The 144,179-nt window shown below is 45.9% G+C and overlaps 3 protein-coding genes across 4 annotated transcripts in view; 1 reads left to right on the top strand and 2 right to left on the bottom strand.

Moving 5' to 3' along the window:
• Positions 1-43,880: 43,880 nt before the first annotated feature.
• POP1 (POP1 homolog, ribonuclease P/MRP subunit) lies at positions 43,881-83,055 on the bottom strand. Its single transcript, XM_063451214.1, has 16 exons — positions 82,967-83,055; positions 80,712-80,855; positions 79,395-79,517; positions 76,810-76,985; positions 75,753-76,001; positions 74,683-74,770; positions 74,151-74,338; positions 68,130-68,371; positions 51,103-51,196; positions 50,512-50,623; positions 49,919-50,038; positions 49,254-49,369; positions 48,895-49,086; positions 48,449-48,603; positions 46,139-46,423; positions 43,881-45,200 (listed from the first exon to the last, which is right to left on the bottom strand). The coding sequence occupies exons 2-16, from the start codon at positions 80,851-80,853 to the stop codon at positions 44,537-44,539; spliced, it is 2,946 nt and encodes a 981-aa protein (XP_063307284.1). The 5' UTR covers positions 80,854-80,855; positions 82,967-83,055; the 3' UTR covers positions 43,881-44,536.
• A 130-nt stretch (positions 83,056-83,185) lies between these two features.
• On the top strand, positions 83,186-94,100 carry RIDA (reactive intermediate imine deaminase A homolog). 2 transcript variants are annotated; one of them, XM_063450302.1, is made up of 6 exons: positions 83,186-83,331; positions 89,831-89,936; positions 91,263-91,317; positions 91,574-91,642; positions 92,480-92,535; positions 93,582-94,100. In XM_063450302.1, the coding sequence occupies exons 1-6, from the start codon at positions 83,267-83,269 to the stop codon at positions 93,648-93,650; spliced, it is 420 nt and encodes a 139-aa protein (XP_063306372.1). In that variant the 5' UTR covers positions 83,186-83,266; the 3' UTR covers positions 93,651-94,100. The 2 variants fall into 2 exon arrangements, with proteins under 2 accessions (XP_063306372.1, XP_063306373.1); XM_063450303.1 differs by lacking the exon at positions 83,186-83,331 and adding an exon at positions 84,248-84,379.
• Positions 94,101-135,421: 41,321 nt separating this feature from the next.
• Positions 135,422-144,179, bottom strand: part of LOC134609317 (uncharacterized) — an 18,727-nt gene continuing 9,969 nt past the window's right edge. The window contains exons 4-5 of the mRNA XM_063452996.1: positions 135,800-135,904; positions 135,422-135,703 (exon numbers count right to left, since the gene is read on the bottom strand). Coding sequence (XP_063309066.1) covers positions 135,422-135,703; positions 135,800-135,904 — 387 coding nt within the window. The remainder of the gene's footprint in view (positions 135,704-135,799; positions 135,905-144,179) is intronic.

Raw genomic sequence — 144,179 nt, forward strand, 5'->3', positions numbered from 1 at the left:
ATTGTTAGTAACACTGAACTATTATTACTGGTTCACCTTCCCTTCTCTTGACAATAAAACAGTACAAACCATGTTTGGACCATATTTCCCACAAGAACACATTAATATTTTTTCCATCGTATACTGAATGTCGTCTAGTTCACTGAATCCCCGATTGCATTTCAAAATATACAATCTACAGTGCTCTTGAGAATTTTTTTTCTATTACCATAGTAAACTTTTGCCTCATTACATACAAAACCAGCAATCATGTCTATAACGATCATGCTTTTAGTACATAGCTTTTGATGCATTTTGACAGATCAAATACGTAGTGAACCGCGTCTTATGGGAATATAATTGAGGGTTTATGTAGGTGTTATAATCAACAAGATCAAAAGTTGAGGAGATGGTTAAAATAATTCCATCACCTCCTGTTGGCAGACTGGATTTTAAGCCCTGTGACATCATCCCATAAACTATGGTGACTCTTACTAGTGATATAGCTGTTCAAATTGTTTTACTGAATGTTATTTATTAATAATGCTTCAAATAATTGACCCAGTTTCGCTGTTAAAATCACAGGTCTTTCATTTCCAGACTGAGATATTGGTCCTTTTTAAATATTGGCACCATGCCTGCTTTACACTCATTCTTTGGTACAATTTTAGAAAAATTATGTGGAATTTTAAAAAACAAAAAACATTGGTTTGGCAATTACTATATTAAGTTCCCTAGGTATCAATCCGTTTATTCATATTCACTTTATCTACCTTACCATTAACACTATTAACTATTAGCACAGTATATTTCCTCTATGAAGGTTTATGCAACATTTATATGCAAATCTACAGTTATTGCTTCTTCCTTGCTATATAATGAAAAGAAAAATACTTATGGTATCAAAATATGTCATTAATAAAAAAGATTGCAATGGAAATAAAATCTGATTTTTTTTAAATTGGTACCAACAGGACTAGCTCACAAATAGGTCCTGGTGAGTCTATGAGACCCAGGAGTCTATCATCATGTAGGCATTTTTTTTTTATTTAAAACACATGTCTTTAAACTGACTGAGTGGTTGATACTCACATTGCCTCCTCCTGTGGTATGAGCAGCTCAAAAAGCACCCTATCCTGTATGTCCCTGCTCCTGGCTATTGGGGGCTTTGCAGAGTAACATCCTATAATATCCTATAAAATATTAGTAATCTAAATAATCGTTGTTATTACTGCCCCTCCTGTACATACAGTGCTATCCTCCAAAACAGTATTGGTGGGACTAGGTTGGAGGGAGCTGAGAAGACCACCAATCACAACCCCTGGCAATCAGAATGAGGCAGCGGAGAGCGCCAAGGGGAGGAAGTTAAGACAAGAATGAAAGTCAAAGAGCTAGTTACACTATTACAAAAGTTTAGCAGTGCTGCCACCAAAAATACACTTAATCTAACCTAATTTTATATACTTCACTGTGTCTGAATCTCTTTTTATTTTTTTCCTGAAATCTCTAGTTTTCACAAAACACATAAGGAAATACAAGGACTACTTATCCTTATGTATAGCAGTCAAGTTGAAAAAAACGTGACAATGGACGGCGCTTAAAGCTAGGGTCTGTTTCAGTTACCACTCACATTTTCACATAATCCACCAAAATGGCAGGTGTTGTAATCCGACACAAGGAAATAAAGATAATAAATATAAATAAAGGGATGAGAGGCTTAATTCAGTAAGATACTGGAAATTTAAGGAAAGGAAAATGAAAAACATTGACAGATCCACTTTAAATTTACTGGAGAGATTTATGAGATTTAAGAGAGGCTTCCATAAACACACTTACCACAAACATTATTCTTTCTTCACTGGAATTAACACTACGGCAAAACAATGAACCCTGTGTCTTTCTTAAACCCTGTTAAAGGAACACTTCACACTCCATGAGAGTTTACTGTAGTGATTTTGGTTCAAAACGTGTTGTATTGCATTTGCTCCGGTTTTTGCCAACAATTTACTACAGATTCATTTTTTTTAAAGTCCCTCCCCAAGGCCCGGACCCTCTGCTACCAAGATTATGCGAAAGTCATAAAAGTGAAATAAAAAGTATGTACAAAATAATTCAGCAACCCGCAGGAGACGCCTGCATCACCTAAACTAACTGAACTCTAAGCCAGGACAGTGACTGAATTTAAACTGCAAATCCTGTCACACTCATAAAAAAGGATTGTAAAAAATATATTGAAACTAAATTTTCCTGTAATCAAGGTATTGATGGATAAAGCAAATAAATTAACAAAGGAGGGCACACATAAATGAAAAAAACTATCTACCTCAGAGATCAATGTTAGGGTGCTCACTAAGAATACCCTGTTCCCTCATGGTCAAAAATCACGTATCACAACACAACAAAGGAACACACTCCATGTATAATTAATACATGGAGTGATCCTATATTGATGGATGAAGCAACTGCTTACACACAGAATTAGATCTTGTGCCAGGCAGTCATAAATAGATTCTAAGAATTATTAGAACTGAACAAAACACTTTTATGTTTGATTAAAGAGGATAAATGTGCCATTATACAAGATATCAAAGGCTTATTTTATCTCCAAGGACATTATCGAAGTACAATGCAATCCCTTATTATGGTGGCATTGCCATCTACGCAATTTTGCATAATTTTCCATTTTATTTGACATCACATTTTCATATTTCATTATGCTAGCGCTATAATTAGTTAATTTATTACAATTTGAGTGTTGAGGACACTAATGGCAGCCGCACATCACAGATAAAGAGGTAATTTAATTCAAACATTATGGCAGAAGTCCATCATTCACTGCTAATACCAGATAATCTTGCCATGATTAATCTGTTCAGTTCAATCGAAAAGTATCGCACAAGAATCCATCCACAGTTAATTATATCTCTGACATGCACTTAATGCTTCCAGGGAGCCATGTCAGATCCTGGCATTATCACTGGCAGTACATTAAAGGAACACTATAGTCACCTAAATTACTTTAGCTAAATAAAGCAGTTTTAGTGTATAGATCATTCCCCTGCAATTTCACTGCTCAATTCACTGTCATTTAGGAGTTAAATCACTTTGTTTCTGTTTATGCAGCCCTAGCCACACCTCCCCTGGCTATGATTGACAGAGCCTGCATGAAAAAAGAACTGGTTTCACTTTCAAACAGATGTAATTTACCTTAAATAATTGTATCTCAATCTCTAAATTGAACTTTGATCACATACAGGAGGCTCTTGCAAGGTCTAGCAAGATATTAACATAGCAGGGGATGAGAAAATCTTAATTAAACAGAACTTGCAATAAAGAAAGCCTAAATAGGGCTCTCTTTACAGGAAGTGTTTATGGAAGGCTGTGCAAGTCACATGCAGGGAGGTGTGACTAGGGTTCATAAACAAAGGGATTTAACTCCTAAATGGCAGAGGATTGAGCATTGAGGCTGCAGGGGCATGTTCTATACACCAAAACTGCTTCATTAAGCTAAAGTTGTTCATTTGACTATAGTGTCCCTTTAATTAATGAAAACAACAAAACAGATTTCAGAAAAATTATCATGAAACTATAGTAAGGCACATTGGGGAAAAATATTTTTTTACATTTATTTATTTTCAGTTTAGTTTGTTCATATTATAGTGAATCTCACTGACACAGTTAGATAATATTTTTCCTCTTATTATTTTCAGTTTGTGTTAAAAAGTTTTACATAAATTCAAATTTCATATGCAGGATTTTTATTTCTTTATCAAAAAGGTGTTTTTTATTTTAAATAAAAAAAATCCAAGGAAATATAAAGGTATGTGGTAAGTATAAATACATATCATCCTCTTTTATGCTACTGTTTCTTTGACCAAAGAGGTGTACGAAAGGAGCCACAAGCTATTCATTGCAAAACGCGTCATGCAATCTATTACTCATGTGACCTATTACATTGCGTAGGTAAGTCATGCCTTTCTTAGTAATATGTTATGAATGTGTGGAGAAATCTTTGAGCCACAGGCAGCACTCTGCAGTTTGAGTTTTCCTTCCTAAAACATCTGCAAATTTTTGGACACACATTTCTGTCACTTGAAATTATTAATGCGGCATGTTTAACTGAACCACCTGTTTCCTATGCAGCATCCAACTCAAAGATGTTTTCATTCAAGGAGGAAAAATCATCCAAACCACTAATAGAGAAAAACAAACTTTGCATTCTTTTTGGATAAGTTTATATGAACTTAATGAGCTTACCAGATGCGTATGGTCAGTGATCATAGGAGAATGCAAGTCATTGCTCGAGGTGAATGTGCTCCTTTGCGTAATACCTGGCAATCTACAGGAATATAGAAATGAGGCCTTGTGTACAGTAAATAATCAGTAGGCAATGAAAACACAACTAATATTTATGTTTACGATCCAAATCAATGGAGTAGAATGCTGGATAATGTCACTAGGAACAGATTCTAGGTTTTTTGCCATCATTGCACTAGGTAAATTGTATCAATAAAATATGAATGGCAAAACGCCAAATTTCATTTGTCAAGGTCTAGATTAAAGTTAAACCAAGTGCTGACGTACTGATAAGGGATTCATTGTAGGATAGACAAGAGTGATCTTTTCAGATCTTTTTAGGAGTTTCCCTAACTTCAAATTACCTTAGAAAAGTTCCAGTTTCAATGAAAAGTATTGGCTTCTGTGGGATGAACTGTTTGGTGACCTCACTATTCACAGAGAATCTCAAATTGTTCATGACCTACTCAGCGTTAGTCCACATTGACTTGGAAAGTTGACCCAAGTATCCAGAGATGTTTTCCTGCATCCACATCTACAAGAAGCAGTTCAACTATTGCAAATGTAATGGTCACCAGTATGTTCCACATTTCCAATCATAAAATAGATATCTCTTGACTCAACAAGCTCCTGCCACTTCTATTTCCTTCTCCTCCCATTAACCAAACTCTTCTTTACCTATTTCCTGTTTTTACAAGATTTGAAAGGTGACCCTAGGTGAAAATTGCCTATTGCAATATGAATCATCTTGCGACCACCAGTGGTATCTGCATTTGTATGATTCAGTAAACTCAATGTCAAAGCACAAGGTCTGGCCCCCCCACCCCCTCCCTCACGGGCCCGCCCACGCCCTACCTAGTCCGCTGACAATGATGCAGGACTGAATGTGGTGTGTATAGTGGAAGTGAATTAGAATGTGTGTAATGGATGTAGTGTTTGTGTGTATTAGATACTGTTTGTGCAGTGAATGCAGAGTGTGTGTTTGTGTAGCAGATGCAGTGTGTATAGTGAACGCAGAGTGTGTTTGAGTAGTGGATGTAGTGTGTGCACAGTGATGTAGTGTGTGTTTGTGTAGTGGATGTAGTGTTTGTATGTACTAGATGAAATGTGTTTAGTGGATGCAGTGTCTGTAGTGGATGTAGTGTGTGTATTAGACGCAGTGTCTGTGTATAGTGAATGCAGAGTGTTTCAAGTTATGGTGGATGTAGTGTGTGTACTGTGAATACAGGATGTTTGTGTAGTGGATGCTGTGTGTACAGTTAATGCAGAGTGTGTGTCAGTATAGTGAATCCAGAGTGTGTCAGTGTAATTAATGTAGTGTGTGTAAATGTGTAGTGAATGCAGAGTGTGTGTAAATGTGTAGTGAATGCAGAGTGTGTGTAAATGTGTAGCGAATGCAGAGTGTGTGTTAGTGTAGTGAATGCAGAGTGTGTTAATGTGTAGCGAATGCAGAGTGTGTGTCAGTATAGTGGATGCAGTGAGTGTGTTAGTGTATGCAGAGTGCATGTTGTATTAGTGAATGCAGTGTGTGTATACAACATGCACTCTGCATACACTAACACACTCACTGCATCCACTATACTGACACACACTCTGCATTCGCTACACATTAACACACTCTGCATCCACTACACTAACACACACTCTGCATTCACTCTGTATTAGTGTATGCAGTGTGTGTGTTGTGTTAGTGTATGCAGTGTGTGTGTGTTGTATTAGTGTATGCAGTGTGTGTGTTAGTGTATGCAGTGTGTGTGTTAGTGTATGCAGTGTGTGTGTGTTGTATTAGTGTATGCAGTGTGTGTGTTAGTGTATGCAGTGTGTGTGTTAGTGTATGCAGTGTGTGTCAGTATATGCAGAGTGTGTTGTGTCAGTGTATGCAGTGTGTTGTGTTAGTGTATGCAGTGTGTGTTGTGTGTTGTGTCAGTGTATGCAGAGTGTGTGTTGTGTTAGTGTATGCAGAGTGTGTGTGTTGAGTCAGTGTATGCAGTGTGTTGTGTTGGTGTATGCAGAGTGTGTTGTGTTAGTGTATGCAGCGTGTGTTGTGTCAGTGTATGCAGAGTGTGTGTTGTGTTAGTGTATGCAGTGTATGTTGTGTCAGTGCATGCAGTGTGTGTTGTGTCAGTGCATGCAGTGTGTGTGTTGTATTAGTGTATGCAGTGTGTGTGTTAGTGTATGCAGTGTGTGTGTTGTATTAGTGCATGCAGTGTGTGTGTTGTATTAGTGTATGCAGTGTGTGTGTTAGTGTATGCAGAGTGTGTGTTGTGTTAGTGTATGCAGTGTGTTTTAGTGTATGCAGTGTGTTGTTTTAGTGTATGCAGTGTGTGTGAGTGTTGTGTCAGTGTATGCAGAGTGTGTGTTGTGTTAGTGTATGTAGTGTGTGTGTTGTGTCAGTGTATGCAGAGTGTGTGTTGTGTTAGTGTATGCAGTGTGTGTTGTGTCCGTGTATGCAGAGTGTGTGTTGTGTTAGTGTATGCAGAGTGTGTTGTGTTAGTGTATACAGTGTGTGTTGTGTCAGTGTATCTAGTGTGTGTGAGTGTTGTGTCAGTGTATGTAGTGTGTGTGTGTTGTGTTGTGTTAGTGTATGTAGTGTGTGTGTGTGTTGTGTCAGTGTATGTAGGGGGTGTGTGTTGTGTTAGTGTATGTAGTGGGTGTATTGTGTGTTGTGTCAGTGTATGCAGTGTGTGTGTGTTGTGTCAGTGTATGTAGTGTGTGTGTGTGTTGTGTCAGTGTATGCAGTGTGTGTGTGTTGTGTCAGTGTATGTAGTGTGTGTGTGTTGTGTTAGTGTGTGTGTGTTTTGTTAGTGTATGTAGTGTGTGTTGTGTCAGTGTATGTAGTGTGTGTGTGTTGTGTTAGTGTATGTAGTGTGTGTGTTGTGTCAGTGTGTCAGTCTGACTGGGTGCGAGACTTCCTCTAGGAGCGTTCAGCACAACGGGAGCATCTTTGCAGGTAGAGTTTGATTTAGTATGCCACGGTTGGGGGCGTGCCCTCCTCGAGGTGCATGTTTGGAGCGGGGCTGCAGCGTTCAAGGCAGAGGTGAGGGTAGTGTTATATGTGGGGATGGCCAGTGAGGAACAGGAGAGGGAAGGGATGGACAGCAGTTGTAAATCAATATCAGCTGAAAGCTGCTATAGATCAATAGAATTAAGGTTCCTCCTGAGTTGAGCGGGGTTAGGCTGAGGTTGTTGTGTGAGGGGGTACTCGAGAGCAAATGATAAGAGGTGGTTATCAGATAGAGGAAATGGAGTGTTGCAGATATTAGATACTGTACATACATAAGAGAAGATGAGGTTGAGGGTATTGCCAGCTACATGGGTATGAGAATTAACCGACTGCGATAGCCAGAGGGAGGAAGTAATTAAAAGAAGTTTAGAGGCTGCTGAGGTCAAAGGTGGATTAGTGGGAATAATGAAGTTCCCGAGAATTAGGGATGGAATATTAGAAGAGAGGAAATAGGGTAACCAGGCAGCAAGGAGGTCATGGGAGGGGAGAGGGGAATCAGGGGGCGATAAATAACGGCAATGTTAGTAGAGAAGGGTTTGAAAAGGCGAATTGAATGAATTTCAAATGATGGGAAAGAGAGGGAAGGGGGTGGGTAGAGGTTTGAAGGAGCAGTGAGGTGAGAGGAGAAACCATACACCACCACCTTTACATTCAGAGTGCCTTGGGTTGTGGGTAAGTTGAAGACCACAGGGGATAAAGATGCAGGGGTAGCAGTATCAGAGGGGGAGAGACATGTTTCTGTTAAGGCTAGTAAATCTAGGGAACGAGAGATGAAGAGGTCGTGGACAGCAGTGGATTTTGTAATATTGCAAACAGAGAATGCATTCCACAGGGCAGATCTAGTTTAAGGGTGACTAAGGATGATCTGTGTGTCCGTCTGTGCTATGAGAGAGGACGTTTGACCGTTTTTAATCTTGTGGAGTTCACAGGGTGGACTATCACCCCTAACCAAGAGGGTTGCGAGGGGTTGGGGGTTTGGGGAGGGGAGGACCTTGTTTGCAGGATCCTAGGGAAAAAGCTTTGGTACCTCCCCTCTGCTTATTTGCCTATGTGGCACTATTTTCCCGGTCTTGGGAGCGGCTCTTATGCCTTAAAGCCATAAGAAAAATGTGGACAGTTACAAAGTAAAGAAACCACCATAAAACATAATTAAACTATTACATAACTTTTCCCAACTATAGGAGTATAGGTTTAACGGGTTGCTATAGCATAGTTAAGTCACTGAGTCCCGTTCCCTGGAGGGAACAAAGGGCCTGACGTTCGGGACATCCCAGCCGTGTCCTTACGAAGGCCTCTGGATCTCGCTCGGTGGTTCCACAATACAGAGAGCTGTCAGGAATTTGGGAGCCTCGTCAAGCGATGTGATCCTGTGGGTTGTCTCTGCTGCCTGCATAGTCAAGGCCCGTGGAGTGGACCACTGGTATGGTATACTCGCTTCTTGTAATCTCCGGGTTATAGGCCGCATGGTTTGACATCAATGCAGGGTGGAACAGGTAAGATCCTGGTAGAAAGTCAATGGATGTGACTCAAAGGCTAGAGGTGTTTTGCCCCTCATAGCTTGCATGAATTTTTGCTTGTCAGCAAAGGATTGGAATCGCACGATAATGTCCCTAGGGGAGGCCATGGGTACTCTTGGTGACCTGGCGGTCCAGTACTCACCATCCAGGATTATCGACTTCATCTGTTTGGCGGGTAGTACCATAGTCAGCAATCGTCAAAGCATGTTGGGAAGCTCTTCTGATATCACCGCATTAGATACCCCTCTGATCTCAAGGTTCTTTCTGCGGCCTCGGTCACCCATGGCATCCACCTTGTGTTTAGTAGTAGCTTGCGAAGACTGCAGTGTGTCAGGGTGGCGGTCCGGTGCCCGGAACCCAGACACAGTGTCCAGGCGGCGGTGCGTGGACCGGGACCCAATATGCCTGATGTTAAGTGGGAGTCTTCAGCATGGAGGTGGATTAGCAGGGTCTGGTGCAGGGTAACCGTACGCCCCCTGGTGTTGAGCACCAGCGTTTGTGCAGCATAAACAAAAACAAACATTTAAAGGAAACCTGGAAACTGAGAAATCCAGGGACGGACTATAGGAATGAACCCAGAAATCCCAGCATAAAGAAAACCAGACATAGAATAGAAAACCAAAAATCAAGAAAAACTAAGCAAGGATAGTAAAAAGAGTACTGGATCCCAGAAGCCAAGTCCAGACATCAGAACAGAGCAGAGCAGATCATGACATAACCCCCCTCTTAAGGAGCGGACTCCGAACGCTCCAAACAGCTTCCAGGCAGAGACCAAGAACAAAAGCGGATCCTGCAACGAAGTCCTCATGACTTCCATGAAGGCAAGGATCCCCAACCGAAAGGCCTCCTGCAAGGAACCACCAGGAACGAATGGAGATCACCGCTAGAAAAGGAGCATGTCACCAACCAGGAACTGGCATCAAAAGAGAACACCCGAAGCGACCACCGTAGAGCTTCGCAGATCGACCCCCTCCAAAACAGAAAATCAGAAAGACTGAACAGGAATGAGGAAGCCATCTCCAGCAGACTGGTCCAGATACAGAATCTCTTGCATGCCGGGAAAACAGGAACAAAAGCAGAACAAGATGAAACCTGCAGATACAGGTACCCTTGAAAGCTGCATAGTCCAGAAAAGCAGGGTACAGACAGAACAGATCAGGAAAGCTGCAAAGTCCACTCCACGAACTCCATTGTGCCTATGGCCATATGTCAGGGTGGCGGTCCGGTGCCCGGAACCCAGACACAGTGTCCAGGCGGCGGTGCATGGACCGGGACCCAATATGCCTGATGTTAAGTGGGATTCTTCAGCGTGGAGGTGGATTAGCAGGGTCTGGTGCAGGGTAACCGTACGCCCCCTGGTGTTGAGCACCAACGTTTGTGCAGCCACATACCAAGACCCTGAATCAGCTTCAGCGGATACCAAGAACTAGGAGCTTGGAAATTAAGCAGTCCTCCCAGGAGCTGAATAGGGAGGCTCTGCAGCAAGATTGTATCCAGTACTAGAAACAAGGCTAGACTAGAGATAGGCACCAAACATGAAAACAAGACAGAACTAGTAGAACCCAGAACCAGAGAAGCATAGTAAGCTAAACCCAGAACATATACACAAGACATGAGTAAAACATGAACATAACTGGACAGGACTGTTCATGGGCTGGGTATACAAACTAAAACAAGACAAGATAACAAAGGCAAAACAAGAGGAGAAATAACTAAGTACTACATATGAAAATCATGGGGATTTAGTCACACTATATGATCATACATTGCATAAGCCTGCCAACAACGCCAATGTACCCCATATCTGGCAGGTCCTACACTGCCTAATGTATGCTAAAACATCCTAAGTAGACATATATAGCACTTACCTGCAGGAAAGGGCAGAAGCTTTGAGCAGCTGCCTGCAGGACTCTGAAACAGAAAGGAATAATGGAAAACAAACGGGTGTGGCAACATAAAACAAACATTTAAAGGAAACCTGGAGACTGGGAAATCCAGGGACGGACTATAGGAATGAACCCAGAAATCCCAGCATAAAGAAAACCAGACATAGAATAGAAAACCAAAAACCAAGAAAAACTAAGCAAGGATAGTAAAAAGAGTACTGGATACCAGAAGCCAAGTCCAGACATCAGAACAGAGCAGAGCAGATCATGACACAGTGCTTGTACAGTCTCCTCCAATGCATTGAAGCCCGTCACTTCCTCCTCTGTGACCCGCAGCCTCTCTGTGACTACATGCATATCTTCCTTCACCAGCGCTATGTCCGCATCAAACAGTGTGCGTATTCGATCGTAGAGGTCCGCTATGTCTTGTTTTGTGGAGGGTGTTGAGGCCGGCGTTGCTGCGGGTGCACTGGAGCCTGATGGAGTGAGTTTGTTAGGCCTTGCTTGGGGAGGTCTGACTTCTTCTTCGGACAGATCAGTCGAGGCCTCTTTGTCCGCCTGTTCCGGAACTTTCGGGATCAGAGTGCCCATTAATAATTTACTGATGTCTCTCGTCCTGGGATTTGTTGTGGCCGGAGTCTTTGGCCTTGTGTGCCCCATCTCTGGTGACTTATGCACCGTGTCAGGAGGAGGTGAGTATTGAGCCCAGTCGGCCAGAGTCTCCGCGTGCCCAGCAGGAAACCACAGTTTGCTGGGCCTGTACGCCCGCCGTGTCTTGCGGGTTGATTTGGCATGCAATCTGTAAAAGATTCACACAGACTCAACTGTCACTTCTGGAAGTCGATGAAGCGTAATTTGGCCAATTTTTGTTAGATTTAGATTGTAGGGCCCGGAGCTGTGTGAAATGGTGTCTGCTCCATTTGGCTGCTTGGCCTCGCCTTCCAAGAGTTGTTTTTAAACACCTGGTTTAGGTAAAAATCATGGGGATTTAGTTACAGTATATGATTATACATTGCATACACCTGGCACTATGTACAGAGCTCCCGATGAATAACCGCACTTATATGGGACACCTATTCTCTTTCGGCTCTCAGCAGTGCAAAGTTTAATTCGGGCCAATCAAGAGGCACCTGTGACATAGAGGGGCGCATAACCAAAGGGAGTCAGGTTCCTCATTACAGGCCTTATTTAAATATTGCACAGCGGAACGCCCCAAAAAGGTGGATCTTAAAAGACATTTTGTGGGCTTTAAAGTTTATAGTGCACTATATATATATACATAGCAGTTATATATATATACATATAAGTAGAGATTGTAGCCGTATTAGTGCAGTGATGTAGATGTAAAAAACAGATACAATTTGTATCTTGTAATACCTTTTTTATTGGACTAACAGAAATTTTTTATGACAAGCTTTTGGGAGAACCTCCCTTCCTCAAGTCTAAAGCATTTCTGAGCAAGACGACACACAGAATTCAAATTTGAGTTGTGATACAGGGGTTAAAGCAACATGAGTGCAGATAAGACACATTTTTTTTTTTTTTAAAAGTTCTTTTAAATTCTGTTAGTCCAATAAAAAAGTTATTACAAGATACGAAATGTATCTGTTTTTTACACAGACGGCAATCAACTCAAATAACTAATAGACCACAAATTATAGAGCCAGCCGTCAATCAATATTGTAATACTGCCAATAAAAAACATTGGGACTTTGCCGTCCATGCTCCATGATATCAATTTCTCATAAATCATCGAAACACGTTTCCTCTCCATCGTGAGTATTCCACAACATCATAAGCAATAAAAAGTTTTGCCTCGATGATCAGAAGACGGAGATGTGAGTGAAATTTGTAACTAGCCCTAATCAGCACCAGGGGGTTTAAATAATAGAGGCTGATATTTCCTAAAATAACACAAAAGAAAGATGAAGTTGGCAGCTTAGTTTTCATGGTATAATTGGAAACACCATTTCAGTTTTAGAACCTTTTCAAACACTTGGCTCTTTTTGTAATTGGATTCTTCCATTCTGCTACTGTGATAAAAATCTCCCGGAAACCTGACCCGCTGCGTTTACTGACTTAAATCAATAGTGAAAAATCACTGCAATGGGAGATGTTGATTAAATGAAAAGGAATAGTCGGTATAAAGAAATAATAGCAAAATAAATAAATGCTATACAACCTTTTATAAATATGCTTCATTCTTTTATACTCATTTATAATTAATATAATATTCACATAAGACATCTAGATCTGCGTCTCATTTTGTGTATCTAAATAGACAGATACATAGATAGATACTCTTGTTTTTTCTAGAGCTAATGAATGCAATGCTGATGATGTTTCATCCTATCGAGGTCTGGTTTGGACTTTTTGTAAATGGAGTTTGTATTTGTTGTTGTCAGAGGCGGGTCCAGACTTTTGGAGGCCTTAGGCAAAAATCAAATACGAGCCCCCCCCCACGCGCGATAAAAAAGAATTTTTAAAAAAATAAGCAGGAAATATTAAAATTAACTGTATACATTGCATATTTTAAGGCAAACATTAATAAACCCCATAATCTCAGTATTCACAAACTTATTTTTGTTATTAAATTATTCTACAAAATATCTATACACAAACATTGGGTATAGATAAACAGTTTGTGTCTGACTACTTAGTTATTCTTGTTGGTGTCTCCTAAAACTGAAATAAAGTTGTCAACAGACTATTAAAAGAACACTATAGTATCAGGAACACAAATGTGTATTCATGACCCTATAGTGTTAAACTATTTAGCACCCTCCCCCCTCAATGTAGTAAAAACTTACCTTATTTCTAGAGCTGCACGAGTCTGCCAGCGCCGGATCCGCCCAATTGGCTAACATAATCTAAACTGATGATCTCAGTCTCCGTCCCCCTTTATTTCCATCTCCTCTCCGTCCCCTTTATTTCCATCTCCTCTCCGTCCCCTTTATTTCCATCTCCTTTCCTTCCCCCTTTATTTGCATCTCCTCCATCTCCTCTCCTTCCCCCTTTATTTCCACCTCCTCTCCTTTCCCCTTTATTTCCATCACCTCTCCTTCCCCCTTTATTTCCATCTCCTCTCCTTCCAGCCCTTTTTTTCCATCTCCTCTCCTTCCCCCTTTTTTTCCATCACCTCTCCTTCCCCTTTTTTCCCATCATCTCTCCTTCCACCTTTTTTCCATCACCTCTCCCCCTTTATTTCCATCTCCTCTCCTCCCCCCCTTTTTCTCCATCACCTCTCTTTCCCCCTTTATTTCCATCTCCTCTCCTTCCCCCCTTTTTTTCCATCTCCTCTCCTTCCCCCTTTTTTCCCCATCACCTCTCCTTCCCCCTTGTTTTTCATCACCTCTCCTTCCCCCCCCTTTTTTTCCATCACCTCTCCTTCCCCCTTTTTTTCCATCACCTCTCCTTCCCCCTTTTTTCCATCACCTCTCCTTCCCCCTTTTTTCCCATCACCTCTCCTTCCCCCTTTTTTTTCATCACCTCTCTTCCCCCTTTTTTCCCCATCACCTCTCCTTCCCCCCTTTTTTCCATCACCTCTCCTTCCCCTTTTATTTCCATCTCCTTTCCCCTTTTTTCCATCACCTCTCCTTCCCCCTTTTTTCCCATCACCTCTCCTTCCTCCTTTATTTCCATCTTCTCTCCTTCCCCCTTTTTTCCATCTCCTCTCCTTCCCCCTTTATTTCCACCTCCTCTCCTCCCCCCCTTTTTTTCTGTCACCTCTCCTTCCCCCTTTTTTCCATCACCTCTCCTTCCCACTTTTTTTCCATCACCTCTCCTTCCCCCTTTTTTTCTCCATCACCTCTCTTTCCCCCTTTATTTCCATCTCCTCTCCTTCCCCCCTTTTTTCCATCTCCTCTCCTTCCCCCTTTTTTCCCATCACCTCTCCTTCCCCCTTTTTTTTCATCACCTCTCCTTCCCCCCCTTTTTTTCCATCACCTCTCCTTCCCCCTTTTTTCCATCACCTCTCCTTCCCCCTTTTTTCCATCACCTCTCCTTCCCCCTTTTTTCCCATCACCTCTCCTTCCCCCTTTTTTTTCATCACCTCTCTTCCCCCTTTTTCCCCATCACCTCTCCTTCCCCCCTTTTTTCCATCACCTCTCCTTCCCCCTTTATTTCTATCTCCTCTCCTTTCCCCTTTTTTTCCATCACCTCTCCTTCCCCCTTTGTTCCCATCACCTCTCCTTCCCCCTTTGTTCCCATCACCTCTCCTTCCCCCTTTATTTCCATCTCCTCTCCTTCCCCCCTTTTTTCCATCTCCTCTCCTTCCCCCTTTTTTTCCATCACCTCTCCTTCCCCCCCTTTTTTTTCTATCACCTCTCCTTCCCCCTTTTTTCATCACCTCTCCTTCCCACTTTTTTTTCCATCACCTCTCCTTCCCCCCTTTTTTTCCCATCACCTCTCCTTCCCCCTTTTTTCCGTTACTTCTCCTTCCCCCTTTTTTTTCCATCGCCTCTGCTTCCCCCCTTTTTTTCCATCACCTCTCCTTCCCCCTTTATTTCCATCTCCTCTCCTTCCCCTTTTTTCCCATCACCTCTCCTTCCCCCTTTATTTCCATCTCCTCTCCGTCCCCCTTTTTTCCATCTCCTCTCCTTCCCCTTTTTCCCATCACCTCTCCTTCCCCCCAGTGGCGTACTAAGGGGGAGGGCGGGGGGGGCGGTCCGCCCCGGGTGCCATCCAGTAGGGGGGTGCCACACTCTGTCCCTCCTGCTGGTCGTCCTCTCCCTCGCGGCTCAGGCGCTCAGTGAGTGAGTTCTGAGTCATCACTGAGCCCCAGGGATGCTGTTATGGAGTGTGCCAGCAGGGGGCTCAGAGCGTGCATTCTGCCAGGTTTCTCCCCTGCGGCCACTCTGCCTGCACCTCCTGCACTGCCTGGGCTGGGATGGAGAGAGACAGCCCCTGAATCATGGTAAGTTAATATAATTGTAAATTCACCCTCACCCCCTCCCTCATTCACCCTGTCATCCCCCCTCAGTCACCCTGTTACCCCCCCACAGTCACCCTGTCACCCCCCCTCAGTCACTCTGTCACCCCCCTCAGTCACTCTGTCACCCCCCCACCCTGTCACCCCCCTCAGTCACCCTGTCACCAGTCACCCCCCCTCAGTCACCCTGTCACCCCCCTCAATCACCCTGTCACCCCCTCCCTCAGTCACCCTCTCACCCCCCCCAGTCACCCTGTCACCCCCCTCAATCACCCTGTCACCCCCTCAGTCACCCTGTCACCACCCCCAGTCACCCTGTCACCCCCCTCAGTCACCCTGTCACCAGTCACCCCCCCTCAGTCACCCTGTCAGCCCCCTCAATCACCCTGTCACCCCCTCCCTCAGTCAGTGGCTTTGAGGAGGAGGAGGAAGACCAACCACAACAGGCATCCCAGGGTGCTCGTTGTCACCTATCTGGTACCCGTGGTGTTGTACGTGGCTGGGGGGAAGAACATACCTTCATTGAGATCACTGAGGAGGAGGAACGGGAAATGAGTAGCTCGGCATCCAACCTTGTGCAAATGGGGTCTTTCATGCTGTCGTGCCTGTTGAGGGACCCTCATGTAAAAAGGCTGAAGGAGAACGACCTGTACTGGGTGTCCACGCTACTAGACCCCCGGTATAAGCAGAAAGTGGCTTAAATGTTACCAAATTACAACAAGTCGGAAAGGATGCAGCATTTGCAAAATAAATTAATAAGTATGCTTTACACAGCGTATAAGGGTGATGTCACAGCACAACGGGAATCTAACAGGGGAAGAGATGAAAGTCATCCTCCTCCTCCCACGACCACGCCGGCAAGGACAGGACGCTTTAAAGACGTGTTGTTGATGGAGGACATGCAGAGCTTTTTAAGTCCTACGCATCGCCACAGCCCTTCGGATCCACCCTCAGAGAACGACTCGACCGACAGGTAGCAGACTACCTCGCCTTAACTGCAGATATCGACACTCTGAGGAGCGATGAACCCCTTGACTACTGGGTGTGCAGGCTTGACCTGTGGCCTGAGCTATCCCAATTTGCAATAGAACTTCTGGCCTGCCCCGCTTCAAGTGTCCTGTCAGAAAGGACCTTCAGTGCAGCAGGAGGTATTGTCACTGAGAAGAGAAGTCGCCTAGGTCAAAAAAGTCTAGATTACCTCACCTTTATTAAGATGAATGAGGGAAGGATCCCGAAGGGACTGACAGTGGGCGATACATTCGACTAAAAAAGGCCTGATGAGATGAGCTGCCTTGGGCTAAAAATGGTCCACACGCTGCTGTATTTTAGCTCTGAATGCCGGTTGACTTGCGTGACTTATCCGCCACCAACTAGGGTTCAAGCCGCAATGTTTTAGGGCACTTTCTGCCTGGGAAACAAACGTAAATTTTTCTGGCCGCTGCTACAGCAGCGGCTGCAACAATACCTAATTTTTCAGGCATGTGTACATGCCTAATTTTTCGGGCCTCTGGTGCTGCACTGTGGCTTCAAAAACCAAACCAAAAAAAAGGCACATAACAGGGATTAAACTGATAGGAATAGTACTACTTAACACACCACTCCTATCTGGTGGCACATTAGATTGCACGCGCAGTGCCCCAAATTTGAAGTAGGAGGACAGACCAAGCATCTTTTTCCATCTCCCGGTTCCTAAAATCGATGCCATATACACGTCCCCTGATAGGGCGCCAGCTCGTTATTCTCTTGGGCGCCAGCTCGTTATTCTCTTTTTCACTTCACTAGGGACACTTTACTGCACTATGGGCACTTAGACCCACTCTTTGTCTTGCACAGTGTTATTCCTAGCCAGCATCTGTGATGGGAAATCAGGCAGTCATCTAAACGTTTAGATTGAGCTTTAGCTTAGAACACCCTTGAAGGTGTTTAAGGAGATTAGGGCTAGTTTAGAGGATTCTTCTTAGACCTCTCTGAGTCTTTATAGACCTTCTACCTATCCAGCATTTCTGGAAACTAGCTAAGAGAAAGGGTGGCTGTGTGTCTGTGATACATTTAACTTTATATCACCTTATTGACACTTTATCACTCCGGTCTCCATACTCTCTGCCTATACCCATCTATTTAGAGGGAATTTCCTTGCCCCTGCCAATATTATATAATAGGTAATAGTATTACCATTATTACACAATTAGCCACTATAGGGGAATGAGTGTAGTATCCCTTTGTTATTTATAAATAGTGTTGTCGCGAACCCGAAATTTTCGGTTCGCGAACGGCGAACGCGAACTTCCTCAAATGTTCGCGAACCGACGAACCGCGCGAAACGCGCGAACCGCGCGAACCGCCATTGACTTCAATGGGCAGGCGAATTTTAAAACCAACAGGGACTCTTTCTGGCCACAAAAGTGATGGAAAAGTTGTTTCAAGGGGACTAACACCTGGACTGTGGCATGCCGGAGGGGGATCCATGGCAAAACTCCCATGGAAAATTACACAGTTGATGCAGAGTCTGCTTTTAATCCATAAAGGGCAGAAATCACCTAACATTGACACCTGTCCTCAAAGCCCCTGATACACACTGACACAGAGCAGAATAGAGACTGTTCCCCGTCCTCAGAGACCATGATACACACTGACACAGAGCAGAATAGAGACTGTTACCCCTACATAGGGTCACTTGGCAGATATGGCGGGGTCGTGGGAGGGGGAGGATGACTTTCACGTCTTCCCCTGTTAGATTCCCGTTGTGCTGTGACATCACCCTTATACGCTGTGTAAAGCATACTATTTAATTTGATCAGCATGGCCACTTGAGTTTTTATCGTTTTCACGCTGCTTGTAGTTTATATATGGTTCACAAAAATCAAACAAACGATAAAGTAAACATGTAAGGATTCAGAATATTCTTTCAAACCCTTACACATTGTGTGTACGTACTTTTTGTCTTAAGTTTGTGGCTTTAACCCCTTAAGGACACATGACATGTGTGACATGTCATGATTCCCTTTTATTCCAGAAGTTTGGTCCTTAAGGGGTTAAAGAGGTTCACGTTGTTTCTATGATGTGCATAACATGTTCTTGTAAATGTTTGTTAAATTTTTCCTGGAATTGTAATTTTTGAATCTGAATAAAGATAGTCAAATCCCTGATACACACTGACACAGAGCGGAATAGAGACTGTTCCCCCTACATAGGGTCACTTGGCAGATATGGATTGACACCTGTCCTCAAAACCCCTGACACACACTGACACAGAGCAGAATAGAGACTGTTCCCCCTACATAGGGTCACTTGGCAGATATGGATTGACACCTGTCCTCAGAGACCATGATACACACTGACACAGAGCAGAATAGAGACTGTTCCCCGTCCACAGAGACCATGATACACACTGACACAGAGCAGAATAGAGACTGTTCCCTGTCCACAGAGACCATGATACACACTGACACAGAGCAGAATAGAGACTGTTCACCGTCCACAGAGACCATGATACACACTGACACAGAGCAGAATAGAGACTGTTCCCCGTCCACAGAGACCATGATACACACTGACACAGAACAGAATAGGGACTGTTCTCCCTACATAGGGTCACTTGGCAGGTATGGATTGACACCTGTCCTCAAAGCCCCTGATACACACTGACACAGAGCAGAATAGAGACTGTTCCCTGTCCACAGAGTCCATGATACACACTGACACAGAGCAGAATAGAGACTGTTCCCCGTCCACAGAGACCATGAAACACACTGACACAGAGCAGAATAGAGACTGTTCCCCGTCCACAGAGACCATGATACACACTGACACAGAGCAGAATAGAGACTGTCCCCCCTACATAGGGTCACTTGGCAGGTATGGATTGACACCTGTCCTCAAAGCCCCTGATACACACTGACACAGAGCAGAATAGAGACTGTTCCCTGTCCACAGAGACCATGATACACACTGACACAGAGCAGAATAGAGACTGTTCACCGTCCACAGAGACCATGATACACACTGACACAGAGCAGAATAGAGACTGTTCCCCGTCCACAGAGACCATGATACACACTGACACAGAACAGAATAGGGACTGTTCTCCCTACATAGGGTCACTTGGCAGGTATGGATTGACACCTGTCCTCAAAGCCCCTGATACACACTGACACAGAGCAGAATAGAGACTGTTCCCTGTCCACAGAGTCCATGATACACACTGACACAGAGCAGAATAGAGACTGTTCCCCGTCCACAGAGACCATGAAACACACTGACACAGAGCAGAATAGAGACTGTTCCCCGTCCACAGAGACCATGATACACACGGACACAGAGCAGAATAGGGACTGTTCTCCCTACATAGGGTCACTTGGCAGGTATGGATTGACACCTGTCCTCAAAGCCCCTGATACACACTGACACAGAGCAGAATAGAGACTGTTCCCTGTCCACAGAGACCATGAAACACACTGACACAGAGCAGAATAGAGACTGTTCCCTGTCCACAGAGACCATGATACACACTGACACAGAGCAGAATAGGGACTGTTACCCCTACATAGGGTCACTTGGCAGGTATGGATTGACACCTGTCCTCAAAGCCCCTGATACACACTGACACAGAGCAGAATAGAGACTGTTCCCTGTCCACAGAGACCATGATACACACTGACACAGAGCAGAATAGAGACTGTTCACCGTCCACAGAGACCATGATACACACTGACACAGAGCAGAATAGAGACTGTTCCCCGTCCACAGAGACCATGATACACACTGACACAGAGCAGAATAGGGACTGTTCCCCCTACATAGGGTCACTTGGCAGGTATGGATTGGCACCTGTCCTCAAAGCCCATGATACACACTGGGGGGAGCTACTGTCCTCCCCAACCACTGTGCAGTGGGTGGGGGCCATAAATCACAATGGGGGGACCTACTGTCCTCCCCCCCTCGGCCCCCACCCCTGCGCGGTGGGTGGGGGCCATAAATCACAATGGGGGGCCTACTTTCCTCCCCCCTGGCCCCCATCCCTGCGCGGTGGGTGGGGGGCATAAATCACAATGGGACGGACCTACAGATAGGAGTGGAGTATTGTTCATATCAGTTTAATACCTTCCGCGTCTCCTATCAGTGGACGTGTATATGGCAGCCATTTTAGGAACCGCACACCTGGGACCCGAGCAAGGTCACCTCGTTCAAGCTGCTCTGGTTCCTTGATGAGCCAGCTGCCCGTGAGTTAACATGTCCCGTGGAGAAGAACTCTGTCCTGTAAAGCCTCACCACAAAAAAATTAAATAAATAACAGCACTCGGAGTGGTGAGTTTAGTAAATGTTCATATCAGTTTAATACCTTCCGCGTCTCCTATCAGTGGACGTGTATATGGCAGCCATTTTAGGAACCGCACACCTGGGACCTGAGCAAGTTCACCTCGTTCAAGCTGCTCTGGTTCCTTGATGAGCCAGCTGCCCGTGAGTTAACATGTCCCGTGGAGAAGCACTCTGTCCTGTAAAGCCTCACCACAAAAAAATTAAATAAATAACAGCACTCGGAGTGGTGAGTTTAGTAAATGTTCATATCAGTTTAATACCTTCCGCGTCTCCTATCAGTGGACGTGTATATGGCAGCCATTTTAGGAACCGCACACCTGGGACCCGAGCAAGGCCACCTCTTTCAACAGGCGACATGATTTGGCCCTGTAAAACTATCCTGGATATTCTCTACAAGTTCTATGGATATGGCATTGATTTATGTAACAGGGAGATGGAAGAAGATGCTTGGTCGGTCCTCTTACTTGAAATTTGTGGCACTGCGCGGGCAAGCTAATGTGCCACCAGATAGGAGTGGTGAGTTTAGTATTGTTCATATCAGTTTAATACCTTCCGCGTCTCCTATCAGTGGACGTGTAAATGGCAGAGATTTTTAATTGTTGAATCACCTCCCCTTTTTAGGCCAAGGTGGGAAGATGCTTAGACCACTGGTATATTGGTGCCATCTTGGAGGATTTTTTTTTGGTTTGGTTTTTGAAGCCACAGTGCTGCACCAGTGGGCCTAAAAATTAGGCATGTACACATGCCTGAAAAATTTGGTATTGTTGCAGCCGCTGCTGTAGTAGCGGCCAGAAAAATTGATGTTTGTTTCACAGGCAGAAAGTGCCCTAAAACATGGCGGCTTGAACCCTAGTTGGTGGCGGATAAGTCACGCAAGTCAAACGTCATTCAGAGCTAAAATACAGCAGCGTGTGGACCATTTTTAGCCCAAGGCAGCTCATCTCATCAGGCCTTTTTTAATCGAATGTATCGCCCAGTGTCAGTCCCTTCGGGATCCATCCCTCATTCATCTTAATAAAGGTGAGGTAATCTAGACTTTTTTGACCTAGGCGACTTCTCTTCTCAGTGACAATACCTCCTGCTGCACTGAAGGTCCTTTCTGACAGGACACTTGAAGCGGGGCAGGCCAGAAGTTCTATCGCAAATTGGGATAGCTCAGGCCACAGGTCAAGCCTGCACACCCAGTAGTCAAGGGGTTCATCGCTCCTCAGAGTGTCGATATCTGCAGTTAAGGCGAGGTAGTCTGCTACCTGTCGGCCGAGTCGCTCTCTGAGGGTGGATCCCGAAGGGCTGTGGCGATGCATAGGACTTAAAAAGGTCCGCATGTCCTCCATCAACAACACGTCTTTAAAGCGTCCTGTCCTTGCCGGCGTGGTCGTGGGAGGAGGAGGAGGATGACTTCCACCTCTCCCCCTGTTAGATTCCCGTTGTGCTGTGACATCACCCTTATACGCTGTGTAAAGCATACTTTTTAATTTATTTAGCAAATGCTGCATCCTTTCCGACTTGTAATTCGGTAACATTTCCGCCACTTTCTGCTTATACCGGGGGTCTAGTAGCGTGGACACCCAGTACAGGTCGTTCTCCTTCAGCCTTTTTATACGAGGGTCCCTCAACAGGCAGGACAGCATGAAAGACCCCATTTGCACAAGGTTGGATGCCGAGCTACTCATTTCCCGTTCCTCCTCCTCACTGATGTCATTGAAGGTATGTTCTTCCCCCCAGCCACGTACAACACCACGGGTACCAGATAGGTGACAACGAGCACCCTGGGATGCCTGTTGTGTTTGGTCTTGCTCCTCCTCCTCCTCCTCCTCAAAGCTACATTCCTCCTCTGACTCCTCTTCCTCACAATCCTCTTCCAGCGTTGCCGCAGGTCCAGCAAGCGATGCTGATAAGGCTGTTTCTGGTGGTGATGGTGACCACAACTCTTCCTCTTCCTCTTCACGCTCATCTACAGCCTGATCCAGCACTCTTCGCAGGGCACGCTCCAGGAAGAAAACAAACGGTATGATGTCGCTGATGGTGCCTTCGTTGCGACTGACTAGGTTTGTCACCTCCTCAAAAGGACGCATGAGCCTACAGGCATTGCGCATGAGCGTCCAGTAACGTGGCAAAAAAATTCCCAGCTCCCCAGAGGCTGTCCTAGCACCCCGGTCATACAAATATTCATTAACAGCTTTTTCTTGTTGGAGCAGGCGGTCGAACATTAGGAGTGTGGAATTCCAACGTGTAGGGCTGTCGCAAATCAAGCGCCTCACTGGCATATTGTTTCGCCGCTGGATATCGGCAAAGTGAGCCATGGCCGTGTAGGAATGCCTGAAATGGCCACACACCTTCCTGGCCTGCTTCAGGACGTCCTGTAAGCCTGTGTACTTATGCACAAAGCGTTGTACGATCAGATTACACACATGTGCCATGCACGGCACATGTGTCAACTTGCCCAACTTCAATGCCGCTATCAAATTCTTTCCGTTGTCACACACCACTTTGCCGATATCCAGTTGCTGTGGAGTCAGCCACTTTTCCACCTGTGCGTTCAGGGCGGACAGGAGTGCTTGTCCGGTGTGACTCTCTGCTTTCAAGCAAGTCAAACCCAAGACGGCGTGACACTGCCGTATCCGGGATGTGGAATAGTACCTGGGAACTGGGAGGGTGCCGTTGATGTGGAGCAAGACGCAGCAGCACAAGAGGACTCAGCCGAGGAGGTTATGGAAGAGGATGGAGTAGGAGGAGTAGAGGAGGTGGCAGCAGGACTGCCTGCAATTCGTGGCGGTGTCACCAACTCCTCTGCAATGCCACGCATTCCTTGCTTGTCAGCCGTCAGCAGGTTTACCCAATGCGCAGTGTAGGTGATATACCTGCCCTGACCATGCTTTGCAGACCAGGTATCAGTGGTCAGATGGACCCTTGCCCAAACACTGTGTGCCAGACATGCCATGACTTCCTTTTGCACAATCAAGTACAAGTTGGGGATTGCCTTTTGTGAAAAGAAATTCCGGCCGGGTACCTTCCACTGCGGTGTCCCAATAGCTACAAATTTTTGGAACGCCTCAGACTCAACCAGATTGTATGGTAAAAGCTGGCGGGCTAATAGTTCGGACAAGCCAGCTGTCAGACGCTGGGCAAGGGGGTGACTTGGTGACATTGGCTTCTTATGCTCAAACATGTCCTTGACAGACACATGACTGTGGGCAGATGAGCGGGAACTGCTCAAGGCGGGAGACGGAGTGGCGGATGGTTGAGAGGGGGCAAGAAGGACAGCAGTGGTTGACGTGGCTGAAGATGCTAGACCAGGAGGAGGATGGCGGCTTAGAGTAGGCGTGCTGCTTGTACTCATGTGTTGATCCCATAGGCGTTTGTGATGTGAGATCATGTGCCTACGCAAAGCAGTTGTACCTAGGTGGGTGTTGGACCTCCCACGACTCAGTTTCCTTTGGCACAGGTTGCAAATGGCATCGCTGTTGTCCGAGGCAGACACACAAAAAAAATGCCACACTGCTGAGCTCTGCAATGACGGCATTCTGGTGGTGGACACAGCATGCGTTGAATGGCGTGCTGTCGGGCTGACCCCGGGTGCCAATGCATGCTGTCTGACTGTGCCACTAGCTCCTTGCGACGACCCCCCCCTGCTTCCAACTCGTCTCCTCTCTGTCTCCCCATCTGAACTTTCGCCCTGTTCTTCTTCTTGCCGAGCGGGCACCCACGTGACATCCATGGACGCATCGTCATCATCAACCGCTTCGCTTGTATCTGACAACTCAGAAAAGGAAGCAGCAGCGGGTACAACATCATCATCATCACACCGTACCTCCATGTGTTTAATGCTGCCTGCCTGATACATATCCCTGTTATCTACATCCTCTAGCAATAATGGTTGCGCATCACTCATTTCTTCAAACGGGTGTGTGAATAACTCCTCTGACATACCAAGTAAAGCGGCTGTGGTGCTAGTTTTGGTGGTGGCGGCAGGCGGGTGAGTGGTATCTTGAGAGGTGCCTGAAGCTAAGCTGGAGGAGGATGGTGCGTCAAGGTTCCAAGCGGAGGCTGTACAAGATTGGGTGTCCTGTGTTAGCCAGTCAACTATGTCCTCAGAACTTTTCAAGTTCAGGGTACGTGGCTTCTGAAAACTGGGCATTATTCTAGGGCAAAAGGGAATCACAGCACCACGACCACGACGGCCCCTGCGGGGTGGCCTGCCTCTGCCTGTCATTTTTTTGGGGATTAGTGGTACTATAAGTGCAAGCTACTGTGAGACCAGATATGATTGGCAATGTGAACTGTAAGAGTTCTGCAGAGCACACACTGTAGGCCTGAGACACCCGCTTGAAGACAAGTAACTGCTATTCAATCTATAACAGTGAAAAACAAATTTTGGTTTTAAAAGCACGCTATAGAGACACCAGATATGATTGGCAATGTGCACTGGAACAGTTCTGCAGAGCACACACTGTAGGCCTGAGACACCCGCTTGAAGACAAGTAACTGCTATTCAATCTATAACAGTGAAAAACAAATTTTGGTTTTAAAAGCACGCTATAGAGACACCTGATATGATTGGCAATGTGCACTGGAACAGTTCTGCAGAGCACACACTGTAGGCCTGAGACACCCGCTTGAAGACAAGTAACTGCTATTCAATCTATAACAGTGAAAAACAAATTTTGGTTTTAAAAGCACGCTATAGAGACACCAGATATGATTGGAAATGTGCACTGGAACAGTTCTGCAGAGCACACACTGTAGGCCTGAGACACCCGCTTGAAGACAAGTAACTGCTATTCAATCTATAACAGTGAAAAACAAATTTTGGTTTTAAAAGCACGCTATAGAGACACCAGATATGATTGGCAATGTGCACTGGAACAGTTCTGCAGAGCACACACTGTAGGCCTGAGACACCCGCTTGAAGACAAGTAACTGCTATTCAATCTATAACAGTGAAAAACAAATTTTGGTTTTAAAAGCACGCTATAGAGACACCAGATATGATTGGCAATGTGCACTTGAACAGTTCTGCAGAGCACACACTGTAGGCCTGAGACACCCGCTTGAAGACAAGTAACTGCTATTCAATCTATAACAGTGAAAAACAAATTTTGGTTTTAAAAGCACGCTATAGAGACACCAGATATGATTGGCAATGTGCACTGGAACAGTTCTGGAGAGCACACGCTGAAGGAAGGACTGACAGAGCCGCTTGAAGGACACTGACTGGCTGCTATTAGCTTACACTAGAAACCTTTTTTCTTTGTAAAAGCACGCTAAAGAGACACCAAATATGATTGGCAACTGTCAAAGCACGCTGGAACAGGTCTACAGAGCACACGCTGAAGTAGGCCTGACACCCAGACGCTTGCAGACAACTAACTGCTCTTCTATTACAGTGAAAAAAAATTATTTATTTTAAATCTAAAGCTTAAGCTATTGTAAAAACAGATATGAGTGGTGGCACTGGGCAAGAGGGCACAGTATCCACTGTGAACCTCACACAGAAGCTGGCAGGCAGGCAACTGCTCTTCTATTACAGTGGAAACAAAATTTTGGTTGTAAAAGCACGCTATAGAGACACCAGATATGAGTGGCAACTGTCAAAGTACGCTGGCAGGGTTGTGCAGGGCACACGCTGAAGGAAGGCCTGACAGAGCCGCTTGAAGGACACTGACTGGCTGCTATTAGCTTACACTGGAAACCTTTTTTCTTTGTAAAAGCACGCTAAAGAGACACCAGATATGATTGGCAACTGTCAAAGCACGCTGGCACAGATCTGCAGAGCACACGCTGAAGTAGGCCTGACACCCAGACGCTTGCAGACAACTAACTGGTCTTCTATTACAGTGAAAAAAAATGATTTCTTTAAAATCTAAAGCTTAAGCTATTGTTAAAACAGATATGAGTGGTGGCACTGACTGTGCAAATGGGCAAGGCATCCAACCTGACACAGAAGCTGGCAGGCAGGCAACTGCTCTTCTATTACAGTGAAAAATAATTATTTCTTTAAAATCTAAAGCTTAACCTATTGTTAAAACAGATATGAGTGGTGGCACTGACTGTGCAAATGGGCAAGGCATCCAACCTGACACAGAAGCTGGCAGGCAGGCAACTGCTCTTCTATTACAGTGAAAAAAAATGATTTCTTTAAAATCTAAAGCTTAAGCTATTGTTAAAACAGATATGAGTGGTGGCACTGACTGTGCAAATGGGCAAGGCATCCAACCTGACACAGAAGCTGGCAGGCAGGCAACTGCTCTTCTATTACAGTGAAAAAAAATTATTTCTTTTAAATCTAAAGCTTAAGCTATTGTTAAAACAGATATGAGTGGTGGCACTGACTGTGCAAATGGGCAAGGCATCCAACCTGACACAGAAGATGGCAGGCAGGCAACTGCTCTTCTATTACAGTGAAAAAAAATGATTTCTTTAAAATCTAAAGCTTAAGCTATTGTTAAAACAGATATGAGTGGTGGCACTGACTGTGCAAATGGGCAAGGCATCCAACCTGACACAGAAGCTGGCAGGCAGGCAACTGCTCTTCTATTACAGTGAAAACAAATTATTTATTTTAAATCTAAAGCTTAACCAATTGTTAAAACAGATATGAGTGGTGGCACTGACTGTGCAAATGGGCAAGGCATCCAACCTGACACAGAAGCTGGCAGGCAGGCAACTGCTCTTCTATTACAGTGAAAAAAATGATTTCTTTAAAATCTAAAGCTTAAGCTATTGTTAAAACAGATATGAGTGGTGGCACTGACTGTGCAAATGGGCAAGGCATCCAACCTGACACAGAAGCTGGCAGGCAGGCAACTGCTCTTCTATTACAGTGAAAAAAATGATTTCTTTAAAATCTAAAGCTTAAGCTATTGTTAAAACAGATATGAGTGGTGGCACTGACTGTGCAAATGGGCAAGGCATCCAACCTGACACAGAAGCTGGCAGGCAGGCAACTGCTCTTCTATTACAGTGAAAACAAATTATTTATTTTAAATCTAAAGCTTAACCTATTGTAAAAACAGATATGAGTGGTGGCACTGGGCAAGTAGGCACAGTATCCAATGTGAACCTCACACAGAAGCTGGCAGGCAGGCACCTGCAATTACATTACACAGGAAAAAAAAAGCAGCCTGATGTTATAGCCCTAAAAAGGGCTTTTTGGGGTGCTGTCCTTACAGCAGAGATCAGATGAGTCCTTCAGGATTGTAGTGGACACTGAATACCCTAGCCTAGCTATCAATTTCCCTATCTAATCAGCAGCAGCTAAACTTTCCCTCCTCTCACTAAGCATGCAGCTTCAGAATGAATCGAAAATGGATGCTGGGAGGGAGGTTGGAGGGTGTGGAAGGGAGGGAGTGCTGCTGATTGGCTGGAATGTGTCTGCTGACCGAGAGGCACAGGGTCAAAGTTTGCCCAATGATGACGAATAGGGGGCGGATCGAACCGCCCAGTGTTCGCCCGCGGCGGCGAACGCGAACACGCTAAGTTCGCCGGGAACTGTTTGCCGGCGGACAGTTCGGTACATCACTATTTATAAATGATACAATAAAGACTTTTGTCCATTACTCAATTTACTTTAACAAAGGGTATTAGGAAGCATTACTCTGCTTTCCCTTTCTCCCTCTATTATACACCTATGCTCACTAGGATTTGTAGGTATTACTTTATTATAGTTGTCTAACCTTTTCCTATGCCAGTTTTAGATCTCCTTCTTGGGAGATTTTTTCTTTTTTCAGTTTATTGGCATACTTTCAGGGACCCTTGGTGTTGTACGTGGCTGGGTGGAGGAAGAGACCTTCAATGACATCAGTGAGGACAAGGAACGGACATGGCTAGCTTGGTATCCAACCTTGTGCAAATGGGGAGTTTGCGGTTGTGCAAATGGACTGTTTGCGGTTGTTTGCGGTGCGTTAAACTGAGAGTTTGGTCTGTCACTGTGAAGCGGGCGTAACCCTTACACTACCTGATCGATACATCATACATTAGGTCCCCCCCTCATTATTTTTATGGCCCCCACCCACCGCTCACGGGTGGGGGCGGGCTGGAGGACAGTAGGTCCCCCCCATTGTGATTTATGGCACCCACCCACCGCACAGGGGTGGGGGCCGGGGAGGGGGGAGGATAGTAGGTCCACACCCCCCCCCCCTTATCCTTATTTACTGAATATTCCCCTGTATAACAATGTTTGGCATTTAGTGAATATTCCCTATTCTGCTCTGTGTCAGTGTGTATCAGGGTCTCTGAGGACAGGTGTCAATCCATATCTGCCAAGTGACCCTATGTAGGGGGAACAGTCCCTATTCTGCTCTGTGTCAGTGTGTATCAGGGTCCCTGAGGGCAGGTGTCAATCCATATCTGCCAAGTGACCCTATGTAGGGGGAACAGTCCCTATTCTGCTCTGTGTCAGTGTGTATCAGGGTCCCTGAGGACAGGTGTCAATCCATATCTGCCAAGTGACCCTATGTAGGGGGAACAGTCCCTATTCTGCTCTGTGTCAGTGTGTATCAGGGTCCCTGAGGGCAGGTGTCAATCCATATCTGCCAAGTGACCCTATGTAGGGGGAACAGTCCCTATTCTGCTCTGTGTCAGTGTGTATCAGGGTCTCTGAGGACAGGTGTCAATCCATATCTGCCAAGTGACCCTATGTAGGGGGAACAGTCCCTATTCTGCTCTGTGTCAGTGTGTATCAGGGATCCTTAGGATAGGTGTCAATCCATATCTGCCAAGTGACCCTATATAGTGGGAACAGTCCCTATTCTGCTCTGTGTCAGTGTGTATCAGGGTCTCTGAGGACAGGTGTCAATCCATATGTCAAGGGGTCAATATGTCATATGTCAGGTGTCAATCCATATCTATTGTGATTTACGAATGTTAGGTGATTTATGCCCTTTATGGATTGAAACCAGACTCTGCATCAACTGTGTAATTTTCCATGGGAGTTTTGCCATGGATCCCCCTCCGGCATGCCACAGTCCAGGTGTTAGTCCCCTTGAAACAACTTTTCCATCACTATTGTGGCCAGAAAGAGTCCCTGTGGGTTTTAAAATTCGCCTGCCCATTGAAGTCAATAGCGGTTCGCCCGGTTCGCGAACTTTGTGTTTTTGTGTTCGCGACATCACTACTAATGGGCATGCGCGGCAATGGCAGCGGTCACATTCAGATTTCCCCATAGGAAAGCATTATTTAATGCTTTCCTATAGGGATTCAGGTGACGCTGCAAGTCCTCATGTGTAGCGTGAGGACAACCAAAACCAGTTAGGTGACCAAAAGGTGCCAGAATTCCCTGGTAGACAGCCACTACAGATGGAGTTAACCCTAGCTGGTGATTATTGCAGTTTCTTAAAAACTGCAATAATTACCTGCTCAGGGTTAAGGGACCTGGGACAGTGCATCCAGACCACTTTAATGAGCTGAAGTGGTCTCGGTGCCTATAGTGTCCCTTTAATTTTACTTATTTAATTTAAAAGAAATAGTTTCATTTGCAGAATTGTATTTCATTTATTGGCATTTTCAACCATAGCTACTTCTGCCAATACTTTGTTTTCCCTTAATTAAAAGTTTGTTTGTAGTAAATGTTAACTTTACGGTTAATCTTACTAAGTTTAGACAAAGACAACTTTTTCCAGTTCCAGTAGTTGATCTATCTGATTGAAGAAGCACACAATAGAAATCTATATTTTTAAACACAATTAATTCAGAATAATCATCGCTTTGGGGGTGATAGAAATCAACAATTCAGCTCACTTCAGACATGAAGCAGTGAGAACAAACTTGTGTTTGAAAATGTCCTATTCACACACTTTGGGAACAGTTTGATAGCTGTCAATATTTTGCAACCCCACATGATTTCTAGTTTGCATTATCATTGAATTGAATTTCCTTGCTTGAAGAGATCAATTAATTGTAATTGTAAGGTAAATTTATGTTTGTAAAAGTATGAAAAATAATCACCTAAACTAGAAGCATGTTTTTCTGGATTAACCCCAGAGGGCTAAGGACTTAAACCTGAATGACAAGTAAAGTGGCAGAATGTTCTCGTAGGCTTTTCCAATAACTCATCTTGTCCCTCCAGTTAACTCACTAACATGGACCTTATCTATATAGTGTAGATGAAATTAGTCATAGTATTTGAGTAGGCAAGATGCTTAGTTATTTAATTATTTATTTATTGTTATCTGCACTAGCATCAAAGTTGGGTGCCATACTCAAAGCATATGGCATGGGAGGCATAAAAATCTTTCTTGGCCTGACTTAGCATCATTGAAAACAACATCCATAAAACGTAACTGGATACCACAAACCCCCGGAGCATTTTAGCTGGCTGGAAAGATGTATGTGCGAAGAGTGTGTCCTCTTTTTTTTTTCATTTTACAAAAAGTGCAGATTAGAATAGAAATTTGCCCTTTTATAAATTAACCTGGTACTCTCCCCCCAGCTATCAATCAGACAACAGATTCTGTTACGTCCTGGTTGTTTATCTCAGTGGAGATAAACTCGAACGCAAGCAATTTCCCAGAGCACCTGATTGCGAACAAGAGATCTGCACCTTTTGTGAGCTGTTTTTATGTATATCCACAATAAAAAAAATGCATAATTAAATGAATGTATGATTCCATTGGTGGTATATCTACGAAATAGTGATATATATTTTTTTATTTGGGCACTGGTGTGTCCTTTTAATAGTCAGGTGTTTCCTTTAAATTCCAATAGTCAACTTGGGTCAGCCTTCTAATGCTACCTAATGCTATTAATATGTTATACAGTCTGTGTTCTGATTAACTGTGAGCTTCCTGGGTTCAGGACCACCATCAGTGGGGTACAGGCAGTAATGCGGTGAAGATAACTTTTAGCTGAACGCAGCAAGGTGAATTGTTAGTGTAGGACTCAACTAAGTGGTTTGCCATGTCATTGTCATGTGACCTTACACTTTAATGATACGAAAATATCTGTTATTTAAATGAGCTTAGGAAATGGCGTTGGTGCACAGGTAACTTTTTGTTTGTTGTTTTCTTTATGTATTTCATACTATAGCCATTGCTGCCACCCAAAAGCGGTGGGAATTTGAGAATTGGGCTTATTTCTGGGTTCTTTTCTTTTTTTTTATACACAGCCACGTTACAGTGCTGCCGCCAACCCCTTGTGTTCTCTATCAAAAGTTAATTAGCATGCAGGTGTCGATAAAAACACTCCATTCTGTCTTATTCGAGATTTTGTATTTTAGCTGAAAACATCATGGTGGATTGTTAGAGTAGGATTTTACTTTAACCCCTTAAGGACCAAACTTCTGGAATAAAAGGGAATCATGACGTGTCACACATGTCATGTGTCCTTAAGGGGTTAATGGCCTTTGCAGTGGTACTAAAAACATATTTAAATGAGTTATTATTATTTTTACCCAGTGTTAAACCATTTTTAATGTTTCAATTGTAAACAGTCCTAGCCTTACACCCTCTTTGTGCTTCTTGGGGTAATGAGGAAGTACTAGCCTGAGCTGCAATGGGTGGCAGTGGTTGGTTGAGAGTCAGCTGGTCACATTGCTACTATGAATTGGTATGGCTAAGGATGAAGGTAGGGCTGTCGGGGGCCCTCATTCAGTGATAAACTGCTCAAAATGGTTTATGGGTGAATGGAGTGACAGCTCAATTAGATTATATGGTTACAGTGCCTATAGTGTCCCTTTAAATTATATTAATTCCCAGAGTATGACTGAAGTGTCCTTAAAAAATGGGATTCTTATATATTAATTTTTTTTTTAATATTCATTGAACTTGATAGGCAGCACGGTAACAATAAACTATACATTGTGGGAAGTAATCTACAACCTGATGAATACTAAGCACCTGGTCCAACTAATTGCGGCCCACTAAAATAGCATACGGACACAATTTCAGGTTCTGACCACATGTTAGTAACCACTGCATGAAATCATCTCACTTGGCAAAAACATCCATACTTTGTTAAATGAAATTTAAAACGCCATCCTTGCTCAATTAGCTCCGAATGACACACACAAACAACGAGAATTCTTCTTTATTTCCTTCTTCTGTCAAACACTAATTGAAGGAGACATAACTGGTTTCATCAATAAGGGTTAAACGTTTCACCTGGATTCACCTCGTCAGAAAGAACATGCTGCGTACTCTCGTTAATTGATTAATGATCAATGTTTCCTCGTGTACTTTAGAATATTGTATCTTCCATTATTAGGATAGGAAATGTTGTTATATATAAAGTATGAAGTTACGTTTGTGTTCTATGCATTTACGGTATGATATGTGCTCGGTCTGTTAAATGAATAGTTTTTTTTAAACATTTTCAATCAGAATTGATCACTAAATCTAGAATTATCCGGAACTGTCAAGGTAATTTAATATTTTTTTCAAAAACTCCAACTCCCCTCTTTGGTCTAAAATGTTTAATTCCCTGGACAATTTCTGACAACTCTTGGTTTAGTAAATAGCCCTTTTCCCGTGTTTACTGATATTTTCGCTATGAAGATTATTATTTCTTTGGAACTCTGAGGATGTATATTAGCCATGTTCAGGACTTGCAGTTTGATATTCATAGCAATATCACAATATCATCGTCTTTCATTTTATGTATGCCAGCCAAGGCTACCAGGGACTCCAGCTAATGTGTTATGGCATCCGCTGTGTGATTTAATTCAGCTTGAAATGATTTCCAATTCTTTGAAATGATGCTTCAAACTGCAGATGGGATGAGCTATACTCATTAGCCTGGATATTCCATACTATGGGCTGTCCGTCTCAGCCTTGGCTGTCGAATGAGATTGAAATAAATGTTTTAACCCTAACCTTATAACGGGTAACATGCCACAACAATATCCGCCATTTAAATGCCTCTCCCAGCATGCAATCACTCTCACAGAGACAGGGTGGGATGGTGGGTAACAGCATGGAGTGCCGCATTAACAATCTTTTATTTTGGAGAACAAATATTCGCATATTATCGCATATTATCCTAGTGATTATATATAAAGAGTGACAATATTTTCAGATTGCAGAGAGCAGTCAGGAAATCTTGCTCCATTGTGGCTGCAGACTGATATGAATGTGATTTCCCTTCATTTAACGGTAATATTTTATTATTGTTAATGATGTTTAAGATGATTTCAATATTTGGTGTGGGAGCTTTGGTGTGTAATTCTGGTTGCCAGATTGTCATGTCTTTCCTCGACATGTATACAGCCTGCATTCAGTCAGGCACTATGTGGAATTCATGTGCTCATGAACAAATTAAATGTTCATTTTGATTAAATTATTTGAAACCAGGAGTCCATGAATTTTAACAGAATACAAACAAAAGCAGGGTGATATGGCTGCTCTCTTTGTGGGCTATAAGACAAACACCATTTATATCTCAAGGGTCCCGACTATATGTCACCACTTGTGCCCTCACGTGTGGTCTACCAGTTGGAGCATGGAGATCAGTACATCAGTACACCCGTGCCTCAGGGTGGATGACCAGCTCCAGATCAGAAGAATAGAAAGGCCTCCCTGTGCATCCCTTCTACTGTGCCCCAATGTGGTGTGGCATTGCCGAGGGGGGACTGACCCATGTTGGACCCTAGAGTTACATAGTTACATAGTTACATAGCTGAAAAGAGACTTGCGTCCATCAAGTTCAGCCTTCCTCGCATTTGTTTTTTGCTGTTGATCCAAAAGAAGGCAAAAAAAAAAAACAGTTTGAAGCACTTCCAATTTTGCAACAAGCTAGGAAAAAAATTCCTTCTTGACCCCAGAATGGCAGTCAGATTTATCCTTGGATCAAGCAGTTATTACCCTACATTGAAAGATTATGAGTTAATTCCTGAAAAGTCTGAGATCTGATTCTAGCACTGTTTCATTGTTAGTAGTAGAATCTTTAAATAGAGATGTTATTTCTCTCTCGATATTGCAATGCATTATACTGAAATACCTCAGTATTCCAATTTGTAATACTGAAATTAAAATAACACCTCTAACTGCAGATTTGCTAATGGTCCCTTCTACTGAGCCTCAAAGGTATAAATTGTGTAATTATGTAACAGAGTTGTGAATAGCAAGCACACAGATATAGGGCTGTAAGTATCATAACATAACCTTAAACTATATTCCTCTGATCTTTGTCGCCCAGCAAGGGCAATGACATGTAGGTATGTACTCAAGGTAATGGGTAATGGGTAGTGGTTGTGTTACAGCAAAGTACACTGGTACATAGATATACGGGCAGATACACACTACACAAGAGACCAGATTAACTTTTTACTGCATAAACATAATTCCAACTATGATAATTAAACTCAGGAATTGGATATCTTCCATCAAAGAGCAACGAGTGAGGCAGTGCATTTACTGTGAATTTTGGCACTAACGAAAAGGAAAGTCAGCAATACTAGTAGTGAGTGAGGCAAGCAGAGAGTTAGTGTCATGTCCCTGAGAATACACATTATTATTATCATCGCCATTTATATAGCGCCAACAGATTCCGTAGCGCTTTACACATCCACAAGATAGGTTAACTGCCACACATTATTCTTACTGGACCTTCCATTCTCTACTTGGACTTTAATTTGCCCTCACTGTTTCCTAATACAAAGGTCAAGGTAAAAGTAATCCTGGAATGATTCACACTGGCACTCATATCTCTATTTGATATATTAATCTTGTTAATGTGTTGCTGATGTCACTAATTTGAGGTTGTCTGAAGCCTATCCCATACTAATTAAAAGATACAAGAAACGTGAATTTAAATTGTAGATTTTTTATTTATTTTTTATTTTTTTAACATACGCTGCTCTTTTCAAATCCCCAATGCCTCATATGTTATTTCCACAAGGGAAGCTTGCGCTTCAATTCATCACTAATTCAGCTCATCACATTGTATGATATCATTCAGAGTGTCTCGATTTATCTGTCAGTTAATTGAACACAATTACACGATTATCAGTTTTCAGCTGACGTTCAGGGCTGATGTAAAGATGATGCCGTTAGACAGCTTGTTCACATGATAAAAGTCAACCATTAAATATGTTGCAGACAATAGATGGATCAGAACTTACATATACATATACAGGTGTAACATTACAATTGTTAAACAAATGTCTACATAAATCATTTATATACAGCGGTTTTGTAATTTTCCCTTAACAATTTTAATATAGTTTTTCTTTATACAAATCATAGGCTGGGGATCTATTCACTGAATAGCTGAGTGGAAATTCATTCCAACTTGAAAGAGTTAAAAGTTTATTTTTCGCTCAACTGGACATAAGGGATACTTTGGGTTTATTCATAGAACTATATAATTTAGGTCAAAATAGTAAAAAGTTAAATTGCCTGTTTTTTGTTTCCTAACTCTGCTGTTGTGACCTAAATTTTGCAAGTTCCTTGTCAACCCTGTTGATATAGTTATGTAATATATACAGTAAATAAAACAACACAAAACACAATAGAATATGCTCAATTACGAGAAGTAAAACACAATAGCCTGAATATGTTCTATTGGTGCCATCTTGTGGTTGATCTCAAGCACTGCATGTATAAATAATGTATAGAAAGGATCTGGTTTGAAAATATATCGTTGTGCATCACCTACATATCACAAGACAGACCCTGGGAAAATTCTCTCCTTTTTTATGTTATTATTTATATAGCGCCAAAAAATTCCGCAGCGCTTTACAGTGGGTGGACGAACAAACATGTAGTTGTAACCAGAGAAGTTGGACGCACAGGAACAGAGGGGTTGAGGGCCCTGCTAAATGAGCTTACATGCTAGAGGGAGTGGGGTAAAGTGACACAAAAGATAAGGATAGTATGTACTGGGTGAGCATCTAAGGAGGAGGGAAGTGAGTTCCACAGGAACAGTGCAGCCCTCGAGAAGTCTTGAAGGCGAGCATCAGAGGTGGGAGTACGGACAGAAGATGGACATAAGTCTTCAGCAGAGCGTAAGGGGCTTGACGGCACATACTTGTGTATTAGGGAGGATAGGTAGGTGGAAGTCAATGTAGGGACTCACAGAAGGGTAAGGTGTGGGCGTTGTGGGCGTACAGGAAGATGATCCTTGCCACCGCATTCATTATGGACTGTAACGGTGCAAGTTGGGAGCATGTAAGACCACCGAGAAGCGGATTACAGTAGTCAAGTCAACAAAGGACAATGGAGTGGACCAGCACGTTAGTCACATCTGGGGTTAAGTAGGGTCAGATGCACACAATGTTTTTGAGATGGAAGCAGCAGGATTTGGCGATAGACTGAACATGAGGCATGAAGGAGAGGTCGGAGTCAAAGAGAACACCTAGGCAGCGAGCTTACGTGGTGGAGCTGATGGTAGCACCGTTGACTTGGAGGGAGATAGACACAGGAGTAACAACACTTGAGGGGGGAAAGACCAGACACGTTTTCACAATACTGCTAGAATGTCCTGCTGAATTCATATATGAGCACAGGAAGGCGTCATGTTTCAGACTTCATCCTGAATTTGTACAGACACCTTAAAGGGTTACTCAAAAATATTGGTTTGATTAGAGTAACCTCTTCTGTGGTGGTCTGATGCCCCATGCAAAATAAAGAAAGAAATAAAGCCTAACCATAAGCTTCAGAAGTATAAGGCCAGCATGAAGGAAAATTTATAATGTGTTATGTGTCCTTAAGCGGGTCTTACTTGTCTAACATCACTCCCCCTCTCTGGAGAAGGAAGGAGGTTAAGAAGGGAAGACTGAGGGGAGGACAGTGATAGTACAGGGACGTGGTCAAAGGTTGAGTTACACCTCTGGCGACAGAGGGATAAAGCTACATATGTACAGCATTTCTTACAGAAATTACTAACGTGGTAATGGATATGGAAAAATTCTCCAACTCTGCTGTAGTTACAGTTTAACTATTTTAGCATCCATATTGCAACTCATATTTCAGTTTGGTGCCAAGTGATATTTATTATTATCATTTATATAGTGCCAAAATATTGTGCAACCCTTTACAATTCTAAAATGGGGAGTTTTAAAGGAACACTTAAAGCACCATAACCACTGCAGCCCGCTATTCAGGAGCTTCTTCCTATAGAGGAGGTGGTGACGGGTGCCTGTTAGATCCTAGATAAGTTGTCAAACCATTCTTAAACGCTTTGACTACTTACTCTGGGACGGCGCCAGGGCACTCATGGCTCCATTACGACTACAGCAAGCTATATTGGATATGGTGTTTGGAATATTCCGTTAATGAAAAAGAACCTTGGCCTCTGTCACTCATTCTTTAATGCTAAGGTACGGGATAGATTAGAGAACACACTCATGGTCACTCACCAATTTCTAAATAACGCTTCCTTTAAATACACAAAAAAAAGGATATTTGTTCTCTAAACCCAGAACTATGAAATATTGACAGATGACACTGCACATTTTAGACCGTAAAAGCTTCATTGGAAAAACCTCAACTATTTTCCACCTTCACTATTTCGGCCTAATTAGAATTTCCTTTGCCAATGCTGCAGTGTTCCCAGTTTTAATGAATAGACCGCATTTTCTGTTCTTACTGATGAGCTGTGATTACAGCAGTTGATTTGGACCTTGATACCCACTTGGGTATTGACACTGTGAGTTGGCACTTTGCGAGTGGTTACCTCTTGCTGCGATGATGGTGACAGGTTTATATATCAGTGGAGAGGTTAGGAAAATTGCACAATCTACCAGATTTTTACATGATAATTACCAGCCCCACCGGACATAACTACATTACGCATGCATTTCAAAATGTTTACTCACACAAGAAACATGTAAACCTCTCCAAAATGCAACAAGAATGAAATGTGATACACTCCAAGGCTTCTGCCCAAAAACAGTTCCACATACTTTTGTGTTTACCTTAGACAGTAAGGTTTAAATTAGCAGCTTTTGGCATCCGTTTAAAGTGGATTTCTCATTTATACAGAAAGAGAGTTTGTCAAATCTCTTTAGCATGTTTCAACAGCGGCTTCCTGAGAACGAAACTTGTAACTGACGCTTTTGGCTTTAATTGACTCCTCTGTATTCATTTAAAGGTGAAGTGTCATTTTTCAGGATTCCTTTTCCTGATATTTAACACCTCTCTATTTAGCTGCATCTCAGTAACTCAGCGATACATCTTGACTCCTCAGCTTTGCTCTCACCGATCGGCATAAAGAAAAGTAAAGGAAAACATGGGGGGCGGGGGGCTTTATCAAAATGTTCTGTTCTAAAAAGTTGTGCAAAATCTAAAAGAGGATATATTACCCATAGAATAAGGCTTCTGATTCTAGTGGTTTCCATGGTGATTGCGCCACTTTTAGTACTTTTGACAACATTTATATTTCCTCTCCCCCATTGTGTGTGCATAAAGGAAGACTATAGGGTCAGGAACACAAACATATTCCTGACCCTATAGTGCTGAAAACACCATTTAGCCCCCCACTGCCTCCCTAAATATATTAAAATATTACTTTTATTCAAGTCTACAGCTGCTTGTAACTTGAAACTTGTAACTGACGCTTTTGGCTTTAATTGACTCCTCTGTATTCATTTAAAGGTGAAGTGTAATTTTTCAGGATTCCTTTTCCTGATATTTAACACCTCTCTATTTAGCTGCATCTCAGTAACTCAGCGATACATCTTGACTCCTCAGCTTTGCTCTCACCGATCGGCATAAAGAAAAGTAAAGGAAAACATGGGGGGGGGGGGGGGGCTTTATCAAAATGTTCTGTTCTAAAAAGTTGTGCAAAATCTAAAAGAGGATATATTACCAATAGAATAAGGCTTCTGATTCTAGTGGTTTCCATGGTGATTGCGCCACTTTTAGTACTTTTGACAACATTTATTTTTCCTCTCCCCCATTGTGTGTGCATAAAGGAAGACTATAGGGTCAGGAACACAAACATATTCCTGACCCTATAGTGCTGAAAACACCATTTAGCCCCCCACTGCCTCCCTAAATATATTAAAATATTACTTGTATTCAAGTCTACAGCTGCTACCTCTGCCCCTGATCTGTCTGCTTGGCTGACATCATCAGAAGTGATTCACAATGCTTCCCCATAGGATTGGCTAAGACTGACAAGGAGGCAGATCTGGGGCAGAGCCAGCACAAGTCAAGCACAGCCCTGGCCAATCAGCATCTCCTCATAGAGATGAATTGAATCAATGCATCTCTATGAGGAAAGCTCAGTGTCTGCATGCAGAGGGTAGAGACACTGAATGTCAGTGCTGCACACTAGGCAGCACCTCTAGCAGCCATCCATGGAGTTATCCCTAGGATGTAATGTAAACATTGCATTTTCTCCTAAAAAAAACTGTGTTTACTGCAAAATGCCTGAAGGGAATGATTATACTCTCCAGAACAAATTCAATAAGCTGTAGTTGTTTTGGTGAATATAGTGTCCCTTTAATATACATTTGAAGGAAAACAAAGCATCAAATGAAAATAAGAATGCAAGGTTATGGAGACGTTTCACTAAAATAAATTACAACCAGAATGTACGATGTACACATTTAGCTTCTATAAACAGATCTTGATGAGTTGTACCACTGGCTGTGAAATCTGGAAGTGCTATATTGGGTCGATAAACGGCTATAACACTCCTATACAAAGCAAAGGAGGATTATGGTACCTTATTAAACCATCCTTTGTGAACGGAAAAGTAACACTTATGTAGATGGAGAATGTTATTCACTACGTAAACAACTGCATGGCAAAATTGTCAAAACTTGGTTTATTAAAAAACTCTCCGGGGGCGGAGCCAAGCCACTGAACTGCATGAACGCTACCCTGCAATGCTCCTGATCACGAAAGCACAATCTGCCGACATCCACGGTCCCAGTAGGCACCAGGCTAACACAACTGTGTGCCCTATCACCCTGGCACCAAGGGCTACAAGCCAATGCCCCTTTTTTATACACCCCAAAGGGCAGGAAAACCTGCTGCAGGACCCGGGACTACTTTACACCGCTGCTGGTAAAGGCCGTCCCGCAACGTTCAGAAAGGAGCCTGTAACTTGTGTGTGGTCTCCAATCGATGCCCGAGTGGCCCCTACATGCTGAATCCGCCATGGTGAGAAAAAAAGCCTGGACTTCCAAAGATACTCGGGATATAGGGTCCCTGTTACAATGGCCCCAGAGCCATAAAATGGTGGCTGACCGTGACCCGGAACCCAGCCTCCACAGACCAGTGCTGAGCACAGCGGGACAGATCCCATCACACCCAGCCACCTCCAGAGATGGTTGACCTAGCACCAGCCACAAAGTGAGACATAAGGCAGCAAAATAAATTAAGCTGATGTTTGAAGCTGACATGAATCTGGCGCACACAGAAATTCAAGCGATGTCACAAAGAGTCCAGGCTACAGAGGAGGATGTCATGGACATTTGCCAAGAAATGAAAACTGTGAGTGATACGCTGCACCAACTGCAAGCCACTAACTCAGCGCTCCAGCTCAAATTAGACATGCTAGAGGACCGCAACCAGCGGACGAACATAAAAATCCAGGGAATACCGGACTCTGTGGGTCCGACCGAATTACCTCACTATCTACGGAGGCTATTGGCAACGCTGCTGCCTTACACCCAGGCCAAGAAAGTCGAATTTGAAGGGCATTTTCATTTCAATTTAGCAAAACAGGCGCCAGCTTTGGCCCCACGAGATGTAATTGTCCACTGTCACTCTAACTCTAGACAAACGTTGCGTTCTCACAGCAGTCAGAGACAAGACCCCACTGGACTTTGAGTCGTCCAGGCTCACTTTTTTTCCAAGTAATACACTGCAATGGAGAAGGTCACTGAGCACCGTAACTACACAACTTCAACAAGCAAAAGTGGACTATTGCGGCTGGTGCCAAAAACCCTAGCAGTGACCCACCAGGACACTACCCCAAAGCTCACCTCCAACTTGGAAGCTCCAGCTTTTTTGCAGGCTCTGGGAGTCTTTTGTCAGACTAGAGTTCAAGAGGCACCTACCACCTCCACAGCCCACATATGGGATCCAAGGAGATCTGACCCGTTTACTCCCAAAGGCGCCTCCAGGAAAACAGCGGTGACCTGAGCAGCACTGATGCAGAGCCTCCGGGCTCAATTGCCATTCCTAATAATATCTTATCGATTACATTTCAGCCATAGTTATGTTCATGATGTTTATTATGTTTTGTTCATATCCTTTGCGGTTTTCGTTGACCACCTTGACGTCCTTAAGTAGCCAGGGGCCCACTTATTATGCCTCACTATATTTACGAGAGCAGTTCGGCACTTCACAATACTCATTCCTACGTACTCCGGACAGGACTCGACAACCCCCACTCTCCCGTGACCCCCTCAGGTAAGGGGTTGACACTCGCCTTTTCTTGATATGACAGAGCTAAACTACATACCCTCTACTAGCCCCATAGAAAGCAGCATGGATTTACCCTCACCCCTTAAGCCAGCTAGACATAACACACATTGGAGACCACAGCCAGAGGAACGACAGTATCCTCCTAACCCTCAAATATAACCGTGCCCAAGTAAACTCAGATGCAAGTAGAGGGCGTAGTACACTTAAATTATTATGGTGTGATTAAACCCCGCAATAGAGTGAATACAGATAACCACACCATATGGCCGACCAATAGAAAAGACTGACGTGACCTTTGAAAATAAAAATGGTGCAGAATGTTTTCTTATATGAAAATGGGATGTATGATATGGTAATGTCTCACCTCCTGATCGAATTTCCTTGTTATGCCATGCATAACCTGTAACCTACCACCTGCACTACCAAAATAAAAAATGATAAAAAATCCAACTATGCGACAGTCATAACTTGGAAATTCTAGCCTTAAGTATTGCAATTATGGTTTAAATTTACAATTCAGAGTTTAGGGAATAAACCCCACAATGATAATGGACTTTGGTCACTAGCTATATCACAGAACTGTGAGGTTCTTAACAACTAAATCCAGACTAAAATCGGATCCTCATGCTGACTCAGATGAAATCCAATTATTAGAACAGGGGTATCATATTTATCAGGGTTAAATGCAACTGTCCTTAATTACAGTCTGCAGTGACACTTCCTTCCCGAGTACAATCTACACTATTTTCACATTGAGCAGTTTTTTTATTTTAAACGTTATATTTTCATTTGAAGAAAGGGTTACCAGGCTAACGCAGTGTGACAAAATAGGAACCACTACTGTACATGGAGGTTCACATAAGTAAAACAATTAAATAGACTGCTCATTTGTATTAGATACGCAAACTCCCCAGCACTCAGGGCGTCACGCTGTGCTTGATTCGCAATGCAGGCAGCTCTCCAATCTGTTACATTTCCTCATTTCTTGGTGCAGAACAGAAGCGGTCGGTGCTCCCCTTGCTGCAGGCACCGGTCTCCTTTACAGCTCATCACTTGCTGTGTAATACAGTACAGACAATGTGTAATAACACTGCATTTTGAATATAGTGTTGAGATGTAAGAAAAAGCAGGAAGGCAAGTCTGTGCTGCACTCCCAGAAATGTGCCTTGCTGTGTTTTTCAAAAGATACAGTAAAGAAAGGTGGCACTAAACAAAAGCTTGTTTTCCCCCATCCAAGGGGTTCAAATTCCATTCGTCAATAGCGAGTGGACAAAAGGGAATTTTAAATCCTGATCAGGGATGAATTGCAAGATAATGTCACTTATGGTATCACAATTCTAGTTTACTGATAGATAGATAGATATATATATATATATATTGGTACACACAGACAAAAACACACTAGGGTGCTTGAGTAATTACCAAAAAAAGGTTAATATAAAAAGCAAAAGCTGATCACACAGGATATAAGATGTTATCACCCTCCTCCCATTAACAAAGGTAAATAAAAAGCATATGTGTAACAAAAATATTGCTGTGCATGTAAATGGCTTTATTGAAAATAAAACAGAAAAGTTAACCCAAACATTATAATATTTAGTAATATTTGAATTATTTGCATTCATATATATATCTCCATTAATAAACATAAAAAAATCAGCATCTTTCAAAACATGTGAAAAGAAAATAGTTTAAGTTATATTTTATACAATATTTAAGCATTTTCTATACAAAACAAACTGCGTTCGTTTGTTCTCGGTCACGGCTGTGAAAACGGAGTTATGGCTTAAGGGATAATGGGAGTTGTAATCTCAATAGTTGCGTCTTGGAATGTGCGCTGGCATACACATGTACCCTGTGCCAGTAAAGTACGTTGCTACATGAGAAGCTTCAGATAAAATGGCGATTGTTACCACTGGTGTAAAATATGGGTCTGCACTTCTGATCACTCACAAGTCCCGCATGCTACTATCCCAGCTCCATCTAATTATCTGACACGAGGCAAGCAGGAGATCTGTATCATTCAAAACTCATATAAAATGAACACTTCTTTTTATTACAGACAAAAATTAAATCCTTTATATGTGATGGCACAGGAAGGGAGTTAGGAAAAAAATTGATTTATACCCCTGGTGGCACAGATCGCATCCAGAACCGCAAGATCACTAGGCAAAGAACCGTGCACCTCTCACCTGTAAAAAAAGCTATCTATACCAGGCTGCATGGATGTCATCAGTGGGAGGACCCATTAAATAAATCATGCTCATTACCCCCTTTCTTTGGAGATTTTACATATCAATTAAGAGCTTGGCAAATCGGTGATGTAGGGAGGATGGATTTCTTATTAATACAAGCCCTCTCCTATCTGCTGGCTGGCAGGAAAGCAAATGCGCAAGGCCTGTTAAGCTGACAAACCCTAATGCTTCACCACAACCAACAGTCAAGGAAAAGTTCCCTTGTGTTACAAACCCAATGAGAACTCTGTTACAGTGTGTGGTGAGCTCAGGTAGTGGATCAGGCCACAAGCCAAGCGTTAGGTCATCGTTTTGTAAAGCCTGTTCGCTTGTTATGATTTTCTCAGGATCCTCTTTGTCGTTTGAAGAACAAGCTTTTTTTTGAGCCTTCTCTTTCATCCTCTCCTTTTTAAGTTTCACTACCTTGTTCTTGAAAGAATCACTGTGTTTGGGCTCCTGGGGGCCAGGGAAAGACTTATCTTTGCTCATCTGCAGTAAGTCCTGGTCTGATGGAATGCTGATGAGAGCATGTAGTTCTGGACTGCCTTTAGTCAACATGGACAGTCTGACCCAAACTAGTGACCTTGGGAAGTTTTTCAGAATTGGGTTAATCATACTTGACAATTCAGGTGTTGTGGCTTTTGTAGACTGGCAACCTCTTCTACCTCGGAGAAATGGAGAACAGAATGCAGATAGCTTGTACAGTAGCTTCTTGTCCCTAAAATATACCATACATTTTAAATAAAGTTCATTTCACATGTATGCAAATATTGTATCTACATTTATTTGGAGAGACAGCAATATCTATTTGAAGAGAGAGAGAAAGCAAGAAAAATATCTAACGTGTCAGATCTAAAGATTTAGAAAGAGATAGAACATTAATGTCTTGAGAGAGACATTTACTGGTATTAAACGCTTTGGGTTATTCACTAAAAAATGTCAACTGTTGAAAATTCCAAGTGATTTTCAAATTTTAGGCAAAAACAAATCTACAATAAAAATATAGCAGATTTAGAGATTTTTTTTTTTTTTTAATTCAGCTAATTTTCTTTAAAAGCAGCACATTCTCACACATTTCAATTTAGCGAATAGCGATTTATACCCCTGGTGGCACAGATTGCATCCAGAACCGCAAGATCACTAGGCAAACTCGTAATCTAGTTCAGACAAGGCACTTTAAAAGGAGAGATGGAAACAATGTGTCTTTTAGCAGTGCTGACTGACAGGTGCAAAGGACAAAGCTTATAACAATAAGACAGGGAACTAAGACGGATGTGCCCAGTTGCATGACAAAAAGGTGTCGATTTTTACACGTAATTACAGTATATGACATACTGCTAACTATCCAAAAGCAGGAAGCTAAAAATAAGCAATATATGGTGTAAATTCTAGTAATATTTGAACATGTTTTTATTATATTTTATAAAACAAATATCTAGTGACAGTATATCTTAATTTTAAGTCTTGTACAAATATTAACATTAATATATAAACCCCCATTTTATTTTAACTCCGTGTACGCCATATCAAAGAGTTCAGAGTTCTCAGTACACTACTCAGGGGGTAAATAACTAAACAGCGAAGCCATCAACAAACTTGTTAAACATAGCGAGTCGGAGAATAAGATTTTTTTAAAAAAAAAAAACAATAACAAACCTTAGTACAAGGAATCCATCTCCACATTTTTCTTCTGTCTTTAAAATTGGCTCATTTTCAGCACTGGAAGGACAAGTCTGGACTCCATGTTCTTCTATTGGTTCTGCAGCCTCGGACGCCATCGCTTTAGTTTCCTCTCTGTCAGTGTTTTCCTCTGTACGTCCAATGGATTCTTTGTCAGTTCTGGCTCGGATCTCCCATTCTCTTGTTAGCTGTTCCCAAGGACATCGAAAAGGAGCAAGAATTCCATGCTTAATGAAGTTTGTTCTTTTTGCAGGTGGACGCCTAACATGGGAAAACATACACAATTCTATAGAATTTGATTTTTAATAATGAGGAAGAAATTTCAGGCAGTCTGAATTTTATCAAACGTAGGGCTACTGTAGCATGCAGATCTTTGCCACTAGATGGCTCTGAAGATTCAACAGCACAATCTACCTAGGCAATTGGGTTCAGCATTTTTACAGGTTTTAAAGATCAGATTTCACATCGACATTAAACTAAATAACAAGTAAAAAAAAATAAACACTTTACTGTAGATTGTTAGGGTAGTGTCGAGGTTAAGGTTTGGTGTGTTAGGGCAGTGTAGGGGTTAGTGTTTAGTATAGTGTTTTCAGGTAGTGTCAAGATTCAGGGGTTTACTGTACGTTCAAGTTCTGCCCAAGATTAGCAGAGGCTCTGGGCATCATCTATGTCAACTGAAATTATTAAAATGGCAGCAGATGCCTCTTGAGAGTGTAACCCCTATTAATTATGTAGACGGGGACATGCCTGTCCCAGTTCTGCCCAAGATTAGGGCCTGCAGACTGCACAGAACTGATATATTCGTATATGACAACATCTGTGCATTACGTAGCTTGAAACTACGAGCTGCTGGTTGAAAAAAAATTGTGATTGAAAACCCCTTCCACCTGAAGTCTGTGGATAGTTAATACAATGTTAAACAAAAATCTGCACACCAGTCAAGGTGAAAGGGGTTTTCAATCACATTTTTTTTCCCCACCATAACCTTTTTGGATTTTGCTTCCCAAGCATCAATAGCAAACCAATAACCAACCTCATGCTAATGATTTGCATTAACAATGAAACAGCTGTCCATGAGTGGTTCACTGGCTTTGCATCTTTTCTTAAGTTGTGTTTTAAAACTGTTGTATACAGCATACACAGACTCAAAGGAATCCATGTTTAAAATGGAATAAGGCAAAAATGTGATTCGTTGTTAAACACATTTGCATATGCCCACCCAGAATCCTTTGTGGTTTAACATCACTGCAAATTTGTGATTTCTGTGGGAAAAGCAAGTCTTATGGCTTGACTGGTGTGCAGATTTTTGTTTAACATTGCATTAACTATCCACAGGCTTCAGGTGGAAGGGGTTTTCAATCACATATTTTTACCCACCAGAACCGTGTCCTGAAGAAAGTTCAAAACTGTGAACTGAAACGTTGACCTATTGAATTAAAAACCATTAAATTATTTGCACATGTCCTTGAGTGCTGGCTCTTCTATTGAAGTTGTATTTTTGTGCAGCTGAGCACCGGGCAAAAATATGGAGGTAAGCTGGAGTACAAAACATATATATATATATATATATATATATATATATATATATATATATATATATATATATATATATATATATATATATATATATATATATATTCCCCACCATAACCATTTTGGTTTTTGCTTCAATATATATTTGGGGGGAGTGACTTCAGCAGATTCCAGGTGGGATATCTGAGATCGCTGACCAGAAAAGTGCAGTTCTAAGAACAGCTAAGATACTGTGCAGAACCCTCAGACTCCCAGGCCTCTGGTAGAGGACCCGAGAATGAGGATTTCCAATATGTCATTTTATTGTTAAGTCATGTCACCAAGCATTCACCAATGCCTACTGGCTACCTGGCTGTAAACTCTAATCACCATAACCACTACACTACAATGAGTTACTTGTTCTGGTGGACAGCGTGCCCAGTTAAATCAGCAACCTCTTGTTGATATATTGTGTTCGCCATCCTCATGAGTTTAAATCCCTTTTAAGAATGAAAGCAATGCCATAAAATAGCAGGCATGAGCTACTTAGAAAGAAAAAAACATTCAAATATTACAATTACATTAACTCTGTTGGCTGTATTTTGTTTATAAGTGATTTAAAGAAATGTAGACCTTACTAAAATAAACATTTTACTAGTGTATCATTTTAAACTGTTTCCCAACTAAGGAGTATTATTATTGAACCGCTTAAAAACTTTCCCAAATAAAATCCCTAATGCCAAACACAGAGTTGAATCAGAGAGAGAATGTTACCCTTTATATTTGTCCAGCAAGCAGGTTTCTGTTTCCTTTGCAGACTGAATTCCAGCCAGGCAGTCAGGGACGTCACCAGGAACATATGGAGATCCCATGAACTGTGAACGCTGCAAATCTTGCTGCAAGCCACCTACTCTGAAACCTCTGTAAACCTGAAGATCAGAGAAATGCGGGACGAAGTAGGTTATAGACATGTCAAACAACTGAGCAATTCAGACCATGTGTAGACATTTAACAAGATATAAAATGTCACCAACAGAGTTTATAACTAAACAGGTAATTGTGAAGAAACGACAAAGGAATTATACATTTCAAGTCAAATTAGCTGAATGGAAAATATAGTGTCAACTCCCTTATAAGTCCAGCTTTGTGGCCTAAAATTAGATTTTTTGTTTTCCCTCTAAAGGCAACAAATCCCAGTTTAGTGAATATCCCCAACTTACAAGAGGGATCCAGAAAGCCATACCCCATCCTTTGGGTAGGCAGATGTCCCAGCCACTCGCCCAGCCCGGTCGCTCAGTGCCAGTGACCTTGCCAGGTTGCTGAATTAAAAGAACAGGAATCTTTGATTCATTATCCCCCAGGCTAAGCTGTGAGCCAGGTACCAGCAACTCACTTCTTAAACGGTTAATTTCCTGTAAGAAGAAACAAAAATGTATCGTATACCACAGCATATGTCATTGGAACATATTATTATTACAGCCTACATGTGAATTATTACTAAATGAAAGGTCAGTATTTACTTCTGCTGAAATCATTATACAGGTTTGGTGCAAAATATTCAGAAAAGTAAAATGATAACCTGGTCAGAGATCTTCCCGTCTGTCACTTTAGAACGTACACTAGAAGACCAAATAAGACTTTGGGTGCATTCCACCGGGAAGCCATCCATTCTTAAGGATTTGACTTGTTCTACATCTAAAGAAGGATTAAGCAGAACATCAACAATGCAAAATAAAAAAGGCTATAGGGGTTCTAAGCTGCTCTTGATCAGTATTAACAAACAGGTCACATTGTAGAAACATCTCCTCCTTGAGCACAGGACAGTCAATTGCTTCCTCTGGAAAATATGTCCCAACATTCTGGGCTGTGACTGTTCGAGTAGGTCCCAGGCTAGACAGAGAATGTGTTACATCAGTGTAATTTATGGAAGATTAGAACCTCACACCAACAGAAAGGCTCCATTCAAGTTTTGCATTCTAGAAAAATGTACACATAACTAAGTAAGCCACATACATTAAACAAGGACCAACTCCAAGATAAAGAAAGATAAGCTTATATCACTAAAATGTCACAGTGCAACGCTAAAACCACAAACCGCTTAGTTGGCCTCCCCAGGATTTGAACCTGGATCATCTGTATTGCAAGACAGAGGCTCCCATTGAGCACAAGACCAGCAGCAGCAAACCTGCCCTTTCCTACACTCTGGAATAAAAATTTAACTTCAAAGAAACATCAGGTGTTCACCTTTGTATTTTTCTAGATTTGGCACTGCCTTTGTCTTCTGTTTAGGTAAGTTGAGCCGTGGATCTCCCACTGTAAGGCCAAGAATGGTACCAGGTGGAACTTGTGCTGGAGAATCTAATGCTTTAGAAAAAGAGAACATGGGTAGGTGGTCTAAAAAGCAAGTCAATGTCATACAAAGGAATGTGTGTCAACGGGAAAGATTTCCCTTAACAAATACATGTCCTGGTTACAACCGAACGTATTCTAAATAGACATACTTCAATGTAACCCCAAATAGATGATCACATTAACAGATCATTCGTACAAACTTTCTAAAATGATCTACTATTTTGAGATAGATATTAAATCTCTTATTAAAATAATTTGTCTCTAAGAATTCACAGAAAAAAAAATGAATTTGTCCTACTGATTCTATTAATGTCTGCTTGCCAGTTACCCTCTGTGAGTGACTATGCATGTAATAATGAAAACGGTCAATCGAAGTGAAACCCAGCTCTAAACCCAACACGAAGTGGCAGCCAATTTACCTGACAAAATGATACATATATTTTATAGAGCTGCTCTAAATTCCAGGAAATTTTATATAAAAGTACCTTGCAACAATTGGAACACGGACTCTTGGTGACTGTGCAGATTGACATTATTTTCATCCCTGCAAAAATCCAGCCACCAGTTATGAGGTCCACCTTCAGGAACTTCCACTCCCTAGTTAATAAACAAAAATACAGCTTGAAGATATATGGACTTAGATAAAGGGTACAAAGAATGTTGAGTAATGAATGCCGAGCAATTAATGTTATGTACTAATTATATGGTTTTTAAATACACGTCCATTACGGTTAACTGTGTTGCATTAAACGCAGTCTACCCATTATACTGAATAACACGGACACACTTTTTGTTTTGAAGCCGATATGAGGTGTAGATGCAATTCTCAACATTCCACTAACAAAACCTTTGATTTAATATTTTTATAATATTATAATATAATATTTCAAAATATCAAACAAACAGTATATTTTTTTTATGTATATATATATATATATATATATATATTAAAATATGAAATATGTTTAGAAGTTTATCCAAAACTATTAAGTCATTTGAAAAGCTTATCCGAAAACGTTAGATCGAGGCCTAAACAATTATGAGAGAGGGGTAAACAAAAGGGTTCTTGACCTTACCGTATGGAGAGGGGCAGCTCGAAGAACTTCTGTGAGGACAGAATGCGAGAGAGGGCCAACCAGCCGATAACGGACAATTTCCATAGTCAGATCACTGAAAGAAAGAAAAAAACTCGTCACTACAGCTTTATTTGCTTAAAATATATATTTCTTAAATTGAGAATATAAAAGAATATAGGCATAGTTTGCACGTCCAGTTACAACAAATCAGTAGTTTTGTGCATAGAATGCTGTACAGGGATACCTAAACATTTAAATTATGCATATTGCTTTGACAACAATACCTGACAATTCCTGAAGGGCAAATATAACGTTTGTAACATATAGCAGTTATGGTGCAGAATTGATCAAACACTCATCTGACCAAAAATTATTAAAAAAAAAATTCTCAAAATGCCATCAGAATGTGAATATTAAGTCTATATATGATCATAATGCAGGAACACAGTAACTGACGCATTTTGTTTAGCTTTGCTACATGTAAACACAGACAGTGAGGGGGATGTCAGGGATAGATGAGGCACTCATTCTCATCACTCTATGCTTCCAGATCGAACAGGATGAGAAGGGGATCCAAACAGGGATCTGAACAGGAAACAATTTGTCACAGACTTTAAGACCCATCATATGAAGGCGATTGTCTGCTCTAGGGGTTTTAAAAAAATAAATAAATAAAAGTATGCTGTACTGAGGAGGTTTTTTTAGGGCAAATGGCATAAGTTTACAGTTGCCTAGAGACCTCCAGAGACTACTTGATTAAAGGTAGACAAGTCCCCCTTTATAATAAATGTTGATTTGGCTGATTACTTTGGTAACAGGGCTCACCCATATGGAAAATAAGACCAAAAAAAGTGCATTTTAAATTTTAAATTGCAGAAGGCACCATTTAGCTCCTTCAATAAACTCTTTGGCTATTCAGTCTCATCGTGAAATGTTGTCCTCAGACTCGCTTGAGCTATAAACCAAGGTAATGAACCGCCCCACCACTAGACTATACAGGGAGTGCAGAATTATTAGGCAAGTTGTATTTTTGAGGATTAATTTTATTATTGAACAACAACCATGTGCTCAATGAACCCACAAAACTCATTAATATCAAAGCTGAATATTTTTGGAAGTAGTTTTTAGTTTGTTTTTAGTTATAGCTATTTTAGGGGGATATCTGTGTGTGCAGGTGACTATTACTGTGCATAATTATTAGGCAACTTAACAAAAAACAAATATATACCCATTTCAATTATTTATTTTTACCAGTGAAACCAATATAACATCTCAACATTCACAAATATACATTTCTGACATTCAAAAACATAACAAAAACAAATCAGTGACCAATATAGCCACCTTTCTTTGCAAGGACACTCAAAAGCCTGCCATCCATGGATTCTGTCAGTGTTTTGATCTGTTCACCATCAACATTGCATGCAGCAGCAACTACAGCCTCCCAGACACTGTTCAGAGAGGTGTACTGTTTTCCCTCCTTGTAAATCTCACATTTGATGATGGACCACAGGTTCTCAATGGGGTTCAGATCAGGTGAACAAGGAGGCCATGTCATTAGATTTTCTTCTTTTATACCCTTTCTTGCCAGCCACGCTGTGGAGTACTTGGACGCGTGTGATGGAGCATTGTCCTGCATGAAAATCATGTTTCTCTTGAAGGATGCAGACTTCTTCCTGTATCACTGCTTGAAGGTGTCTTCCAGAAACTGGCAGTAGGACTGGGAGTTGAGCTTGACTCCATCCTCAACCCGAAAAGGCCCCACAAGCTCATCTTTGATGTTACCAGCCCAAACCAGTACTCCACCTCCACCTTGCTGGCGTCTGAGTCGGACTGGAGCTCTCTGCCCTTTACCAATCCATCCATCTGGCCCATCAAGACTCACTCTCATTACATCAGTCCATAAAACCTTAGAAAAATCAGTCTTGAGATATTTCTTGGCCCAGTCTTGACGTTTCAGCTTGTATGTCTTGTTCAGTGGTGGTCGTCTTTCAGCCTTTCTTACCTTGGCCATGTCTCGGAGTATTGCACACCTTGTGCTTTTGGGCACTCCAGTGATGTTGCAGCTCTGAAATATGGCCAAACTGGTGGCAAGTGGCATCTTGGCAGCTGCACGCTTGACTTTTCTCAGTTCATGGGCAGTTATTTTGCGCCTTGGTTTCTCCACACGCTTCTTGCGACCCTGTTGACTCTTTTGAATGAAACGCTTGATTGTTCGATGATCACGCTTCAGAAGCTTTGCAATTTTAAGAGTGCTGCATCCCTCTGCAAGATATCTCACTATTTTTGACTTTTCTGAGCCTGTCAAGTCCTTCTTTTGACCCATTTTGCCAAAGGAAAGGAAGTTGCCTAATAATTATGCACACCTGATATAGGGTGTTGATGTCATTAGACCACAGCCCTTCTCATTACAGAGATGCACATCACCTAATATGCTTAATTGGTAGTAGGCTTTCGAGCCTATACAGCTTGGAGTAAGACAACATGCATAAAGAGGATGATGTGGTCAAAATACTCATTTGCCTAATAATTCTGCACTCCCTGTACAAGTAAGGGTTAACCCTTTATTTTACAGCTGGGGAGGAGACTCTCCAACACTTCAGTATCATAAACACATGCATTCGTTAGAAATGGTAAGAGCAAGAAAATAAATAGGAAACCATTTACAAGTGGGCTGTAACATTTAAGAGAGGAGGTAGATATGTGTACAGACATCGCAGCTTTGGCTGAACTTAATGGCAGCATATTACATGCGATATATGTTTTTATATTGGTTAGTATTGATGTCGCGAACATAAAATTTTCCGTTTGCGAACGGCGAACGTGAACTTCCGCAAATGTTCGCAAACGGGCGAACCGCCATAGACTTCAATAGGCAGGCAAATGTTAAACCCACAGGGACTCTTTCTGGCCACAATAGTGATGTAAAAGTTGTTTCAAGGAAACTAACACCTGGACTGTGGCATGCCGGAGGGGGATCCATGGCAAAACTCCCATGGAAAATTACATAGTTGATGGAGAGGATGGTGGTGAGAATGGTGATGCTGAGGCTGAGGGTATTGGGGAGGGTGGTGAGGCTGAGGGTATTGGGGAGGGTGGTGAGGCTGAGGGTATTGGGGAGGGTGGTGAGGCTGAGGGTATTGGGGAGGGTGGTGAGGCTGAGGGTATTGGGGAGGGTGGTGAGGCTGAGGGTATTGGGGAGGGTGGTGAGGCTGAGGGTATTGGGGAGGGTGGTGAGGCTGAGGGGGGTGGGGGTGGTGAGGCTGAGGGGGGTGAGGCTGAGGGGGGTGAGGCTGAGGGGGGTGAGGCTGAGGGGGGTGAGGCTGAGGGGGGTGAGGCTGAGGGGGGTGAGGCTGAGGGGGGTGAGGCTGAGGGGGGTGAGGCTGAGGGGGGTGAGGCTGAGGGGGGTGAGGCTGAGGGGGGTGAGGCTGAGGGGGGCGAGGGGATGAGGCTGAGGGGGGCGAGGGGATGAGGCTGAGGGGGGCGAGGGGATGAGGCTGAGGGGGGCGAGGGGATGAGGCTGAGGGGGGCGAGGGGATGAGGCTGAGGGGGGCAAGGGGATGAGGCTGAGGGGGGCGAGGGGATGAGGCTGAGGGGGGCGAGGGGATGAGGCTGAGGGGGGCGAGGGGATGAGGCTGAGGGGATGAGGCTGAGGGGGGCGAGGGGATGAGGCTGAGGGGGGCGAGGGGGGCGAGGGGGTGAGGCTGAGGGGGGCGAGGGGATGAGGCTGAGGGGATGAGGCTGAGGGGGGCGAGGGGATGAGGCTGAGGGGGGCGAGGGGGGCGAGGGGGTGAGGCTGAGGGGGGCGAGGGGATGAGGCTGAGGGGATGAGGCTGAGGGGGGCGAGGGGATGAGGCTGAGGGGGGCGAGGGGATGAGGCTGAGGGGGGCGAGGGGATGAGGCTGAGGGGATGAGGCTGAGGGGGGCGAGGGGATGAGGCTGAGGGGGGCGAGGGGATGAGGCTGAGGGGATGAGGCTGAGGGGATGAGGCTGAGGGGATGAGGCTGAGGGGGGCGAGGGGATGAGGCTGAGGGGGGCGAGGGGATGAGGCTGAGGGGATGAGGCTGAGGGGGGCGAGGGGATGAGGCTGAGGGGGGCGAGGGGATGAGGCTGAGGGGGGCGAGGGGATGAGGCTGAGGGGGGCGAGGGGATGAGGCTGAGGGGGGCGAGGGGATGAGGCTGAGGGGGGCGAGGGGATGAGGCTGAGGGGATGAGGCTGAGGGGATGAGGCTGAGGGGATGAGGCTGAGGGGATGAGGCTGAGGGGATGAGGCTGAGGGGATGAGGCTGAGGGGATGAGGCTGAGGGGATGAGGCTGAGGGGATGAGGCTGAGGGGATGAGGCTGAGGGGATGAGGCTGAGGGGATGAGGCTGAGGGGGGCGAGGGGATGAGGCTGAGGGGGGCGAGGGGATGAGGCTGAGGGGGGCGAGGGGATGAGGCTGAGGGGGGCGAGGGGATGAGGCTGAGGGGGGCGAGGGGATGAGGCTGAGGGGGGCGAGGGGATGAGGCTGAGGGGGGCGAGGGGATGAGGCTGAGGGGGGCGAGGGGATGAGGCTGAGGGGGGCGAGGGGATGAGGCTGAGGGGGGCGAGGGGATGAGGCTGAGGGGGGCGAGGGGATGAGGCTGAGGGGATGAGGCTGAGGGGGGCGAGGGGATGAGGCTGAGGGGGGCGAGGGGATGAGGCTGAGGGGGGCGAGGGGATGAGGCTGAGGGGGGCGAGGGGATGAGGCTGAGGGGGGCGAGGGGATGAGGCTGAGGGGGGCGAGGGGATGAGGCTGAGGGGGGCGAGGGGATGAGGCTGAGGGGGGCGAGGGGATGAGGCTGAGGGGGGCGAGGGGATGAGGCTGAGGGGGGCGAGGGGATGAGGCTGAGGGGGGCGAGGGGATGAGGCTGAGGGGGGCGAGGGGATGAGGCTGAGGGGGGCGAGGGGATGAGGCTGAGGGGGGCGAGGGGATGAGGCTGAGGGGGGCGAGGGGATGAGGCTGAGGGGGGCGAGGGGATGAGGCTGAGGGGGGCGAGGGGATGAGGCTGAGGGGGGCGAGGGGATGAGGCTGAGGGGGGCGAGGGGATGAGGCTGAGGGGGGCGAGGGGATGAGGCTGAGGGGGGCGAGGGGATGAGGCTGAGGGGGGCGAGGGGATGAGGCTGAGGGGGGCGAGGGGATGAGGCTGAGGGGATGAGGCTGAGGGGGGCGAGGGGATGAGGCTGAGGGGGGCGAGGGGATGAGGCTGAGGGGGGCGAGGGGATGAGGCTGAGGGGGGCGAGGGGATGAGGCTGAGGGGGGCGAGGGGATGAGGCTGAGGGGATGAGGCTGAGGGGATGAGGCTGAGGGGGGCGAGGGGATGAGGCTGAGGGGGGCGAGGGGATGAGGCTGAGGGGGGCGAGGGGATGAGGCTGAGGGGGGTGAGGGGATGAGGCTGAGGGGGGCGAGGGGATGAGGCTGAGGGGGGCGAGGGGATGAGGCTGAGGGGGGCGAGGGGATGAGGCTGAGGGGGGCGAGGGGATGAGGCTGAGGGGATGAGGCTGAGGGGGGCGAGGGGATGAGGCTGAGTGGGGCGAGGGGATGAGGCTGAGGGGGGCGAGGGGATGAGGCTGAGGGGATGAGGCTGAGGGGGGCGAGGGGATGAGGCTGAGGGGGGCGAGGGGATGAGGCTGAGGGGGGCGAGGGGATGAGGCTGAGGGGGGCGAGGGGATGAGGCTGAGGGGGGCGAGGGGATGAGGCTGAGGGGGGCGAGGGGATGAGGCTGAGGGGGGCGAGGGGATGAGGCTGAGGGGGGCGAGGGGATGAGGCTGAGGGGGGCGAGGGGATGAGGCTGAGGGGGGCGAGGGGATGAGGCTGAGGGGGGCGAGGGGACGAGGCTGAGGGGGGCGAGGGGACGAGGCTGAGGGGGGCGAGGGGACGAGGCTGAGGGGGGCGAGGGGACGAGGCTGAGGGGGGCGAGGGGACGAGGCTGAGGGGGGCGAGGGGATGAGGCTGAGGGGGGCGAGGGGACGAGGCTGAGGGGGGCGAGGGGACGAGGCTGAGGGGGGCGAGGGGACGAGGCTGAGGGGGGCGAGGGGACGAGGCTGAGGGGGGCGAGGGGACGAGGCTGAGGGGGGCGAGGGGACGAGGCTGAGGGGGGCGAGGGGGGTGATGCTGCGGGTGGTTGGGTGATGCTGAGGGTGGCGAGGATGGTGAGGGTGGTTATGCTGAGGGTGGTGAGGGAGGGTGATGCTGAGGGTGGTGAGGCTGAGGGTATTGGGGAGGGTGGTGAGGCTGAGGGGGGTGAGGGGGTGAGGCTGAGGGGGGTGAGGCGGTGAGGCTGAGGGGGTGAGGCTGAGGGGGGGGTGGGGGGTGAGGCTGAGGGGGGGGTGGGGGGTGAGGCTGAGGGGGGGGTGAGGCTGAGGGGGGGGTGGGGGGTGAGGCTGAGGGGGGGTGGGGGATGAGGTTGAGGGGGGCGAGGGGATGAGGCTGAGGGGGGCGAGGGGATGAGGCTGAGGGGGGCGAGGGGATGAGGCTGAGGGGGGCGAGGGGATGAGGCTGAGGGGGGCGAGGGGAGGAGGCTGAGGGGGGCGAGGGGAGGAGGCTGAGGGGGGCGAGGGGACGAGGCTGAGGGGGGCGAGGGGACGAGGCTGAGGGGGGCGAGGGGACGAGGCTGAGGGGGGCGAGGGGACGAGGCTGAGGGGGGCGAGGGGACGAGGCTGAGGGGGGCGAGGGGACGAGGCTGAGGGGGGCGAGGGGACGAGGCTGAGGGGGGCGAGGGGACGAGGCTGAGGGGGGCGAGGGGACGAGGCTGAGGGGGGCGAGGGGACGAGGCTGAGGGGGGCGAGGGGGGTGATGCTGCGGGTGGTTGGGTGATGCTGAGGGTGGCGAGGATGGTGAGGGTGGTTATGCTGAGGGTGGTGAGGGAGGGTGATGCCGAGGGTGGTGAGGCTGAGGGTATTGGGGAGGGTGGTGAGGCTGAGGGGGGTGAGGGGGTGAGGCTGAGGGGGGTGAGGCGGTGAGGCTGAGGGGGTGAGGCTGAGGGGGGGGTGGGGGGTGAGGCTGAGGGGGGGTGGGGGGTGAGGCTGAGGGGGGGGTGGGGGGTGAGGCTGAGGGGGGGTGAGGCTGAGGGGGGGGTGGGGGGTGAGGCTGAGGGGGGGTGGGGGGTGAGGCTGAGGGGGGGTGGGGGGTGAGGCTGAGGGGGGCGAGGGGATGAGGCTGAGGGGGGCGAGGGGATGAGGCTGAGGGGGGCGAGGGGATGAGGCTGAGGGGGGCGAGGGGATGAGGCTGAGGGGGGCGAGGGGATGAGGCTGAGGGGGGCGAGGGGATGAGGCTGAGGGGGGCGAGGGGATGAGGCTGAGGGGGGCGAGGGGATGAGGCTGAGGGGGGCGAGGGGATGAGGCTGAGGGGGGCGAGGGGATGAGGCTGAGGGGGGCGAGGGGATGAGGCTGAGGGGGGCGAGGGGATGAGGCTGAGGGGGGCGAGGGGATGAGGCTGAGGGGGGCGAGGGGACGAGGCTGAGGGGGGCGAGGGGACGAGGCTGAGGGGGGCGAGGGGACGAGGCTGAGGGGGGCGAGGGGGGTGATGCTGCGGGTGGTTGGGTGATGCTGAGGGTGGCGAGGATGGTGAGGGTGGTTATGCTGAGGGTGGTGAGGGAGGGTGATGCTGAGGGTGGTGAGGCTGAGGGTATTGGGGAGGGTGGTGAGGCTGAGGGTATTGGGGAGGGTGGTGAGGCTGAGGGGGGTGAGGCGGTGAGGCTGAGGGGGTGAGGCTGAGGGGGGGGTGGGGGGTGAGGCTGAGGGGGGGTGAGGCTGAGGGGGGGGTGGGGGGTGAGGCTGAGGGGGGCGAGGGGATGAGGCTGAGGGGGGCGAGGGGGTGAGGCTGAGGGGGGCGAGGGGGTGAGGCTGAGGGGGGCGAGGGGATGAGGCTGAGGGGGGCGAGGGGATGAGGCTGAGGGGGGCGAGGGGATGAGGCTGAGGGGGGCGAGGGGATGAGGCTGAGGGGGGCGAGGGGATGAGGCTGAGGGGGGCGAGGGGATGAGGCTGAGGGGGGCGAGGGGATGAGGCTGAGGGGGGCGAGGGGATGAGGCTGAGGGGGGCGAGGGGATGAGGCTGAGGGGGGCGAGGGGATGAGGCTGAGGGGGGCGAGGGGATGAGGCTGAGGGGGGCGAGGGGATGAGGCTGAGGGGGGCGAGGGGATGAGGCTGAGGGGGGCGAGGGGATGAGGCTGAGGGGGGCGAGGGGATGAGGCTGAGGGGGGCGAGGGGATGAGGCTGAGGGGGGCGAGGGGATGAGGCTGAGGGGGGCGAGGGGATGAGGCTGAGGGGGGCGAGGGGATGAGGCTGAGGGGGGCGAGGGGATGAGGCTGAGGGGGGCGAGGGGATGAGGCTGAGGGGGGCGAGGGGATGAGGCTGAGGGGGGCGAGGGGATGAGGCTGAGGGGGGCGAGGGGATGAGGCTGAGGGGGGCGAGGGGATGAGGCTGAGGGGGGCGAGGGGATGAGGCTGAGGGGGGCGAGGGGATGAGGCTGAGGGGGGCGAGGGGATGAGGCTGAGGGGGGCGAGGGGATGAGGCTGAGGGGGGCGAGGGGATGAGGCTGAGGGGGGCGAGGGGATGAGGCTGAGGGGGGCGAGGGGATGAGGCTGAGGGGGGCGAGGGGATGAGGCTGAGGGGGGCGAGGGGATGAGGCTGAGGGGGGCGAGGGGATGAGGCTGAGGGGGGCGAGGGGATGAGGCTGAGGGGGGCGAGGGGATGAGGCTGAGGGGGGCGAGGGGATGAGGCTGAGGGGGGCGAGGGGATGAGGCTGAGGGGGGCGAGGGGATGAGGCTGAGGGGGGCGAGGGGATGAGGCTGAGGGGGGCGAGGGGATGAGGCTGAGGGGGGCGAGGGGATGAGGCTGAGGGGGGCGAGGGGATGAGGCTGAGGGGGGCGAGGGGATGAGGCTGAGGGGGGCGAGGGGATGAGGCTGAGGGGGGCGAGGGGATGAGGCTGAGGGGGGCGAGGGGATGAGGCTGAGGGGGGCGAGGGGATGAGGCTGAGGGGGGCGAGGGGATGAGGCTGAGGGGGGCGAGGGGATGAGGCTGAGGGGGGCGAGGGGATGAGGCTGAGGGGGGCGAGGGGATGAGGCTGAGGGGGGCGAGGGGATGAGGCTGAGGGGGGCGAGGGGATGAGGCTGAGGGGGGCGAGGGGATGAGGCTGAGGGGGGCGAGGGGATGAGGCTGAGGGGGGCGAGGGGATGAGGCTGAGGGGGGCGAGGGGATGAGGCTGAGGGGGGCGAGGGGATGAGGCTGAGGGGGGCGAGGGGATGAGGCTGAGGGGGGCGAGGGGATGAGGCTGAGGGGGGCGAGGGGATGAGGCTGAGGGGGGCGAGGGGATGAGGCTGAGGGGGGCGAGGGGATGAGGCTGAGGGGGGCGAGGGGATGAGGCTGAGGGGGGCGAGGGGATGAGGCTGAGGGGGGCGAGGGGATGAGGCTGAGGGGGGCGAGGGGATGAGGCTGAGGGGGGCGAGGGGATGAGGCTGAGGGGGGCGAGGGGATGAGGCTGAGGGGGGCGAGGGGATGAGGCTGAGGGGGGCGAGGGGATGAGGCTGAGGGGGGCGAGGGGATGAGGCTGAGGGGGGCGAGGGGATGAGGCTGAGGGGGGCGAGGGGATGAGGCTGAGGGGGGCGAGGGGATGAGGCTGAGGGGGGCGAGGGGATGAGGCTGAGGGGGGCGAGGGGATGAGGCTGAGGGGGGCGAGGGGATGAGGCTGAGGGGGGCGAGGGGATGAGGCTGAGGGGGGCGAGGGGATGAGGCTGAGGGGGGCGAGGGGATGAGGCTGAGGGGGGCGAGGGGATGAGGCTGAGGGGGGCGAGGGGATGAGGCTGAGGGGGGCGAGGGGATGAGGCTGAGGGGGGCGAGGGGATGAGGCTGAGGGGGGCGAGGGGATGAGGCTGAGGGGGGCGAGGGGATGAGGCTGAGGGGGGCGAGGGGATGAGGCTGAGGGGGGCGAGGGGATGAGGCTGAGGGGGGCGAGGGGATGAGGCTGAGGGGGGCGAGGGGATGAGGCTGAGGGGGGCGAGGGGATGAGGCTGAGGGGGGCGAGGGGATGAGGCTGAGGGGGGCGAGGGGATGAGGCTGAGGGGGGCGAGGGGATGAGGCTGAGGGGGGCGAGGGGATGAGGCTGAGGGGGGCGAGGGGATGAGGCTGAGGGGGGCGAGGGGATGAGGCTGAGGGGGGCGAGGGGATGAGGCTGAGGGGGGCGAGGGGGGCGAGGGGATGAGGCTGAGGGGGGCGAGGGGATGAGGCTGAGGGGGGCGAGGGGATGAGGCTGAGGGGGGCGAGGGGATGAGGCTGAGGGGGGCGAGGGGATGAGGCTGAGGGGGGCGAGGGGATGAGGCTGAGGGGGGCGAGGGGATGAGGCTGAGGGGGGCGAGGGGATGAGGCTGAGGGGGGCGAGGGGATGAGGCTGAGGGGGGCGAGGGGGGTGATGCTGCGGGTGGTTGGGTGATGCTGAGGGTGGCGAGGATGGTGAGGGTGGTTATGCTGAGGGTGGTGAGGGAGGGTGATGCTGAGGGTGGTGAGGCTGAGGGTATTGGGGAGGGTGGTGAGGCTGAGGGGGGTGAGGCGGTGAGGCTGAGGGGGTGAGGCTGAGGGGGGGGTGGGGGGTGAGGCTGAGGGGGGGGTGGGGGGTGAGGCTGAGGGGGGGGTGAGGCTGAGGGGGGGGTGGGGGGTGAGGCTGAGGGGGGGTGGGGGATGAGGTTGAGGGGGGTGAGGGGATGAAGCTGAGGAGGGTGAGGGGATGAAGCTGAGGAGGGTGAGGGGATGAAGCTGAGGGGGGTGAGGGGATGAGGCTGAGGGGGGTGAGGGGATGAGGCTGAGGGGGGTGAGGGGATGAGGCTGAGGGGGGTGAGGGGATGAGGCTGAGGGGGGTGAGGGGATGAGGCTGAGGGGGGTGAGGGGATGAGGCTGAGGGGGGTGAGGGGATGAGGCTGAGGGGGGGCGAGGGGATGAGGCTGAGGGGGGCGAGGATGGTGAGGGTGGTTATGCTGAGGGTGGTGAGGCTGAGGGTGGTGAGGGGGTGAGGCTGAGGGTGGTGAGGGGGTGAGGCTGAGGGTGGTGAGGGGGTGAGGCTGAGGGTGGTGAGGGGGTGAGGCTGAGGGTGGTGAGGGGGTGAGGCTGAGGGTGGTGAGGGGGTGAGGCTGAGGGTGGTGAGGGGGTGAGGCTGAGGGTGGTGAGGGGGTAAGGCTGAGGGTGGTGAGGGGGTGAGGCTGAGGGTGGTGAGGGGGTGAGGCTGAGGGTGGTGAGGGGGTGAGGCTGAGGGTGGTGAGGGGGTGAGGCTGAGGGTGGTGAGGGGGTGAGGCTGAGGGTGGTGAGGCTGAGGGTGGTGGGGAGGGTGGGGAGGCTGAGGGTATTGGGGAGGGTGGGGAGGCTGAGGGTAGGGAGGCTGAGGGTATTGGGGAGGGTGGGGAGGCTGAGGGTATTGGGGAGGGTGGGGAGGCTGAGGGTATTGGGGAGGGTGGGGAGGCTGAGGGTATTGGGGAGGCTGAGGGTATTGGGGAGGGTGGGGAGGCTGAGGGTATTGGGGAGGGTGGGGAGGCTGAGGGTATTGGGGAGGGTGGGGAGGCTGAGGGTATTGGGGAGGCTGAGGGTATTGGGGAGGCTGAGGGTATTGGGGAGGCTGAGGGTATTGGGGAGGCTGAGGGTATTGGGGAGGGTGGGGAGGCTGAGGGTATTGGGGAGGGTGGGGAGGCTGAGGGTATTGGGGAGGGTGGGGAGGCTGAGGGTATTGGGGAGGCTGAGGGTATTGGGGAGGCTGAGGGTATTGGGGAGGCTGAGGGTATTGGGGAGGCTGAGGGTATTGGGGAGGCTGAGGGTATTGGGGAGGCTGAGGGTATTTGGGAGGCTGAGGGTATTGGGGAGGCTGAGGGTATTGGGGAGGCTGAGGGTATTGGGGAGGGTGGGGAGGCTGAGGGTATTGGGGAGGGTGGGGAGGCTGAGGGTATTGGGGAGGGTGGGGAGGCTGAGGGTATTGGGGGGTGCTGAGGGTGGTTGAGGGTGGTGGGGGGGTGCTGAGGGTGGTGGGGGGGTGCTGAGGGTGGTGGGGGGGTGCTGAGGGTGGTGGGGGGGTGCTGAGGGTGGTGGGGGGTGCTGAGGCTGAGGGTGGTGGGGGGTGCTGTGGCTGAGGGTGGTGGGGGGTGCTGTGGCTGAGGGTGGTGGGGGGTGCTGAGGCTGAGGGTTGGGGGGGTGCTGAGGCTGAGGGTTGGAGGGGTGCTGAGGCTGAGGGTTGTGGGGTGCTGAGGCTGAGGGTTGTGGGGTGCTGAGGGTGGTGAGGCTGAGGAGGGTGGTGAGGCTGAAGGTGGTAGGGAGGGTGGTGAGGCTGAGGAGGGTGGTGAGGCTGAAGGTGGTAGGGAGGGTGGTGAGGCTGAGGGTGGTAGGGAGGCTGAAGGTGGTAGGGAGGGTGGTGAGGCTGAGGGTGGTAGGGAGGCTGAGGGTGGTAGGGAGGCTGAAGGTGGTAGGGAGGGTGAAGGTGGTAGGGAGGGCGATGAGGCTGAGGGCGATGAGGCTGAGGGCGATGAGGCTGAGGGCGATGAGGCTGAGGGCGATGAGGCTGAGGGCGATGAGGCTGAGGGCGATGAGGCTGAGGGCGATGAGGCTGAGGGCGATGAGGCTGAGGGCGATGAGGCTGAGGGCGATGAGGCTGAGGGCGATGAGGCTGAGGGCGATGAGGCTGAGGGCGATGAGGCTGAGGGCGATGAGGCTGAGGGCGATGAGGCTGAGGGCGATGAGGCTGAGGGCGATGAGGCTGAGGGCGATGAGGCTGAGGGCGATGAGGCTGAGGGCGATGAGGCTGAGGGCGATGAGGCTGAGGGCGATGAGGCTGAGGGCGATGAGGCTGAGGGCGATGAGGCTGAGGGTGGTGGGGGGTGCTGAGGCTGAGGGTGGTGGGGGGTGCTGTGGCTGAGGGTGGTGGGGGGTGCTGTGGCTGAGGGTGGTGGGGGGTGCTGTGGCTGAGGGTGGTGGGGGGTGCTGTGGCTGAGGGTGGTGGGGGGTGCTGTGGCTGAGGGTGGTGGGGGGTGCTGTGGCTGAGGGTGGTGGGGGGTGCTGTGGCTGAGGGTGGTGGGGGGTGCTGAGGCTGAGGGTGGTGGGGGGTGCTGAGGCTGAGGGTGGTGGGGGGTGGTGAGGCTGAAGGTGGTGGGAGGGTGAGGGTGGTGAGGCTGAAGGTGGTAGGGAGGGTGGTGAGGCTGAGGGTGGTAGGGAGGCTGAAGGTGGTAGGGAGGGTGGTGAGGCTGAGGGTGGTAGGGAGGGTGGTGAGGCTGAGGGTGATGAGGCTGAGGGTGATGAGGCTGAGGGTGATGAGGCTGAGGGCGATGAGGCTGAGGGCGATGAGGCTGAGGGCGATGAGGCTGAGGGCGATGAGGCTGAGGGCGATGAGGCTGAGGGCGATGAGGCTGAGGGCGATGAGGCTGAGGGCGATGAGGCTGAGGGCGATGAGGCTGAGGGCGATGAGGCTGAGGGCGATGAGGCTGAGGGCGATGAGGCTGAGGGCGATGAGGCTGAGGGCGATGAGGCTGAGGGCGATGAGGCTGAGGGCGATGAGGCTGAGGGCGATGAGGCTGAGGGCGATGAGGCTGAGGGCGATGAGGCTGAGGGCGATGAGGCTGAGGGCGATGAGGCTGAGGGCGATGAGGCTGAGGGCGATGAGGCTGAGGGCGATGAGGCTGAGGGCGATGAGGCTGAGGGCGATGAGGCTGAGGGCGATGAGGCTGAGGGTGGTAGGGAGGGTGATGAGGCTGAGGGTGGTAGGGAGGGTGATGAGGCTGAGGGTGGTAGGGAGGGTGATGAGGCTGAGGGTGGTAGGGAGGGTGATGAGGCTGAGGGTGATGAGGCTGAGGGTGGTAGGGAGGGTGATGAGGCTGAGGGTTGGAGGGGTGCTGAGGGTGGTGGGGAGGCTGAGGGTGGTGGGGAGGCTGAGTGTGGTGGGGGGTGAGAGAGCCTACCTTTAGTCCCTGGTGGTCTGAGGCTGAGGGTTGTGGGGTGCTGAGGGTGGTGAGGCTGAGGAGGGTGGGGAGGGTGGCGAGGCTGAGGAGGGTGGCGAGGCTGAGGAGGGTGGCGAGGCTGAGGAGGGTGGCGAGGCTGAGGAGGGTGGCGAGGCTGAGGAGGGTGGCGAGGCTGAGGGTGGTAGGGAGGGTGGCGAGGCTGAGGGTGGTAGGGAGGGTGGTGAGGCTGAGGGTGGTAGGGAGGGTGGTGAGGCTGAGGGTGGTAGGGAGGGTGGTGAGGCTGAGGGTGGTAGGGAGGGTGGTGAGGCTGAGGGTGATGAGGCTGAGGGTGGTAGGGAGGGTGATGAGGCTGAGGGTGGTAGGGAGGGTGATGAGGCTGAGGGTGATGAGGCTGATGAGGCTGAGGGTGGCAGGGAGGGTGATGAGGCTGAGGGTGGCAGGGAGGGTGATGAGGCTGAGGGTGGTAGGGAGGGTGATGAGGCTGAGGGTGGTAGGGAGGGTGATGAGGCTGAGGGTGGTGGGGAGGGTGGTGAGGCTGGCTGAGGGTGGTGGGGAGGCTGAGGGTGGTGGGGAGGCTGAGGGTGGTGGGGGGTGAGAGAGCCTACCTTTAGTCCCTGGTGGTCCAGTGGGCTCCTTAGTGGTCCGGTGGCCACTGCTCCTGGTCTGCAGCTCCGCAGAGACCATCAGAGCGTTGCCGTGGTAAACCGCGGCAACGCTCTGATTGGCCGGTTTTCGCGATACACATGGTCTGCAGCTCTGATCACTGCGGAGCCGCCTAAACCGGCCGCCTAAAACCGCCTAATTAGAGAGCCACCTCTGACGTGCAAGCTACACCCTAAACATGACAGCCATCTTTCACAACAATGTACTGCTATACTACTATACACACCCTCAGTGCAACTAGACATGATATACGCACGTTCAGCTTAGCATGCTCAAATATAACACACTTCTGTCCAAAAAAAAAAAAAAGAATGCAGCTTCAGAATTAATCTAATTTTGTATGCTGTCTAGGAGGTGGGAGGGTCTGCTGCTGATTGGCTGGAATGTGTCTGCTGACTGTGAGGTACAAGGTCAAAGTTTACTCAATGATGACGAATAGGGGGCGGACCGAACATCGCATATGTTCGCCGTCCGTGGCGAACAAGCTATGTTCGCCAGGAACTATTCGCCAGCGAACCGTTCGGGACATCACTATTGGTTAGTAAACTACCCCAGCCATCAAACACAGAGTCAAAGGGCAAAAACATATCGACCGCCATGGATAATCAGTTAATGACAACACACTGCATTAGCTATGATAGCACGTTGGACTTAAAACAGGCTTCCATGTAATAATATTGGATAAGATTTTAAAATTATTCAATATTTTTTTATAAACTTTTAAAATATAATATACAGGGAGTGCAGAATTATTAGGCAAATGAGTATTTTGACCACATCATCCTCTTTATGCATGTTGTCTTACTCCAAGCTGTATAGGCTCGAAAGCCTACTACCAATTAAGCATATTAGGTGATGTGCATCTCTGTAATGAGAAGGGCTGTGGTCTAATGACATCAACACCCTATATCAGGTGTGCATAATTATTAGGCAACTTCCTTTCCTTTGGCAAAATGGGTCAAAAGAAGGACTTGACAGGCTCAGAAAAGTCAAAAATAGTGAGATGCAATAGAGGGATGCAGCACTCTTAAAATTGCAAAGCTTCTAAAGCGTGATCATCGAACAATCAAGCGTTTCATTCAAAATAGTCAACAGGGTCGCAAGAAGCGTGTGGAGAAACCAAGGCGCAAAATAACTGCCCATGAACTGAGAAAAGTCAAGCGTGCAGCTGCCAAGATGCCACTTGCCACCAGTTTGGCCATATTTCAGAGCTGCAATATCACTGGAGTGCCCAAAAGCACAAGGTGTGCAATACTCAGAGACATGGCCAAGGTAAGAAAGGCTGAAAGACGACCACCAATGAACAAGACACACAAGCTGAAACGTCAAGACTGGGCCAAGAAATATCTCAAGACTGATTTTTCTAAGGTTTTATGGACTGATGAAATGAGAGTGAGTCTTGATGGGCCAGATGGATGGGCCCGTGGCTGGATTGGTAAAGGGCAGAGAGCTCCAGTCCGACTCAGACGCCAGCAAGGTGGAGGTGGAGTACTGGTTTGGGCTGGTAACATCAAAGATGAGCTTGTGGGGCCTTTTCGGGTTGAGGATGGAGTCAAGCTCAACTCCCAGTCCTACTGCCAGTTTCTGGAAGACACCTTCTTCAAGCAGTGATACAGGAAGAAGTCTGCATCCTTCAAGAGAAACATGATTTTCATGCAGGACAATGCTCCATCACACGCGTCCAAGTACTCCACAGCGTGGCTGGCAAGAAAGGGTATAAAAGAAGAAAATCTAATGACATGGCCTCCTTGTTCACCTGATCTGAACCCCATTGAGAACCTGTGGTCCATCATCAAATGTGAGATTTACAAGGAGGGAAAACAGTACACCTCTCTGAACAGTGTCTGGGAGGCTGTAGTTGCTGCTGCACGCAATGTTGATGGTGAACAGATCAAAACACTGACAGAATCCATGGATGGCAGGCTTTTGAGTGTCCTTGCAAAGAAAGGTGGCTATATTGGTCACTGATTTGTTTTTGTTATGTTTTTGAATGTCAGAAATGTATATTTGTGAATGATGAGATGTTATTTTGGTTTCACTGGTAAAAATAAATAATTGAAATGGGTATATATTTGTTTTTTGTTAAGTTGCCTAATAATTATGCACAGTAATAGTCACCTGCACACACAGATATCCCCCTAAAATAGCTATAACTAAAAACAAACTAAAAACTACTTCCAAAAATATTCAGCTTTGATATTAATGAGTTTTTTGGGTTTATTGAGAACATGGTTGTTGTTCAATAATAAAATTAATCCTCAAAAATACAACTTGCCTAATAATTCTGCACTCCCTGTATATTAACATATTAAAACATTTTCCAAAATATTAAATCATTTTAAAAGTTTATCCAAAAATATTAAAATCGGGGTTAAAATTCTATTTAGTATTTTTCTGTGAACACCTTGTGCCATATTAAACTTACATACCTAATGACGATGGAGCTTTCTTTTGAGGTCCATTTATAGGGCTCTACGGAATCCCTTGTTCCATCACCGATGATCTTTTTCACAGGAACAACTTTTTCACCTTCTTTATCCCGTCTTTTCCTTTTCCTGCTGGTACTTTTAGGAACCACTTGCTGCTCTTCCTGCTGGAGCACAGCTGCTGGCACTGCATTGTCTGGTGTTTCCTCACACGAGAAAACATGTCTCAGCTCTTTTAGTACATCCTAATTTAAAATGAAAAAAATTATGCTCTATTTTTCATCAACTTTACAGTGTCCACATTCAAGAAACCTTGATCCATACTGATCAATAAATTGTTTTTTTGTGTATGGTATCCTTGGGAGTCCTTAGAGGAAACAGATCATTTCACTCTGAATGGATGAGATCACCCAACATGAAAGGTACAAAAACAACATAGGAGAGATTTAAAAAAAAAAAAAAAAAAAAAAAAAAAAGGGTGGACTTTGGATGGAGCATTTTCCGACTAATAATTACTTTATCTATAGATGAAAAGAAAGAAAGACATAAATTAAAGACTGAAACATGGGCAAGACAATCCAAGTAGCTACGAGACAGACATTGGGATCCTGGATAAAACAATCTATACACACGCCCGTGAAATGTGAAGGAACTGTGAGATTGATAGACGACTTCGGATTTTGTTCTACATTTATGACAGCCGCTTTAACACAAACATATCGAGCTGCTGTTAAGGTTATTCGAAGCGACTGAGACCTATATGCATTTACTGTTGCTAGCTGGAGCCCATTACTCTACGAGTACTAAACCAATTTTTCCTTTCATTCTACTGTCAGACATATCTGATAAGTCCACCGTGGCAAGAGGTTAGGGCAATATGATAATTTCCTGTACTACAATGTCATGAATGCTTGTAAACGTTTAGTTAAAGGGACGATAAGCCCCAAACTACTATAGATTTTTAGAAGTGGTTTTGGTGTATATATCATGCCCCTGCCAAGTTGCAGATCAATTCTCTGCCATTAAGGAATTAAATCACTCCTCCCCTGGCTGTGACACACACAGCCTCCCTACACACTTCCTGAAAAAGAGGTCTAATTTTTAAACTTCTCTCATAGCACAGGCTGTTTAATTTAGAATGTATTATCTATTGCTCTGTTAATTGCCTGCTATAGTCTGCAACAGCCTCTAGTGTGGTATCATAATAAAACTTTTTCTCCATGGAGGCTGTGTGCTTCCCCATGGGAGGTGTGGCTAGGGCTGCATAAACAAAGTGGAAAGCAGAAAATGTAACAGTAAAAATGATCAATACATCAAAAGTTGCTTATTATTAGAGAGTTTACCTTTAACTTTGACTACTAGACTCCCCATTTAACAAAAACAAACATTGAAAGTGTCAAACTGTTCAACTGTCTATCCGCAACGCTGATATAAAAGTGAGAAATAGTTAGGGAAACATAGAAAAGTTAAAGGATCAAAGCCACGGTGGATTTATTCTGCTTCTATAGATGGGTTGGACATAGTTCCATGAGGACTCTAACCATAGAAACAAAACAATTAATGTCAACTGTATAGAAACGGGGAAGTCATAAAATTCGAAGAACTCCAACACAGTAACCATTTAACCCCTGCAGATTATTTTTAGATACAAGACTTCGCTAGAAGACCCCATATTAAAACAGCAGCCCAGGGAAAGCTATCTTTTTACGAGAGATTATGTATGGATGGAACCGCCCCCAAAAGCATGATCACGCTTCTATATGCCCATCTTAGCACCGAAACTAAAGAATGGGGTAGATTGAAGTACACTGATCAATTGGAAGCGGACCTAGGGGAGGAACTGGAAGGAATTGAGTGGCAGGAGATATGGGAAGCAAACAAGAACACTTCCATATGTGTTATACGTTACAGGAGCAGGCATGGAAAACCATGCTCAGGTGGTATACTACTCCAGTGACATTACACAAAATGCGTACGATAGATACAGACGATTGCTGGAGGGGCTGCGGACTACGAGGCACGTACATCCATATGTGGTGGGAATGCCCGAAGATACACAGCTTTTGGAAGTCAGTAGAGGACTTACTGAAACAGACGTTTGGCAAACCTTTGGTTATGGACCCATGGATCTACCTGTTAAATAGATCAATTGAGGGATGGACTAAAAAAAAGAGCAGAAACTGGTACACACGATAACTCTAAGCGCGCGCAGAGCAATAGCAACGGCATGGCTCTCACCTGGGGGACCGGAATTTCGAGGGGTGATATCCAGGATAAGAGAATGCAGAATCATGGACGACCTGACCAGGGCCGGACTGGCCCACCGGGATACCGGGTGGCCGGTCCGGTGGCACACACTTTGAGAGGGCCGGCCGGCAGGCGGCCGCATTGCACGCTGCAGCCTCGCCGGTCCGGCGGCACACCTAATGCTGAGGGCTGAGGGAGGAGCATGTCTCTATACCATGCTCCCTCGCGGTTCCCACAATAACCAGCAGCATCCGTGCTGGGAATTGTGGGAACCGCGAGGGAGCATGGTAGAGAGACATGCTCCTCCCTCCCCCTTCAGCCCTCAGCATTAACAGTGCTGCCGGACTGGCGAGGCTGCAGCGTGCAATGCGGCCGGCCCCCTGACTCCTCTCAGGTGGGTGGGGGGGGATGGAAGTGGGGGGGGGTGAAGAGAGAGAGAGAGACAGGGGGGGTGAAGAGAGAGACGGGGGGGGGGGGTGAAAAGAGAGAGACACACACAGAGGGGGGGTGAAGAGAGAGAGAGGAGGGTTGAAGAGAGACAGAGGGGGGGTGAAGAGAGACAGAGGGGGGGTGAAGAGAGACAGAGGGGGGGTGAAGAGAGACAGAGGGGGGGTGAAGAGAGACAGAGGGGGGGTGAAGAGAGACAGAGGGGGGTGAAGAGAGACAGAGGGGGGGGTGAAGAGAGACAGAGGGGGGTGAAGAGAGACAGAGGGGGGTGAAGAGAGACAGAGGGGGGTGAAGAGAGACAGAGGGGGGTGAAGAGAGAGAGAGAGACAGAGGGGTGGTGAAGAGAGAGACAGAGGGGGTGAAGAGAGAGAGAGACAGAGGGGGGTGAAGAGAGAGAGAGACAGAGGGGGTGAAGAGAGAGAGAGACAGAGGGGGTGAAGAGAGAGAGAGACAGAGGGGGTGAAGAGAGAGAGAGACAGAGGGGGTGAAGAGAGAGAGAGACAGAGGGGGTGAAGAGAGAGAGAGACAGAGGGGTGAAGAGAGAGAGACAGAGGGGTGAAGAGAGAGAGACAGAGGGGTGAAGAGAGAGAGACAGAGGGGGGGTGAATAGAGAGAGAGACAGCGGGGGGGTGAATAGAGAGAGAGACAGAGGGGGGTGAATAGAGAGAGAGACAGAGGGGGGTGAATAGAGAGAGAGAGGCAGAGGGGGGTGAATAGAGAGAGAGAGGCAGAGGGGGTGAATAGAGAGAGAGACAGAGGGGGGGTGAATAGAGAGTGACAGAGGGGGGTGAATAGAGAGAGACAGAGGGGGGTGAATAGAGAGAGAGAGACGGGGTGAATAGAGAGAGAGTGACAGAGGGGGGAATAGAGAGAGAGAGACAGAGGGGGGGTGAATAGAGAGAGAGAGACAGAGGGGGGTGAATAGAGAGAGAGAGACAGAGGGGGGTGAATAGAGAGAGACAGAGGGGGGTGAATAGAGAGAGACAGAGGGGGGTGAATAGAGAGAGACAGAGGGGGGTGAATAGAGAGAGAGGCAGAGGGGGGGGTGAATAGAGAGAGAGGCAGAGGGGGGGTGAATAGAGAGAGGCAGAGGGGGTGAATAGAGAGAGAGACAGAGGGGGTGAATAGAGAGAGAGAGACAGGGGGGGTGAATAGAGAGAGAGAGACAGAGGGGGTGAAAATAGAGAGAGAGACAGAGGGGGGGTGAATAGAGAGAGAGACAGAGGGGGGGTGAATAGAGAGAGAGACAGAGGGGGGGTGAATAGAGAGAGAGACAGAGGGGGGGTGAATAGAGAGAGAGACGGGGGGAGAGTGAGACACAGGGAGAGTGAGACACAAGGGGAGAAAGAGGGGCGAATAGAGAGAGACAGAGGGGGAGGGAGAGTGCCACAGGGAAAGGGGGGATAAAGAGACAGAGGGGGGAGAGTGAGACACAAGGGGAGAAAGAGGGGTGAATAGAGAGAGACAGAGGGGGAGGGAGAGTGCCACAGGGAAACTCTAGCCCTGGAGCTACGGGCTAGAGTTCTCTCTCACCACCGCGACCACCAGGGATTCCTGGTGGTCCAAGTGGTGAGAGTGAACTCTAGCCCCATACAAACACTGCCCACACACACCATACACATTCACACACTGCCCCCCCCATACACACACACAGACCCCCATACACACATTCCCCTACACACACAGCCACCCATACACACATTGCCCCACGCACCCTACACACTGAACCTTTCACACACATTTCACCCCTCACACATTGCACCACTGCTCCTATACCCTACTACAGCCCCATATCCCAGCAGACCCCAGGTAAGTTGTCAAACTGTACTTAAACGGTTTGACTACTTACTCTGGGAGCGGGTCCCGGCACTCCTGGCACCATACCCACTACACAGAGCAGTAGTGGTTATTGTGCATGGATTATTTCTTTAAATAATCTATAGGTGCCCCTCCTGAGATCAGGCTCTGGATCCGCCACTGAGATATATATATATATATATATATATATATATATATATATATAATTATGCCTATTATATTTACACATATTAATGTACATTTATATATGCATAATACACTAAGAAATGTCATTGATATGTACAATATGTAATAAGCAGATATTGGCCCAGTCTTGTTGCTAGGTGCATAATCCAGCACAATAACATATTTAAAGTGAAGAGTGCACCCACAGGACCTCAAAATAAACAAGATAACGTCATTTTTTACAGTTGTGCCCTACATACATTCACCATTTCAGTCCCATTACCAAGCTTTCCTTAATATGTCATGGTAGTTGGACTGAAACATTGGTTATATGCAAAGGCACGTCTGCTTAAAATAAATCTGCACTCTTTTTTTTTAAGCCTATATGTGCTTTTTTTCACGTTGGAGTAATAATTTTAAGTTATCTTTTCTAACTCTGTATCTGCACACTATGCTGGCGCGACGCATTATGGGGCTGGTAAATAATTTTTTTCCAGGGCTGCTTTTAATTCCCAGTCCGGCCCTGGACCTGACGGCAAGGTTAAAGGGGACGACTGTAACTTTCCAGAGGGTTTGGGAACCATGGGACAATAGTTTAATGGGCTCCAGTGGTGACTGACAGGGATCGGTAAGTAGTAAAGTTGGGGACCAGCAATACAGAGCCCCCATGGCGACCTAGACTCTAAAGGCCTCGCTCGCCCCCCCGCACTCCCTCCTCTCTCATATTACTTCTCTTTTCTCCCTCATTTCCTCCTCCTCTCTTTCGACTTTTCTCCTTTTCTCTTGTCTTGCTTCTTCTCATTTCACAGCTCCTCGACCCTCTTTGCTTATGTCTGTTCTCACCCCTTGGTTTACAGGGGTACTGTTCTTTTTTTTTTCTTTTCTCAATTTGTATTTTTTTCCTCGCCCAGGCATGATTACACAGTCGGAGAAACGAGGATGCCTAAAGACGAAACTGGCCTGAGTAGAGTTAGGGCTCCTTATTAAGCTAAATTGCCTGGATTAAACACAAAATCCTCGATGGGAGGCAAGGCACAAAGGGATTAAAAAGAGGCTTGTCATGTAAGCTCATGTTACATATTGTATTTCCAAGAATGTTCTCTTAAATATTGGCTTCTGCGCAAGCCCAAAAGTTGAAATGTATTTGCTATACCTATCGTATGAAAACTAAAGAATAAAAAAGAGAAATCAAGTGAATCCATGCAGCATTACGATACCTTATAATAAATGATAGAAGGCAGCTGGCTCTCAGCAACGTAGCTAATTAAAGACTTTGAATTTTAATTTCAGGAAGATGCATGACAGCATCTGATTTAATAATTGTGGAGACTACAATAGTATCACTACCTGTTTCATAGCAGGATGCATCCAAATCCACAGCTGTCTCTGTCCAGATGGTACACACTGTGCACCCTTGGGTTTCCAGATAAAAGTAACAGGACCCAGTGCTTCTTCAGGATATTTATCAGCTTTGTACATCGTTAGAGAGCCTTGGCGTCTTCCAGAGAGACACTGCGCAGCAGCAAAAGATGGGCCTTAAAAGAAAAAGTGCAATAAAAAAAAAAAAAAAAAGTGGGATTTTTACGGTGTACCAGAAAACAACACACTTTAAAAATTGCTTCATATTGTGTAAATATTAATATGTCTGGAATAAATCAAGAATCTCCATAGGAAAAAAGCTCTGTGGAACCTTTTACGTAAAATGATATTAAACCGTGTTTAATACACACGGCACAATTTACGGCATTGAGCAATCCTGCATTACACAACTTTTAAATTCATAAATAAAACATTGTTTTTCATGATATTGTGTATTTAGTATATATATATATATATATTTTTTTTTTGTTTTGTTTTTCCAGTCAGTTGACAATATTACCTGTGTCTGTACTACAAAGTCTTGACATTGACTTCAAAATGTCATTTTCTTCCCCAATCAACTCCAGACAGCACAGATAAGACAGATCCTATAATAATAATAATAATAATAATAAAAAAATAATAGATTATAGTAAATGGAAGCAACTGCACAATTTCTTTAAAGGGTTTCTTCAACTCTTTTTTTGCCATTATAAGAAATAGGTTCTATTGGTATTATTCTGTAGGTCCCCCCCATTCCCAACATAAACACTAAAAAAAAGAGTTTTAAAATAACGTTTACTTACCTTTATTCAGCAGCGGGTACTGCTTGGCACGCCCTGATCTGACATCACATGAGCAGTGCCAAGGTCCAATCAAAGGTTTCTCATAGAGAAGTCTTTGATTGACCATTTTACTGGCTCAGAGGGCATTAAAAAAATATACCGAACGGGATAGAGAGGAGGGAAGGGCTGCTACCAGTGTGGGACGGGGGGAGGGAAGACAAGAGCATTCTAATGGCAGACGTAAAATATGAACAGAATTGACATTCTGTTGGTTCAGGGCTGCCTAAAGTCACATTTTCTGGGGGTGCAACTTGCCCATGGCATACAATTACCAATATCTCTGGATGTGAAATATTGCAAGCTGAAACAATGCACATTAGACTGCTACCATCATGACCACTTCAAAAATCAGAAAGAGTAACCCTTTAACAAACAGGGGGCCTGTGATTGCTTGGAAAATTGACATGATAAATTTGCGACAAACGTAGTTTATCCCTAGAAGCAGTACCACTCATAACATAAGACGATACATGCACAACATGGGCAAATTCTACTTTTGTGGAGTGTGAACAAGGAGGTAGCTTAAGGCAGCAGTGATTTTAATTGCTGTGGTTCTAAACGTATTCTCTAATTTATAATGCAAAGTTCTTATGGTGCTCATACAGACCCATTAACTGTAGTAGACTTTTCCAGAGAGGCACACACTGACTTAGTTTCAAATATTATATTACAGAAGAAACAAACTTCGGAGAGGGAAGACACATATAAAGGAAGAAGTCACCCCTAAGGACAAAACCCCAAATACCTGGAGAAGACAATGGTTTGTCATCGCTCTGTAACAACCCCGGTAATTCTTCATTGTCGGCCTGTCTGGAAGGCAATATCCCCACTTCTTCACCATATGAAATCTCTTGGAGTGCCATATATGTGTTTCCAACCAGATATTTTTCCTCTGCCTGCGGTTGAATTCCATAACGAGGTTTCCATGACGTCTTCTTGCTTTGCGACACTTATTTTTTGATAGTTCTTTCTTCTGATGCACAGTTTTTTCCATCTTGAAAGGAAAAACAAATATATATATATATAAGGTGAGGCAGATTAAAACACGTCTATCCTACTCTACAGGATTCGTTCTGATACATGTTCAGGTTTCTACTGACACCGAGATACAGCTGTTCAATTTAAAGGGTTACTCCAACAACTTTCAGAAGTGATCATGGTGGTATTTATGTGCAGTTTGTACTTGAACCGCTGCACATATAGAGATATTTGCACTTTTGTCCAGGGGGCTTGTTACACCAATGTCACACATGATTACTCCAGGCTGCCTAATGTCAACTCTGTGCAAAAATTATATCTGTCAGTGCGCGGACAGGCAGAATGAGCCATGATCTTACCTCTGTGCACTCCCTCCTGGTATTCATTGTAAATTATTATTTTTATTTATTTATTTTACGTATTACTTCCTACTCTACCCAGCTGGCACAGAGTATGTGCATGTGCTCTGAGCTGTTAGAATGGTCCAATTAAATTCTTCACCATAAGCAGCGGTGACATTGACAGAAGCATGAAAACCAGTGCAGGGAGCTTTGCCTGGTGCTCGAATTCAGGCAAGTTAAATGTTGACATAATAATGGGGGAAGTGGAATACCAGGTAAGTTAAATCTTTTATTTTGACATTACAATTGGGTGGGGGGACATAAATAGCAATGCCCCCCCCAAAAAAAAAAAAAAAAAAAAAACCTTCCCCCCTCCTCCTTCCCCCCAAAAAACAGCACAGGTAAAAGGGTTGGAGTAACTTGATAATTTTTTTTGTTGCTAAACCACAAAAATCTGCGAGTTGTGCAAAGTTACAAAATTACCTCTTTTTTAGCAATTTCTCTCAATCTCCTAGGTAATCGTTTTATGTCGTGGCCCATGGCTCTTCTGCGCATGTGTCTGGGTAACGATTGAAAAACTAAACAGTTTGATGTTTTCTGGGAGACGGCTTTAACCATGGCATTGATTTCAGCTGCACGGGCCTGAGCAAACATTGTCGCTGTAAAAGTAAAATCGCACGATAAGTAGGTTTACAAAAGAGAGAAATATAAAAAATACAAAAATACAAGAAGGGACAGAGAATGAAAAATACAAGGGGGGCTTCTTGAAAATTTTAGATGTCCTGAGGATAAGTGATATTGTAGAAAATCAGTACATTACAGTGTTATGTAACTTGGTTTTATGGCCAGCTCTGTCAAAATTAAACTTAGGATGTTTTAACGACAGCTTCTAAAGAAAATACGCCAACAGCTTGAAAACAGATCAACGCACTTAGAGTTGAGCTCCTGAGCCAAGCCTCAACTCGGCAAAATGTAATGTTGGGTTAGTAAGGGAATGCACATTGATTCATTTCCCTGCGCTCGGTGACTGGTGGGATCAGGCATTTTTGTGAGCTATCTGCAGACGTTGAGTATAACATTTGCTGTGCATGAGGGAGATTATCTATGTAGGATCCCTCGGTCTTAGAACATCCAAAGATCCCACTACCTGAGAGAACATGTGATGCGCACTAATGGGAGAGAAAGCTGCCAGGGTCTGAAGAGGAACATGGCACCTCCTCTACATACAAACACGGCACCTCCTCTACATACAAACACATACAGATCGATAGGGACAGACATAGGATAGAGAGATAAGAAGGAGAAGGCCAGATATATTTCTGCATTTGTTCTATCACTTTTTTATTTAAAAAAAAAAAAAAAACATGATGGTTACTTTTTTTTTTAAACAATAAAATTTATAGCCACAATAAACGTAGTATGTTATACTGCGCTGAGTCATTAAAATTTGACTGAAATGTTCCTGTGAGCAGCAACTATGCCACCCTGGGGAGGACTGTAAGATCAGGGTTAGCAGGGCACAGTCCCTATGGTGCGGAGATCAGAGGAGGAGAAAAGGTTATCCCAGAACATGACATTTCAGCAACTGCATCCAAGATTTATTGCGAGAAATCGTGCAGGTGTAGTGGCCCCACTGGCATCTCTTCAACCTCTTAGGATAGGATACTGCTTTAACAACTGTTCTCTTTTGCACAATGTCATTGAACAATACCTGAAAAATGACTGGGCCTTCCAAGGGGAATAACATATCCTATAGTCATATAATATACTTTGTGTAGTGGGTAGGTAGGATATGCATAGAACATTCATAGATAAATTATCCAGATACTGCACTTGTTTCCCCTTCGGTTTTAAACTCTACAGTTACTGTATTTGTTCAAAACATCATGAACTCCTAACTATATGTTTGTTCTATCTGATGTAATGACCTCCACATTTAAAAGTGAAAACGCCTACATTTTACTCACCTTTTATCCCTCATTGTGGTCTCATTTCCACCCCTCACTGAGACCATCATTACGAAAATCTCAGCCAATCCAATGCTTCTCCATAGGGAAATAATGAGGGGCCTACTGTGCATGTACAGCAAGCAGCTCACTGCTACAATTAACATCTTCTCATTTGATGTATTATACCAATGCATCTCTACGTGGAGAGTGTAGGTGTTTCAAACTGAGAATAAGGCAGCCAAATGTCAGTCCAGGAATTACTCCAAGACCATAATAAGAAGCACCTCTAGTGGCTACCGAGAGACAAAGTTGTTCTTTTCAGAGAAAGGTGTTTACAGAGAAGTTGGTACAGGCACTTTGCACCAAAACAACATTAAAGTCTATGAAAAACAAATAATGCCTATACCTTGCTTTTTTTATTATCCTTTTTTGTTGACAGTGTAATTTTTTCCTTAAAGGTACACTATAGTCACCCAGACCACTTCAGCTCAATTAAGTGGTCTGGGTGCCAAGTCCCCCAGGTTTAAACCCTTTCAGAGAAACTGCTCTGTTTACATAGCAGGGTTGATCCAACCTCTAGTGGCTGTCTTCCTGACAGCTGCTAGAGGCACTTCTGCAACGCGGGATGCGAAAATCATATTCAGCGTGCAGAATGTCCATAGGAAAGCATTAAGACATGCTTTCCTATGGACGGTTTGAATGCGTGCGCTCAGAAGCTGACGTCGGAGTGGTCACCAGCACCGAGGGACCCGGCGCTGGATAAAGGTAAGTGGCTGAAGGGGTTTTAACCCCTTGAGCCCAGCGGGAAGGGGGCCCTGAGGGTGAGGGGGGGACCTAAGAGTTATATAGTGTCAGGAAAACAAGTTTGCTTTCCTGACACTATAGTGATCCTTTAATATTGGTTTTCCACAATACGGCTTTCAATTACTTTTCTTTAACACTGTGCAATGCATTTTTAAAAATTATTATTTTAGATTATTTCATAAAAGAAGATGCAGCTGTGTGTGTCGATCTTTCTAGAATACTTGATACAAACAGTTACACTTTCAGTTAAAACCTGCAGCCTGTGGAGTTTTGGGCTCACAATGTGAGATGAACTGCTTAATGTTATACAGGTACCTGTTATATATTTAGGCACGAGATGTGCGTCAGCTGGTCCACTTCTGCCTCTCCCTCCTCTTGACTGGAAGGGAGATTGATTTGAATACCTCTGGTGCTGTCCGGAGGAGCCAGGGTGACTATCTAAAAAGATGAAAAATTGATTGTAACGGTCATAGTGCAACTATCCATATAGAACATCATCAGACAGGGAATGCTCTAGCCCTCACTGTATAAAATAGAAGGCATTGTATCAGATTTTTCCTGTTTACTAAGGTGCCTTCCAAAACTATAGGACATAAAAAGGAAGATCATTAAAGGGCCAAGTCTAGCAAAGTAGTTACTACGTACTATCCATGTGTCAAAAAAATTAAAATTACATGTAAATGATCTCATGATAAAGTAAAGGAATCCTCCAGGCACCATAACCACTTCAGTGTGCTGTAGTTGTTATGGTGCAATGATTGAATTCGCACCCCTTCAGTGTAAATTGTTTGCTAACAGTTTTACAACTTTCCTGGGGCCTACCAGACGCCAATCTCGTCCTTTAAGCCCTGCAGGGCCTGCTTACAGGCTGAGACCATAAGGTTAGCGCTGCCGATTTTAGCTAGATACACAGAGATTCTGGATCTTATGAAGTTGGTGACTGGCGCCTGGAGGATCCAAAGTCAGTTGTCAAAGTGTTAGGAAATGGTTTAACTATTTACATAGAGGGGAGTGGCAAGGCACTCAGAGCACCATAACCACTACAGAGCACTGCAGTTATTATGGTGCCAGGAGAGTTCCTTTGCACACTTACTGAGCAACCATCCACCAATGTAATTTAAGAGTTAAAGGAAAACTAAATAAAATGTTATTTTTATGTGTGCTTGTAAAAACATTATACATACAACACTCAAGCTAACCAAAAATCGCAAAAGATCCAACGAGGGGAAAAGTTCTACATAAATGTAACTTTTTTCACTATTAATAACAATCACAATATTTCAATATCTGTGAAAGTCATTTTACATTATACTGTGAAAAAAAACAGCAACATAACAAGTACAATCTTCAACAACACTCATGCTAATCCCAGGAAACAAAGAGCTTTAACAACCATTTGGATAAATTCTTATCGCAATAAACTATTATCGCAATATTCATTATCATTAAATATGTGAGTCACTTATAATTATGCTATAAAAAAATAGATGTCAGCAATTATAGTATTGTAGAAAACAGCAGCATGCATTTCAGGCCAATATGTTGTTAATGTATAACTACCTTGGGATCCAAGAATTCTATTTTTTCCCAAGTCACATAACATGTGTTTCCAAATATCTGTAGTACAAATACCTCTGTGTGAGTGAACATTTCCTCGAGACCCATGTTCGGCAGGTCTGCTGCCACGGTCAGGAGTGACATCGGAAGTTAGGCTCACACTGGATGGCTGATTGCGCATCCTCTTTGCATATTTTTTCTCTTTTGCAGTAGACATCTCTAAGGGAAATAGAACAAAATTATTATTGTGATTATTGGCTCCTATTGTGGGCATTTCCCAAAGCAAGTCATTCAGCAACACCATGTCAGGTAATTTACAAAGAAGAAAACAAATCCTGAATGTATTTTAAACAATGCTTCTAACAGAGTATGAGAAAAAAAATCCACACACTTATGTTTAAAGCATTTTGTTGGATTACCACTATCACTGCTGGATATGTATGCCCATTTGCCTTTTAGCATCTTACCCTGCTTGCTCAGCCAAAAGAATTCTACTTTTAAACCGACAGTGTCACTTCTTAGTATTTAATAAAGATATAATCAGATAAAACGCCTAGGGCTGGAGAGGGTCCTATAGATGAAGATAGTAGCAGCCACGAGGGACAACTATGGGTAAAACCTACCTTTGAATGCACCCCATGGCCACTGGACACTAACTGGAAACGTCTCCTTCTGAGGTCTTTGCAAAATATGCAAAGACCTCCATAATTGACAGATCTGCATTAAATGCTTATTTGACTTGTTGGACTAAATAACAAGGGAGTCGCTGAATACCTGACAATGATTTTCTGCAAATGCCACTTCAGCTGTAGCAGAAAATGACTATGCTGTGCACCAGTTTATTGAAACCATGTCCTCAATATCTCTAAAGTGACAGTATAAAGCAGCTGTCACCCCATATGAAGAATAAGTATAAGACAGAATAGAAAGGTAGGGACAACTTTGTCTCAGTATTTTCCTCCACTTGACAAAAAGGTTGTAAAAAACAAATAAAAAAATAAGCTATTTCTATGGAGGATCCTCCGGTCGCGCAAGATTCTCCATAGACCTCAATGCTGTACTCTCACTCATGCGCAAGTAATACTCACCTTTCCCTGCCTCCCATGACCACAGGATTCTTAGCAGCAATACCCCAGTCAGGGATTTTTGCAAACTATCCAAAGACCCCAGACGGTGAGAGAGTGACTTTAACATGCTTAGTTTCAAACATACCACAAGCATGCATGCAACCTCATTTTACCATCACAGCAGATCACAATGATTGATATCACATGCCAAGCTGTGGCACGTGCATATAATACACACTGGTTGACTATGAAGTCTGAATTACAGTCTGCCTACCCTCCAAAAAAAAAAAAAAAAAAAAATGGAAAAATAATCCAAACATAAATCACATTTAGATAGGCACTGTAAGCTATATAACCAGCAATGTAGTGAGTATGTTGCCAAGAATTTCTGGGTGCTGTCCTGTTTTTTTTTTTGTTTTTTTTGTCAAACCATTTAGTAACAGTATGATAAAATAGAATTGGGCTTTCTCCTAAACACAGAGAATCCCCCACCCCCTTCTATTTAGCATTTACTATTCCTTATTATGAATTTCTCTACCTGGACTACAGGGACTGACTGACTGACTAAGCAGTTGCAGTGAGCTAGCCCAGCATTCTCTGATAATCTAGGTTATACAGACTGGAAATTATTGACAATAATAATGCATTAGTGTAAATCCTAATTTTATCAATGTGGAAAAAGAGGGAGGGCTCTCTGCTGTGTTGGAGAGAGTTACAGTGACAAAGCTCTTAAATCGAAATTCTGGGAAACATAATTCCTAGGCTGAGTTGCAGTAGCCATGCTGCTTACCCTGGCCCTTTAACAATGGACCATCAAAAAACCCTAATTCCACATGTGAGCTGGTGTAAATAATGTATCCTAATGTGAATATATATATATAAATCTAGTCTTACCCATTGTACCTTATTCATCCAACACACCCCATGCTCTTTTCACTCCTAACTCTATTTAACCCATACCAAAAAAGGACATTTTGGACACAATAACAATTCATCTAAATGAAGTTGTTATGGTGCCTGGAGTGCCCCTTTAACTGTTTAAGTTTTTTTTTACCATCTCTTCTTCATATTTCATATTTCTCCTTCTTCCTGAACATCTCCCTTTTCACCCCCCATTCTTTTTTTAAGTCATATTCTTCGTTTTAACCTGATATTTTTACATGATGGCCTACAATCTGAAATCCACTTCTCATTAACCCCACAAAGCTCACTTTAGGGAGTAACCTGATGGACAGTCATGAATGACACAAACAGCACATCTACCTTACTAATGATGGGACGTGTTCCTATGCCAACAGCCTCGCTACACACGGGCATCCCAGGGTCTCTAGGAAGTGGCCATGGAGCTCACACCACGTGGAGGGAGAGGATGCGTTGCAAGCCTCACTCTCGATTCCGTACGGCTGATCTGATTGGTGGGTTCACTGGCGTAGCTCTGGAACCTGACCAATGCCTTTTTCCCCTGTGGTTCTGCGTTGTGCGCATGCGCAGTGGGTGTACCTGCCACCCTAGCAGCCAGGGGGCACAGTGTGATCTGCAGAGCAAGGTCCTCATTCAGGAGACATGGCTGGAATCATCAGGAGGATCATTACCACCAGCAAGGCTCCAGGTGCCATAGGACCTTACAGGTAAACACTAAGTATTGATTTTACTGTTAGCCATACAGTCACTGAGTCACACACACAGTTACCCATAAAGTGCAGAGTACTCAAAGCAAACATGGTTAGTCTTAAAATCCACCTGGAGGGTGTATAGATCCAGCAGCATGGTGTTTAATCCTGGAATATTAAATAATATTAACTGATAACTAATCAGCAATTTTAGCAGCTGTTCTCTTTGTTTTTCTTATACCACTTTTTTTTTTTTTTTAAGGTTAACTGTGAACTATAAAAGTAAGGGAAGGGGGGGGGGGGGAATTATTACATGCCTTTTATTTCTTATATCCCCCAATTGCAATCTCTTGTTCTATAAGGCTGGCAGCATGAGAATGCAGGTAGAAAGAAAATAGTATTTTTATGTAAGTGTTTTGTTCAATGAACCATTACACAAAATGTAGCAGAAGGACTTGGGGCACTTAGAGTAGATATAACCATGACACACAAATAAGAAATGTGTTTTTGAAGTGTCTTAGCTGTGGTTAACTAGAGATTTGTTTCAAAAGAACTGTAGTGAAAAAAATGCTCTTTAAACTAGTTAACATTATAAACTAATATAACAAAAATAATAATAAGTGTATAGTTCACTTTCTAAGTGGAAACAAAATATGTATTATAATGTCTCTTCTGTGATCAGATTGAGATTCAACTTGTTAATAATATTTATTTCCTGTGGCTAGAGTAGGGCCAGCGCAGACTGTACATTGCTAATCGTTATCAAATATTATTTCTACAGTGTACAGAAAACATTGCAAAAGGCACCTTTGTTTTTAGTGTAAACAATTCCCAAATTGATATTATTTTTTTTTATTGATGATAATGAACGAATGGGAAGTTATCTGGAATAAACCACACCGGGTGACTCCTTTTTTATGTCAACAATACCAAAGGTTAAATCATAGCCGCTGTTTAAATCAGACAGCGAGGAATCCACTGCAGACGTTCTGTACAGAATCATGTCTTTTACATTAAGACGCATTATTTACACACCAAATGCACCTGCTCGGAGTGATGTCTATAGGTAAGCATACTGCAACTTTATTTTATAGCGACTGAAATCAGTGGTAGACGTTAATTAATGTTTTAGTTGTGTCACATGTGAGCTGCTGGAAAAAAAATTATCTTAACGTGAAAATATATATATCTAGTCTTACCCATTGTACCTTATTCATCCATCAACACATCCCATGCTCTTTTTACTTCTAACTCTGTTTAACCCCATACCATCTCCGCCCATGCCTGCAACCTTTGCCTAAAAGGGACAGTTTGGACACAATAACAACCTCATCTAAATGAAGTTGTTATGGTGCCTGGAGTGCCCCTTTACCTGTTTAACTTTTTTTTTTTTACCCTCTCTTCTTCATATTTCAGATTTCTCCTTCTTCCTGAACATCTCCCATTCTTTTTTTTAAGTCATATTCTTTGTTTTAACCTGCAATTTTTCCTTTCCCATCTTCTTGTTAAATAAAGAGACAAGTGGGAAACGGGTTTCTTCATAATGAAAATAGAACATTCGGAGATTGGTTATGTCCGGCAGGACAAATTTAGCTTGTGTGTATATATTTACTGTCTAGTGGATATGGCAAAAAGCAACAGGTGGTTCATTCCACAAGCTTGGTAAATCTACCGCAAATGCCAGCAGTCAGTGTTCGACAGAGAAATATGGGTAATGTTGTCCAGGGACAGGTGGAGAGCCAATGTGGGACACCTCTGGAAGGGATAGTCAGTACATTAATATTTTCCAAGTTCCTCCTGTGAACTTGTTCATTAAACTAGGAATTGTAGAGGATTGTCGAGAGAATTGCACATTGTAGACCAAATACTTGACCTGGAAAATAGCATAGTTGAATAATTTTTCCAGTTGAGCTGTTTTGGACAATAATTTGCAATTTAATGTCAGTTCTCCACAACTCGTGTTGCTATGGCAATGTTATTATTTTATAGAATACGTTTGACTAGTAAGTTTGTTGCCTGTTAAAATTGTTTTATATTGAGAATTATGATTACAAGTAATGGGAATATTATTTTATTTTCTTCATTTACTTCTGGCCATCTGCAGACAAAAAAACTAGCAATTAATTATAATTGTCACAAACTGTAATGGTCCCATGTGCACTTCTTTATTGTATAGGTGGAACTTATTTTCTTTATTTCTGTGAGTGACAGAGTGTTAAGGAATTCATCATTAGTTCATCAGCATTTATAGTGTTAACTCCAGCCTCAAAGCTTTCTGTGTCTAAGAATAACCATTAGCTAGTTATATAGTTATATAGTGTATCATATAATTAGTTATCCTTTTGTTTAAATCATTAACTGCTGTGCTTCCAAATAGATGCAATTCACTTTAAACATGTTTATTGAAGACCTTTTACCCGGTACTCTCTAAATAAGTTAAAACAAGATGCAGGGGGAGTAGCACTCTGTTATCCAATGACAGCCAGGATGTACCCTCCTCCCTCATCCAGCTCCTACAGGTTTTTCTAGTGGGCCTTCGGACATTAGCAATTATCACAATAGAACATTCATTCTGTTTATTCACTAAACACTGAGTTGCAAACTTTACTCTAAAATACGGTAACCAATCTGGCACTATAGACGAGTTGGAGGATTTATTTATTTTTTGTTTACATTTTGCTATTTTGTTTTCAGTTCACAGTTTAGTAAATAATCCCGTATATTTAAGGACAGAAATTATAATTCAGGTGGTTTTCCCTGATCCTTGATGTCTATGAACCCTCTGCCTATCGTTATATAAGATTTTAGAGAAATTAGAATTGGACTTTAACCGGCAACATGAATGAGAAAGTAGTGCAGCGCACTCAGACTACAAAAATACAAAAAACAAAGAAGGCTACTAAAATGCCTAACTAAGTATAAATTTAGTATAAATTTAACCGGCAACATGTGACATTTTTCCTAGTAAAACTGCAATTTTTTTATCTTCATGTTTACACCCACTAGTTATACTTCATACGTTTATTAATAGAAATGTCATAACGATGCCAGGCAGTTAGTGATTACTGACTGTGACGAGAGCAATCTCGCCACGTTGCATTGGAGAAGCCTGGTTGCCCGCCTGCTGCCTTTGGACTATGGCCCTGGAAGATTGGGCCCTTTAAAAACCGTATTCGGCCCTAACAGAGTGCATGTCACTCATTCTGGCCCTTTAAATACAGTGGGGTCATTCGGTAATTGCCCTGTGTGAGCGGTGATACCCCAGATAGCTATGCCATGGAGCCCATTCATATAATGAAAGACTATGGGAAAGACTTTAACTCCATGGCTATTGAACTGTATGTGTGTGGTCTGAGCGCCATTCAATAATATGCGCTTAGACCTAAGCTATCTGGGGATATGTTGCATGTCTTTATTTTATGTAGTAAATGTAACCTTGTGTATTTTATGTCTTTTTGCAACCATGTGCTCAATGGAGTCTGCCTCTATCCCTGGATATAATTGGATTATTTTCCCATTGTCTCCAGGAAAGAGGGCTCTGTAAAACCGGTCTGAGCCAGATAGCCATGTGCCAACCAAGGCCCAAAAGATATTTTACTAACTTTTGAACTCCTGGTCTGATTCATGCCATTTTTTAATATGTTGTTCCCCCGAATGGATTGATTGTGAATATGTAATTTTTATGTGAATGTGATTTATGGTTTTAGAGTTATGAAAGTTGGGTAGAAAGTATGTTTAACTGTATGTATAATTGAGTTTCCTCTCAGGATAAGGGGAGGGAATATGTGGGATGTAACTGATATGTGATTGGTTGTTTTATACCTCCCTGAGGGTGGTCCTGTATTTGAAAAGACTGTAATAAAAACCAGGCTGGGTGTGCCAGCACCTGAGACCACTGCTTGACCCTCAACACGGAGCCTTGTCTCGTTATTGGGGGGATTCACTCTATGCTGTTGGAGACTGATTGCCAGGAGTGTAAGCTGCTTGGGTGCTTTTCCTGTTCAGCTGCTAACAGCTATTCGTGAGGTTCCAGTTCGGGAGTTTGGAGTGCTACTTTGTATCCAGTTCGGGAGTTTGGGGTTCTGCAGTAGCTGTGCCTGTGTCTCAGAAAGGGGATTATCACCTAAACGATTTTAACCCCTTGTCTGCTGAAACGGTCCGTTACACTGACCATCTTTAATTAAACTAGTTTTAATACTAAATGCGCTGTAATGGAACCATCCTGTAAATATATATCTAAAATAGAAAGTATAAGCTAGTCTACTACACAACATTACCTTTGTTGTAAGGAGGAATGTGTCAAATGGCACCTTGTAATTAAAGGACAACTACACCAGAAATCCACGTAGGCTGTATTTCTCCGTAGATGGGTCTGGATGGGTATACGTTAAATTATTCAGATCCTGAGAGCAGCAGACTTACTGCTTGTCATCGTATTGGCGAAATGATAGATGTTATTTATATACACTTAATTTAGACAAATTCAAAAGCCTTTGAAGCCTTACAACCTTCGCTGTCCAAGAGTAAAGTTTATAGAGGACTGACATTTCTCCCAAACAGTTCATATCATGTCCTGTTACTCATCTCCTCCCAATCATCAAAATCACATCTATGCCTTATGAACTATGTGCGAGTATATTTATCAGCATTCAAATAAGTATGTGCTTTATTATGTCCTGCAACATCCCATAAATATTTTTTTAGAGAAATATATATTTTGTTTTTTAGTTGTAATCATTGATCAACATGTTCCGGAGCATTAACCAGTATGTATATTCATATACTCTCCAGGAATAAACATGGAGAACAGACAAAACTCTGCTGGCCTTTGGTTAATTTCTGCTCACTTATCTAACAAGTTTTAGCTGGCTTGTGCCTTTACAAAGGGAACTTATACCATCTGTTTATTAACTGATCCCACCAGAGGGCAGTGCACTCATGTCATTTGGTCTCCTATATGTAAATTTAAAAAATGGCAACAGGCTTTTTAGGATCTTGGCTAATAGGATTTGTTAAAGGGACACTCCAGGCACCCAGACCACTTTTGCCCATTGGAGTGGTCTGGGTGCCAACTCCCACTACTCTTAACCCTGCAGCTGTAATTATTGCAGTTTTTTTATGAACTGCAATAATTACCTTGCAGGGTTAACTCCACCTCTAGTGGCTGTCTACTAGACAGACACTAGAGGGCACTTCCGTGTCCCTAGCACAGGAAACCTGTGCTAGAGCGTCGCTAGACGTCCTCACGCTGTGTGAGGACCTCCAGCGTCGCTCATTTCCCCATAGGAAAGCATTGAATGGGGAGCATGCGCATTAGGTCTCCCCAACCGGTGGGCGGGATCAGTCTCGCCCACCGGCCGACGCAATCAATGGGAGGAGCAGCGGCGGAGGAAGAAGCAGCGACGTGGGACATTGTCGCTGCCTCTTGTAAGTTACTGAAGGGGTTTTCACCCCTTCAGCAACCGGGGATTGGGGGGTGGGAGGGAGAGGGGACCTGCAGTGCCAGGAATTGTTCCCTTTTAAATCAGCACTGTCACCATCTCGGGACTTTACAGAATTTGCAAAGACCCCCGACTGTGACAGCACCACCGGGGGTCCAGTGGCCTGGGAGGCAGGGACTTACCTGAACATGTACCTCATGGGTTTCGCCATCATCTTCTGATGGGTTTTCTTCAGGTGTTGAAGGCAGAGCTGTGCGAGAGTACAGCAATTAGGCCTATGGAGCATCCCGCAAGAGATAAAGCCAAGTCCCTGCACTGGTGACAGCTACGGGATTTACACTTCTAGACAGCAGTAGCAATGCCCAGTATCTAGAAGTATCCGGTGTCTGAAATATACTCAGACATTTTGTCAATGAAATTCCAACACAGTCAATATGAGTGTTTCATATAAATTCTCTTTTAATGAAATACAAATTGTTGGGAGTGGGAAGGTCTGAAGGTGTTAACAGTGCTGCTTTAAGCACTTTCATTAAACAGATTTCCCATTATATGTCAACTTTGCGATATGTGGTTGAAGATATTACTCAGTCATTTCAATGGGAGAAACTATCACATGGAATTCTGATACAAATTCACAGGAAACATATTGGGGGGGAAACTGTTAAATTTCTCCTCTTCTCAGTAAGCATTCTCATTGGTGAAACGGGCAGGATATATAACTATGATTAACAGGGAGCTAAGTTACAGGTGCCCAGTAGTAGGATAAAGAGGTTGTGATGTCTACATTTAATGAACTTTTTTACATTTCACCAATACATATTTTAAGATAGTGGAGATAAGTAAAATTCAGTTACACATATATCTTCAAGGACATATAAAGATAAGAGAACGTCTCAATGTATCCTTTCTGATTAAACATTTTTAGTATTACTATTTATTAATACTAGGTCTTAATATATTTTGACAGTCCCTGTCACAGTGTAACAAAACCAATCACTTATAAACAGAAGATTGACTGGTTAAAGAGATTGGGGAACCCACTGTAAGTGTGTAACATGCTGTTTTCATTTGTTCAGCCAAGCTGTGGTGGTGGATAAAACCATGTACGTGTCTGGCCAGATTGGCATGGACCCTTTGAGCGGACAAGTTGTGGCTGGAGGAGTTAAGCCTGAAGCAAAGCAGGTAAACAATATCTCACTGGTTGAAATGTGTAATTGTTCATACAGAGTAATGTGTTTTTTTTTGGTTTTTTTCAAACTGCATTGCATAATTTAACAAAATATAATGCAACTTCCATGTCTTAATTGTAGTATTTCTCAGTGCAATCAAAAACCAATTCAGCTCTCATGAGTTATTCCATCATTATTATAACTTCTATGCTTTCTTTAACCCCTTAAGGACACATGACATGTGTGACATGTCACGATTCCCTTTTATTCCAGAAGTTTGGTCCTTAAAGGACCACTCTAGTGCCAGGAAAGCATACTCGTTTTCCTGGCACTAGAGTGCCCTGAGGGTGCCCCCACCCTCAGGGACCCCCTCCCGCCCGGCTCTGGAAAGGGGAAAAGGGTTAAAACTTACCTTTTTCCAGCGCTGGGCGGGGAGCTCTCCTCCTCCTCTCCGCCTCCGTTCCTCCCCGTCGGCTGAATGCGCACGCGCGGCAAGAGCTGCGCGCGCATTCAGCCGGTCGCATAGGAAAGCATTCATAATGCTTTCCTATGGACGCTTGCGTGCTCTCACTGTGATTTTCACAGTGAGAATCACGCAAGCGCCTCTAGCGGCTGTCAGTGAGACAGCCACTAGAGGAAAAAGGGGAAGGCTTAACTAATTGATAAACATAGCAGTTTCTCTGAAACTGCTATGTTTATAAAAAAATTAGTTAACCCTAGCTGGACCTGGCACCCATACCACTTCATTAAGCTGAAGTGGTCTGGGTGCCTAGAGTGGTCCTTTAAGGGGTTAAAGGGTTCTTCAGGAACCATGATCGCTTCAGTGATTTGAAGTGGTCATGGTGTCTGGAGTCTGTATATTTCGCTATGAAATGCTGCAGAGATCAACCAGTTTGCTAATGAAGTTGTAACTCCACCTCTGGCAGAGTCATTTGGCGTCATTAACCATCCCAGAATAACAGTTCCGGGCTGGCTAATATTAATTCTTCGCAATATCAGCATCTGATGCCAGTACACACAGCATGCTGGCGTCAACCAGCCAATGGTGGCACAGCCCTCCACCTCTGTGCCACCCATGTTCTTCCATCAGCTGACCTTCCTCTTTGACCTCCCTCCAGCGAGGAGGAGTGACATCAGCAGAGAATTGATTTGGTAGAATATAAACCGGTTTGCTGGTAGAGGTAGTCGGCATACTACCTCAATCCGTGCACATTAAGATTAATCAGTCACTCATTATTGTCCAACTAAAGCAAAAGATAAACAATATCTTTATTGTTTTTAATAAAAAGCAATCAAGAAAAATCTGCAAACTTAAAGTTTATCTGTTTATTTACACCAGGCTTTGGTGAATATGGGAGAAATTTTAAGAGCAGCGGGATGCGACTATTCTAATGGTGAGTAGGATGTGCCTGTAGTGGGAGTTTAAACATGTCTTTAGATTGCTATCTGTTACCGACTACAATTCAAATTTTGAGAAATATACTCCAACAGCTGTATGAACGTCCTCGGTTTAGATGAATGTTCGGAATTCACATATTTTGGTGTGTTGCTTGAAATGTATTCATTTTCCTCTAGGTTTTATGAAATTATAATTGTCTTTATTTTTTTTTCCCCCTTTTTCTTTTCTCATAATTTTCACGTCTATTTCAGTTGTAAAAACCACGGTTCTGTTGGCAGACATGAACGACTTTAATGATGTTAATGAAATTTACAAACAATGTGAGTATTCCGCTGTTTCTGATAAGGTAATATTAAGTTTTATAGCAGTGTGTTTCGGAGATTATCAACACAAATACCTCCGAAATGCTGTTTTTAAAGCCTTGTATCATTATTATATGCATCATTCAATTTGTTTAGGTGTGACTATTCACAAACACTTGCCTTGAAAGTGCACCTGAAAGATTAGATGGGAATTATTCATTAACCAGCGAATTGCCAGCCATGTGCAAAATTAGTTGAGTTGGAGATTTTTATTTTTTCATATTTTTTTTTTTTTTACTCCCTTACATTTTCACTTTGGTTGTAAGTTCAATGCTTTTTATTGACCTCCTCCTTTTTAAATCTCTAAATATCCTTGTTACGACCTAATTTAAAGAAGCGTGTCTGTGTACATAGCTGTGATGATATGAGGATGAGATTAGAGCACCACAAAGTATACAACTGGAAAATTATCACCATTGAAATACTGCAGAATTCTGAAGACCCTCCTGGTAGAATAAGCAATATACTAACTGTATATAAGCAGGATTTAAAAGCACTTGCCATGTTAGAAACTAATTTTGCTGGTTTTGACATTTTATGTATACGCTGTGCTAGCAGTTTTGATAGCAGATGTATAGATTGGAAGAAAAACATATTTTAAAATGTTTTTTCTCCCATCTGTCAATCAATTCTCTGGCATAGACCCAAAGCCAAGGAATAGAATGATAAAGGAGAGCAAAGGAGAGCTCCTATAGATGGTCCATCTGCTCTCCATCCGTAGCAACTGCGAACATATTACTGATTTGCATAAAATGTTTTTTTTTTTTTTTTATTATTATTTCTTTTTTCTTCCAGTTTTCCAAAAGAACTATCCAGCAAGAGCTGCATATCAGGTTGCTGCATTGCCAAGAGTAAGTCCGAATTTTATTTGCGACCTGTAACCAAAATCTAGCCCTTATATATACACAAGTGAATGAAGGAATGGGGTAGGTAGTATTGTTACTTCTCTTCAGTGGCTTAGCAGGAAATTTCCACCAACAGCAGCCCCTGTTCCCGAGAGTAGATGCCAGAAGAGTCCAAATTTAACACGGGTTGATTTGTATGTAGAAACGCCTTTATATGGGACATTTGGAAAACATGTAGGGGAGGTATACAGGGCCATCTTTAATATTGATGGGACCTTTGGCAAATCTCTTTCTGTGGTCCCTATGCTTACGGACATCCCCAGTTCCCGTGTTTTGCAGTTTACATCTTGCCCATATATATGTTGTACCCCTTTCTAAACCTGTACTCTCCACTCCTTCGTGCCAATGTTAATCCTAGATAGACAAGTAGACTGATACAATAGGAAGATATGGAATAAGACAGAGTAGATAATGGATGGATAGCGAAGGCACTGTATATCAGTAAAGAATATGTTTATTAAGCATAATATCCACCAGAAGAGATATGTAGATACTGTACAGTGCTATAGAAAAGATAAGGAAGAGCCAAAATAAAATCATTTATTACATATTGATAGATATCATACTGAAGGCACTTTGGGAGTGTATATAGACAGAGGATGACATTACATATGCAACTAACAGGATATAAGGGTATACACACAGAGTCAGGACATAACTGACGCCTGTGTCTTTGGCAATTAATGGCCGTTTCCTGCAGAGAAAATAGTAATGGATTAAAAAGGTATACTACTACTAAGAGTAAAACGGGGGGGAGGGCACTTGTGACTTTGACTATTTATTTAAAACTAATAATTGGCCAAGTGTTTGTTTTTGTTGCTTTTTATATTCTCTTGTTTAATTGGTGAAATTAGAACATGGACAGGTCCCAAGGTATTAGTTCTTTCAGTGTATGTATCTTCTGTAAGAGCAATGAAATATATCTGTGGGTTGGTTCCATTTATTTATACTTTCTATATTAACAATTTGAAAATTCCTTCTTTTCTTTTAAGGGTGCGAGAATAGAGATTGAAGCTGTTGCCATTCTTGGGCCTATCACAGAGATATCCTCAGCGTTGTAAGAAAATACTGCTCCACGCAATATCCGTCACACCACTACACATGCACATTTTTTCTTCTTATTTTTGTTTTCTTTAGCAAGTTCTATGTTGTCCTCTAACCTTTGAAATTCATTTATTGCATATTTCACTAGAGTGCCAATACCAATGATTAGATATTCTGAAATTGATTTTTGTTCTGGGGGGAGTCCCCACTACGCAATGTACGCAGCTTTTAAAAGCAACTGGAAACAGAACTTTTGAACTGATTATCTGCCTCTGTTGAAGCCTGGTACAAAGGTGAAATATCTAAGAATCAAGTGTCAAATGCACTCTTCCAGTCTCCTGAAGGAACTGCCCTTCTGCAAATTATGTCCTCTCCACAAAATGGCAGCAGTTCTAGTGGAGATGGACTAAGTGAGCATTTAATATCTTTTATTTTCTTTAATAATAAAGATGTTTTATATTGCGGAATATGTATTTTTGTCTTTTAATAATCACTCATTATACCATGGGGATCCACAGGGTGGGCCACAGCCATACTCTTGCACGACCTTATGTTTTTTTCTGGGTTTTTTTTTATTTGGTTTTTTTTAAATGAAAACTCCATGTTCCCACTTGCAGTTGTCCCTCCTATACATCCCTCCTTTTCAATCCTTATCACCCCTTTCCCTCCCGTTCCCCCCTCAGAACAGCCGGCAATAACATAGTGCTTACACCCCTCACCTCCCCCTATCTCTATACGTTTCCAAGTGTACACTTGTTAAAGTTCGGCTTTGATCAGTTACCCCAACCCATATGGCATCATGGGCTACCGAGGGGTTCATTTGTGTAGTGGTTAAAGTGTGGGAGTATAATGTTACAGAAGCCTTCGTTTATTGTACATCTCTAAGTACCATTTTTGTCTATGCAGCCGTTCGGATAATTTCATACGAATTCTTTGTGCTCGGAATAGGTGGCCGCCATTTCGGGACTTTTACACGTGTTCGCGGCCATCTTGCACACGAACAGCGGTGTTTGCCTGTAACCGCATGGAACTAAAAACGGATACGCGAACAGGCGAACACCGCTAAGTCCTCCAGACCTCCAGGGATTCGTACAGAAACTACCGAACGTCCCCCCGTTCGGTAGAAAGACTTAATGGACTATGGGGAATCTGGCGACCATAAAGATTCGGATGGATGGCAGGATTTTCGTGCCCTTTCACCGTGCGAACGGAGACCGACCGCAAGGCCAAAACTCATGGAACTATTTTCGGCTAGTTGGTCTGTGCGGTCGGTCAAAACTTTGGAACCCGGTATCTCCCGAACCATTCATTCGAATTGCCTGATTTTTAAATATGTTGGTCCCCTGAACAAGGACTATCCGGGGATACCAGACTTAAAGCTGTACCCCCTATTTTTGGGGTACATCCAGAATCTGGGTAAAATAATGTACGTTTAATCATGTTAATCGGTTATCTGAGGGGAGGGGATGTGTGGGTTGTACCTTGTACTGGATTGGTGATTTTATGCCTCCCCCTGGGTGTGTTCTTTCTGTACTAAATCCTAATAAAAAGCAGGCTGGGTATTCCAGTCCTCAGTTCTTGTTTGACCCTCAAATCGCAGCCTCGACTCGTTTTGTGGGCAAAAGGGTATCCTAGCTGTGCTATAGCTAGTGGGATTATTCTACACTTACAGGACTCGTATGGAATACTTTGGACAGCAGCTTCCCCTCCTCTTCAGCAATAGGAATCCAGACTACTAAGCGGTCCAGCTCTCAGCAAGACTAAGGGTAACCGTAACATTTGGTGGCAGCGGCGGGATTATCCTGGATTTCCTAGGAGAGGTGCGGAACGGATGGAGAGCGCTTACGAAAAATTGAAGCGTACAACCCTAAAAGATTTACTTGAAAGCAGAGGGGGGTACGCCAGCAACCGGCCAAGGAGAGAGCTGATCACAGAACTGACCGAACTAGATCAGAGCTTCACAATGGCAGAAACCACAACCACAACTAGCGACAAAAAGACCAGGATTGTTCGGGAAAGGCTCTCACTATACGGGCCGAACCCCCCCATAGAACTGGTGCAGCAGTTGATGGCAGAGGCGGACGAGGACATACAAAAGGCTCGAGCCCACGAGCTCAACCTGGCAAACGCACACCGCAATGCTGAAGCCCCGCAAGTAATCGTTCCTGTCGAAAATGCAGGGAAGCCCAAGATACCCTATGCAGCATTTCGACCCTTTCTAGAGAGCGAGACAGGAAAAGATGAATACTTGGCGGACTTCGAAAGACAATGCGCCCTGCACCAGATTCCCTCCAGAGAGTGGCCCACGATATTGTCCGGGAAACTATCCGGACGAGCCCTGGAAGCCTTCCGTACTCTGGGTGCTGAGGAAGTGACACAGTATGCGGTGGTTAAAGAGACACTGTTAAGGCGGTATGCTGTAACTCCAGACACGTATCGCCGGCAGTTCCGGGGCACAAAGAAGAAGCCTAACGATACCCATATGGAATGGGCACACCGAATGCGGAGAGCGGCAAATCACTGGATGAGCGGCAGTAAAGCTGTGACTGGTGAGGAAATTTTGCAATTGTTCCTCTTAGAACATTTTTATAATGGTATGGAACAGCAGGGGAAGGAATGGCTGCGAGACAGGCGACCTTCTACCCTAGAAGAAGCAGCCAAATTGGCCGATGAACACTATGACTCTCGTCTACACGAACCCACGAACTACCGAGCTCCAGCCCGGGTCGAGCCCAGAGAGGTTTTCCGTGCACCCCCTCGGGCTGAATTCCGAGCCCCGGTGCCCGCAGGGCCCGCCCGACACACAGGACCCCCCAATAACAGCTCTGATCGTCCCAGACTGACTTGCCACCGATGCAAGCAACCAGGACATTTCATGGCTAACTGCCCTCTTAACACGCACCAGACATCCAGGAATTACAATTACCCCTCTGGGTCATATCGGCCTGCCCGGGCCCTCTGTGTTAACCAAGAGGCCCCTATGGAGGAATATTTGGGGCCGCTTCACGAAGCAGACCCTGTATACGCTGCTTCAGATAACCGCCAGCAACATCGGCAGAAGGTATGGCTCGAGGGGCGATCTACTGAGGGATTGAGAGACACAGGGGCTACTATCACGCTGGTGCAGAGTCATTTGGTACCAGAACACAAGAGATCGGGACAGACTGTGGCCGTTAGAGTGGCGGGGGGGATGTGTACAAAATTCCAACCGCTAAAGTGCACCTTGATTTGGGAGCGGGGAAGGGGGCTGTAAACGTGGGCATAATGGACAATTTGCCTGCCGAGGTGCTGCTAGGCAACGATTTGGGCCCCATGACTTCTGCCTATGCTCCCGCCTACAACAACGAGGCGAACCCAGTGACTACCCGAGCCCAAGCCCGGATGGAGCGAGAGCTCTCACCAGTGCGGGAGACCTAGGTAAGACCTACCCCGACCTTGCCCGACATGTTAGGTCCTATACCCTGGGGCACCCCAGATGCTTTCGAGACAGTCTAAAACTGACCCGACCTTACAAAAGTACCGGGAACGAGCAGAGACCGGGGGGGACGGGGCAGATAACGAAACATTTTTATGGGAAAAAGGGAAGCTATATCGCTTGACGGAGAAAAAGGGACAACGTAGGCGACAGCTGGTAGTACCCCACAAATACTGTCGCGAAATCCTCAAGATAGGACACGACATCCCCTTGGCAGGCCACCTAGCTGTAACCCGTACACTACACCGCATTACCCACACGTTCTTTTGGCCAGGGGTACACGCTGATGTTAGGACTTATTGTATGTGTCAGGGTACCTGAGGTCTCTACCTTTGAGAAGGGTAGAGACTTAGTTGTTTATCCGTCTAGACAGGCCATATCTCCCGTTCCTCGCGGTCCATCCAGTCATTCTAACGCTGGCCGCAAGGGATCCGCTTCCTTTTCTAACATGACGCTCGATACGTGACGTCTTGACGCTATCCCGAGCGACCTGTCACTCTATTAGCTTTATCTAATCAGCACACAGCGGAGGCGTGTCTACTCCCCGGACTCAGGGTATTTAAGCTTGCTTCTCTCGTCAGCTCATTGCCCTGTCGTGGTTCTAGCTTGTCTAGTCACTCAGTGCTCTTGTATTCTAGTATTCTCTTTGGTTCTGACCCGGCTTGTTGTACTATTCTGCTTGTCTCTGTGATCCCTCTGACCCGGCTTGTCTCTCGCTTACCTGTCTTCTCGTTCCCTCGACCTCGGCTTGTCTCTGACCATTCTCTGTTATTCTCTGTACGTTAGTCCGGCCATTCTAAGGCCCGGTATACGTACCTTTCTACTGTATTGTACTCTGCGTGTTGGATCCCTGTCCCGATCCTGACATTACAACAGGGCCAATGGATCCTGCAGGTACAAACAGTCAGCTTGGTTCTTCCGACCCCAGGTTTGATGCCATGGAACACAGGATGGATCAGATGGCCCTAGCACTACAGGCGCTATTGTCTCGTGCTAGTAACCCACCAGAGGAGACACGTACTCCTTCGATCTCTCCTGTAAGTTCAGGTTTAGAAGTAGCTACTGTAGGGGCTTCTTCTCGTATTACTCCACCAGTACGTTATGGCGGTTCTCCTGAGAAGTGTCGTGGCTTTTTGAACCAGATCAGCATCCATTTCGAATTACAACCCCGCTCCTATCCTACAGATAGAGCGAAGGTTGGATTTATTGTTACGTTACTCATTGAGAAGGCTCTGAGATGGGCTAATCCTTTATGGGAGAATGATAACCCGTTAGTCTACAACTATAATGCCTTTGTAGCTGCTTTTAAAAGAACTTTTGACCCCCCTGGTAGGAAGGTCAATGCAGCTAGATTACTGTTGCGCCTTAGACAGGATAATCGAACACTTGTGGATTATGCACTAGAGTTCAGATCCTTGGCGGCAGAAGTTAAGTGGAACGAACAGGCTTATATAGATGTATTTTTAAATGGGTTATCAGATGTAATCCTTGACGAGGTCGCTACTAGAGAGCTCCCTGAGAATTTGGAGGATTTAATTTCTTTTATCTCTCGCATTGATGAACGCTTAAGAGAGAGGCAGAACACTCGAGATAGGACTCGTAGACCCTCCTTTAAACTAGCTCCTGCATTTCGAAATTCTGAGATCGAAACCTCACGTTTCCCTGAGCCTATGCAGATAGGTAATACTCACCTCACAGAGGAGGAGAGACAGTACAGGAGAAGAGAGGGTTTATGTATGTACTGTGGAGTCAGAGGTCATTTACGCCTAAATTGTCCCAATCGTTCGGGAAACGCTCGCACCTAAGTTTCTCTAGAGGACAGGCCTTGGGTGTATCTATTTTGTCCTCTGTTCACAATTATAAAGATCACAGGCTTCTGTTACCCGTTTCTTTGACTTGGGAGAAGGGAATAGTAAAAACCATGGCTTTGATCGATTCTGGAGCTGCTGAGAGCTTTATCGATCAAGTTTTTGTTAACAAGCATACTATCCCATCCCAGTTAAGGGAGACACCTCTGGCCGTTGAGGCCATAGATGGTAGACCTTTACTTGAGCCTGTTATTTTCCGTGAGACCATACCTGTTAATTTACCTGTTGGTATCTTGCATGAGGAAGACCTATCCCTGTTGATCATTTCCTCTCCTTCTATTCCCATAGTCCTGGGGTACTCCTGGTTAAAGAGACATAACCCTATCATTAATTGGGAGTTAGGGGAGATAGTTTCATGGGGTCAGAATTGTCAAGAGAAATGTTTGCGGAGGGTCTCGCCTCTTTGCCTGGCGAACACTTCGGCTAGCCCCTCTAATCCTACAGAGACACAAATACCGCCTCAGTACCTGGATTTAAAGGCAGTATTTGATAAAAAAAGAGCCGATACCTTACCTCCTCACAGATCCTTTGATTGCAAGATTAACCTACTCCCTGGTACCATGCCCCCTAGGGGTCATGTATACCCGTTATCTACTAAAGAGAATTCAGTTCTAGAGGAGTATATTCACGAGAATTTAGACAAGGGATTCATTAGGAGATCCTCCTCCCCTGCCGGGGCTGGATTTTTTTTTGTTAAAAAGAAGGATGGTTCACTTAGGCCTTGTATTGATTATCGAGGTCTGAACAAGATAACCATTAGGAATGCTTATCCCATTCCTTTGATTACCGAACTCTTTGATCATTTAAAGGGTTCTAACATTTTCACCAAGTTAGATCTCAGAGGGGCATACAACTTGGTGAGAGTCCAGCAGGGACACGAGTGGATGACGGCGTTCAATACTCGTTACGGTCACTATGAATATACAGTAATGCCTTTTGGGTTATGTAATGCACCGGCTGTATTCCAGGATCTGATAAATGAGGTTCTTAGGGAATTTCAGCATGAGTGTGTTATTGTATACCTGGACGATATACTCATACATTCTAGAGAGATTGAGACTCACCACGAACAAGTCAGAAGGGTTTTGCACAAACTTCTTCAACATGGCCTGTACTGCAAATTGGAGAAATGTAGTTTCGATCAAACCCAAGTAAACTTCCTCGGTTATGTGATCTCTGGGGAGGGATTTAAGATGGATCCAGATAAACTCCAGTCCATTCTAGATTGGCCTCTACCCAAGGGTCTTAAGGCCGTTCAGAGATTTATTGGGTTCTCCAATTATTATAGGCGCTTTATTAAGGGATATTCTTCTATTATTGCGCCCATCACCAATATGACCAAACAGGGGGCTGATACTAAGAATTGGTCTACGGGAGCTCTCCTTGCTTTCAAAACTCTCAAGGAGCTTTTTGCTTCCGCCCCAATTTTAGTTCACCCTAATCCCACTCTTCCTTTCCTACTTGAGGTAGACGCCTCGGAGACTGGCATAGGTGCTATCCTATCCCAAAGGCTAGGTGTGGATAAACCGTTACATCCATGTGGATTTTTTTCTAAAAAATTGTCTGGTGCTGAGAGCAGATATGACATTGGTGACAGAGAACTACTAGCTGTTATCAAGGCTTTAAAAGAATGGAGACATTTATTGGAAGGGACATTACATCCTGTTACTATTTTAACGGATCACAAGAACTTGTCCTATATTGGAGAGGCCAAGCGATTGTCTTCCAGGCAAGCCCGTTGGTCGTTATTCCTCACCCATTTCAATTACGTTCTTACTTATAGGCCTGGTTCAAAGAATTCTAAAGCCGATGCTCTATCTCGCCAATATGAACCTTTTGGCTTCTTCTGAACCGGTTCTGTCCTCTATAGTACCCCGATGCAATATTATTGCTAACACAAGTCTCAAAATCCATTCTCCGTTGCTTGCCCAGATCTTGAACTTACAGCATCTGGCACCTGGACAGACTCCTGAGGGAAGAACATTTGTCCCTCCTGAACTCCAACTGGAGCTCTTACAGTGTTTCCACGAAAGCAAGGTGGCTGGTCATCCTGGCATTCGCAAGACTTATTCCCTGATCTCCAAGGATTTCTGGTGGCCTTCCTTACGTAAGGATATTAAAGAGTTCATCGGAGCTTGCGAGACTTGTACCAGGACTAAACAGCCTCACGCATCTCCTTGTGGTTTGTTGCTTCCCTTGGACATTCCTGAGAAACCATGGTCCTGTTTGGCCATGGACTTTATTGTGGATTTACCTGCTTCCAAGAGACAGACTGTTATTCTCACGGTGGTGGATAGATTCACTAAGATGGCTCATTTTGTGCCGTTGCCTAAACTCCCCACGTCTCCTGAATTGGCGGAGATTTTTGCGAGAGAAGTTTTTCGCTTACATGGGATACCTTCTGAAATCGTTTCTGATAGAGGCTCTCAATTTGTCTCACGATTCTGGAGATCCTTCTGTTCTCAATTAGGTATCAAATTGAACTTTTCCTCTGCATATCACCCTCAGTCTAACGGAGCCGCTGAGCGTACTAATCAAAAGATTGAACAATATCTGCGCTGCTTTGTTTCCGAACACCAGGATGATTGGGTCGGTTTGATTCCTTGGGCAGAGTTCGCACACAATAATCTCGTTTGTGATTCTACTCGTTCCAGCCCCTTCTTCATGAACTATGGCTTTCATCCTTCCATTTTTCCTTCGGTCTCTTCTTCCCAAGGAGTACCGTCGGTTGATGATCATGTCGCCAATCTGAAGAAGTTGTGGGATCAGACTCGTCAAATTCTCCTGCATAATTCTATGTTGTTCAAAAAACACGCTGATAAACACAGAAGGGCGGCTCCAGTTTTTGTCCCTGGGGATAGAGTATGGCTGAGTACTAAGAACATTCGTTTAAAAGTTCCCTCTATGAAATTTGCGCCTCGGTACATAGGCCCTTACAGGGTTTTGTCTCGTATCAACCCGGTTGCGTATCGCCTAGCCTTGCCATCGGCTTTACGTATTCCCAACTCCTTTCATGTGTCTTTGCTGAAACCACTGATTTGCAACAGATTCTCCTCTACGGTTTCCTCACCTCGTTCGGTTCAGGTGGACGGTCAGGAGGAGTACGAGGTCAACTCCATTATCAATTCTCGATTCTCCCGGGGAGGATTACAGTATCTGGTCAACTGGAAGGGATATGGTCCTGAGGAGAGGAGTTGGGTACCTCAGGAGGACGTTCATGCTCCTCGTCTCCGCAGGGCGTTTCACTCCCGCTTCCCATCTCGTCCCGGTTCCTTCCGCCCGGTGGGCGTATCTGAGAGGGGGGGTACTGTCAGGGTACCTGAGGTCTCTACCTTTGAGAAGGGTAGAGACTTAGTTGTTTATCCGTCTAGACAGGCCATATCTCCCGTTCCTCGCGGTCCATCCAGTCATTCTAACGCTGGCCGCAAGGGATCCGCTTCCTTTTCTAACATGACGCTCGATACGTGACGTCTTGACGCTATCCCGAGCGACCTGTCACTCTATTAGCTTTATCTAATCAGCACACAGTGGAGGCGTGTCTACAACCCGGACTCAGGGTATTTAAGCTTGCTTCTCTCGTCAGCTCATTGCCCTGTCGTGGTTCTAGCTTGTCTAGTCACTCAGTGCTCTTGTATTCTAGTATTCTCTTTGGTTCTGACCCGGCTTGTTGTACTATTCTGCTTGTCTCTGTGATCCCTCTGACCCGGCTTGTCTCTCGCTTACCTGTCTTCTCGTTCCCTCGACCTCGGCTTGTCTCTGACCATTCTCTGTTATTCTCTGTACGTTAGTCCGGCCATTCTAAGGCCCGGTATACGTACCTTTCTACTGTATTGTACTCTGCGTGTTGGATCCCTGTCCCGATCCTGACAGTGTGGAGCAATTGGCTAAATCAGTGCGGGCTAATCTCCAGTCGGCCCAGAGAAAACAGAAGGTATGGTACGATCGGGGGGCCCGAAAGAGAATCTTCACTGTAGGACAAAAAGTGTTAGTTCTTAAGCCTGTTAAGACCGACAAATTGCAGGCAGGGCCCCTATCAGATCATAGAGAAAAGGGGGGACACCACTTATGTAATCGCTAGCTGCCACGACAACAACCTTAGAAAAACATTCCATGTGAACATGCTCAAGGAATATTTTGAGCGGCCAGAGAACGTGACAGCCGTATGTTGCCCCCCTCAGGAAGACCCCGACAGCCTACCCATCCCCGATCTATTAGAAAAGAGTTTACCCACAGATATAGTAGCTCAGGTACAGATAGGAGACTCCACTGAAAGGGAGCAGCTTAGCCAACTCTTACAGTCTAAAAGCCTCACTTTCTCCCAGAAGCCCGGGTACACTACCTTAACCACCTACCAGGTAGATACTCCCGGACAAGCCCCCTTACGACAGGCCCTGTACCGAATCCCCGAGGCAGTTAGGACAGGAATGAAGAAGGAGATCGATGAGATGCTCCAGCTCAGGGTAATTGAGCCCTCCGATAGTCCATGGGCCTCCCCGGTTGTCCTGGTACCCAAGAAAGATGGGACAACCCGGTTCTGCGTAGACTATCGGAGACTCAATGAAAAGACAGTGACGGACGCTTACCCTATGCCCAGAGTAGACGAGCTACTCGATCGTATAGCCAGGGGAAATTACCTGACCACCATTGACCTCTGCAAGGGTTACTGGCAGATTCCCCTGGCCCCGGAGGCTATCCCCAAGTCGGCATTCGTCACCCCATTCGGCTTATACCAGTTTAAGGTGATGCCGTTTGGGATGAAGAATGCCCCAGCTACATTCCAGCGCTTGGTCGATAGGCTCCTGGATGGCTTCCAGGGTTTTGCCTGCGCATACCTGGACGACATAGCGGTCCACAGTGAGTCCTGGGAGGACCACTTAGCTCACGTAGGAATGGTTCTGGATCAGATCAGGGCTGCGGGCCTGACACTGAAGCCAGAAAAATGCCACTTTGGGATGGCCGAGGTACAGTACCTGGGTCACCGGGTGGGGTGTGGGAAACAGCGACCAGAGCCGGCCAAGATAGAAGCGGTCGCCAATTGGCCTACCGCCATCACGAAGACTCAGGTCCTAGCCTTCCTGGGCACGGCGGGGTACTACAGACGGTTCGTACCAGACTACAGCACACTCGCCAAGCCCCTGACTGACTTGACCAAGAACAAACTTACCCCGACAGGTCCTGTGGTCTCCTCACTGTGAAATGGCCTTCCAGGCACTTAAAAATGCTCTTATTAACGCTCCTGTCCTGGCGGCCCCAGCCCTTAACAAACGTTTTATCGTCCATACAGACGCTTCCATGTTCGGGCTGGGAGCCGTCCTCAGCCAAGTAGGCGAAGATGGAGGGGAGCATCCAGTTGCCTACATCAGCCGGAAGCTCCTGCCCCGCGAAGTCAGTTATGCAGCGGTCGAAAAAGAGTGCTTGGCTTTGGTGTGGGCGTTAAAGAAATTGACTCCCTATTTATATGGACAAGAGTTCACTCTGGTTACAGACCATAACCCGTTGGTGTGGCTAAACCGGGTCTCAGGCGATAACGGCAGGTTATTACATTGGAGCTTATCGTTACAACCCTTCAACTTCACCATCACCTACCGACCCGGGAAACAGAATGGCAACGCCGACGGGTTGTCCAGACAAACAGACCTCAGCCCAGCATAACCAGTGGTCTGGACAGCCTTAGTCTGCCCCGAAAAGGGGTCAGACGGTGTCTGCCAGAGTGTTCCACAAAAAGGGAGCCATGTTACAGAAGCCTTCGTTTATTGTACATCTCTAAGTACCATTTTTGTCTATGCAGCCGTTCGGATAATTTCATACGAATTCTTTGTGCTCGGAATAGGTGGCCGCCATTTCGGGACTTTTACACGTGTTCGCGGCCATCTTGCACACGAACAGCGGTGTTTGCCTGTAACCGCATGGAACTAAAAACGGATACGCGAACAGGCGAACACCGCTAAGTCCTCCAGACCTCCAGGGATTCGTACAGAAACTACCGAACGTCCCCCCGTTCGGTAGAAAGACTTAATGGACTATGGGGAATCTGGCGACCAGGGGGGGATGTGTACAAAATTCCAACCGCTACAGTGCACCTTGATTTGGGAGCGGGGAAGGGGGCTGTAAACGTGGGCATAATGGACAATTTGCCTGCCGAGGTGCTGCTAGGCAACGATTTGGGCCCCATGACTTCTGCCTATGCTCCCGCCTACAACAACGAGGCGAACCCAGTGACTACCCGAGCCCAAGCCCGGATGGAGCGAGAGCTCTCACCAGTGCGGGAGACCCAGGTAAGACCTACCCCGACCTTGCCCGACATGTTAGGTCCCATACCCTGGGGCACCCCAGATGCTTTCGAGACAGAGTCTAAAACTGACCCGACCTTACAAAAGTACCGGGAACGAGCAGAGACCGGGGGGGGCGGGGCAGATAACGAAACATTTTTATGGGAAAAAGGGAAGCTATATCGCTTGACGGAGAAAAGGGGACAACGTAGGCGACAGCTGGTAGTACCCCACAAATACCGTCGCGAAATCCTCAAGATAGGACACGACATCCCCTTGGCAGGCCACCTAGCTGTAACCCGTACACTACACCGCATTACCCACACGTTCTTTTGGCCAGGGGTACACGCTGATGTTAGGACTTATTGTAATACCTGCGATGTGTGTCAACGAGTAGGTAGGCGAGGTGACCACCCTAAAGCCCATTTAGTAAATATGTCAATTGTAGAAGAACCCTTCAGCAGGGTTGCTATTGACCTAGTAGGACCATTGGCTACCCCTAGTCCCTCCGGTAAGCGGTACATCCTTACCGTAGTGGACTACGCTACTCGGTACCCCGAGGCTGTCGCTCTATCCAACATACAAGCGGATACGGTAGCGAATGCACTAGTGCAGGTGTTCTCCCGGGTAGGATTTCCAAAAGAAATCCTATCCGACCGAGGTACCCAATTTACGGCCGAGTTGACCCAACAACTCTGGCAGGTGTGCAAAATTAAGTCCCTCCTGAGCTCCCCATACCACCCCTAGACGAACGGACTTTGCGAGAGGTTCAATGGGACCCTCAAACAAATGCTCAAAACGTTCACTCAGGAATACCGGGACTGGGAACGTTTCCTGCCGCACCTCCTATTTGCTTATCGGGAGGTGCCCCAGGAAACAACAGGATTCTCTCCCTTCGAGTTGCTCTACGGAAGGAAGGTACGGGGACCCCTAAACCTGATCCGGGAGCACTGGGAGGGGGAGATAGAGACTGACGGTGTCCCCATTGTGCCATACGTGCTGGAACTCAGGGACCGAATGGAGCAATTGGCTAAATCAGTGCGGGCTAATCTCCAGTCGGCCCAGAGAAAACAGAAGGTATGGTACGATCGGGGGGCCCGAAAGAGAATCTTCACTGTAGGACAAAAAGTGTTAGTTCTTAAGCCTGTTAAGACCGACAAATTGCAGGCGTCCTGGCAGGGCCCCTATCAGATCATAGAGAAAAGGGGGGACACCACTTATGTAATCGCTAGCTGCCACGACAACAACCTTAGAAAAATATTCCATGTGAACATGCTCAAGGAATATTTTGAGCGGCCAGAGAACGTGACAGCCGTATGTTGCCCCCCTCAGGAAGACCCCGACAGCCTACCCATCCCCGATCTATTAGAAAAGAGTTTACCCACAGATATAGTAGCTCAGGTACAGATAGGAGACCGACTTAGCCCCACTGAAAGGGAGCAGCTTAGCCAACTCTTACAGTCTAAAAGCCTCACTTTCTCCCAGAAGCCCGGGTACACTACCTTAACCACCTACCAGGTAGATACTCCCGGACAAGCCCCCTTACGACAGGCCCTGTACCGAATCCCCGAGGCAGTTAGGACAGGAATGAAGAAGGAGATCGATGAGATGCTCCAGCTCAGGGTAATTGAGCCCTCCGATAGTCCATGGGCCTCCCCGGTTGTCCTGGTACCCAAGAAAGATGGGACAACCCGGTTCTGCGTAGGCTATCGGAGACTCAATGAAAAGACAGTGACGGACGCTTACCCTATGCCCAGAGTAGACGAGCTACTCGATCGTATAGCCAGGGGAAATTACCTGACCACCATTGACCTCTGCAAGGGTTACTGGCAGATTCCCCTGGCCCCGGAGGCTATCCCCAAGTCGGCATTCGTCACCCCATTCGGCTTATACCAGTTTAAGGTGATGCCGTTTGGGATGAAGAATGCCCCAGCTACATTCCAGCGCTTGGTCGATAGGCTCCTGGATGGCTTCCAGGGTTTTGCCTGCGCATACCTGGACGACATAGCGGTCCACAGTGAGTCCTGGGAGGACCACTTAGCTCACGTAGGAATGGTTCTGGATCAGATCAGGGCTGCGGGCCTGACACTGAAGCCAGAAAAAGGCCACTTTGGGATGGCCGAGGTACAGTACCTGGGTCACCGGGTGGGGTGTGGGAAACAGCGACCAGAGCCGGCCAAGATAGAAGCGGTCGCCAATTGGCCTACCGCCATCACGAAGACTCAGGTCCTAGCCTTCCTGGGCACGGCGGGGTACTACAGACGGTTCGTACCAGACTACAGCACACTCGCCAAGCCCCTGACTGACTTGACCAAGAACAAACTTACCCCGACAGGTCCTGTGGTCTCCTCACTGTGAAATGGCCTTCCAGGCACTTAAAAATGCTCTTATTAACGCTCCTGTCCTGGCGGCCCCAGCCCTTAACAAACGTTTTATTGTCCATACAGACGCTTCCATGTTCGGGCTGGGAGCCGTCCTCAGCCAAGTAGGCGAAGATGGAGGGGAGCATCCAGTTGCCTACATCAGCCGGAAGCTCCTGCCCCGCGAAGTCCGTTATGCAGCGGTCGAAAAAGAGTGCTTGGCTTTGGTGTGGGCGTTAAAGAAATTGACTCCCTATTTATATGGACAAGAGTTCACTCTGGTTACAGACCATAACCCGTTGGTGTGGCTAAACCGGGTCTCAGGCGATAACGGCAGGTTATTACGTTGGAGCTTATCGTTACAACCCTTCAACTTCACCATCACCTACCGACCCGGGAAACAGAATGGCAACGCCGACGGGTTGTCCAGACAAACAGACCTCAGCCCAGCATAACCAGCGGTCTGGACAGCCTTAGTCTGCCCCGAAAAGGGGTCAGACGGTGTCTGCCAGAGTGTTCCACAAAAAGGGAGCCATGTTACAGAAGCCTTCGTTTATTGTACATCTCTAAGTACCATTTTTGTCTATGCAGCCGTTCGGATAATTTCATACGAATTCTTTGTGCTCGGAATAGGTGGCCGCCATTTCGGGACTTTTACACGTGTTCGCGGCAATCTTGCACACGAACAGCGGTGTTTGCCTGTAACCGCATGGAACTAAAAACGGATACGCGAACAGGCGAACACCGCTAAGTCCTCCAGACCTCCAGGGATTCGTACAGAAACTACCGAACGTCCCCCCGTTCGGTAGAAAGACTTAATGGACTATGGGGAATCTGGCGACCATAAAGATTCGGATGGATGGCAGGATTTTCGTGCCCTTTCACCGTGCGAACGGAGACCGACCGCAAGGCCAAAACTCATGGAACTTTTTTCGGCTAGTTGGTCTGTGCGGTCGGTCAGAACCATTCATTCGAATTGCCTGATTTTTAAATATGTTGGTCCCCTGAACAAGGACTATCCGGGGATACCAGACTTAAAGCTGTACCCCCTATTTTTGGGGTACATCCAGAATCTGGGTAAAATAATGTACGTTTAATCATGTTAATCGGTTATCTGAGGGGAGGGGATGTGTGGGTTGTACCTTGTACTGGATTGGTGATTTTATGCCTCCCCATGGGTGTGTTCTTTCTGTACTAAATCCTAATAAAAAGCAGGCTGGGTATTCCAGTCCTCAGTTCTTGTTTGACCCTCAAATCGCAGCCTCGACTCGTTTTGTGGGCAAAAGGGTATCCTAGCTGTGCTATAGCTAGTGGGATTATTCTACACTTACAGGACTCGTATGGAATACTTTGGACAGCAGCTTCCCCTCCTCTTCAGCAATAGGAATCCAGACTACTAAGCGGTCCAGCTCTCAGCAAGACTAAGGGTAACCGTAACATATAAGAACAAAACTGTGAATAAACTGTTTAGCAACAAGTCTCTCTTGTGGTGTTGGCCATATCAAGGCTGCAAGTTCAGAAAACGTGATACCCATCCCGTAACTTTTCCCACCCCAAGAAAAAGTGTAGATAGGTGCTTGTACATCATGGGGCAAATCAGCTGGCTCTGGAGGTGACCAAATATGTTCTTTTGACCGAGGTTGTAGTAAGTGTTGGCCTGATGGAAATGCACAGGAGTTACATAGTTACAAAGCTGAAAAGAGACTTGCGTCCATCAAGTTCAGCCTTCCTCACATATGTTTTTGCTGTTGATCCAAAAGAAGGCAAAAAACCTAGGCTTTGCAACAAACTAGGAAAAAATTCCTTCTTGACCCCAAAATAGCAGTCAGATGTCTCCTTGGATCAAACAGCTATTACTCCACTAATTAGAAATTATATCCCTGTATGTTATGTTTTTGCAAGTATTTATCCAATTGCAGTTTAAACATCTGTATGGACTCTGATAAAACCACCCCTTCAGGGCAGAGAATTCCATATCCTTATTGCTCTTACTGTAAAAAAAACATTTCTTTGCCTAAGATGAAATCTCCTTTCTTCTAGCCTAAATGCATGACCTTGTATGTATAGCCCTGTTTATGAATAGATTTTTAGACAATGGTTTGTACTGGCCCCGAATATATTTTTATAATGTTATCATATCCCCTCCATGGTTGACATGGGAAGTCAAAGAATCAGGAACTGTGTGCGTTTACTTATCTGCCGAGTCCTTGGTCGCAGAGCCATGGCTTCTCCATCTCGGGTTGCATCTCAGAAGCGAGGGAGGAGGGTATCGGGTGGGGACCAGAGGTGGGTCACTTCTGTGTCGTTGCATCTGAGGGCCAGGTCTTTGCTCCAGCAGTCCCAAATCTAATCGGGTACCTCCGTGTGGGGTAGTCCCGTGTGTTGTAGGAAATTTGGTACCTCATCTGGCCATCGTTGGGGAATCCATTCATTCTGGTACCTGGCGCGCAGGCTAAAGGGAAATCCGCATTTATATTGGATATTTCGCTCTCGGTGAAGTAGTGTCACGGTTCTCTGTGCTCAGGGGCGATAAGTCTTGGTATAGTGCCACCTCTACTCGTGGTACCTCCAAGTCGGTCTCGAGCAAACTTTAGACATTATGAGGTCCTTGACCTTGTAATTGTGCAAGCACCATATTATGTCGCACGGAGCTCCGTCTGCTAAGCGTGGGCTGGTGGCTCTATGCGTCTGGTCAAATTCAATGCGTGCTGGTGCTTCGGGTCCGAGGATATCTCAGAAGAGTGTCGTCAGAGTACCTTCCATGTCTTCCTCCGCAGAGGGTTCAGGTAGGCCGCGTACGCATTTGGTAGATCTGCGACCCCTGTTGTCCAAGTCTTCAGTCTGACATCTGAGGGTCAGTAGCATGTTACCTTGTCTTGGAAGAACAAGGTTGGTTGCCTCAGTCCAGGCTGCTACTATCTGGGCTTTAATGCAGCCGCCATGCTACGTAATTTCGCTCTGCAACGTGGTTACCTCTGAGCGGATCGCCGCGTGGATGTTGTCAGAGAGTGTTAACAGGTCTGCCTTAGTGACCATGGAGCTTGAGAGCACCCTGATGTCCGCTCTGATATCGGACAGAGAGGGTAGACCCGGGTCCGAGGTAGGCGATGGGACCGGGGAGTCGGCCATATTGGGGTCTACTGCCTCCTGGGATGAACTCGCTGGCATATGCAGGAAACCGTCAATAGGCCCGGCGCTTGTGAGCTTCCTGAGTTGCTCCTTGGGGTCTGGTGGCTCTCAGGCCGTTTTCTTCGACCCATTAGTAATCCTTCCTGCTTGAAAAGTGCACTTTTAGGAGCTATGTGGGACAGAGCTCACAGGTTAGGCAGCCATCTTCATCGGAGATTAGGCCACGCCCCCCGACCTTATGGTTATTATATCAATTAACCCCATAACTTATTTTCAATGTTGGGGGCGGGGCCTGACTGCAGAAGGGAGCAGACGCATGTCGCTGCTGCTCCCATGGCTGACCCGATCTAAAGCTGATTTCCGACAACCGGAGGCCGCGATTAGACTCCTGCTGGATCCCACTCGACTGGGGAACCCGAGACCTACAAATAGACACCACACGCGTGGATCTTGACAACGGGTCAGAGCCCCCTAATGTTGCGGCCTACAAGCATGGCGGCGGTGGGGGAGACGGCCGCTCTCCCGCCGTCCACAACCACAGCAAAGCTAAATCTGGACTCCCGTTCCCCCCCCTATGGACCGGCGGACACGCGCAATCCATCGTCCTGCAGCTGCCCACTCAAGCCTGGGTTCTGAACACTCCAGACCCGGCAACATGGCGGACGCAACCCAGCCCACGAGGCCAGTGCCCACGAACCCGCAACCCACGAGCCTAGACCTGGCATTTCAGCAATTCTGGGACAGGTGGGAGCTACTCTTAGCGAGACCCTTCCTTTTACCTGAAGGTCCGACAGGGGACACGGTGAAGCAGAGGAAGAGCGGGCCTACTCCGGGCAATGCTCACCCTCCTATCCCGACAACGACCACCGGCCTAACACCCGGCCCGAGGGTCAACGGGAGATCACCTCCACGGCATCGACCACACCGCCGGAGGCCCGACCGCCGCTGGCGGCGCAGAACCACCAGGGCTCTCCGTGGCGCCCCTCCAGGGAAAAACTCGGCCTACAGGTACACCCGAGTTTGTGGCACCGAGATGCAGACCCCACGTGAGGCCTGGGATCAGGCGGAGGTCCTCACACCCATGCAACGCACCTGCACCCTGCGGATTCTTCCAGCTACAAACACCACAAGACCACGGGAAGGGATCGGCTGAGGAAACGGGCCGAGACCAGCGACCAAGCCAGGAGCTGTACGCCCCGCCTGGACTGATCCATAAGGTCTATGACACCGTCTCTATCGGGATACCCTGACCCAATGATGCTCCCATGTCCCAATATGACATTTAGCCGGACTCATACATATCATTGTTGTGCAAAACTAGTGCATCTGTTTGGCATTGTAAACCCTACTGCTAGCATTATCAATGAGACTTAGATCGTTACCTATGCCTTTATATCTAATCCGTCAAACTAGTCTTAAGACCGTGCCTACTTAGGATCATTATGCATGTTATATTATACGTTCATAGCACTGGGCATGACCTGGATATCCCCGCCATACTAATTGGCTTTATATAGCTACCCTCTGGTGCCACATAATTTTTAACGCTGTTATGGGGTTAGATTGGCTTCGCGCCACAGATATAATCGGGGTATGTCCTGGTATGTTATGTTACTTTACTGTTTTGTTTTATTTTGCACGCAGCAACTGACCCTCGACACATAACGTGTTAATGACGAGCACATTTAATCCTCGCACACGCCATGTTGACCACAGCTTAGCCTTACTCTCCCAGCTACCTTATCTGGGCTAGACTGCAAAGCTGCTGAAATTTCTATCGCTAGGCTGCCCTGTTTAATAACCGTCTAGTCTTGCTCATTTGGTATCCAATGGGACAGCCCTGCATAGGAGTCGTTGTACCGTGTCACTGTGTAGCTTGTATATTTCAACTTTACACAATTCTTAGATACCTTAGCCTGATCTTAGCATGTACTCCAATTTACTGCATCTGTATAACCATCTGACGATTATCTTACACATAAAATGAGGCTAACACCATCTAGAGACAATATGCATTGCATTGTATTACCCCCGAATTGTTTGATACTTTATTGTCTCCTTTTCTACATTCTGTACCCACATAACTTTATGCCTCAATAAAAAAGAGATTTACAAAAAAAAAAAAAAAACTTATTTTCAATGTTGTGACTTAATTCACCCTTTTGATCCCATATGGCACAATCAATTCATATTTCAACACACATTTGTTACCCCAGGATATCATGTGTTCATATTTCACTTCGTGATCTAATATGTCATCCTGATAAACTGGTAAGGTAACCCTAGTAAAAAGGCAGCTCAGGCAGCATTTAGCAAAATAAGAATACATTGAATGGCAATTTCTGGGGGTGGGTGGTTCTGCTGCCTAATCTAGGCTGTGCTGTAGACTGTTTGCTGATGTTAAATTAGGATCCTGGCTTTGCTTTTTTTTTTTTATGGCCTTGATTTAACTCTATCTGCAAAAAGCAGTTGATAATTATTGATTATATTCAGCTTTTGTGTTTTATAATTTACTAGGCATGTGCATGGGGAAAATTTTCGGTTCGGTTCGGCATTCCGAAATTCGGGATTTTCGCAATTCGGAACTTTGGAATTTCGGGACTTCGGCACCTCGGGACTTCTCTTGCAGCAGCTTGGTAGATAACTCCCTAATTCCCACGGTATTAGGGAGTTATCTACCAAAAGGCTGAAAGACCTAGATTGGTCTTTCAGCCAAATTTACTTATACTAAGTAAAAATTACTTAGTATTAGTAAATGTTGCCCCTACTCGCTATACCGCGAGTAGGGGCATGTATAGTAAACAGTGAGCAGCCTGTGACTGCTCACTGTTTAAAAAAAAAAGTGAGGGCCCTAAAGTAAAATGATGGGGGGGGACCTATTGTCCTTCCCCCTGGCCCCCACCCCTGAGCGGCGGGTTGGGGCCATAAATACTAATAAGGGGGGGACCTAATGTCCTCCTCCCTGGCCCCCACCCCTGAGCGGTGGGTGGGGGCCCTAAATACTCATAAGGGGGGGACATAAGGTCCTCCCCCCTGGCCCCCACCCCTCAGCGGCGTGTGGGGGCCCTAAATTGGAATAAGGAGGGGGACCTAGTGTCCTCCCCCCTGGCCCCCACCCCTCAGCGGTGGGTAGGGGCCCTAAATACTAATAAGGGGGGGACCTAATGTCCTCACTCCTGGCCCCCACCCCTGAGCGGCGGGTGGGGGCCCTAAATTGGAATAAGGGGGGGACCTAGTGTCCTCCCCCCTGGCCCCACCCCTCAGCGGCAGGTGGGGGCCCTAAATACTAATAAGGGGGGGGACCTAAGGTCCTCCCCCCTGGCCCCCACCCCTGAGCGGCGGGTGGGGGCCCTAAATACAATGTCCCCCCCAGGTGACTAGGGATCCCCAAACCCCTAGTCACCTCCCCCCCCCCCCCCCCCCAATAAAAATTATTTCCCTACCTACCCCCCTCACCCTAAAAACTAATGAGGGGGACCTTTAACTAAGTACCTGTAAAAAACAAAAAACTTACCATTCGATGTTTTTTTTCTTCTAAAATCTTCTTTTTTCAGCTCCAAAAAAGGCCAAATAAAAAACTATAATAACCGACGCAATTAACCATAAAAAATCAGCTAATCTTTCAGCTAAAAATGGAAAGCGGCTTAAATATAAATCTAAAAAAAAAAAAAAAGATGGATATAGATATGTGGCTAAATAGGCTGTGCGCATTCTAATTTGGTAAAGAAAGGGGGAGAAAAAGAAAGGGGAAGGGAAAAAGGGGGAAAAAAAAGAAAATGAAAAGAAAGGAAAAAGAAAAGAAAAGAAAATAAGAATAAATGTTAAGATAATCAGCTAGTTACTCTAATTATTACTATGGGAACATTTCTGAGGACCTTTGTCACCATCTATATGTTTGTATTGTATTGTCTTTATGTTTTTTGTTTTTGATAATGTGAAATATTAATGATGACTTAGTACCATAGTCCGAACTATATGAACGGCAGCAGAAAATCATCGGCAGGTACTGTCTGAAATAAAAAAAAAAAAAAAAAAAAAAAAAAATAACCGACGCAATTATATAAAAAAAAAAAAGAGCGCGCAAAAAAAAATAATCCTTCACCCATGGAGGGTTACTTAATCCACCAATCAGAGTGTTATGAGTCAAATTACACAGCGTGGGAAAATTCCAAAGAACTTTCCCACGCTGTGTAAAATGACACAGAGCACTCTAATTGGTGGATTTCAAACCAACCAATCAGAGTGCCGTGACAGGTAAATGTAGAGACTTACCTGTCAGTCTCTTCAGTTACCTGTCAGAGCACTCTGATTGGATGGCTTAAACCCACCAATCAGAGTGCTCTGAGCCTAATTGCAGGGCGGGGCAAGGCTTTATAAGCCTTCCCCCGCCCTGCAGAGCTCAGTCTGCGCGGAGCCCTCCATGGGTGAAGAAGGATTATTTTTTTATATATATATATATATATATATATATTTATTTTTTTTTATATATATAATTGCGTCGGTTTTGTTATTTGCCCTTTTTTGGGGCTGAAAAAAAGAAGATTTTAGAAGAAAGAAAACATCGAATGGTAAGTTTTATTTTTTTTTACAGGCACCTAGTTAAAGGTCCCCCCCTCATTATTTTTAGGGTGAGGGGGGTAGGTAGGGAAATATTTTTTATTGGGGGGGGGGGAGGTGACCAGGGGTTTGGGGACCCCTAGTCACCTGGGGGAGGGGACATTGTTTTTAGGGCTCCCACCCGCCGCTCAGGGGTGGGGGCCAGGAGGGAGGACACTAGGTCCCCCCCCCCTTATTTTACTGTAGGGCCTCCACCCACCGCTCAGGGGTGGGGGCCAGGGGGGAGGATATTAGGTCCCCCCCTTATTAGTATTTAGGGCCACCACCCACCGCTCAGGGGTGGGGGCCAGGGGGGAGGACATTAGGTCCCCTCCCCCTTATTTTAATTTTGGGCCCCCACCCGCCGCTCAGGGGTGGGGGCCAGGGGGGAGGACATTAGGTCCCCCCCTTATTCTGATTTAGGGCCCCCACCCACTGCTCAGGGGTGGGGGCCCGGGGGGAGGACAATAGGCCCCCCCTATTATTTTACATTAGGGCCCCCACCCACCGCTCAGGGGTGGGGGCCAGGGGGGAGGACATTAGGTCCCCCCCCTTATTAGTATTTAGGGCCCCCACCCACCGCTCAGGGGTGGGGGCCCGGGGGGAGGACATTAGGTCCCCCCCCTTATTCTGATTTAGGGCCCCCACCCACTGCTCAGGCCAGGGGGGAGGACATTAGGTTTACCTTTTTTATTTTTTACAGTGAGCAGCTACAGGCTGCTCACTGTTTAATAGACATGCCCCTACTCGTGGTATAGCGAGCAGGGGCATAATTTACTAATACTAAGTAATCTTTACTTAATATTAGTAAATTTGGCTGAAAGACCAATTCAGGTCTTTCAGCCTTTTAGTAGATAGCTCCCTAATACCGTGGGAATTAGGGAGTTATCTACTTATTCATTTCTGTCATTACCCTGACTGGCCAAGTAACTTACATTTTATATGAATGTATGTTACTTGATTGTTTTAAGTGTTGCAAATGCTTACAGCTGAATCCTGGCTATGTTTGTATACTTTTTATTTAAAATTGTTTACAATGTAAAATTTTTCTTCTTTCACTGGGTAAGTATATTAGTACTTAGGCAATACTGTGCTTCGGAACTTCGACACTTCGGAAATTTGGTAATTTTGGAACTTCGGGACCTCAGCACTTCGGCAATTCGGACATTCGGAAGTACCCGAATGTCCGAATTGTCCGAAATTCATCCGAATTTCAATTCGGACCGAAACAAATTGCACATGTCTATAATTTACTTTCTGCAGGATTTAATGCTAGTGGAAATTCTAGTCGCTAAACCCAATAAATGGGTCCACTGTTTGAAAACGCTGATAATTGTGCATCAGAAGTCATTTAAGAAAATAAACAAAAAGCCAGTGGAGATCATTATAACATCCATGTCAGTATATGGGAGGTTTTACATGTCCCTCAACCGCCCCAGTAGTCTGGTTAAAAGCTTTTTGTTCAGGGTCGAGGCCAGGTTGTTTGTTTCAAAAGTCTCAACATTTCCAGGCCTTCTGGTGGCCAACATATTATTTTCTAAATCCCCTGTACCCACAGGCCAAATTGTAAAGGTGCAGGCCAAACTGTCTGGTTCAAAAGTAAATGCCGCCGACCAGAAGCACCAGAACGCAAGCTCTTTGCATGGGTCATAATACACACAAGTTCACTAACACTGTAAGACCTGTACTTTAAGAACTATCTTAACTGTTATATTTAGATAAACCCACAAGTAACAGAGTGAAAACCTCATCACAGTTTTTCCTTTACAGACAAGGTTTGTCACAAAATTTCCTTCGCCTGCTAATATTTGGAACTTTTTAATCCTCTGTGATTTCGCTTTATAATTTGCATATAAATAATAAGTAGGAGGTGGTGGTTGAGGAGAGAGCTTAAAATGTCTATACCACAAATCACTACACAAAAAGAAGGTGGAAATTATTTAAATAAGAGAGGGAGAGTTCTTTGTGTCTTTAAAGTGCCTTTGAAGTGCTCATCGAGCTGCGTGGTGTAGTTAAGAATAAAACACACTTACCTTCCCACAATCCAACAATCCGTGTTCCACCACCTGTAATGATACTCCGGTTATCTGCTGGAAAATGCTGCAAAAGGGCATGATCTGTGTGAATTTATTTAACGTATTTTTCCATGTATAAGACAGTTTTTTTCTAATAACTTTTTGTCTAAAATTAGGGGTCGTCTTATATACGGAATGTCACTGCAAAGGTTAAAAATAAAAACCACTTGTGCACGGGCAAGTCAAGATGGCGCCTGCTGCATTTCAGTGTGCCACGGCCCACACACATACCTGGCCTCCCTTCCGCCGATCCACTTCTGAATGCTGTGACAAGGAGGAAAAGGTCCCTATATGCATTGGAGATGCAGCAGACATCAGCACTTGCAACCAACGGAGCCCCAGAGACATGCCACACATAAAAGGAGCAGCCATATTAAGGTTTGCGCCCCCTCAGGCTTTCCCATTTATATTTATGAGGTAGAAATGGGGATCAGAGAGCAGAGGGAATACTACTGTGATGTCCCAGCATGCCCTCACACCACCTGCTGTATGGTGGGAGCTGTAGTCTCTACATGCACTATAGAGCCATTAACTTCACAGAGTACCGTAGCACAGGGGAGGCATGAAAATCTGAGGAGTTGCAAAGAAATTAAAGGAACACTAAAAGCACGATAATCACTATAGTGTTCTGTAGTGGTTATGGTGCAATATGCCCCCTAGTGCCTCCTCACTGTAAGTAGTCAAACAGTTTGCTATTGGTTTGACAACTTACTTAGGGTCTGACAGGTGCTGTGTACTTCCCACATTGACAGATGTTGTTTCTTCAGGCTATAGTGCTTATGGTACTTGTAGTTGTTTTCTAAAGGGACAGTTTAGGAACCATAACAACTTCATCTAACTGAAGTTGTTATGGTGCCAGGAGGCCCCTTGGCACAGTCTTACCTTAAAGGGTTGCCTCCAATGCCCATGCCCCCACCAAAGGTGGCATCCTTCTGAAATTTTAGTTTCAGGGAGCACGGAGTCAGCTAATGCTCTCAGCTAATCAGTGACCCCCCTTTTAAAAAAACTGGCTTAAAAAAGGTACATTTCTGTCCAAGCCAGTTATGTGAATAGGTGCCCATGCCCGGCGGAGCTCTACGCTTCCTAAAACTGAAATTTCAGAAACCGGATGCCACCGGGGGGGTGAATATTGGCGCTGGAGGGATTAGACCGGTCAAGAAAGATTAAATCCCTGATAAGGTAAGAGTGCGTCCAGTGGCCTTGTTGGCACCATAGATGAGGTTGTTCTGGTGTTCCTTTAAAGATGTAACTATTCTGGTTTAGTAGATTGTTATTTAAGCCTGACGTTGTGTGTTGCTACCCTCTACAGGCAACAATAGTTTATACATGCTTAATCTTTATATTTCTATCAGCTTTTGTATGCTTGCTCTTGTTTACAAATAGATCTTTGAATGTCCTGATGTTTAGGGTGTCCAAATCAACTTCAAAAACAAGTACTGCGTTCTACAGAGGTACTAGCAGTTTGCTGAAATAGTTAAATTTCCCACAACTATTTCTGATTTACCTGGGTCCCATGGACGGCAGCATGTGCAACATTCAGTCTCCTCCTGCGGGAGAAGTCGAATAGTTTCATACAGCAAAGTAGGACCATGAAGACCGCGTGGACCCTGTAGACCTGTGGTCAGCGGTAAATGATTTTCAATGTTATAAATTCCAGATAATTAAGATTTACTCCTTAGATGGAAGGGACCGAAAATAAAATAACCTGTACTTTAATAACCGGTCTGGAAAATAATGTAATACTAATCTCACAAAGGCAATAACATTGCAAGTCCTATTAATGAGCCCCTCGTTCTATTTTTCCTGTTATACTTATCATTTTTTTTAAAAGGTCAAAATGTCCCATGTCATTGTGCTTTCCTAGTAAATTAATAAATTAATGTATTTATTTCAGAGAGGACGTTGACCTATTTTTCATCACATCCTCACTGAGCCCTCAACATTAGAAGGATGAATAAAAGTAAGATATAAGTACCAGCTCTAATAGGCAATGCAGGATTTGAAGAGGGGTAATTGATGGATGGCTGCGCAATGTGCAGTTTTATTTCTCCAAAGGATTACTGTACCTGAAATGTATCACATGGTCTAAAAATAGTGGGTAACAGGAAAAAAATAGCAGGTGTTTTTCTTTCTCGATAAATGGTGCTTCTTGGATATAGAATCATACTGCAGCTTGTTCCCATATGACAAAGCGCAAAGTATGTCTAAACTGAGCATATACACTCAGTCTTCCACTGCCTTTTCCTATCATCTACTGGTGTATGATCTGCAACAAGATACAACCAAACACTTATTTTAAGTTTACATGAAAAGACAGGGTTGAATACACTGTGTTTTAGTATTGTTAGCTTCAGAAAACTTAAAGGAACACTATAGGGTCAGGAACACAAACATGTATTCCTGATCCTATAGTGTTAAAACCAACATCTTGCCCCCCTAAATATAGTAAAATCTTACTTTTTTTCAAATCTGCTGCTGCTGGCTATGCCCCTGATCTGCCAGGTTGGCTGACCTCGTCAGAAGTTATTTGGTTTTCTGCATTTCATTTAAAATGAGACTTGTATTATCTATCTGTGACCTCTTGTTTCAAATTAGTAAGCATCAGACACGTTTAGCAGCCTGGCAGCAACTCTCTTATGACTATTGTGTATTGTGGTATACATTGTCGTTTCTATACAAATGTTGCTGTTTCAAAGGTGCGTTGTATGTAATTTTTTTTGCCTAACTAAAAAACTTGATTGACAAAAAAAATAATAATATTTGTAATGTTGTTGTTGAATCTTTTCAAATAAATAATTATTGCCAGTTCCTTACGATTGTATTAATTTAAGTGTAAAAGGTATAATAACAGGTACTGTCATGTTTGCAATCATCACACACCTTCCAGCATTTCATTTCACACTACTAAGGTGTCTTTAAAACTACAATAAAAGTTTGTAGAAATCATTCTGTTTAAGTTAGATACATGTTATAATTTACATATTAGTTTACTCAGAACAGCCCTGCCCCCCTGACTACACCTCCCCCACTCACACCCCCAAAATTAAAAGTGTCCTTCTTTCCTAGTTTGAAATGAGAGGTATGATAATACTTTAGTTTGAATAACTAAAAAGTATTGTCATATCTCCCATTTTAAATGGAGAAAGAAGGAAAGGAATTGAAGATTATGCTAGCGCAGTGTACTAATAATCTTAATTTTAATAATGACAGGAGGCGAGTATTTGCATTAACTTTCTTTACTCACTCCATAGCAGCAAAGAAAAAAAACAGTAAAACAAAGAACAAATCACAGTGAGTCAGAGTGTATATCAGTTCAGGCATGGCCCATCATTTCCTCTTGATTAATGCGACATCACAAGTTCCAATGTAACAGGCAACGTGTCTGATCCAATTTAGAAAACGATAATGAAGTTAGATCTTCCCAGTAATCCATACTTGTTAAACTGAAAGGAAAGAGAAAGTAGTATCAGTGATACGGAATGGTCCGTATGAAACATATGTTCTATGAGTGTTATATAAAATACTATGCTGATTTAGATTATCTATCGGTTGTCATTTTAATGTCCATCTATCGTATTATTTACCCCTACCTAAGGTGTAATTCAGTAGTCATCCCACATTCCTTAATTTAACTTACCTGAGATGAGGGTGGGAACATCAAGAATGATAAGGGAGGGAAATACTCGCCTCCTGTCATTATTAAAATTAAGATTATTAGTACACTGCGCTAGCATAATCTTCAATTTTATAACATGACAGGAGGCTTCGTATTTGCAATTTTAACGCTTCGGCAAAAGAGAAAAAGCGGCGTTGGAAGACTGGCGGAAGCAGAACGTCCGGAAGGTCGATTCTCGGGACCAGTCTGCCGCATGTAAGATATCCGATAGCGACGTGCCTGCTAAAAACGCTGAAGACGCTGCAGCTCCTCTCACCCAAGGACGGGTCCACTCCTGCTAATCCATCTGGATAGTGTAGTGGTCGAGACTGGACCGCAAGGGTTAACGTATGAAACCAATAATTGTCGAGAGGTTGGCTGGCGTAGTGTCTCCGTTGCCGCCATGTATGCTCTCAAAGCCCTAACTACACATAGTTGGGGCTCTGCCGTGAAGAACGGGTAGAAAATTGATGTTGAGTCGGTTTTGGTTCGTCTTGAGATCTGGAATGTGACCCCTTCCGGGTTGATAGAAAATGCGTCTGATTCGAAAGTTCGTATGTCTGAGACTCGACGAAATGAGACTAGGCACAGTAAGAATGAATTTCGCTGACATTTGTCTCAAAGATAGTAGTTCATTCCGTGGCCATTCCTTCAGGAATGTAAGTACCTTCTCCACATCCCAGAGGTGTTGGTATTTTGGTGCTGGGGGGCGTCTCAACCTGATGCCCCTTAGTAATCGGCAGATCAAAGGGTTTTGACCGACTGCTCTCCCTTGGGATGGAACGTGGGCTGCTGATATAGCCGATCTGATGACGTTGATGGTGCGGTATGATTTGCCTTCTTCGAAGATGGAAGACAGAAAATTCATTATCTCGGGAACAGGAGCTGTAAAGGGATCCAAGTCCCGTCCCATGCACCAACTGTGCCAAGTTCTCCATGCAGATAGATAACTTTTTCTAGTTCCTGGTTTTCTAGTTCCATGAGTCCCACAGCAGGTCCTTAGTTGTAGCCGATAGTTCGTGGGTGTCCCAGGCACCCCTGAAAGAGTCCAGGCCACCAGGGTTAGTCTATCGTCCTGAAGCATGGGATGCGGGTTCCCTGTCGGATCCCTGAGTAGATATGGGTCGGTCGGTAGGAGGAGTGGATCCTCGCACGTTAGTTCGAGAAGGTCCGGGAACCAGGGTTGGTTCTGCCATAGTGGTGTCAGTAGTGTTAGCGTCACCTCTCATCGTCGAATATGGTGAAGTACTCTCGCAATCATTGCAAATGGGGGAAAAGCTTACGCCCCTTGTTTGGGCCAGTGTTGAGTGAAGGCATCCACTGCCGTGCATTCCGGGTCCGGAGCCAGCTGTAAAATCTTGGGAGTTGATGGTTGTTGCGTGATGCGAAGAGGTCGATGATGAACAGGCCTCTCTGCTCGTTCAGGTGGGCGAATATTTGTGTGTTTATTTGCCAGTCGCTGGTATCCCTCCAATGTCGTGAGTACCAGTCTGCGGTGAGGTTCGATTCTCCTGGGAGATGTTCTGCCCGAATCGAGATGTTGCGTGGAAGGCAATAATCGAAGATCTTCTTCGTCAAGGTGGTTGATGTATCGTACTGCGGAGATGTTGTCCATCCGCAGTAGGATTCAGCAATTGAATTGTCCCTTCGTCAGGCTTTGGATGGCGAAGGATCCGGCCAATAATTCCAGGCAATTGATGTGCATGGTGAGTTCCTGATTCGTCCAGGTCCCGCCTGTGGCTGCGTTCCCATCTGTTGCGCCCCATCCCCACCGGCTCGCATCCGATTCCAGAATGAAGTCCGGGTGGTTGCCGAAGATGGCTCATCCATTCCACGCTTGCATGCAGTTGAGCCACCATTCGAGTTCCTGTCGTACCTCGTCCGTCAGTGGTACCGGTTGATTGTATGTGGAGTCTTGTCTGAGGAAGCGGGCTTTTAGCCGTTGCATGGCTCGGTAATGTAAGGGGCCAGGAAAAATGGCCTGGATGGAGGAGGATAGCAGACCTATTATCCGTGCCAATTGTCGGAGGGGAATGTTCTCTAGTTTGAGGACTTTGCGTATCTCTTTCCTGATGGCCGATACCTTGGTATTTGGAAGATGAAGAGTGCAAGACCCGGAGTCTATTTCGAAGCCCAGGAATTGGATAGTGCGCGTGGGGGTCAGTGACGATTTGTCCCTGTTGACAATAAATCCCAGTGATTCTAACAGTTGAATCGTGTATGCGGTGTGGTGTGAAACCCCTTCGCTTGTTCTGCAAAAAATGAGTATATCGTCTAAGTAGATGATACATCTGATGCCTCGAGTCCTGAGATGGGCCACTACTGGTTTCAGCATTTTTGTAAAGCACCAAGGTGCTGAGCTGAGGCCGAATGGGAGGCAAGTGAATTGCCATGGGGACCCCTGCCATAGGAACCGAAGGAGCGGTCGGCTGTCTTTGTGAATAGGGATCGCCAGGTATGCGTCTTTGAGGTCCAGACGCGTGAACCAGTCCCTTTCTTGTAGTAAGTCCCTTAAGAGGTGTATGCCCTCCATTTTGAAATGGCGGTATACCACGTGGGCGTTCAGTGCCCTCAGGTTGATCACCGGCCTGAAGTCGTTTTTTTTGCGAACCAGAAACATGTTGCTGAAGTAGCCCCCTTGCGTGTGCGCGGTTTGTATTGCGCCTTTGTTGTGGAGCTTGTATAATTCCTGTTCTATAAGCTGGGCGTCCGTGTCTGCCAAGTATAGGGGGGGCGGGGGGCGATGTTGGTTGGGGTATGACTGTAGTTCGATGCGGTAACCTCTGACCGTCTGTAGCACCCACGCGTCTGTGGTTAGACCTGCCCAATTCTGGGAAAAAAGAGAAACGCGGCCGGCAGTCATGGTTAATAAAGGCACATTTGAGTTTGGTTTCCTTACCTGTGGGAAATCTTGCACGGGCACGTCCGTGTCCTCCCCAGCCTCTATCTGTTCCTCTTTGGAAATAGGAGTAGGATTGTCTTGCACCCGAGTCCGGATAGGACTGTTGCGGGTAGAAAGGTTGTGGAGCTCCAATGCGGGGGCCTGATGGCCAGAAGCGGCTGGTGGCACGGCACCGCTGCCGACCAGCCCTGCCAAAAACACCCCGGGAGGGGTTACCTCTGAAGACTTTCCGCATAGAGGTACGAGCTCTGTTCAGGGAAGTGAATACATTCACATGTTTGTTGAGCTCCTTCATGAATTCCTCTCCAAAAAGCTTGCCCTGTGCCTGCGGGCCTAGTTCTTTCACCCCGAGGTCAGCCAACTTTGGGTCAATGCGGAATAGTGCTGCGCGGCGCCGTTCTGTTGATAGGGCCGCATTGGTATTGCCCAGGAAACAGAAACCCTGCTGGGTTCATTCCCTGATATTGTGAGCCCACTCACGTACCATGTCCGCAGTAAAGGAGTCTGCTCTGGCGTTGGCGTCATCCGCCAGGTACATCACTCGGGCCAAAGGCCCCATTGTATCTAGGAGCTTATCTTGCGCCCCTTTAAAGCTCCTTTCGATCCCCCTGCGTGGATCACGACCACCTCTCTCCATGAATGCCAGCATGAGCTGGTCAAACTCCCGTGGTATCCATGAAGCTCCCCTGTTCATGGGTAGCGGTTGACGTGCCAGACTCTGCATCCCCTTTCGTCTGGGGCTCACCCAGAAAGGTCTCTGAGACGTAGACATTGGATCCCCAATCGCCTTCGTCTGAATCCGAGACCTCTGCCTGCCACTCATCCAGGATGGAGAGGGAGTGGGGCATCTCTTCTTCCTCGTCCGAGGAGATTTCTTTGGGAATTCTCAGGGGTGCGGGTGTGGGTATGCGTTTGTTACGCTTAATGGGTGCCTGGCCTTTGTTAGAGGCCCTCTGGGACGCTTCGCCTTTCCAGTGGCGTTTTGCCGTACGCTGTCGTTCCTGGGAGGACGCGTCTGAATCTTCCGAATCCTCCCTGGTGCGCCTAGATTTACCAGTCGGCTTGATAGTATCAGTGGCCGCTGGAAGCACCTTTGCCATGGCCTTCTCGAGGGATGCGGCTACCGCCGCATTAATCATGGCCTGCATTTGTTCAGTCGACATCTGTGACTCTTTTTCCATTGTATGATGGCTGACAGGCACAGGTATGAAAGGTGTAGGGACCGTGAGGGAGGGTTTGGTAAAGGCCAGTGGCCGTGTATTATAAAACGCTGTTTTGCATTAAAAGCAGACTCTTATAGACACTGGGGCTCACCCAGGAGGGACGGAATTGCTATAGCAGATTCCGGTAAGCAGCACTTATACGGGGGCTCACCCCTTGCCAGAATACTCGTTAAGAACTGACTGGCAGATCCACTCCCTAAGGGTATTATACCCAGTTGCACAGGTCCCTGTGAGAAAAAATATAAATAACACTCACTTTTGCGATGAGAAACAGGAGCTTCCACTTGCAGCAGTACTAATCGCCTCATCCAAAACCACACAAGATGGCCGCCGTAACTGTCACTTTAAAAGCCCGGGAAAGGCAAGGGCTTTCGGTAGTTAGAGTGATCAGATTGCGTTCGGCAGATTTGCTGTTCGCACAAAAAACGCTGAACTCAATCTGGAGAAATAGTGGTTTAGCGTTCGGCAGTTTGAAACAGCCGAACGCTTCAGACAGATTCCGGCTCCGTTCAAGCCGAGGAGGGCTGCTCCGTCCGTGCGTGTCCGTGGACGGACCGGGGAGAGGAAACTGGGGAAGGGATGTGATTTGCCCAGCCCAGCCCTGCAGCCAGCGGGTAGCTAACTGGTATCCCGGTCGGGTAATGTAACAGTAGAATGAGGTGGCGAACGTAGCCACCAGGGAAAGGAGAGGGAGGGGGGAAAAGGGGGGGAAAAATCCTGACAGGCTGCCTCCGATTATGAGAGGAGCCTGAAGGGTAAAAATGAGCTGACAAACATTTTGGCAAATTTAAAATCACCCATAAAGGTTTCCCCACCACCCTTAGTAGGAAAACACAATATAGTAGAATATGTGTATATAGTGAAAATAGAAGTAGTACTCTGACCTGTTACTTGTGATGGAGCAGCAAAGAAAGAGGAAATGATGGGCTATGCCTGAACTGATATACACTCTGACTCACTGTGATTGGTTCTTTGTTTTACTGTTTTTTTTCTTTGCTGCTATGGAGTGAGTAAAGAAAGTTAATGCAAATACGAAGCCTCCTGTCATGTTATAAAATTGTATTAAAGGACCTTAGTATGGTCCAAAGGAATTAAATTAAAGGACCTTATTAGTCACTAAAGTTTAGTGAGAGGTGTTCAACTCTCCCAAAGCCCAGTCCCCTTTCTGGAGAAAACGGAATTAAGAGGGGGCCTCAGTGTGTGCAACATTACAGTGAGGCCTTGTATCACGCGACAGCGGGCGGCTGGTTGCTAGGCAGCAGCGGCAATTAGCTACTGGGGCCCCGTAATGCAGCAGGTTTACAAGAAGATGGGGGTCAGCAAGTAGATAAGCAAACCAGCATCAACCAATTTGCATGTGACATACCCCCACTTATACCCCAGATTATCTGTATAGCGCCATTATATGCCACAGCGCAGTACAGATACCCAACTAGAACTTTGTTTTGACTTGCGGTGCCTTGAAAACAATATTGAAATATTAAGTGTGCCTTGACCCTAAAAAGTTTGGGAAACACTGGGTAAAGATATTCAAGAATGCTTTAGATGTTCAGAAGGCTATAATGATGGGCAAATAAGTGTATATATTTAATATGAATATCCATACTGACAGGTCAGTTGGGTCAGTGGCTTGTTTATCAGCTACCTATATCTAAGATTCTATGTGAAGAATGCTCGGTTTTTCTACAAGGCATATTTTATTTAGTAATAAATGATGGGAATGACAAGGTGCTTAATGTTTTTTGGGATTTTTCTGCCTCCCAGCTAACAGCAAGTGACCGATATTGTAACTAGTGATGTAAATAGTGTAAATAATTTATTTAAATACATTTGTCTAATTTTGGTTATTTAGTATAAAGGAAGACTGTTATATGTCCTGTCTGAATTTGATATTTTCTTTCTTTCATATAATTGTAGATTATGCTAGCTTTAGTGTACCTATAATCTTAATTTTATTAATGACAGGAGGCGAGTATTTGCTTAAGTCTCTCTTTACTAGAACTCCACAGCAGCACAGAAAAACAACCAATCAGAAAAAAGTTAGGTACTATAAAACTCCCCTCCCCATGCATCATTTCCTCTTTCAAGCTGCGACAAAACAGAATAAAAGGCAGAGAACATCATGGGGAAGAAACAAAGTCCTAGAACGATGTCCACCATCCGGGAGTAACCATCAAACTAGATATTGTTGATGGACTGTAAACTGAAACGAGAGAAAAAAAGAATCGAACAGGTTGATTATCCAATGAAATGCACTCCGAATAAACATGTAGGTACCCGATGTAGCAACCAAAATTAACCTTAATATGAAGATATCCCAACCCTACTTATGAGAAAAACACAGACATAAGGAACAAGCGACAGGTAGCAGAGACAACAAACAGAGTTGCATACGTACCTGATAATCTAAAGCATAACAATAAACAAGGGAGGGACAAGAATGGGTGGGAAATACTCGCCTCCTGTCATTAATACAATTAAGATTATAGGTACACTAAAGCTAGCATAATCTACAATTTTATAACATGACAGGAGGCTTCGTATTTGCTGTTTCAACGCTCAGTTCACCAATCCAACGCTGTTTGTGTCGCTGGTATCTATTCCAGGAAATATCAGAGTAATCCTAATTGGACATTCCAAGTACGATAAATGACAGCAGATGGATCAAAGAAGATGCCAGCCGACGAAGCATCTCCAATACGGAAAAAAGCACCATCCGCTGGTAAATCCATTGTACGTGGTGTTGCGACCTGTTCCCTAGCAGTCGGTACATGAGCTGGCAAGCTGACCTATTAGCCATATTCCTGTAGTCGTATAATATCGAAGGTCAATCTCGGGTCGTGAGAAGAAACTGCCACCATGTCTCAACTCATGATCCGTAAGGCGGCTCCTCCGAACGTGCCAGGGTCATTCGGCGATGCGGCCTTGCAGGTAGATCTCCAATCTCAAGGAATGCGCCTAAGTCCGCCACCAAAATCGCAATAGAAAACTGAGGAGGATCTTCCGTTCCTTCCTGTCCTACCCGGTGAGATGTCTCATCCGAGGATAAATTCATAATGCAGGCAAGAGTGTGGCCAGACCAGCCGTATTCTAAGTGATACCAATATTCCAAATGGACTGTGTAATCCTCAGACGCAGTAGAGAAAAGACTCCAAAGGACGTCCATTCAGGGATCCGAACTGAACTTGTGTGGAGGAAACGGTGGTCGACTACTCCGGGAATAATGAATCCCAGAAATCTTCAAAGGAATGGGAAAAGCAAACCGGAACGCAGATTTCTATCCAGAAATGCCCTCGTCCAAGAGTGAAAGATGTCTGTGTAGGAGTCGGGGCACACCAGGTACCTCCATAAAGTCTCGGAGGTCTCCTCGACGGTAGTTGAAAAATAGGTTAGCGCGAATCCAACAAAACGGCTCCCGTGAGGGATAAATAGAGCATAGACGGAGGGTCCTCTATCTCCGAACCATGTTCACCAGGTATGCGCTCCGAGGAGATGGGGCAGTCCTGCCATCTATCCCAAGATCATAATGACCGGGGAAGTCAAGACAACCGGGGTTTCCGGTCTTACCATGTGATCCATACGTACGGTTTTACCTTCAGACCGGGTAATAGGCCTTCCATAATCTTGTTACCCGAGCAAGGCAGTGCCCGTTTGCTCCATGAAGGTCTCCGTATCTCCTGACATCTTGACATGGGAGAAACTGTCTGCGCAGTTTGTTCGTAATGGTCTGGATATCCAAAACAGAAAGCAATATCTGTATCAAATGGTGCAGAATATGTAAAAAAAAACCTGCACTCTCATAATACCGGAGGGCCATCCGTTAGCCGTACCATCTCCAGGAGAGTGTGTAAATAAGTGGGAGACTCCCCCCGTTATACCTCTGAGTATTTCTTGCGTGTTTTACAGCGGTCCGGATCCAGTAGATCCATTACAGGAGATAGAATAGAGGGATCTAATCTAAACATGCAATTCTTGCATGACCAGGCAGTCCTCTAGAACGAAGTCAGTAGCGTGCATGTCAGCTCTAATTGAACGCAGGAGGGACGCCCCTCTAGGTAGTCATCAATGTCTTGCACAGGTACAAGCCTGTGTGATGAACAGATGGCCGGTACTGTAGAGCGTCGAGTGTATGAGAGAGCCGCGCTCTCTACTACTGTGATCGCATACCATGAGAGCGTCCGGCTGCTAGCCTGAGCGGGTCGCGCCCGTTAGTAACCAACAGCAGAGTCTAAATCCGTGACCGGTTCTCTCTATGATAATGGGTCCTCCCAACCTGTCCTCTGTATCCAGCCCAGAATCTGGTTGAGGACGAGTGAGGGGCTGCGCCCTCTAATAACAAATCAGTATCCGGTTCTGTATGAGAGGGTTTGCCCTCTGTTCCTGAAAATAAATATACTCGGATCGAGGTGATGGAGGGCCGCACCCTCCCGTGGTGCAAACTAGAGTCCCTAGAGATTCAGGGTGACCAAACTGTAGGGCACACCAATTATTAATGTCAGCATAAGGCTGAGGGCAATCTTCGGAAACAACGGTGGAAAAAACTATCAACCGACTAACCGGATCCCGTGCGCGCGCGGGGTCCAGGTAGACCGTTGGTAGCCTGAGGAAAGCAGGAGACGTTCTCCGCAATCCACGAGTGCCCGAGAGGTTGGAGGAGGTCAAGTCAGGCCTCACGACGACCCGAGCGAAAGGGAAAAGGAAGTCATGAAAAAACAAAAAAGCAACAATTAATGTAGATAAGAGAAAATACACCAACTCTATCCGGATAGAAGGCAAACAGCAGGCCGGAAGGTAAGAAAGGTAAGTCCCACTGGACAGGGTCAGGAGCTAACCCAACGCAGGAAAAAACTACTGAACCTATAAGGAGTCCGGGAGGAGATATGGAGTAGCTGGTAAAGACAAGGAAAAAACACCGCCTTCTCCTGGTTTGGAGTAAACCGTGGATGTGTCCGGGGTCTTCATAAGAAACTTTGCCCTTCAGGCATGAGGTTTAGGGCCGTCACCCTTCCCACCATATTCAGATGGCCGTATACTGGTGTCCTCTTGAACACTATGGCAATGGTGTTTGTCTGGACACCTGCCTATTTCCATATCACTGGGGGGCACTGGGATTTCCTCAGTGATATTACCCCAGGCCTGCGGCCAAAAGAGGTTCGGTACCAATAGTGTAGGCCCGCCAGTAGGGCAGAGGCCCAGCAGGGCAAACGAATGGACACAGAAAGGTTAGCCAAGCAAATAGTCACAGACATAGCAGGCCATTCAAGTAGGCACCGACATAGCAGGCTTTTTTTAATGGGCACAGACATAGTAGGCTGTTCTTATGGGCACAGACATAGCAGGCCGTTCTTATGGGCACAAACATAGCCGGACGTTCTTATGGGCGCAGACATAGCAGGCCGTTCTTATGGGCACAGACATAGCAGGCCATTCTTATGGGCACAGACATGGCAGGCCATTCTTATGGGCACAGACATGGCAGGCCATTCTTATGGGCACAGACACAGCAGGCCGTTCCTATGGGCACAGACATAGTAGGCTGTTCTTATGGGCACAGACATAGCAGGCTGTTCTTATGGGCACAGACATAGCAGGCCGTTCTTATGGGCACAGACATAGCAGGCCATTCTTATGGGCACAGACATAGCAGGCCATTCTTATGGGCACAGACATAGCTGGCCATACTCTTGGGCACAGACATAGCAGGCCATTCTTATCGGCACAGACATAGCAGGCCGTTCTAAAGGGCACAGACATAGCAGGCCGTTCTAATGGGCACAGACGTAGCAGGCCGTTCTAATGGGCACAGACGTAGCAGGCCAATCAATGGGGCACAGACATAGCAGGCCAATCTTGGGTTGTGCATTATTACCATATTGTGATGATTATGTTATTTATATAGTGCCATCCAATTCCGCAGTGCGGTTCAATGGGTATAGAATGAGTAATGGGGACCTCTGAGTTCGTGAAGAGATCCCTAAACCTAGTAGATCCTCAGAGCATCCTGTGACATAGGACCCCTAGGCACCAACCCATTTAGACAGCGTAATGCCGTGTGAATAACTTGAACCGGGACAGGCAGTCCCCAGCAGGCAATTAGTGGTAGTCCAGCCGTATTGTGTATAAGCGGAAGTTGTGCCAGGGACTATCATGTCCAAGAGTATAAGATACACTGAGCGCTACTGTGATATACTCTGTCAGCAAACCTCACAGCAATCCGTGATATACACTGCCAGTAAAGTGCACAGCTTCTGTGATATACACTGTCAGTAAAACCTAATCTCTGATATACACTGTCAGTAATGGACAGCAAAAACTCACAGCAGTCTGAGTCAGCAAAGCTAACTCTTGATACACACCGTTAGCACGCACAGCAATCTGACATATGTATTGCCACTAAAACTCCCAGCAATCTGAGTCAGCAAACCTAACTCTTGATATACACCGTTAGCACGCACAGCAATCTGACATATGTATTGCCACTAAAACTCCCAGCAATCTGAGTCAGCAAACCTAACTCTTGATATACACTGTTAGCACACACAGCAATCTGACCTATGTATTGCCAATAAAACTCACAGTAAGACCTGCATAAAACTGTCATAAAGATTTAGAAAAACTGACGTGCAAAAAGCCCTAAGACTCACAGAACATGTGAGACAACACAGTAAGTAAGCGTACAGCCATCACAGGTAACAATGGCAAACTGAAGTATTCCCCTGGGGGGTCCCAGCTGGGTAACAAGTAGCCGCGATCCGACCACCGCGGACGGAGGAGGGGTCGCAAGTAGGCGCACTCTCCTCTACCTAGTCGGCTGCCCGCGGCTCTCAGAAGAAGTGGAGTGCGGCGGGCGGCCATGTGGCGAGCGGGCGGCCACGTGGATGAGCGGAGCGGCCGCCGGGTACTCGCGTCCGACCGCGAGTACCTTGGGTGCCGGAGAGTCAGAAATGGGCTCCGGGGAATCAGGAGACAGCCCGAGGCTAGTCACCTGAAAAAACCCCGAAAGAGCAAGCAGCCCGAGGGAAATGGCGGGACAAGGAGAGTGGGGTAGAGAGGGGGGGAATCCCAATAATGACAAAAAATACATCTAAATACCATACACCTAACCACATAAGCAGAGGAGATATATAACAGAGATATATAGTAAAACCCAAAATATATCCTGTAAACATACAGTAAGGAGAAAGTATATGATATAAAATAAGTAACTAAGTACAGATGACAAAATAAGTAAATATATATTGACACCAAAAATAAATCCTAATAAAAGATAACAAAACCCAAAGCCACCCCTATAAGCAGGAGGCAGTGGTACTCTGACCTGTACTGATGCGGAGCAGCAAAGAAAGAGGAAATGATGCATGGGGAGGGGAGTTTTATAGTACCTAACTTTTTTCTGATTGGTTGTTTTTCTGTGCTGCTGTGGAGTTCTAGTAAAGAGAGACTTAAGCAAATACGAAGCCTCCTGTCATGTTATAAAATTAAGAGTATTTTTATACATAAATTGGTAGTCAAGAAAAATCAAAATAGTAGTCATAAAAAATGGGGGTGGGGGGTCTCCAGTTTTATCCCTGCTTCTCTCTCCTGACTGAATCCGCAGGGGAGCAGCACAGAGTGCAGCCAGCAACTCCCAGCCTGCAAAGACAGCCTCCCTCTCTCTCACAATCACCCCCCTCCCTCCCTCTCACCATCACCCCTCTCCCTCTCTCACACCATCACCCTCACATCATCACCCTCTCACACACAGGATCATCCCCCTCACACACACAGCCTCCCCAGACACACTTAGCATCCCCTCACACTGTCACCTCCCCACACATTGTCACCCCTTCCTACACTGTCATCACCCCCCACACACTGTCAGCCTCTTCATGCATCCACACTCACAATAACCACTTCTAATCCTGTTAATCTCACCCCCTACAAACTCACCTCTCCTCACTTTGCCACACTCACCCTGTCACATTAACCCCCCTTAATCCTGTCACACTCGTCCCTTCTACCATGCCTCAATTGTCCTGTCACACTCCCTCATCAAACCATGTCATACTCCCTGTCCCTCATTCTCTCTCATAACCCTTGCCACCCCCACCCTGTCCACTTAGCCCCTTCGCCCTGCCACACTCTCTCTGCCACTGGTACCCCTTTACCTTGTCACAGTAACCAGCTGAAGACATTTATTATACACACACAGTCAGGAAACATAGTTTTGCAATCAGGGCCGGCCTTAGGCATTTAGACGCCCTGTGCGAAAAATCTTCACAGCGCCCCCCCCCCCCCGTCATCCATGTATGCTGTTATGTTTGTGTTGTCTGTGTATCTAATAGTACGTGTGATGACTGTGTGTGATATGTATGCTATGTGTGATATTTGTAATGGGTATATTAACAGTGTGTGATATGCGTGTATTGGTTGTATGTGACACACACACACACAGAGTCAGACGGCCATACACACACAGGAAGACATCCACACACACACACAGGAAGACATCCACACACACACACAAGCAGATAGTCATACACACACACACAGGCAGACACACACAGGCAGACATACACACAGACACACACAGGCAGACAGTCAGTCATACACACAGACACACACAGACAGTAATACACACAGACACACACACAGTCATACACACAGAGGCAGACAGTCATACACACACACACACACACGCAGACAGTCATACACACAGACACACAGAGGCAGACAGTCATACACACAGAGGCAGACAGTCATACACACAGAGGCAGTCATACACAGTCACACACACAGAGGCAGACAGTAATACACACAGACAAACACACAGAGACAGACAGTAATACACACAGACACACAGTGGCAGACAGTCATATACACACAGACACACAGTGGCAGACAGTCATACACACACACACACACACACACACACACGCAGACAGTCATACACACACACACACGCAGACAGTCATACACACACACACACAGTCATACACACACATGCAGACAGTCATACACACACACACACACACACGCAGACAGTCATACACACACACACGCAGACAGTCATACACACACACACACACACACAGTCATACACACACACACACACACACACAGACAAACACACAGGCAGATAGTCACACACACAGAGGCAGACAGTAATACACACAGACAAACACACAGAGGCAGACAGTAATACACACAGACACACAGTGGCAGACAGTAATACACACAGACACACAGTGGCAGACAGTCATATACACACACACACACACACACACACACACACAGGCAGATAGTCATACACACAGAGGCAGACAGTCATACACACAGACATACACACAGAGGCAGACAGTCATACACACAGACACACAGAGGCAGACAGTCATACACACACACACACAGACAGTAACACACACACACAGCCAGTAACACACACACACACAGAGGCAGACAGTCATACACATAGGCAGAGAGTCACACTCACCTGACAATCACACAGTTACCTGTGGAGTTAATTGTGGAGGCAGTGCAGCTCCTGGTGACTGTTTGGTGGGGAAGCAGGGACTCCTTCCTGCTTCCCCTGCAGCAGTTTTCCGGCGCTTTTAGCTCCGCCCCCGCCGCACGGTAAGCTCCGCCCCCGCTGCAAATTTAAAAAAAAAAAAAAAAATTTTTTTTTTTTTTTTTAAATCGGCTGTGCGGCCGCACGGCGCCCCCTGCTACATGGCGCCCTGTGCGGCCGCACAGCTCGCACACCCCTAAGGCCGGCCCTGTTTGCAATAAACACAATGCACGAAGGCTACTGGCAGTCCCCCCATACACACAACACACTTCAAGCAGCTACCCCATACACATACCGTCCCAGACAAAAATGCAAACGTGCTCACATACATTCACACACACAAGGATACTCTCTGTAAGACACATTCTCAGGCACATACACAGGTAAACTGTGCATCAATGTGTAAATGTGACAGTGTGCATGTATTGCAACTCTATTTTTTTCACTTTTTGGTTAGTGAGGCCTCATGTTTGAGTTTCGCCAAAAGCCTCATGAAGTTTAGAACCGCCTCTGGTGCACGCTACCTAGCGCTGTGGCGCTAGCTTTGTGTGCAGTCATTTTTATTTTTATAATTCAGTTATAGTGCCTTGATGTGTGTATAACTAATGTGGTGCATTGAATAGGGTTAACATTAAAACAGATCAGAAATGGCAACACTCAAATCAGACAATGGCAACGTGACTCTTTTATTAAGCTTTTGCATCAGGTTTCCGAATAGTGCACGGCCGCTGTTGATAACTGATTACTGCGCTGTAGTTATAGTGCATAGCCCCTATTGATGATTGATCACTGCCGCTGTAGTTATAGTGCACGGCCCCTATTGATGATTGATCACTGCCACTGGAATGATCCTGCACAGTCCCTGTGAATGATTGATTACTGTCACTGCCGCTGGAAGTATCCTGCACGGCCCCTGTTGAGGAGGGATCACTGCCGCTGTTCATATCAGTTGTTCTGAGATCCAAAGATGCCTGAAGAGGAAGATATCATCTTATTTACTTACATTAAAGTTCTTAAAACTCTGAACCATATGTATAACTAATATGGTATAGTGTTAGCATTCTTACCTCCCGGACTTGATATTTCTCTCCCCCTTTGTCTCTGATTTGGTCTTCTCCGGATATATCTGTGCTAAGGCCTGCCTCTTTCAGCATCACCCGAATTTTTTCAATCTACATGTCAAAGTGAAAAAATTCAACTAGTTTGAAATTTATTTTTAAAAGCCTATTAAACATATCCATGATCAACAATTAACCCCTTTGTTACATTACACTGAAAGTTTCCATCATGTGAGTCCTACACTTAAGGACAGATGATGGAAAATTTACGTCATGTAGTAAAATTATTGCCAGATTGCCGAGGTTGAAGCAGCAAATGGCGATGTCCCAGACCATGTGATCGCTGTAACAGTCAGTCGAAGTGATTACAGTGTTACTGGGACTTCTGATCCACCTTCCTCCATCTAGTTCTGAGTTACCCTGGGGTGTCGATTTTCACAAATAGTAGGCCTTTGTGGGTTATTTGAACAGCAAACTGCTGTAATGCCCCCAAATGAGACATAGGTGCATCAAATTCATCTATGACAAATCTAACTATAAAAACTGAAATAGCCTGGTCTCTTAAATGGCATTGTAGCTTCACAAGATAGTGGCAAAGACATACACAGATGTTGCTTAACACAATATGGAGTTTTATGAAATACACATTAAAAATACCTTGTTATATGTCAAAAAACAAAAACACCATTTGAATATAATATTTAGAGGAGATTGAATGTCATGGCCCGCGGCTTGACGCAAGGTGCGGTCACTCACGATCGGCACAACCGCGCCAATGAACTGAGCTTACCTACTCAGCGGCGAGTCAGAAGCCGCTCCAGCGGATCTTACTGGCCATCTGCCCTAAAGCAAAATGGCGCCGACCACGCAGTCGCAGCCATTTATAGCCCCGCCCCCGCAGGGTCACAGGAACGGACGTCGACACACACCCACATTCTGGGGTCAGAGGTCACCCTCTGACCAATCACAGACAAATGAGGGATATTTAAATCCCTGAAGTTCCCTAGGTCATTGCCCTGTCGTGGTTTCCGTTCCTGGTTCCCGAGAGTGCGCTTTCTTGCCCTGTTTTTGATACAGCATATCTCGAAGTGCCTCCGGTACAACCGGTAGCTCCCCCACCTGTACCTGTAGTGTACAAGCCTCCATCCATAACTCTTTCTACTCCTCCTCGTTTTGGAGGTGATCCCAAAGAGTTTAGGGGTTTCCTTAATCATATTGAATATCACTTTGAAGCTTCTCCTGGCTCCTTCCCAACAGATAGGTCAAAGATTGGCTATCGTATGAATCAGCTAACTGGTAAGGCATTAACTTGGGCCAACCCTTTATGGGAGAGTGGCAAATCCATTGCTTGTAATTACAGCAAGTTCTTGACTGAATTCAAAGCAACCTTTGAACCTATGGGAAGAGAGAAGAATGCAGCCAAAGCCTTTATGAGAATTAAGCAAGGCAATCGTTCCATGGCTGACTACGCTATAGAATTTAGGACCTTAGCCTCTGAGATGGACTGGACTAACAGTGGTCTGTTTGCCGTCTTTTAAGAGGGTTTAGCTGAGAATATTCAAGATGAGACCGCCGCAAGGGATCTTTTTGTCAATTTGTCAATCTTAATGTATTCGTAGCCTATATGATTGACATTGATAATAGATTAAGAGATAGAGATACAAGCAACGCACAGGACGTGCTAACCTATCGATAGCCCCTCATTTTTCCAATCCAGTGGTAGCTAACCCTGCTCCGCTTCCAGAGGCTGAACCCATGCAATTGGGTATAACTAAGCTGACGGAGGCAGAGAGACAGCACAGACGAAATGAAGGGTTGTGTCTTTATTGTGGGAAGAAGGGACATCTAAGGGTCTCATGTCCGGTCCGTCCGGAAAACCTGCGCACCTAAGGTATGTTCGGGGACCGACCTTAGGTGTGATGTATATGTCCCCCAAATTGACTAAGACCCATTTTCTTGTGAAACTTACCCTGCACTGTAAAGAACTACTATTCAGTGTGAGGCCATGATCGACTCTGGGGCAGCTGAGAATTTCCTTGATAGAGAATTCTCTGCCAAACATCACTTGTCACTATGGCAGAGAGATAGACCAATTGCAGTTGAGGACATTGATGGGAGACCCCTTAACCAACCTCTCATCACTCAGGAGACATTACCCATCACTGTCTCAGTAGGCATTCTACATTCTGAAACTGACAACCTGAATTGGTGTAAATGTTCCAGGAGCTGATCCACCTAAAATGGCTTTTGTGTTATATCACCAATAGGATTGCATTGAAATTAATATTGCTAAACACGAACCAAAACAAAATCAAGTACTATAGAAAAAAGTGCAGCAGTGGTGTGTGGTGTGTACACCTTTAAATCTGCTACAGGCAGAATAAATGGAGTATACACCAAATACTATACTTTATAGGTAAAGTTGTGAACCATATATGATAGAGATATAGTATATGGAACTATTCTCTATAATGTGATGGAATTAAGTCACCTGACTTTGTAACATAATACAACCATATATGGTGCATGTATCTTCCAATCTGCTATAGACAGACAGAATGAAGTATACACCTATATAATATACTTTATAGTAAAAAGATGTAAACCATATATGATGTAGGAATACAGTATTTGGAACTGCTTCCTATAGTGCAATAAAATCAGGTATCGCTTTAAAATTAGAAACCACTTATTAAAAGACTGGATATAAAAAGATGGTTTTAAATAACAAGAAGTTTATTAGTATAAAGGATATATATATATATATATTAAAATGTTAAAATATATATAAAAATGCAAGCCAGGAACGATGTGCAAAAATGTTACCAGCAAAGTAGTAGTCCTTGTTTGAAATTTGCCACAGGGACCGGCTAGGATGGATATGGATACTATGTATCACCGTTTCTCTAGCGGTCGGCTGTCAGTGAGGTTGGCGTGCGTCTCAGACCTCACTCTGAGAGATGAACGCCGTATGCTGATCGGTCCCCAATTCGTGTAAGGCGTTTTGGCACAGATAGGTTCTTACTGCTGGATCTACAGACTGCATCAGTATCCTGCTTGATTTACTTCAATCGAACGCGTTTCGTGGGTGTCAGCCCCACTTCTTCAGAGATAGAATAGAGCTTGGTAGTTCGGTAATGATTTAAATATGTATCCAGTTAATTGATGATAGGTTACAATTGTTGCATATAACAGATCATTTATACAATCAAGTTGTAAATTGTAGCACTAATAAGTCTAGTCACGGTGGTTTCAAAAAATTAGCATATTACACAGGGATATAGTATACAATTGTATGAGAGGAGATAATAAAAATTAATAGTTACAAATTTAATTATTAAAAGTTGTATAACAGTTATGATTCAGATGTATGAAAATGACATATTATTGCACTTTATAATAACATGTTTAAACAATAATTCTTGTGTTATATAGGAAATAAAATATAAATATAGATAAAGGTACAAATAAGACAAATATAATTATACAAAGGAATTGCATTATAATATATGTACGAAAACTCATAAATTTCATTGTTTAGTTGAATTCAGTGCCGTGCAAGATACATAAAAAAGGGGGGAAAGAGAGATGAATAAAAACAGTTAAAAATAATAACAGTTAAAAATAATCCAAAAAGCAGTTCAGAAGACAATTAATGATGCACACATATGGATATTTGTTGTTAAATTGCAAAATGATCTAGTAATATGATATAAATCCAATATGTACATACTTGATTGGGAATGGACAAATACATATTTGTAATATAACCTGATATGATATATTATACATGATAAATATAAATATATTTTAATATATTTTTATGTGTATCTGAGTGTATATGACTACATCTTTAAATAAATAATGTAAATGCGCAAATTGATTATGCGTAAATTGATTTGTGGCATGGTATTATAGTACATCGTCTGCTAGATACGTGGTGACTGTGTTATCATCAAATTGCCTTGTTTTGTTTACACAGTGACAATATTCTTGTTAAACTAGTTGTACAGTGTATCCTTAGTCTCACTTTACACAGTGACAATATTCTTGTTAAACTAGTTGTACAGTGTATCCTTAGTCTCATAGGAAAATGGTAAAATAAGATTATCTTTCCTGTTATCCCTAAGTTGATTCCAATATAATTAATAGTCAAGAAGATCGTTATAAAGAGCATCTCCGAAAATTCTAAAACTATGAATAGATATAAGAGAGAAAGAAAAAATAGATATGGAATACAGAATAGATAGTGAAAAAATATGTAAAGGGAGAACCATTCGAAATAATAATAGTAACCTATTCAACGAATTGGGGACCGATCGGCTTACGGCGTTCATCTCTCAGAGTGAGGTCTGAGACGCACGCTAACCTCACTGACAGCCGACCGCTAGAGAAACCAACGGTGATACATAGTATCCATATCCATCCTAGCCGGTCCCTGTGGCAAATTTCAAACAAGGACTACTACTTTGCTGGTAACATTTTTGCACATCGTTCCTGGCTTGCATTTTTATATATATTTTAACATTTTAATATATATATCCTTTATACTAATAAACTTCTTGTTATTTAAAACCATCTTTTTATATCCAGTCTTTTAATAAGTGGTTTCTAATTTTAAAGCGATACCTGATTTTATTGCAATATAGGAAGCAGTTCCAAATACTGTATTCCTACATCATATATGGTTTACATCTTTTTACTATAAAGTATATTATATAGGTGTATACTTCATTCTGTCTGTCTATAGCAGATTGGAAGATATATGCACCATATATGGTTGTATTATGTTACAAAGTCAGGTGACTTAATTCCATCACATTATAGAGAATAGTTCCATATACTATATCTCTATCATATATGGTTCACAACTTTACCTATAAAGTATAGTATTTGGTGTATACTCCATTTATTCTGCCTGTAGCAGATTTTTGTAAATCTTTCTTTTATTATGGCATATGTGTATGGGGTACAGAATATAGAAAGGAGGTACATAGGGGTAACATACGTGGATGCGTACAAGATGATTTGTGTTACACTCCTAAGAAGGACTGCCATAGTTTTCTTTTTTTTGTATAACATGAATAAACACAGCGTTTCAGGTAAGTTAGGTGACACATAGTAAACAAGGTAAATTATTAATACAGCTTGGTAAGCGAGAATCCTGAACAGATTAAAGTTAAACAGTGAGCAAGATAAACAAACATGTCTAGGACTAGTTGCTAGAGCAAGAAGTGTCTAATTGAGGCCGACATGTGTAGTTAAACAGGCAATTAATATACAGGCTTTTCATGTTCAAGTAACTCAGGGTTGTCTGGCTAGGTATGCATAGTGATGCTGTCTCATGTGGTACTATGTGAACAGACTAGTTGAGATAGCATTAAAGTGATAAGGTGATAACATCATAAGAGGAGAACAACAGTATATACTCTCAAACTATGTCGCTGGTTGCCACGGCGAGGCAGTAGCTTTAAGAGGTATGTCTCAAGTGGGGACTGGCTTCGTATTATGGTAGCGGTAGTGGTAGCACAGTAAGCACTCAGTATATAATAGCTAACACAGTAAGTCTGGAGTGTATAACAAGAGGCATGACAATACGTGGATAGCTGACAATATACTTTCCTAGCTGCCACTAAGTAGGAGCTATATCTGCTAAGTGGCGGGGGACAGGGCAGAATTAAGATGAGAAGGCCACATTCGATGTAGAGATCTGCTAGTGTGTATATAATAGCTGTGGTAAAACCTTACTATCGTGTAGTTGGACTGGTTAATCTGTTAGTGCGTCAGTAAAGATACATAACGAGAACAGTAGTGGAATAAAGGAATTAGTAACATCAGTGAGTGATTAAGGAAATGTGAGACATCACTGATCGGCCTTTGAGTGCGTTCCCCTGGGAGGGATATGATATGAGTCTCTTACGGCCGGGTCAGTGTACCATGGTGAGTGTCTCGCTTTAAAGTCCATAGTTCAGTAGGTCCGACTGTGTTTGCTGTGCCGCGGGCTTGATTATTGGCTGTGGGCCGCAGTCTGCTGGAATCCGGATCACCTCACCCGATGCCCGTTCTGGCGGTTCTGCATGCGTGTCCGAGTAGGCGTGAGTCGCACTGGTTCCCTCTGGGAAGGGTTGCCGACAGCGTCAGCAGGTGGGTCAGCGAGGAGTGGAGGTGGTCGATGTAGGGGGCTTCACCCTTCTTCCGGGCATAGTGTGGGGTTGGCACCTTGGAACCACAGACACGGTTGCCTCTCGGGGCCGGGTCTTTCCCATGGTGGGCGCTGTGGAGGGTCCTGGTGGTCATCCGCCGCCTGCGGCGGGCGGCCCTCCGGCGGTGTGGTCGGTGTATGGGAGGGAGTCTCCCGACATTCCCCTGCCCGGACTGGCGTACCGCCCGTCGGTGCGTGGCGGTTGTTCCCGGGGTCTGCCTTCTCTGCTTCGCAGTTTGGGGCTGCCTCACCTCTGCCATGCGTTTAAAGTTGTGGTGTGCCATCCGCTCATTTAACATCTTCCAGAACCGGTTAAACAGTGTGTCTAGCCGCTCGTGTAGAGGCTGGGTGGAGGCTTGTTCATTGGTTGGGCCCGATGTCGCCATTTTAGGTGCAGTCATTTGGTTTCTCGTTTTGCATTCTCTGTTGATCTCACTTCTTATATTTAAATCAGGCTTCGGGTACATGCTTGTGTGGACCAGGATAACCCCCACTGGTCCTGGGGGGGGGAGTTGAGAGGCCCGATGCTGCAGGTGCCGCTGGTTTTGGCGGGTCGGGAGAGCGGCCGTCTCTCCCATCCGCCATGCGTTGTAGGCCCCAGGTTCTCGGCCCGGATTAACAGCGTGTTCTCCGGCTTGAAAGGTGTCAATCTGTGCCCTGGTTTGCATAATGCCGGTTGCCGTAGTGGAGGGGCCGGATCGGGTAAGGTATCCTCCGTTTTTCGCCGAAAATCGGGCCCAGACTCGGGAGCTCGCTGAAAGCGTGTCTGCTCAGCTCCCCGGTCAGGCCCCGCCCCCCGCCTGTAGCAGATTTAAAGGTGTACACACCACACACCACTGCTGCACTTTTTTCTATAGTACTTGATTTTGTTTTGGTTCGTGTTTAGCAATATTAATTTCAATGCAATCCTATTGGTGATATAACACAAAAGCCATTTTAGGTGGATCAGCTCCTGGAACATTTACACCAATTCAGGTTGTCAGTTTTACTATTGCACTTTTAGACAGGTTTTTGGTGAACTCCTGTTTCTATCCAGTTTTGAGCAAATTCACCGATAGTCAGACTCCCTGATCCCTGTGTGTTGCAATAGGCATACCAGACAACTATATTCTACATTCTGAGGAAATGGTTTTTCAAATTATTTCTTACCCTTTCTGACCTGTGATGCTAGGTTTCCCTTGGCTCCAGAGACACAACCCTTGTCTAGATTGGATTAAAGGAGAGATTGAGGGTTGGGGAGAGGATTGCAAGGGTCATTGTAAAAACCTTATGCCACAACGTGTTGGCACCATCAATGTACCTACTGCACCTCCCTTAACCACAGAGATTCCACCTCAATATCTGGAAGTAAAAGAGGTTTTTAATAAAGTTCAGTCAGAGGTATTACCACTGCATAGACCCTATGACTGTGCTATTAATCTGATTAATTAAGGGGGAGTTTATGCGCTGTCTCCTCAAGAAACCCTCTGTTTGGAAGAGTATATAAAGGATGCTCTAAGGAAGGGCCACATACGGAGATCCTCTTCTCCATCTAGGGCTTTGTTCTTCTTCGTCTCTTAAAAAGAAGGCGACCTATGCCCTTGCATTGACTATACGGGTCTTAATAAAATAACTATTAAGAACGCCTACCCAATCCCCCTTATTTCTGAACTGTTCGACAGGCTCAAGGGTGCTAGAGTATTTACCAAACTCAACCTTAGGAGCGCTTTTAACTTAGTCAGAATTAAGGAGGGACATGAGTGGAAGACAGCGTTCAATACCAGAATGGGACATTATGAGTACCTGGTCATGTCGTTTGGTTTGTGCAACGCCCCAGCAGCATTCCAGGATTTTATAAATGATGTCCTCAGAGAATACCTCCACACGTTCGTGTTGATGTACCTAGATGATATTCTCATCTATTCTCCAGACCTGCGTACTCATCTTGAACATGTGAAAACAGTGTTAAAAACCCTGCTGGATAATGGCTTATACTGCAAGGTAGAAAAGGGCCAGTTTGACCAGACCGTAATACAATTTCTTGGGTATGTTATATCCCCCTCTGGTTTTAAGATGGACCCACGCAAACCTGAGGCAGTATTGCAGTGGGCGTTACCCAAAGGCCTTAGAGCCATACAACACTTTATTGGATTTGCAAACTACTACCGCAAATTCATTAAAGGTTTCTCATCTGTGATAGCTCCTATC

Source organism: Pelobates fuscus, chromosome 4, assembly GCF_036172605.1.
Source record: "Pelobates fuscus isolate aPelFus1 chromosome 4, aPelFus1.pri, whole genome shotgun sequence".
NCBI classification, from domain to species: Eukaryota; Metazoa; Chordata; class Amphibia; order Anura; family Pelobatidae; genus Pelobates; species Pelobates fuscus.

What these genes read in the sequence shown, in the direction of transcription:
- POP1 (XM_063451214.1), bottom strand. Translation starts at nt 80,853, where the DNA reads ATGTCTACTGCAAAAGAGAAAAAATATGCAAAGAGGATGCGCAATCAG. An exon ending in CAAACCATTGTCTTCTCCAG is followed by an intron (nt 74,771 to 75,752) that starts GTATTTGGGGTT and finishes TTATTATTATAG; the next exon opens with GATCTGTCTTATCTGTGCTG. An exon ending in TGCATCCTGCTATGAAACAG is followed by an intron (nt 68,372 to 74,150) that starts GTAGTGATACTA and finishes ATTTTAAATTAG; the next exon opens with GATGTACTAAAAGAGCTGAG.
- RIDA (XM_063450302.1), top strand. Translation starts at nt 83,267, where the DNA reads ATGGCTGGAATCATCAGGAGGATCATTACCACCAGCAAGGCTCCAGGT. An exon ending in GGTGCCATAGGACCTTACAG is followed by an intron (nt 83,332 to 89,830) that starts GTAAACACTAAG and finishes TCATTTGTTCAG; the next exon opens with CCAAGCTGTGGTGGTGGATA. An exon ending in AGGTTGCTGCATTGCCAAGA is followed by an intron (nt 92,536 to 93,581) that starts GTAAGTCCGAAT and finishes TTTTCTTTTAAG; the next exon opens with GGTGCGAGAATAGAGATTGA.